This window comes from Brachycentrus maculatus, unplaced genomic scaffold (genome assembly GCF_059751285.1).
Source record: "Brachycentrus maculatus isolate JH-2025_06_01 unplaced genomic scaffold, ASM5975128v1 h1tg000253l, whole genome shotgun sequence".
Classification (NCBI taxonomy): Eukaryota; Metazoa; Arthropoda; class Insecta; order Trichoptera; family Brachycentridae; genus Brachycentrus; species Brachycentrus maculatus.
This window is the reverse complement of record NW_028281004.1, coordinates 412613-556791: the sequence shown is the minus strand read 5'-3', so window position 1 is coordinate 556791 and position 144179 is coordinate 412613. Positions and strand designations below refer to the sequence as shown.

Here is a 144179-nt window from a genome sequence, read left to right as displayed (position 1 = left end):
CCATCGAGGAAGTAACTCCGGAGTGGCTCAAATTCAACAGCGACACTGTGATAGGCGACCAAGTCCTCAATCTGAACCCCGAAGGCTACTTTAATGTGCATTTCCCTTACAAAAGAGGAGATTTGAACATTCATTCGAACGTTTCAGGGTCGCTGACGTCGGTTCTTACAGATTTAGTCGCTATCTGGAAGTGGATGATCCAATCCAAACTCGGAATACTTATTTCTGATCTGGAAAAATACAGATGCGTACTTCTTATACCCGATATCTACAAGAGAGGACATTTGAAGCATTTGGTGTCCGTGATATTAAACGAACTAGGTTTCGGTAACTGCTTTTTAGTCCAAGAAAGCGTCGCCGCTACGTTTGGCGCGGGACTGGGTTACGCTTGCGTGGTGGACGTTGGCGATCAGAAAACGTCAGTTTCCTGCGTCGAAGATGGGATCTCCCACAAGACGACTAGGCTCAGAATGGACTACGGCGCCGGAGATGTTTGCCAAACTTTATCCTGGCTTCTGCAAAAGAGCGCTTTCCCTTACACGACTTGGAGCGAGCAAGTTCCGCACGATGCGATGCTCATGAGAATGTTATTCCAAGATTTTTGCCACATCAATTTAGACATCTGTGGACCGCAAGAGAAGTTTTTTACAGTTCACAAACCCGGGACCGAAGTGAAGAAATACACTCTGCAAGTCGGAGATGAGTGCATAATTTCACCTCTCGCTATGTTCAACACGGACCTATTGTCTATTACTGGCGTCAAGAACACCAGGACGCAGACAGCTCAACAGAGCGATCCGGAGGACCCTTTCGACGCGGAATATTTGAGAGAAACGGGAAGGAAAAAAGAGAATGTCGAAGGCGGTGTTGGAGGCGCGGTAGACGTAGTCGGAGGATACGACGGAAACATTGAAATCCAGCAATCCGGAAACAACGATGAAGATATCGTCGTCGACGCTCTGGAAGTCCCGGGAGCGGAAGGCTTGAATCTCGCGCCGGAACAAATACTCGGGCTCGATGCCGCAGTCCTGAAATGCATCGACCGCTGCCCGAACGAAGAGTTAAAGAGGAAAATGTACGGAAGCGTTTTGATAGTTGGCGGCGGGATAAAAATCCAAGGTCTAGCCAAATGGCTGCAGAACAAGCTCGCGTTGCAAATTCCGTATTTGTATAGATCGGACCAGATAGACAATGTTGTGTGTCCGAAGGACACGGATCCCGCGGCGACGGCGTGGAAAGGAGGCGCCATAATGTCCTGCCTCGAGTCTTCCAACGAACTGTGGATTAAGCAATCGGAATGGAAGAACATGCACGGAGTTAAGATTCTAAGGGAAAGAGCCCCTTTTATATGGTAAAGCTGTCTTTAAAATAGGAGATTAATTATTCTACTGTATGTGTAAATCAAGCAGCGATATGAATTTATAGTGTGTACCATAGAACGGGGCTACTTGAACTTTGATGTGTTACTTGAGCCCAGTACAAAAAAAATATTTAGATCTATATTTGATCTACAATAATGAATGTATTGACATAATTCATTGTTTCCCTGACAGGTGACACTTATACGTTCATTATTGCAGTCGAAATACAGATTTAAATATTTTTGTACTGGGCTCAAGTAACACATCAAAGTTCAAGTAGCCCCGTTCTACGGTAATAAAATATATACTTAAATTTTAATTTATAGACAGTATTTATATTGACTTTAATTAATTAATTAAGAGAATAAAAGAGGCGTTGGAAGATCCCAAAAAAGATGGTACAACGATATACCCGCTGTGGGGGGTAGAAACTGAATGCAATCGGCAACTGACTGAAGGAAATGAAAGGATATGGAAGAGGCCTATTTCTAGCAGTGGAGGACAGAAGGCTACAGAAGAAGATGAAGATTTAGATCAACAAAAGTCAATATATCAATTTCTGATATTTCTGCATATATCATTCTAAGAAAATATTATTTTAATAAATAAATAAAACCCTTATCCGCACCCCAATGGTGCATAGGGCACTGCGTCATATCAATGCAGTGTTATCTTGATCGTTTACATATGAAGGAAAGGTGATCAGCCCTCCGCTTCAGGTACCAGTCCAGGGTAATATTGAATAAATATTACAGTGAAAAAAATCACTTATATTTATTTAACCCCCCTTGGGAATCGAACCCGGGACCTCCAGAACGGTAGCCGAGAGTGCTGACCATTACACTACGGAGGCGGACAAATATTATTTTAGATACTGAAAAAAACTTTCGTTTGATAATGCCCTAACAAGGCGAAACAATTGTCACAATATTAATTTTTGTGTGTTTTTGTTAATAAAATACAACTTAGTAGACTCAAAAAATCTGTGTTTGATTTAAAATTGATACATAAATTACAATGGAGTTCTACAAATTAAACGCCAAATCTATAAATAAATTAAAAAAAAAATTCAGAAATAAACCCTTTTTTTAAACATAAAAATAAGAAAGAATAGTATCTAAAAATTTTGATTTTACTGACTTATCTTTTTACCAGTATTAGAATATTATATTTGAATAGTACACATACTACGTATGTACATAATTTAAAAATAATATTTGCTAGAATTATTTAGGTTAAATTAAAAAAGCTTTTAATTTGTAATCAAAACTATTATTTTTTAATATGATAATAATTGGAGATAATTCAGATTTTGTGAACAAGTATTTGGACACACTCAAAATGTTGTAATCAAAACTTGTTTTAAATTAGACAGTGAATACCATTCTTTGGCATACAAACTTGTAAAACATTGTGTTTTTCATAGGTAAGGTAAAAAAATATATAACAAAAGCTCGTTCTCAGTTATATGAACCATTACATTTGTACAGTAGTACATACATATATTTTTGTCCGCCTCCGTAGTGTAATGGTCAGCATGCTCGGCTACCATTCTGGAGGTCCCGGGTTCGATTCCCAGGGGGGGTCAAATAAATATAAGTGATTTTTTTCACTCTAATATTTACTCAATATTACCCTGGACTGGTACCTTAAGCGGAGGGCTGATCACCTTTCCTTCATGTGTTAACGATCAAGATAACACTGTGTTTATATAATGCAGTGCCCTATGCACCATTGGGGTGTGGATAAGGGTTTGAATTTAATTGAATAATGTCTACCGGTTTCAAAGCTAACCGCTTCTTTATCAAGACTGAAAATTAATTAATTAATAAGATATTTATAGTGATTATAAAACAAAGTAACATTTCAATTTTAAGTTTGAATATTGTTAGATAATGAACCAATCTTTGTCTGGTCTCTCTTCAGTCTGATGATTTTGGTAAAAGACGAAACCCAGTTGCTGTCAAATAAAATTGATGTGAAAAAGCTATTTGGTTGTTTTATTCTTAAATAAAATGTAGTTCCACCAAGAAATGTCGGTAAAAAACTAGATATACTTCTGTATTATCAATTAAAAATACAAAATATGAAATTATTGCCACAAAAAAAACTTAAATGTGAGTTGGTGTGTTGAGATGGTTTGGACATGTAGAACGAATGAGTGAAGAAAGAAAGGTAAAACAAATTTATGAGGCGAATGTATGTAAGTAGAAAAAGAGCAGAGGAAGACCGAGAAAAACATGGCATCAGGTATGCCAAATACTTGAAAGTGGTCAGGTTAGGAGTCGTAACAATCGGAGGGTATGTATGAGGAGATGCATGAACATGGAAGAGGCGAAGAATGTTTGCAAAGACAGAGTGGTGTGGCGCTCTATTCTCTCTGCCTACCCCTGCGGGGAAGCGGCGTGATGGTAAGCAAGCATCTAAGCATCAAAAAAACTTATGTTTTGTGATACCATCATTTTGTGTATATGTTCATTTGCTTTGTTAAAAATCGTACTTTATTTTCAGGTTAATTTGTAGAAATAAAATATTGAGTGCATTAGCACTTTGAATATTTTGTGAAAATCCTCAATTGTAATATACAATGAAAACATTTTTAAAAAAATACTTAATTATGTACCTGATTTTCTCTTCGATCTTTGTCCTACATTTATTTAAAATTTATTAATATATTCTTTATTCTTATAATTATAATTATCCATACCCAACTTCATAAGGCACTGTATTCCACTGATGCACTGTTATCTTGCTCATCAATTACATGAAAGCAAGATCTCTTATACCTACTTGTATGCGGAATACATGTACATATAAGAAAAATGGTTGTCTCAATTGGCACTCGAATCCAGGACCTTTTGCTGGCAACTAAACAAGTAAACCAATACACTACGGAGGCAAAACATTAATAATAATAAAAACAGTATTTATGTATCAAAATCTTTATTATTAAAAAAATTATACAAATATGTTTATACATGAAAATTACAAAAAAATATAAAAAAGTTTTGTTTTTATTTGAGCTAACGCTCTTTGAGCATTATGTATTGTGGCCTTAAATATACCAAGTATGTTTTATACAGCATATAGGGTGTAACAAAGAACATCGTACTAATTCAAAACTTCGGTACAAATTATTTATAATTATTTTATAATACTATGTAGTTGGAAACATAATTATATTGTCATTTTTAGTACCAAATATTTTAAAATTGCAAAATTTGAAACTAAACTAATTTTTCTCTCTTCACAGCAGTCACTGTGTGTTAACCGGATCCACGCGGCTCGCATAACCATATGTGTTTTAACAAAACATGCCCCATACGCGGCTGATATTAGCGTTTGTGTTTTTACATTGCTCCAAGTTTCAAACCTCAGTTCAACTTAGAGGAATTTTTTTATGGTGTGGAACTTTGGATCAAATAATACGTCTATCCTTGGCCTTATGACATCTGTTGAAATATCTGACTAATAATTTGTAACATCACAAGGATAAATGAAAGAACAGATCCCTGAATTTTCTTGCGGTCGGTAATTAGTCCGCGCCATAATCATGCCCTATATCTGTCTCACTCTCGACGCTATGCATCGCCAGTGGGTAAGAGTGACACACGATGCGTGCTTTGATTTATTTATGTTACGATCTAATTTGTTTATATTGTTAGGAACAAAGTTAACGCTGTTAAAAGGTTAATATTTATCCATTATAAATACATAAAGATTCTAAAAATAATTAATACTTAGTCATATATTTATATTTTGTAATATTAAAAGCATTGTTATCTTTGTGGTATGGTAATATAATACATATTTATGTGAATTACTTCTATTACGCCATGTTCTTCATTACACCTTTTGTAAATCTATCCCTATCTATACATAACAGTATGCAATATTATAAAATACATCTTCAAAATGTATATTTCATATAAAAGTTTACAGTAATCAGTCTTTTCATTTCATACTTTTCATTCGCTTGTCGTTGTAAAAGTTGACAAGGTCTCAAAAATTGACTTGAACAACCTCAATTTTTTTATTATGGAGAAAATGCTTTTTATTTACTATATTGTTTTAAATATTCACATAAAAATACTGCAAGGTTTATTAAAAAAATCAACATTTTGAGCGTGTCCAAATACTTGTTCACAAAATCTGGATTATCCCCGGTTACAGGAGTTATTTTCATATTATTTTTTGACATCTCATCAAAGATGAAGAAGAATATGGAAGTCTGGGCATTTAATTATAAGCTTCAATAATAAAAATGAAAATGGTGTTTTCTGGCGTTTCTCATGTGTGTGATTATAATCCAGGATTCGGACCTCACATACTAATATAAGAGTTTCTGCTTAGTAAAAAGCTTCTTTACATCTCACCAATAGATGTCTCTAGTGAAGTTCTAGTGATTCAAGAGCAAGGTTTCTAAATTGGTTCATATATATAGAACTTCCAAGAATTTGAGTAGTGTGGTTGTCAATAATGGGTAGAATTGGTGAATGTTACACGTGTGTAAAGTGATCACTTAAACCAGCCTATGACGGTCGTCAGCCCCGTAAATGCCCAGACTTCCATATTCTTCTTCATCTTTGATGAGATGTCAAAAAAATAATATTATAAAAATCAATTGTTTTCGTTGAATTTGTTTTTGTTTAGTTTAGTAACCTAGCGTATAGTCTAACGTTTGGGACATTTCAAATTGACGATATATTGTTATTGAATATGATGTGCATGGCATATCTTTAAAATGTTGGCACTCAATCTAAAAAAAAATACTTTTAAAATAATAAAAAATACATTTAAAAAACTCACTCTGCAGGGTACAACCTTTTCGTTAACACATTGTTTGCAGGAAACGATTAAAAGCGTCTTTTACATATTATTAGCAGAGAACAGGAGACGCTTATAAGCGTTCCTACTTACTTTTGGTAGAGCGTGAAAGATGCCAAAAAACATTGTACAGATGGGAATTGGGTTTGCGGTTACTTGTGATTAGTATATAGCACCAATTAGTATGATGAAAAAACCCGATAACAATGTGTTAATCTTACTACTTTTGTCCGCCTCCGTAGTGTAATGGTCAGCACGCTCGGCTACCATTCTGGAGGTCCCGGGTTCGATACCCAGGGGGGGTCAAATAAATATAAGTGTTTTTTTCACTCTAATATTTATTCAATATTACCCTGGACTGGTACCTGAAGCGGTGGGGTGATCACCTTTCCTTCATGTGTTAACGATCAATATAACACTGCGTTTTTATGAAGCAGTGCCCTATGCACCATTGGGGTGCGGATAAGGGTTTTTGTTTTTGTTGTTGTAATCTTACTACTTGGGAGGTTAAATGGTGTTATATAAATTATCCAAAATTCATATTATTATTATCAATATTATGGAAAAAGCTAACGGTTTAAGTACCGTGGAACGGGGAAACTACTTGAACTTTGATGTGTTACTTGAGCCCTGTACAAAAAAAAATATTTAGATCTGTATTGGGTCTACAATAATGAACGTATCAACATGATTCATTGTTTCCCTGACAGGTGACACTTATTGTCACGATGCGTTCATTATTGTAGACCAAATACAGATTTAAATCATTTTTGTACAGGGTTCAAGTAACACATCAAAGTTCAAGTAGCCCCGTTCTACGGTAGTTTATTTATTATGCAGATTTTCATCAATATTTAATAAATTCAGCACTTATTTTATATTTTAAACTACGACAAGTAAAAATTATTGACAACGGGATAAAGTTATCAAGGGTTAAATTAAAAAATACAAAAAAGCTTCTTTACATCTCACCAATAGATGTCTCTAGTGAAGTTCTAGTGATTCAAGAACAAGGTTTCTAAATTGGTTCATATATATAGAACTTCCAAGAATTTGAGTAGTGTGGTTGTCAATAATGGGTAGAATTGGTGAATGTTACACGTGTGTCAAGTAATCACTTAAACCAGCCTATGACGGTCGTCAGCCCCGTAAATGCCCAGACTTCCATATACTTCTTCATCTTTGATGAGATGTCAAAAAATAATACAAAAATACAAGAATCAGCTCAATTCCATCTAGTTAAAATTCTTCATACCATGCAGTCATTTAGTATTTTTTTTAAAACAAAATATAATTTTCAGTCGAAAATTCATATTGGCTCTTAAGATTAATGAGATTTTGGCCCTCCACAATATCCTTTGAATTTCTGAGTACATTTTAATGACTTGGAAAGTACTAGTCTAAGATTATTACTATCTAAATAGTCTACATAGTCCATCTCCGTAGTGTAATAGTCTACATAGTCCACCTCCGTAGTGTAACAGTCTAAATAGTCCACCTCCGTAGTGTAATGGTCAGCACGCTCGCCTACCGTTCTGGAGGTCCCGGGTTCGATTCCCAAGGGGGGTAAAATAAAAATAAGTGATATTTTTTCACTGTCATATTTATTCAATATTACCCTGGACTGGGTACCTGAAGCGGAGGGCTGATCACCTTTCCTTCATATGTAAACGACCAAGATAACACTGCGTTTATATGACGCAGTGCCCTATGCACCATTGGGGTGCGGATAAGGGTTTTATTATTATTATTTATTAAATATCCTGAGGAATTGAGGTTTGAATTTCTGATCCCAGCCGCTCATAAATGCGTTGATCACTGCTATTATTATTTAAGTGTCCAATGTTGCTGCTTGAGGCAACAATAGATCTCTTCATCTTCGTCAAACCCTTATCCGCACCCCAGTGACGCATAGTGGGCACTGCATCATATAAACGCAGTGTTATCTTGTACGTTAACACATGAAGGTGATCACTTCCGCATCAGGTGTCAGTTCAGGGTAACATTGAATAAATATTAGATTGGAAAAATATTAGCGAAATTACTTTCTAATATTTATTTGATATTACTCTGGACTGGTCCCTGAAGCGCAGGAGTGATCACCTTGCCTTCATAAAATTAACGATCAAGATAACATTGCGTCAATACGACGCAGTGCCCTATGCACCGTTGGGTGCGGATAAGGGTTAGAGATAGAGAGAGAGAGAGAGGGGGGGAGAAAAATCACTTATATTTATTTGACTCCCCCTCTGGGAATCGAGCCCGGGACCTCCAGAACGGTAGCCGAGCGTGCTGACCATTACACTATGAGGGCAGACTAATAGATATATAAAAATAAAATAAAAAAAAAAAAAACACAGACAAATGCTCTAGCCACTGAAATGCGGACTGCTCTAAATACCGATCAATTTATAAATAATTAAGTAATGGAAAAAACTGAACACACTTTGGACGGGAAGGGTATTTGTACCCGTTGGGTGGATTGATGCTTAAGGGCGGGAAGGGTATTTTTACCTTCTGCGCCGGCCTCTACTCAAAGGCAGAAAATAAGGAATTCTTTAATGTTTTTATATGAATATTATGTACCAATCTTTTTGCTAACCCATTGCACCACTAATAAAGATGACATAATTTGTTCATACAGCACACTATTTAATTTTTACCATTTGACTAACTAACTAACCATCACGCCGCTTCACCGCAGGGGTAGGCAGAGAGAATAGAACGCCATACCACTCTGCCATACCACGTTCATGCATCTCGTCATACATACCCGCCGATTATTATGACCTAACCTAACCTGACCACTTTCAAGTATTTTGGTATTTGGTATACCTGATCGTGACATGTTTATCTCGGTCTTCCTCTGCTCCTTTTTCCAATTACATTCGCCTCATAAATTTGTTTTATCGTTCTTTCCGCACTCATTTGTTCTACATGTCCAAACCATCTCAACACACCTTTCTTAATTTTATCGATAATGCTTGTCTCAGCTTTGCATTCCTTCCTAATTTCACTATTCGAACATCTATCGTACATCGTTTTGTCACACATCCTTCTGAGAGATAGCATTTCGACTGCATTCAGTCTACGTTCATCCTTCTTTTGCCAACTCCATGTTTCACTTCCTAGAGTCGACACATTTTTTTATTACACAAACATCATTGCACACAAAATACAAATGGTACAACATAAAAGCGTAATATATTTTTGTTCGTAAGCTAGATATAATTATTTAACTGTAATATACTTATTTATGTCATTTTTATGATAACAGTTATTGTAATTCAGTTTTAATGTAAAAAAATCACTTCAAAGCCAAACCGATGAATCGCCGGCTTTGTGATTCAGTGACAAATTGACCTTGGCTGGCGATTCACCGACTTTGTGTTGCAATGGGTTAAGGTCTGAACTATATGTACACAATTATCAAATCACGTCGCCAGCGGTCCGCAGGCCTAAATAACACTGTCTTTGCACTGTTCCGTGTCTGTCTGCTGTGCTGGTCGGGGTTGTGGGCGTCTGTGTACCGGCCAGCGTCGGGTCGGAGTCGGATCTAGCTGACTAATTGCACTAAATACTAATCCCTTTCACTGCCTACACCGGGGTACTTCTAGAAAATTTGGTGACGGATTTACAAACTTGTATTTATTTAGATTGACAGTGACAGGGATATTGAAAGCTTTTAAATGTAAATTCACAGTAAAATCGGGATATAATTTTATATTGTTTCACATTTTCAATCAATTTCGCAACTTAGTTAAAAAAAAAAATTGCTTAGCAAGAGCAGATCTGTCAGGAAGCCTAGATGCTACTGTATCAGATCTGGGCATGCGGTGGGACAGCTTTCAATATTATAGGCCTAAAAAACACCTGTCTGAAACGTGTTAACATCATGCACCATTCAAATTAGATTCTGCTATTTCCGTTTGGTAGACTTTGTTAGTTTTTCTCCGTTTGCCGAATTTCCCGAGCTTCGGATGCAAACATTGGTAGTATATAATCATGCAGATGATGCCCAGAATAAACGGAGCAGTGGATACAGCTATGATCGGGTAGAAGAATGAAGAATTTCTTATCGTTGTGCTTGTGCAGAGGATCCACAGCATCGTGCAGACGATATCCTCCAAGAAGCACAGGCTGTAGTAGAGAGCGTACCGATACCTGGTCCTGCCATCGACGGGCATTATGTACGTGAAGATGTAGACTAGCCCCATGATGAGGGAGAACGTGACGCCGTAGAGGAAGTCCGAGCAGAAGGGGGTCTTCTCGAAGAACTGGAGCCAGGCCGCCATGATCAGGGCGTGGATCCCGCATGCCAACAGTGTCCAGTACGGAAACAGATACGCGATTATCGCGATGGACATTATTCTCGATACTGAAAGAAAATTTAATCAATTTTCATTAATTGATTAATTATTATCTACCTATCCATTTTTAATTTAAATGTCACTAGGTAAATACCACTATGTATTTCTCAAATTTTATTGACATGTGTTTCGATGCATTCTGCGTCATTTTCAAACACCGTACAGTGTTGCTAATGCTTATAGATTTTAAGAACTAATTCACCATGTGAAATTTAAATGGAAAAAAGAATTTTAGCATTTTATGAAAGTCGAATACATGATAATAACCACAGATAATATGCAACTTGTGATTAGTGAAGAGAATAACTGCTGTTTTGAAGAAACTTCAAGAAAACTTCAAAACAAGCATAATTATCTTGTTTTGAATATTGAAAGCATTAACTTTGTGGATCATATTGATATATTATTTCGAGAAATAAAAATACTTTGTGTTCTGATCCACTCACATTTTTATTTAACCAACTAGTTTCGGCAACAACCTGTTGCCCTCTTCAGGGTTACATTTATTACTTAATTATAATTATCTTCACTAGTTACAATTTCTTCACAGGACGCACATTATCTGTGGTTATTGTGTCAAGCTTGTGAAGTTGTGTGAAAGTTAGGGCTGTCGAGGAAGTTGTGTATGCGATGCAAATAGATTGTGAGTTACAACTTTTGGACTTATGAAGAGGTTGTGTTTAAGCTGTCCGACTGCAAAGTTATATTAAAGATGGGGTTTATAAAAAAAGATGTGCAAAAGTTGCGGTTTATGAAATTGTGGGAAAGTTAGGGCTTGTAAAAAAAAACTGTGCATTTTGTGAGTAGTGAAGAGGTTGTATACAGTGAAGTCGTGGATTGTGAAGAAGTTGTGGTTTGTGATTTGTGACTTATGAAGTTGTGACACCAACCTAGAGGTCCTCCGACGGATGAATACCAATAAGGAACTCCTACCAACAATCAAGCAGAGTGCGCTGATGTACTTCGGACACGTCATGAGAAATTAAAAATATCCTCTTCTCCACCTAATCATACAAGGAAAGATTGAGGGGCGAAGAACTCAAGGACGCCAAAGGACATCATGGCTGAAAAACCTACGACAATGGTTTGGCAGAAGCATTAAATCTCTGTTCCGAGCTGCAGCACCAAAAGTGAAGATAGCCATGATGATCGCCGATCTTCGTTAGAAGTGGCACAGAAAGAAGAGAAGAAGTTGTGACTAATGATGAGTTTGAGATTTTGTGCGGAAGATGTGACTTGTGAAGGAGTTATGTGGAAGATGTGACTCATGAAGAAGTTATGCGGAAGGCTCACCGGTGACCAGGAAGTGCCACAGCAGCTGCATGAGACTCCCCGCCCAGGAGATGTTATCCTTGTCCTCCTGCGCGAACCTGACTGCGCGCTGGTACGCGGCCAGGCACCAGCCCATGCTGAGCACCGACGACACCACCGAGAGCGTCTGGTGCAGCCTGAACTCCTCGCGGCCGTCCATCATGAGCGACAGCTGCAGCACCTGCTGCGGCGCCGCCTCCAGGAAGCACTCGAAGGCGCGGAGTAGGGCTGCGTCGCTATCCTCCCGCAGCATTAGGCTGTACCAGCGGCGCTGCGCCTCCACGTCGCCCGCGCGCCCGGCGCGGCGGGACTTCAGGGCGTACCTTTAAAAAGTCTGTTCATAAGAACTGTTCCGATCTGAGCAAAACTACTCTTAAATCGAGTACTTTTGTAAAATGTCTTCTTTATACAAATCCTCATCGGCACCCCGATGGTGCATAGGGCACTGCATCATACAACCGCAGTTTTATTATTTATTTATGTATTTATTGGAAATCAACAGCCATTAACAAAAATAATATAAATATACAATATAAGGAGCCGATAATGAGGCCAATTACTGATTTCACATTTTATACAACAAATCTTGATCGTTAACACATTTCGGACGGGTGATTTTTTACAACTGCGGACCGCTGGCGACTGGATTTGATAATTATGTACATATAGTTTAGACTTAGACAATGAGATTGGTACATAATATTCATATAAAAAGAGTGTAGTATAAAGTGGTAGTATATAGTGGTATTTACTAAGAAAAACTTAAATTAAAAATGGATAGATTTTACCATAAAGTGACTTACATATATTGTATATATTTAAATAAATCACAATTTTACATATTTAAAAACAATTTTTTTTACAGAGGCCCATCAAGCCACCTTGTGTGTCTTGTCGGTGGAGTTCGTTTTTAATACATTTTAATACATAATTTTTAATGATTGTAACCTAATATACTGCCGAATCAATAAATGAAATTCATATAAAAACATTAACCGGATCCACGCGGCTCGCATAAGCGTATGTGTTTTAACAAGACATGCCCCATACGCGGCTGACATAAGCGTTTGTGTTTTCACTTTGCTCCAAGTTTCGAACCTCAGTTCAACTTGGAGGGATTTTTTCATGGTGTGGAACTTTGGATAAAATAATACGTCAATCCTTGGCCTTATGACATCTGTTGAAATATCTGACTAATAATTTGTAACATCACAAGGATAAATAAAACAACAGATCCCTGATTTTTCTTGCGGTCGGTAATTAGTCCGCGCCATAATCATGCCCTATATCTGTCTCACTCTCGACGCTACGCATCGCCAGTGGGTAAGAGTGACACACGATGCGTGCTTTGATTTATTTATGTTACGATCTAATTTGTTTATATTACGATATATTTCAAGAATAATGTGACACACGTGTATTATAGAGTACCAAAAAGGCACAATGAATCCCATTGAACGTTTTTGTTTAGGAAAATAAATCGTTTCATAACTAAATACATGATAAAAGTAATCATTTAAAAAACGGCGAAATACAGCCGCGCACGAGCGTCTCTTAGGAACAAAGTTAACGCGTTTAAAAGGTTAAATATGTAATTCCTTCTTTTCTGACATTGGAATGAGGCCGGCGCAGAAGGTAAAAATACCCTTCCCGTCCTCAAGCATCAACTCACCCAACGGGTAGAAATACCTTACCCGTCCGTGGTTTGTTAACACATGAAGGAAAGGTGATCAGCCCTCCGCTTATTGCACATTAGATTTTAAGAAAAACTGGTATTTACCAAGTAAAGCATAAATTAAAAACTGGGTTTTTCCTCTGCAGATGATATGAAAATAAATATATTATAGGTACCTCAAGTGAAACAAAGAATCTACTTTTTTTTTATATAAAGAGATGGAAGTTTACAACATTTTAGTGTGTCCAAATACTTGTTTGCAAAATCTGGATAATTAATTATTAATAATTCAGATTTTGTGAACAAGTATTTGGACACATTTATAATTTCCACTGACACTTCGTGATGGAATTGCATTTTTAATATATTATTAGATTGAAACCAATATTTTTAGCTTTTCCACTTTATTTTTAATTGACCAGCAACCGGGTTTCGTCGTGACCGACATCATCAGACTGGACCAGTCTGATGATGTCGGTCACGACGAAACCCGGTTGCTGGTCAATTAAAAATAAAGTGGAAAAACTAAAAATATTGGTTTTTAATCTAATAATATATTATTTGGACACACTCAAAATGTTGTAAATAAATTATCTGGTGAAATTATAAGCTTAATTCATAAAAATGAATATGGCATTTTCTGGCATTTCTCATGTGTGTGATTATAATCCAAGATTCGGACCTCACATACTAATAAAATAGTTTCTGCTTAGTAAAAAGCTTATTTTTATCTCACCAATAGATGTCTGTAGTGAAGTTCTAGTGATTCAATGTTACAAAATTGGTTCATATATATAGAACTTCCAAGAATTTGAGCAGTGTGGTTGTCAATAATGGGTAGAATTGGTGAATGTTACACGTGTGTAGTGATCACTTAAATCAGCCTATGACGGTTGTCAGCCCCGTAAATGCCCAGACATTCATATTCTTCTTCATGAGATGTCAAAAAACAAGAGATGGAGGTACTCCAGGGTTCAAGATTGGTTTATTTTTTTCAGATTTGATTGGTTGAGTGATCACTCAATGTAATCATGCTGTATGAGGTGTAGATATTATATTTGATAACACAAGGGCATTCTACCTCTACTATCATCTAACCACGTTCATTGACAAATAAAAAAAAAGACAATAAAGTACAAGGAATGTTATCAGCAGCAAATTGCGCAACATCGCACCTACAAAATTAGCATAAAATGCACATTGATATGCAAAATTTGTATGCAAATATTGATGTTTTTAATACCTTAATGCGTCTACGTATCTGAGTATTGGGGCCATTTGAAACACGAGAACGAAAACTCGTAATATCTTCTGTTTCGTCATGGTTTTCGAAATAGAGTCGTGTTTTTCCTTGTCTTGTGCGTACCTAGAAAAATAAAGAAAAATCAGCATTCATGGATCGTATTTTTTACATTTTTATTAAACTGTTATTTAAAACAAAAATTAAATGCATATTTATTTTTTTTTTCTTTGCAGAGACCAACCCACTTTGTGTCTTGTCGGTGGAGTTCTTTTAACATATGTTTTTTTTATAGTTTTTATCTATTTTGCCCTAATTTACACACACAAAAAAAGTTTAAACAAAAACTATTTTACAATTTTTATAGAATTGACTCTTGATCATGTACTCAATTCTTTATTTTGCCTTTGTTCCACATTTTATTTTGGCCTCTTACCTCCGTCAGCAACAAATTTAAAATGTATGGAACGTTTTATTTTTTTCGTTATTTATTTTTCAATATTGCCCCAATTAAAATTTTCCCACCCATATGATATAACAAAGGCAAATCATGCTGTGTTTTATTCAAATTTAAGGCGGGGTGAACTGGTCAGTAAAATGGAATGAATTGTTCAATAGAGATTTTTGGTTTTTCTGACAACGATTCATTTGGTCGAATCAGTACTACCACCCAAAAAGATGCTAGATATGTATTTATTTTTTCGTAGTATTCATTTACTTTGTAGTATGACATGATTAAATCAAATATAAAAAACTTGTTTTTACCTCCCCTTCCCTTACTTATAATCCCACCTACCTCTATCAGCACAGAAAATATTTTATTTATTTATGATTTACTTTATATTTATAACTGTAGATAGAAAAATTCTGTATGGAAAAACCCTGACATGAAAATCGGCAGCAAAATTAAAACATGTGTGCGACCCATCATGACATATGGGATCGAATGCAGAGCGGACACCGCAGTAACAAAAAACGCGCTAAGAGTGTCAGAAATGAAGACTCTAAGGAGCATATCTGGCAAGAGTCTACGAGATAGAATAAGGAACACCAGTATAAGAGAAATATGCGAGGTCGAAGATGTCGTTAGGTGGGGAAGGAAACGAAGAAGACGATGGTGTGCACACCATCCAGACTCCCTTACATTGCACTGCACAGCTAACCCCAAGATAAAGGACCGAGCATACCACCAAAGAGATGGATTAATGGCTGGGAATCGACATCGCCAATCAAAACACGCTAATTTTGTACTTCTCTACTTTAATATAGAGGCGGGGTTGGTTGATAATTTTATTACCAAAATTATACGGAGACAGTGACAGAATCGTCATAGATTATCTTGGAGACGGCGAATTCGAATTCCGCGGAAGAAGATGGAAACAATCCGTCTCTCCGTGCACCAAGAGGCCACGGGGAAATGCGGCAATCGGGAACTCGATAATTTGCGGAAAAGCGCCTTAGATACGCAGGAGACTTATCTCTCTTACAAACAGGCCACAAGACCTACACCAAGAAGAAGAAGAGAATAAGATGGAAGCATCTGTAGCTTCTGAAACTAGTCGTAATATAATATAAAATGTGGTATAAATAAATTTTAATTTTAGCCTATAAGACGGTGGCCATATCAATGAAAGATTCATTTGTTAAATCGGATCAACTGCTTAACTGATCACTCAAACAGTGTATTTGAACGGATCTGGTCATAGAAGAATTACACATCTTGCAAAAATACAATTGGAACTTCCATAGAAAAAATGTCTATCTAGAAAGGTTGAAAAAACTAATGTTTTTATTGACCATAGAACATTAACCCCTTAACCTTGCTTTGTGACTAGTACAGACAGATGTAAGATTAGGCACCCAAGATTTAGAACTTAATTTATCGGAATGAGATACTCATCTGATCCTTATCTGAGATTATTTTAACGACCATGTAATTAAAGATCAAGATAACGCTATGTCAATATGATGCAGTGCTCTGTACACCATTGGAAGGAGATAAGGATCAAAAGAAAAATTATTGTGTTTATAACAGCAAACGGGTTAATAGGTTAAAAAAAACAGCAGAGATACCAAAAATAACATATTAGTAAAAAACATAATTAAGTGTTTTAATTCCTGTCCGCCTCCGTAGTGTAATGGTCAGCACGCTCGGCTACCGTTCTGGAGGTCCTGGGTTCGATTCCCAGGGGGGGTCAAATAAATATAAGTGTTTTTTTCACTGTAATATTTATTCAATATTACCCAGGACTGTTACCTGAAGCGGAGGGCTGATCACCTTTCCTTCATGTGTAAACGATCAACATAACACTGCGTTTATATGACGCAGTGCCCTATGCACCATTGGGGTGCGGATAAGGGTTTTATTATTATTATTAATTCCTATAAATTTATCTCATATCGATAATGAAATACTTCAAAAACCTATTATCCTTTGATATAAAAAAAAGTAATATTACGTTTTTAATTTAATCTGTGCTGGGAACAGGAGGGATAATCTAGTGTGGGCCAATCAGGAACATTTCAAGTTAGCACAGGGGTTGTCACACAATATTAGTGAGGCAAAGTATCACGGTTAGGTGTTACGTTACTATATTACCGATGACAGTGGCCGGCTAGTAAGGAAGAATGAATCAGACTCGATTCAATGTTGCCATCGCTGCTGTAAAGAGATTGACACAAATGCGGATGAGCATTTTTTAAAAAAAAATTTACAGAATTTTAACTAAAAAAAAAAACTAACTAACCATCACGCCGCTTCTCCGCAGGGGTAGGCAGAGAGAATAGAGCGCCACACCACTCTGTCCTTGCAAACATTCTTCGCCTCTTCCACGTTCATGCATCTCCTCATACATACCCGCCGATTGTTACGACTCCTAACCTGACCACTTTCAAGTATTTGGTATACCTGATCGTGCCATGTTTTTTTCGGTCTTCCTCTGCTTCTTTTCCCGCTAACATTTGCCTCATAAATTTGTTTTACCGTTCTTTCCTCACTCATTCGTTCTACATGTCCAAACCATCTCAACACACCTTTCTTAATTTTATCGATAATGCTTATCTCAGCTTTGCATTCCTTCCTTATTTCACTATACGAACATCTATCATACATCGTTTTGTCGCACATTCTTCTGAGAGATCGCATTTCGACTGCATTTAGTCCACTTTCATCCTTCTTTTGTTTTTTTTTTTTTTACAGAATTTTAAACAATCTTTACTCTATTTCAATCATTGAATTTGAATTTTTTAATTTAAGTTTTACTTAGTACATACCACTATTTGTTAGAAATCTATTGTGACACGTGTTTCGATGCATTCCGCATCATTTTCGAACACCGAAATGATACAGAACGCATTGAAATTGTGTCACAATACATTTTTTTAAATAGTGGTATTTATTAAGTAAATCCTGAATTAAAAATGGATAGATTTTACCACAAAATGACTTCAAAATGAATCAATTAATGAAATCGATTACAAGCTATTTTGGTAACAGGAAATACCGAAGTCACATCCTTGGAGGACCTCTACTGGACTCCGAGAAGGTGAAGCTGCTACCACCAAGACAGGTCGTGAGTTACATGACTCACGTAGGTCTTGGCAGTGAGCTGTAATACAGAGGGAGGTCACAACAGACCTAATATGGTCGCAGTGACATAAGGGATGCAAGATCCCTTGACCCCAAAAAAAAATATGGTGATATTCCTATAAATACACAGTGATATTCCTGTAAATATGGTGACATTCCTGTAAGTAAAATTAATGGGTGTACACCAAGGCCTCAGTTAGCTACCAGCTCAGATAAATCATAATAAAACTGGGGTACTTGATACCTTACAATATCATCAGTAGTAAAGATTAAAAGATAAACAGTAGAATGTAAATACAGATAAACAAAACAGTAATATTTTAGGGATTAAAAGATTAGATACGAGTTCACATTGTTAAGTGATTAAATTCTAAATTGTATGAAACATTAATTTTCATTTATTTATGAGGATTTAAAAAAAACAGACAGATTAAATTTATTTACAACATTTTGAGTGTGTCCAAATACTTGTTCACAAATCTAGATTCTCTCCAATTACAGGACTTATTACATTTATTAAGTGTTCTAGTGAGTTCAAATCGCTCACTCCTTTCAAGAACGTCATAAATCAAAAATCGTCAATTTTCAGTTGTGCATGTTTTCGGAATGCCCAGAAAATGTACTATATTCCAGCAAAAGCGGCATATTTTAAACTTAATATTTACCCGCTACAGGGCAGAAAGTGTTGTTTTTGCATTTTGAAGAAAAGGCATTGTTTAATTATTTTTTTAAAATAAACTAATTTTTTTCAAATGGAGAAAAAACCTTCAGGTTTTACCTCAAAAGATCTGTTGCACATTAAAGAGTTCAGTAAGTGGCTTGATATTTATTTTTAATACATTGTATTATATTTTCAAACTTTAAAAACGTTCTCCTGAATAATTAAGTTTTTTGATTTATGACGTTCTTGAAAGGAGTGAGCGATATATCACTCGTATTATTACACAATTAAAGATGTTAATTTTTGAAATTGATATCATTATTTTTAACTTAAAAAATTTTGAGACAAATTTGGTTGATATTATTTTCTTAAAACATTAATGTAATTTAAAAACAAGTATCCTCGTAGGTACGTGTATTTTGAAAAAAAAATACTTACATTTTGATTGATACGGCGGTGTTGACAAAGGCGGGAAAAAGAAGGAACGCGAGGGTCCAGCAGAATGCGGAGATCTCACCATTAATATAATATCTCACGGCAATATTTATATCAATCCCCACGTCCACTAAATGACTAATAATAGACACATAAAATGCAATTATGTCTAAATCAGAAATTTCGACATGTCTCGGAACACGGTCCAATTCGTCCACCGTGTGCCCGTTTGGGAGCATCTTCTTTGCAGCTTTATTTCGTTCTGGCATTTTGGAAGAGTTTTTTTAACCTTAGCACACAAAAAAGTGATAAAACTACTTTATAATCATAATAAATTTACGACCGTTATCGACTGTCAAGTGGACTTTCCGTCAAACAGAAATCCAGAGACAAAACCAGACAAAGAAATGCAGAAAATTTCATACGTTCGGCTACGTTCTTTTATCGTGAGTGTTTATCGACTGATCACAATACGCGCGTATTATTGAAAAATTCCAATCAGTTGTGCGCTGAAGAAAGTCAAATCAAAAACACACGGACAAACGTGAATGACAGCTGTGTGGGAATTACTTTATTTGTTTAGCGTGCTTATGTTTTTTATAGACAACTGAATTTCTCTTTATCCTTTTAAGAGTAGCGACCCCACCTATTCCAAGAAGTCTTAAGGTACAGATACATATGCTACTAATAAAGCATACTTATGACAAGCACGCTCTTTAGCTGTATACTTTTACCTTAAATAAGCATGCTCGTTTACATACATCGATACTAGCATGCTCATACGCAAATATGTTCAGATGTTCTCAGAATACACCTTCCTACCCACACAGCAGGTAGCGTGCTCGAAAATCGAACAATTGTCGATTGTTAAACATGCTGGTTTCTAACAAAGTATGTATCCACATACTAATGAATAGTAATTGCTCAATTCTTACATGCTTTTGTGCTAATAATAAGAGCATGTGTATCTAGACCTCAAATTTAACAAAATTTACCTACGCCACCATTTCTCAATCGGGTGGCATGAGGCCCCAAAAGTATCATTGAAATATCAATAGGGACGTCAACTATAAGCGGCATATATACTTATATGTATTTCCTTTATGCGTAAACGATCAAGATAACACTGCGTTTATATGACGCAGTGCCCTATGCACCATTGGGGTGCGAATAAGGGTTTTATTATTTATTATTATATTATTAGAAGATGGACGTTTACTAATTTTTTAAAAAACTTTACATCAAATTCGTGCATACCCCTATCAAAGAGAATCGAATATTTAGTTTGTGGATAGATACTTTGCATAGACAATAATTTTGATTTTCCACAGATAATTTTGATTCCGAGTCGCCATCCGCTGTCAGGATCCGCTTTTCGTTGATATTTTACTGTATTTATTGCGGTAATTACGTTATAAAATCATTTTATTTTACCTTCAGAATATAAAACATCATAATACATTTAGTTCAACACAGTTCTCGTCCGTGTTGGATTGTTTTCTGGTCGATAAAGCCGGATTTGCATCTTCCTTTGAGGTTATAGGAGGGTACGCGCCTTCATTGTAGAGAGCGACCAAGGCGTCAAAATTGCAGACTCAAATTCCGAATCGATGGCGGACGATGAGCGCCCGCTGCCTTCGGGCTGGGAGAAGCGGCTGAGCCGGTCTACCGGGCAGCATTATTATCTGAACACCTTCACGAAGGTGTCGACGTGGGATCGGCCCGACAAGCCCGCGGAGCCCGCCAATACGGACGGGCCTTCTCAGGTTCAGTGCAGCCATCTGTTGGTGAAGCACGAAGGCTCTAGGCGGCCGTCGTCTTGGCGGGAAGAGAACATAACGCGGTCCAAAGAGGAGGCCTTGGATCTTTTGCGATCGTACAGGGAAGATATCGTCAATGGAAAGTCAACATTCGCGGAGCTCGCTCAGAAGTATTCGGATTGTTCTTCCGCTAAGCGAGGTGGCGACCTCGGATTATTCGGTCGCGGGGCCATGCAGAGGCCTTTCGAGGAAGCGGCCTTTGCTCTGAAGCTGGGAGAACTAAGCGCGCCGGTGGATACTGATTCTGGAGTACACATCATCCTTCGAACCGCTTGAATCATCTTCCGAAGATTTCTTTAAAGTTGTTTCTTGTATGTAAACTTTACTGTATTTTTAAGTTTCTCCATGTTTTCCTTCACTTACTTTATGTACATATACCCCAATCACCAGAATATATACACCTATTACTGGCAAATAATATCGAGTCAATATACCATTATCAGATTTTCAACATTAAAAATGTCACAATAAATGACACAAATAAAACATTTTCTATGCAAATAATGTCCTCACATAATTGAGGATTTTTTTTATTTAAAAAAAGTAATTAGATTAAAAAGTTTGTCATTTTAATTTGTAAAAATTTATACTCTTCTAAAAACAACTTTCTAGTCCTTAATTCAGTTATCTTTTAAAATATACATTATGTTCCTAAGTTATGCTGTTTTTGCAATATATAAAAAAAACCCTTTCTCTTATCAACAAACAACTTATCTTCAGTGAGAAATTATCATACACTATTTTTTAAAATAGAAATGTGTAGATATATTATCTTCTAAGTCGGAAGTGATTTTTTTATTATTTTAATTGTATTGATGAAAACATGAAGAAGAAAACAGCCTATGCTCCCAAAATAGGAGATAAGACCACTTCCAATTGATGCCTAAGAGTGAGTGAGACATAAACATAACCGCAAACTAAGAATCTATTACTTCTCTTCCTATGTATCGAAGGAGAGTAAGAGTGAGACGTGTATAGCGATACTGTCTCTCAGCAATTTTGTAGGATAAACATACCTATGTTATGTGCTGGCTACGCTTGGTTGTATGAGGAAATTTATTCCCAATTGTTATTCAAATTTATTTTGTTCTCTGAATGCATCAAAATATAACGAAACAGTATCTAAAATCTGAACCCAGTATTTATTACATTTATAGATATTAACGCGTTGACTGCCATGGCAATTTTCAGAATTCTTCTTGGTGTAGGCCTTGTGGCCTGTTTTTAAGAGGGATTACGCCTCCTGCGATGTCGATTCCCAGCTATCGATCCATCTCTTTGGTGGTCTGCCCGGGAGTCGTCTACCATGGGTTTGGCCGTACAGTGCAATGTGGGGGAGTCTGGATGGTTCCATTCTCCTCACATGCGCATACCATTGTCTCCTTCGTTGCCTTGCCCACCTACCGACATCTTCGATCTCGCATATTTCCCTGATCCTGGCGTTTCTTATTCTATCACGAAGACTCTTGCCTGATATGCTTCTGACACTCTAAACGTATTTTTTGTGCCAACGGTGTCCATTCTACTTTCGATTCCATACGTCATGATTTTCAGAATTCCGGTCTAAAAAGCCAATTCTTTAAAAATATTATTTTACTTCTTGATTTTGAATAATATTTTCTTAATTATATTTTCTGTTCATCTATATGAATTTTCTGTTCATGTAAGCCAGCATTGATCTTTTGTTCTCTTACCATGCGCCATCTATCTATATTAGCACTAATATACTAGGAATTTTATCGTAGCTGTTTGAATATGGCAAGTAAACACAGTACGAGATAACTCATAGTCAGCGTCCTAGCAAAGAACGCAATCTACGAGTCATCTCGTAGTTGGCAGTCAACGTGTTAACACATTGTTGGGCAGTTTTTTCAATCAACACCGACCCTAATTATACTCGGACAGTCTGCCGTCCGACCTTCAGTATACTAATTACAAGAAACCGCAAACTTAATTCCGATCTGTTCAATGTTTTTGGCGTCTCTCCCGCTCTACCAAAAGCAAATAGAACGCTTATAAGCATCTCTTTACCAACAGTATGTAAAAGACGCTTTTAAGCGTTTCCCGCAAACAATGTATCTATGTTATTATAAGCATTGTGTACTAGTTATGCATCATAGGGAAAGAAGGGTAAAAGTTTGTTATATGAAGTTACAACTTTGTTTATATTATGTCAAAATTCTTAACCCATAATTGACCCTTTCTTTGCCAGTAATAGGATGGTATCCACCATCAAAATAAGTCGCCAACTTAAAAAATATGACTGTTGAGTTGGGTGTACAGTGTGACAAACTTATATGTAGAATTGGCGTTGGCATCACAACAGATCGTAATACAAATAGATATTCACAATTTTGTGACAGTAATGCATCATCGATATGTTGTATTATAACTACTTTATCATATATCAAAGTCTTATCCGCACCCCTATGGTGCATAGGGCACTGCATTATAAAAAAAGGAGTGTTATCTTGATTGTTAACACACAAAGGAAAGGTGATCAGCCCTCCACTTCAACTACCAGTCCAGGGTAATATTGAATAAATATGAGAGTGAAAAAATCACTTATTTATTTGACCCCTCTCTGAGAATCGAACCCGGGACCTCCAGAATGGTAGTTGAGCGTGCTGACCTGTATAGTAGTTACCGTGCTGATAACTACTATAGAGGTTCAATAATTACAAATATGTGGTAATAAACCAGGACCTACTTGAGTAGATAAAAAAATCAACTTAATAGCCATAAATGTAATATTTTATTACTGGCAACATTTGTAACTTTAACAAAATGTTCTATTTTTAAAAAAAATGTTTGAGTATCCTGTCTTCGTTCTCATTCCATTTTCATGTATATTTCTCACTCCTTTGAGTACCACTTTATAACATATGGCTGATAGGCACTTTCTGTCACTATTGTCAAAATATGAAGATGAAAAGGATGATAAAACCTAATATCTAAACCCGCTAAGAAGGTTCCGTAATGGGAGTTACTATCTATTGTTGATGCACAAATCGCTCACTCCTTTCAAGAACGTCATAAATCAAAAAACTCGATTTTTTAGGAGAACGTTTTTAAGGTTTAAAAATATAACACAATGTATTCAAAATAAATATCAAGCCACTTATTGAACTTCTTACTGTGCAACATATGTTTTTAAGCATAACCTGAGGGATTTTTCTCCATTTGAAAAATATTTAGTTTATTTAAAAAGAATAATTAAACAATACCTTATCTTCAAAATACAAAAACAACACTTTCTGCCCTGTAGCAGGTAAATATAAAGTTAAAAATAAGATTCTTTTACTGGGATATAGTATATTTTTTAGGCATTCCGAAAACATGCACAACTAAAAATTGACGATTTTTGATTTATGACGTTCTTGAAAGGAGTGAGCGAAATATACTTCAATTTACCAAAAGAAGTTAGTTCCATTTTGGACCATTCTACAGATAAGTTTGTTAGACAGTACAGTTAGATAAGAAAGAAAAAAATTAATCTTTACTTGGTCATTTTGTATATTTGAACAATTAATGTCTTATTATGATTGGCCATTTTGTCTATGGCAAAATGGGAGCTGCTGATTGGTTCAATTTTTAGATTCCAATTTTTGAATTACTATATTTAAAAACAAAAGAGAAACCTCAGTTAAGATCTCCTTTATTACATTTAGTTTTTTTATGACTTATTTACAAGTTTTTTTAAAAAAGTGTTGTTAAAAAGTATCATTTTTTCCTGATGAATGTTTTATAACACGAAAGTATATATATTGGAATAATTAATTTTGTGAGAATGCAGTCAGACTGTGTCGTTTTAAAATTCCGTTTCAAAAATGAAAAACTCCAATGAAATGTGTTTTATTTTTATTTTGATATTAAGTATTGCTGAAAGATGGCAGTAGTTGTGTTAATTTTAATGTTTTTGTATTTATCGTAATGTTTTTGTATTGAATAAATATCTTTGGCTAATTTTAAAATGTTGATGAATTTATTACATGTAGGTATTGAAATTTTAAATGCTGTTCTGTAATGTTTTACTTGGGGTCTCCAATGACACCCTGCTCGATCGTTATTTTGGTAGCTGGATGTACCACTTGGGTTTAACCTTTAGACTAAAAAGGCTATGCCCTCAACCCACCATTCGTGACAACTACTTGCAGTCTAGTACCTGACAGTCACTTAAGCACATGGTATTTTTAACCTTTTCCGCTCTGACCATTTTTCTCATGACTGATCAGCTACTCTGATCAAAAAAATGCTACGTTTTTCTACCATTAAAATAAATATCTTACTTCCCTAATTTTGGGACACTCTGTCTGGCAATTCGTATGACCATGTTAATTAAGTATAACTCTATTTATCTGAAATATTTTTTGGTAGAATATACTTGGGTGATAGAGAAATCAGTGATTAAAGTTATACCTGCACCGGGCCAGACATTGTGGCCCACAGAGCTGCCTACTAGAATAATACTGGCCAGAATGTCTGGCCTACAGATTGGTAAGAGTTAAAAGCAAGACCCTAAAAACAATTTTAAAATCATCACTTTGTAGTTGTCTGTAAAGCTCTTTGTATGCCTCTTCCAAATACCTGTTACATTTTTATTACTGCATTGTAATAGCTGTAATACCATTACACGGTGCCATTATTCATTATGCTAAAATACGGTACTTTAAAGTGAGCATTAAAAATGTCAGTGACTAACGTTATCCACAAAACTTTATCATGGTCCATCGGTGTCCAGTTCCACATGTCACTATGTTGCTATACTATTTTATTACAATTACATAATATGATAGATATTACTTTAATGTACATGAATGCCTAAGAAAGTTACAGCGCTTTAAACACTTGACAGTTTAATTTTGGCAAAAAAATCGTCGGAGCAGAAATTTGTCACCCACAAGTACAAACAAGATTGTACCGCTCCAGTTATTCTATAAAAACATTTGGGTCAATATTTGACTCGGGTAAAGCAGGATGATGAGTCAAAATATGATTACCCGAGCAGTGCTCGTCAAATGCAATCCTTGCCCGAATATAGGGCACATATTCAGGCAAGGAATGCATTTCATCATGCTCGGGCTGGTCAGGGAACCGGTTTAATGCGTCTTTAGAAAAAAAATTACTCGCAAATGTGGCGTTTTTTAAAAAGATTAACCTGCAAAGCCTCTATTTTAAAAGCTTGCCTACGGGTAGGATAGTTAGGATAAAGAAGGCAGATGTGAAAAATACATCACACACATCTAGACCAGTTGAAAATAAATATTTCTTAATTCCATTTTGCTATTGGCAGGAATCCAACCCGCCACTCCAGTTTCGCAGTCGAGCGTCTATCCAACAATGCGCACGGTGGCTTCTATGTTTTTTTTAAAAAAATACTTACTTCGAATTGTTATTGTGTTTTCAGCATTTTCATTGTCAAAATCTATTTATTTGTTTAGTCATTTATTCATTCAAATAGTAAAATGAAGGCAATGAACAAAAAGAACATAATATATAGTTAATACAAAGTTGACATGGATGCAATTTGGATAGTTGTGCATTATAAGTTGTGCATAGTAAAGTCACGATTGGCAGGAGGTAATATTATACAGTGTAACCTAAAAAATAACTATTGAATTATATATCGTCTTATGGTTTTCTAATAAGTTTGTGTCCATTTCTAAATTATGAAAATCCATAGATAAAATAATTGTAATGAAAAGTATAACTGCACTGATATATAAAGCTAAAAGAATTTGCACATTTAGAGTAGTTTGTTTAGAAAATTATAGGTGTTCCGAATAAAAAATATTGTAACCATTAGTTTACACTAAAATGATCTAGAAAAATAAGCAAATTGTATTGCTAAAACTGTTGTGAAAAATTGGGTTAGTATATGTTTATAAAATAGTCACTAATGGTTGGTTTTATTTGTAAATTACAGTAATATCTAGACTAACCAATCAGAATTGTTTGACCTGTCTTGATGATGTCATTAACAACTAAACTTGGTCACTACCAAATATAATGTGTAATTTGTATTTTATTAGTTGTATAAAATGCAGTTCCACCAAGAAATGTCAGTTGAAGATTTGAATCTAGTACCGTAGAACGGGGTGAACTTTGAGTGTTACTTGTCTTCTTCTTCTTCTTTTTCCATGTTCGCTCCCTAGGTGGAGCATATGGCCAACACGAGTCGTCTCCAAGTCACTCTGTCACGCGCCATCTCCTTGGCTTCCTCCCAGGTCAGTCCGGCGTCTCGAAGTTCCGCTGAGTATAGTCGGTGAATGGTCGTCAGCGGCCTTCCGGGGCGCCGGAATCCTCGGGGTTGGAAGAAGAGACATGAGGGGTTGATGCCCTCAGGTGGCATTCTAAGGACATGTCCCAACCATGTCCACCTTCTTCTCTTCAGGACTTCCAGTATGAGGGGCTGTTGAGTTCTTCTCCTCACATCGTCATTCCTGATGAAGTCATACCACTTTATACCCAGTATTCGCCTCAGGCATCTATTTTCAAAACTTGCTAGTTTCTTGCTTTGAGCTTTGGTGAGGTGCCACGACTCACATCCGTACAGCAACACTGTTAGGATGCAGGCGTTAAAGAGACGACACTTGGTTTTTGTCGAGTAAAGCAGTGAGTCCCAGACATTGCGCATTTTATTGAATATAGCTCCTGCCATTCCGAGCCGTACATTCAGTTCCTTCTGGACACTACCATCCTCCACCATGAGTGTTCCAAGGTATTTGAAGGTGTCGACTCGAACGAGCGCTCGTCCCTCACAAGTAAGATGTTGATCTCGGTCCGGACAGGCTGAGTTGCACATGACATTAGTCTTTTTGGCGTTCACTCTTAGGCCTAACCGAGCGGAGTTTATTTGGAGGGAGTCAATTATATCTTGCAGGGCTCCGATCGATGTATCTATTAGAACTGCATCGTCCGCATATTCTAAATCGCATAATTTCTGAGCAGGACTCACTGCAATTCCTCGATCCGGTGGAATTGACATTCGTAGGATGAAGTCAAACATGATGATGAAAAGAAATGGGGCTAGTACACAGCCTTGCTTCACCCCAGTAGAGACCTCAAATGGTTCACTGCACACATCATCTATTCTAACGCAGCATTCGCTGTTAGTGTGAAGCGCCCTGATAATGGCCACAATTTTGACAGGAACTCCATATGCTTCTATGATATTCCAAAGAGAAGACCTATGCGGGCTGTCGAAAGCTTTTTCGTAGTCTACAAAACAGCAGGCAAGGGCGCAGTTCCATTCGTTACTTTGCTGTAACAGGCATCGTAAGTTATGTATATGGTCAGCGCACGCCCTGCCTGGTAGAAAGCCCGCTTGGTTCTCTCTGAGGACTCGCATTATTGGTTTTTGGATTCTTGCCAAAATTATTTGTGCCAGAATTTTTCCAGGAACGCTTAAAAGAGTAATGCCACGGTAGTTATCACACAACAGCGGATCACCCTTTTTGTGGAGGGCTATAACTTCCCCGTTTACCCAATCCTTCGGGCACCTTTCCTCTTCCCATATCTTTGAAAGTAGGTGATACAGGGGGTCGAGGAGAGCGTCCATGCCACTCTTGACGTATTCCGGATGTATTTCGTCGACACCAGGCGCTTTTCCGTTTTTCAGCTTTTTAATAGCTGATATAATTTCAGTATGCGTTGGAGTGCTTTGCGAAATATCGTGTGCTCGCGGAATGTTCAGTTGGGCAGAAACTGAGGGCACATGGAGGGGGTCTAAGGGGGGTGGACGATTTAGCACGCGGCAGAAGTGGTCTCTCCATATGCTTTTCACGCAATCGGGCTCAGACTCAATTTGGCCGCTCGGGCCACGAACTGGGCCTGCGGTCGGGGGCCGCTTACCACAGATTTGGTGCGTAATCTTAAAAAGCTTAGAAGTATCACCTCTACGGGCTGCTTGTTCGGCTGCTGCTATTTGTGTGTCCAGGGAACGGCGTTTATCCCGCCTTGCGGATCTTTTGACAGCCAGGTGCTTCCATTTATATTGCGCTCGGAGACTTTCGAGCTTACCCTGGTCAGTTTCCGCATCTTTTAAGAGTTTTATGTTGGCCCTTTCTTCTATTAATTCCCACGTTTCATCCGACATCCATTTGGGTCGATTTGACGGCTTCATTCCGAGAACCCTTTGAGCTGACGTAACTATGGCTGTTTTGATGTTATGCCATGTGCTTTCGATAGGGTCATTATCATCGGAATGTTGCTGCTCGAGTCCCTCCCTGACGGCGATATCATAGTTAAGCCAGGACATTGTCTCCTTCAGCTTATCGATGTTGACCTGACTCCTCTTCTTTGGCTTGGCAGTGCGGTTTAATTTCAGCCTTATTTTGCCTGTGAGTAGCTCATGATCACTATAGATATCGGCGCCTCTGTATGTGCGGACGTCTAGGAGTTCTCTACGATGGGCTGCAGTGTAAAGAAAATGGTCAATCTGCGTTTTTGTATTGCCATCGGGAGAAGTCCAAGTATACTTGTGGATATTTTTGTGAGGAAAAATTGTACCACCTATTAAGAGCTCATTTAAGGTTGCGAGTTCGATGAGCCGCTCACCGTTATCGTTAATGCAACCGAGGCCGTGGCTACCCATCACTGTTGGACCGAGATGTACGTTGGTGCCGACTCTTGCGTTAAGGTCTCCCATTACAATGACGCGGTCCCTTTTTGGGACCGAGGATATTGCGGAGTGCAGAGAGTCGTAAAAAGCATCTTTAACGTGAACGTCGGCATCTTCTGTGGGGGCATAGCATTGGAGTATGGTTACAGAGCTATTTGTGGTTTTGAAAGTTGCGCGTAAAACTCTTTCAGAAATTGGTTCCCATTTTTGGAGGCAGCGAGCCGCTTTGTCTGTCATTATAAGTGCCACTCCCTGTCGATGGTACTGCTCTTGTCCTGAATAGATGATTGTGTGTTTCTCCAGCAGTTTCTTTCCTGAGCCTTTCCATCGCGTCTCGCTCAGTCCCAGGATGTCCAATTTGTACATCTTCATGATGCGAGTAGCGTGCAGGTCTTTTCCAGGAGTGCGCATGGTTCGCACATTATATGTGCCAACGTGAAGCGTTGCACTGTTGGAGAGTAATTCCTTATCTTTAACATTATCCTTTTTACGTTTGCCGGGCCGTGAGTCAGGTGTTTGTGTCCGAGGCTGACTTGTTGTTGGTATCGTAATCATGTTTATTTAAAGAGACAGGGTGATTAACCCTGCGCTCTCGAGGCCTGGGCAGGTGCCCTGAAGGATGGCTCATCCTGGTTTTTCTGTAGGGGTGTATTCCTTCCCTTAGCTGGGGGGGGTCTCGTTATTAGGCGCCAGACAATCGCCTTTCGTCCTCTTCCCGTTAGCTACAGTTTTCGCCAAAGGCTCTGACTGCATTACCAGGACCTACGACGGGGACGTGGGAAGAAGGGCTTGCTAGGGGTCTACGGTCACTAAGGGCCTGAAGGTTGGCTTTTCTCAGCATTTTATAGGAATGTTCTGTCCAGCACAGAATATACCACTGAGGCCATTCCCCAGCCTTTAAGGTGTTACTTGAGCCCAGTACAAAAAAAAAAAATCTTTATTTGGTCTACAATAATAAATGTATCGACATGATTCATTGTTTCCCTGACAGGTGACACTTATTGTCACAATACTTCGATCGATACCACGACCTAAATATTTTTTTTGTACTGGGCTCAAGTAACACATCAAAGTTCAAGTAGTCCCGTTCTACGGTAACGAATATAAATCATTTGTTACTGAAAGATTTCTCTCAATCAAATTTCGTTAGCCTGAAGTATAACTGCATATAAATATTATATATGTACCAGATTTGTTGCATTTTAAAAACACCATTAATCAAATGCTGTTTATATTTTCCTAACACTAAAATCTTCTACTTTTTGTAGATCCTAAGGATCTGTTTGTGCCTCCGCCTGTCGCTCTTGGGATGTTGACTCCCAGCTATCTTTCCATCTTTTTGGAGATCTGCGTCCTACAGGGTTTCCTTGAAGGGCGATACGTGGAAGTCTGTCATCTGACATTCTGTTTATAATTCTCATTCCAGTATCGCCTTCGTTGTCGTCCCCACCTCATGATATCCTCCGTCTTACACATGCCCCGGATGTCGGTGTTTCTTTCTCGGTCTCGCAATGTGTTTCCGGTTATGGATCGGAGGTTCGAAGTCGAGATTTTGTTCTAGAAGTATCTGCTCTTGCCTCACTAAAATACCTAAACACTAAAATACCTTTCAAAAACACAATATTTTAAGGCTGGAATCATGAACAGTTATTGAATGTTATAATTAAAGTTATATCTATTTTTTTATAATCATTTATTCTGACACTGAATTTTTCACCCTACAGATGATATTTCAAGATATATTAAATAAGTCTCTCAACTAAGACAAAGCTTCTATTTTTTTTTTTTTATACGAACGGAATAAATATAATGTTAGCACATTTCGGACGGGTGTTTTTTACGACTGCGAACCGCTGGCGACGAAATTTGATAATTATGTACATATAGTTGAAGACCTTAACAAAAAGATTGGTACATAATATTCATATAAAACCATTGGATAATTCCCTATTTTCTGCCTTTGAAATGTAGCCGTCGCAGAAGGTAAAAATACCCTTCCCGTCCACAAGCATCAATCGACCGAACGGGTAGGAATACCTTTCCCGTCCATAGTGTGTTTAGATACCTGTAATCAGTGGCATGCACACACTTATTAATAAGGAAAAGGCATAGTAGGCACTGGTCGTGTTCCTATATGGAATGTGAGTAATCCAGGGTAGGCACTGCTTTTCTGCCTATATATATAGAATGCACGCCTCTGCCTTTAATATGTATCTAAACATTACCGTAGAACGGGGCTACTTGAACTTTGATGTGTTAGTTGAGCCCACACAAAAAAAAAATCTGTGTTTGTTCTACAATAATAAACTTATCGACATGATTCATTGTTTCCCTGACAGGTGACACTTATTCTAATCTAAATATTTTTTTGTACTGGGCTCAAGTAACACATAAAAGGTCAAGTAGCCCCGTTCTACGGTACCTACTTTATTTAGTCTGTCATTTTTTTTAAATCGTCCTCTTGTGAGCTCTCCCTGTTTCTACCAGTTTCTCGACTCCTCATTCTTCCTGGCAACATGCCAAAAGCGGGGAAGAATCCCTCTTCTTCATGTTGTGAAGTCTTAAAAATACTGGTAATGCATAAGTAAAATAGCATTTAAGAATATTTTGGTTTGCGGGGTATTATTTATGTTATAGAACGTAGTAATACAATCTGCGATCATTTTATACGGTTTATGTAATCTGTGCTTGTTTGTGTCTATTTTTCTTGTGTATTTAGATGTGGTTTAAGTGCGATTGTCCATTATGATACAGGTTATTATCGCAAGACATAAATGGACTCTTACATTTGGCCTCCAACTGTTTAATAAACATTCATAATACTCAGATTTGTTTTATTTCTTAATTCTCGATTATTATTACTTTACATTTTTGACATCTCAACAAAGATAAAGAATATTCTTCTTTATAGGTTATAGTATGCAGTATTCACGGGTCGTTTTACGAAGGGACCTTAACACGAAATCTAGATTAAATTATAATCTATGTATAAATTGTTAAATCAAACACAGATTTTTAGAGTCAAATAACAATAAAATACAACTTAGTAAAGTTGTATTTTATTGTTAAAAAACACATGAAAATTAATATTGTGACAATTGTTTCGCCTAGATATGACATTTTCAAATCAATGTCTCGTTAAACAGATGTTTTCATCTACAAATCATCTATAAATTTGAAATGTGCGTTTTGTGTATCTGTTACTTTTCAGTTCCCTGATTGAGATAGTGTTACAACATTTTGAGTGTGTCCAAATACTTGTTCACAAAATCTGGATTATCTCCAATTACAGGAGTTATTTTCATATTATTTTTTGACAAATCATCAAAGACGAAGAAGAATATGGAAGTCCGGGCATTTACAGAGCTTACGACTTATCATAGGCTGTTCACTTTACACACGTGTAACATCCACCAATTCTACCCATTATTGACAACCTACACTACTCAAATTCTTGGAAGTTCTATATATATGAACCAATTTAGAAACCTTGTTCTTGAATCACTAGAACTTCACTAGAGACATCTATGATTGACAACCACACTACTCAATTTTTTTGGGAACTACTACATATGTGTCGGCTACTTTCAAAATCCGCCAGATCCATGTAAGTCGATTTTATAAAAAATGCAAAATTCTCCGGGTAACATTTATGTTTAAAAGATTTGTCTATCTTTATATAAAATATTATGAAATAGAGAATTTTCTTATTTTTGAAGAAAATTATTCGGTATTAAAAAAAACAAAAGACGCAAACCTATAATAATAATAATAATAAAACCCTTATCCGCACCCCAATGGTGCATAGGGCACTGCGTCATATAAACGCAGTGTTATGTTGATCGTTTACACATGAAGGAAAGGTGATCAGCCCTCCGCTTCAGGTACCAGTCCTGGGTAATATTGAATAAATATTACAGTGAAAAAATCACTTAAATTTGTTTTACCCCCCTTGGGAATCGAACCCGGGACCTCCAGAACGGTAGCCGAGCGTGCTGACCATTACACTACGGATGCGGACAAAATAACATCATCTTAATTTTTGACCTATCCCCGCTCTCTGATTGGCCGATATGGGTCGGAAGGCAAGTTCCATGAATATAGCGGAATTTGAAATTCAACGCTGTTTTTAAGCATTTTTTAGCAGGGTTTTCAAGTATATAATTATTTTAAACATTAAAACCCACAATTGGCATTCCGGTACAGTATATATTTTAAAATCTTATAAAATAGGATCAATATCGTGACACAGTACATGTGAGTTCGCAAAAGCTATCTGTTGAAATGAGAAAAGCTTTTGATTATTATTATTACTAAGCAGACAATTTTTATTTGTATGCACGATCCTGGATTATATTTACATACTTGTGTATTGCTTTTATTCTATTCACTTCAAGGGATGTCACGTTTGTCTTTGTGTGAAAAAAAGCACTGATTTTTCAAGCTAGAAATCGGCATCAACATGTAATGATTAAAGAAAACACTTCGTTTTTTGCCACTTGAGTTTTATGAAAGACTACATGTTTCAGAAGTTAAACTTCCATCATTCAGGTCTGTATAATAAATAAAATATAAAATTGTTCTATAAATAAGGAGAGGGAACAATTTTATATTTAAGTTATTATACAGACCTGAATGATGGAAGTTTAACTTCTGAAACATGTAGTCTATAATAAAACTCAAGTGGTAAAAAACGAAGTGTTTTCTTTAATCATTGTAACATGTCTTACCACAAAGTTAATGCCGAAACAATAAATAAAATATCATATTAAGTAAATAAAACAAAAGTTGTGTATAAAAATAACAGTAATCAATTTATTTGATTCAAATATAAAAATGTATAAAAACTTCAAAAATCTAATCAACAAATAACTTATGAATATAAAAAAATATATCAATATTGTATATTAATTCGTTAATATATAAAAAATAAATATTTGTAAAAATAAAATGTGTTGTAGAAATACAGTACAATTAATATATTAAAATGTAAATATAATTTTAGGCCTTATGACTAATGTTCAATGGACATTTCCAAGAAATCACTCGGGTTAATGAAAGCTCCGTCGTTAGGTACATTGGGATTAGGGGCGGGTTTGTCGGAGAGCGGCTTGGCGGCCGTCTCGGAGTGCTGGCGCATGTGCTTCTCGAAGCTGGCGGGCTGCGCGTACTTCTTCTTGCAGACCTGGCACTCGAGCGGCTTGCGCGCCTCGGGCTCCCGGCGAGCGGTGGCCTGCTCGATCATGCGCGTCTGGCGCGCGGCGATCTCGTCCAGCATGTGCTTCTTGACGTGCTTCTCGAAGCTGGCCTGCTGGATGTACACCTTCTCGCACATGGTGCACTGGTGCGGCTTGCTGCGCTCGTGCTCGCGCATGTGCGCCGTGAGCGCCGCCGGGCTGGCCACGCTGGCCGGGCACAGCGGGCACGACACGCCGCCCGGGGCCCCCGCCTTGCAGTTCAGCAGGCTTTTGACGTGCTGGAGGTCATGAGGTAAATTGATCTGAAAGCATTACAAAAAGGTTGAAATGGCCCATGCAAGAAGGTAAATTGATTTGAATGTGTAAAAAAATATTAAAATGAAATATCTCAGTGGTCCATGTAAGAATGAAATGAAGTAAACTGATCCGAAAGCATAAAAAAAGGTTTAAAAAAAGCCAACATTTCATATAGTAACACTTTTTTCCATCTAATAATTGGTCAAGAATGGAAAAAGGTATATAAATTATGATCACAATATTATCAAAGCAATAATCAAGTATAAAAACTATTTTTAAACAATATGTCAGTTGTAACATTTTTGTCTCTGATTTGATCATAAACAATAAACAACTTCAACAAGTCCGTACTGTAACAACCATTACATCATCAAAAATGACACAAAGTAATATATTTGCTTTGGATTTTTGGTATTCATAGGTATATACTTTAGGTAGGTACTGTATGTACTGTAGGTAGGTACTGTAAACACTATTATATCATTAAAAATAACACATAGTGATGCATTTGCTTTGTTTTTTTTGGTGTACAAGGTGATAACTTCATAATTTGCTGGGAGATGGTAAATTACGAGAAGAACTAAGTTTTAAAATGATAAGGTTGAAATACAGGCGTTGAAGAAGAACTTGAACTCTTTCTTTATTGATTTTTAACAGAGAGTAAGTGAGATAGATATTTTTGTTTCAGGAACAGGAGGAAACTCACCTGCATAGACTTAGCTATGCCCCTATCATCTTTTTTGGCGATTAGGGTCTTTGGTTGATTGACAAACACTTGCACGAACTTGGCGGCGTCGAAGGGCTCGCTGTCCACCTCCATCTCGCCGCCACTCTCGCTTGAGTATTCTCCGTAACTCGATTCTGACTCAGTCTCGTATTCATCCGTTCGCATTATCACCTGCCAACAAATACAAGCAATTTAATAAGCTGAAAAACACTGACATCTCACCATAGATGGCGAAGAATACAGGTTTTCAAAATTATATCACATAACAGATATGTAAGATTTATCTTCTTCTTCAAATGATGGTGCATAGGGCACTGCATCATATGCATGCAGTGTTATCTTGATCGTTAACACATGAAGGAAAGGTGATCAGACCTCCTCGTCCAGGAAAATATTGAATAAATATTATAGTGAAAAAATCACTTGTATTTATTTGAACCTGGGACCTACAGAACGGTAGCCGAGCGTGCTGACTATTACACTACGAAGGTGGACTACGGTGTCATGAATATATCGTCTCAAAATTGTTTTCTATATTAGTCCAACCCAAGACCTGCAGTACGGTAGCCGAGCTTTCTAACCATTACACTACTTAGGCGGACATTCTAGATTGCATACTCCTTCCGTTCAAGTTCAAGGCAAGCTACTGCTTTGAGAAGCGTGCCATGATGAATGAACTGCTCACCTTTTTAGGCTGACTCTGCTTCCTCTTATTTGGTGTGACGGCGGCGCGGGAGGCGTCCTCCTTCAGGGCTCGCGGCGGCGAGGGCTCCTTGCCCTTGGGCAGGTCCTCGAGCCGCAGGCGCGGGTGCACGCGCGTCACGTGCAGCTCCAGGAAGTACTTGAGCTTGAAGGACTTCTCGCAGGCGGGGCACTCGAACGGCCGCTCGCTGTTGTGGCTCTTGACGTGCATGATGAGGTTGCGCTTCATGCTGAACTCGCGCGCGCAGATGTCGCAGCGGAAGGGCGCGGCGGCGGGCGCGGGCGCGGGGTGCGTGAGCGCGTGCGCCGCCAGCAGGCCGCGCGAGGGGAAGGCGCGCCCGCACAGCCCGCACTCGTGGCCCTGCGCGCCCGCGTCCCCGTAGCCGTGCTTCTTCATGTGGTTGGTCTTGTTGCGCTCGTACGTGAACTTTTTGTCGCAAAAGTCGCACTCTATGAGCTTCTCCCGCTGCCCCTGAAAATTTAATATTAATTAAAATATGAGTAATGCAGAGCGGACATTGCAGTAACAAAAAACGCGCTAAGAGTGTCAGAAATGAAGACTCTAAGGAGCATATCTGGCAAGAGTCTACAAAATAGAATAAGGAACACCGGGATAAGAGAAATATGCGAGATCAAAGGTGTCACTAGACGGGGAACGCAAAGAAGAAGACAATAGTATGTGCATGTGAGGAGAATGGAACCATCCAGACTCCCCCACATGGCACTGTATAGCCAATCCCGGGCAGACCACCAAAGAGATGGATCGACAGCTGGGAATCGACATCGCAGGAGGCTAATCCCTCCTAAAAACAGGCCACAAGGCCTACACCTAGAGAAAGATGAAGACTTCATGAAATTTATGATTAAAATAAAATTATTCGATAAAATTAAGTAACCTTTGCAATTTTGGTGCAGATAAGGGATAGAAGAATGGTGCACAGGGCACTGCTTTGCATGGATGCCGTGTAAACTTGCCAACTTGACGACTAACGCTCTTGCTAGACTAAAGAATAAAAGATGTGGGCAGGCATTTACACTGACGCCATATGTGATAGTACTACACTAACATGAACATATTTTAAAAAATTCTAACTGTAATATAAAATATAATATAACGTCAAGCAAGAAACGTCAGGATCAGGGAAATATGCGAGATGGAAGATGTTGTAGGGTGGGGAAGGCAACGAAGGAGACAATGGTATGCGCATGTGAGGGAGAATGGAACCATCCAGACTCCCCCACATCGCACTGTACGGCCAACGCCATGGTAAACGACTCCCGGGCAGACCACCAAAGAGATGGATCGATAGGTGGGAATTGACATCGCAGGAGGCTAATCCCTCTTAAAAACAGGCCACAAGGCCTACACCAAGAAGAAGAAGAAGAATATAACGTCCAATTTGGTTTCTAAAATGTCAAATTTGATTTGTTTCGAAGTGAAAAACCGAACTGGACAAATTAAAAGTACGAGTCTTTTAAACTTTTCCACTCTGACCATTTTTTCATATAACTAACCAGCTACTCTGATCAAAAAAATGTGACCTTTTTCTACCATTAAAATAAAAATTTTGTTCCCTAATTTTGGGACACTCTGTCTGGCAATTCGTATGACCATTCGTTTTTATAACTCAACTTGAAAGTGTAACTTTCATAGTTTTTAATGGCGGATTAACTATAAAATATTTATTATAAACACATAAAATGCAATTTCTGTTATTTTAACTACTATCACGAATATCACAAAATTTTGAAATATAATAGCTCCACAAAACGAAAAAATATGGTCACAAAAAGTGGGAGTATCGTTGGAGAACCGTCATATATGAAGGATAACGAACGACTGACTGTCTCAAAAAATATTAGCATATGACAAATATTCTATCACCCAAAATGATAATCTATTTTTCCTAGATTATATCTAAGTAATGGAAAGTTTTATTGAAGAAATGTTGGTTAATTCAATATGTTGCGATGATTAACCGCATTTATCTCATATTATTTTTTGACATTTCATCAAAGATGAAGAAGAATATGGAAGTCTGGGCATTTACGGGGCTTACGACCGTCATAGGCTGGTTTGAGTGATCACTTTACACACGTGTAACATTCACCAATTCTACCCATTATTGACAACCACACTACTCAAATTCTTCGAAGTTCTATATATATGAACCAATTTAGAAACTTTGTTCTTGAATCACTAGAACTTCACTAGAGACATCTATTGGTGAGATGTAAAGAAGCTTTTTTACTAAGCAGAAACTCTTATATTAGTATGTGAGATCCGAATCCCGGATTATAATCTCAAATATTTTTTGTTAGAATATACTTGGGTGATAGAGAAATCAGTGATTAAAGTTATACCTGCTGTGGGCCAGACATTGTGGCCCACGGAGCCGCCTACTAGAATCATACGGGCCAGAATGTCTGGCCTACAGAGTGGTAAGAGTTAAGGTTGCATGCGAAGTTAGCTCATGAGCAGATGGATAAATACTCACACTCAAGATGGACAGGTCTATCTCGGCAGGGACGGGATCGATGGTGATCTCCGAGGTGTGGTGGTTGAGGTGTTGTGAGGTTATGTTTTGGCTGAATATGTTACTTAATACTGCTTTGTCGGACGCCTGCTGCATTTCGCTGGATCTCTGGTAATCTACTTTGTTCTTTGGGATGTGTATGCGGACCATGTGACCCTGGAAACGGAGACAAATCTTTAACGCATTGCCAACAGTACATGCGACGTATTATTTTCCAGAAATTATTCAGTATGCCAGTTGAGATATACAGTAAACATTGAGATTAGTACCGCGTTATCGGAGGGAACGTTATGGGGAGTTAATGTTTTAAATTGTGTTTTTACATTTTCTTCTTCATCAAACCCTCATTCGCACCCAATGGTACATAGGGCACTGCATCATATAATAATAATAATAATAAAACCCTTATCCGCACCCCAATGGTGCATAGGGCACTGCGTAATATAAACGCAGTGTTATCTTGATCGTTTACACATGAAGGAAGGGTGATCAGCCCTCCGCTTCAGGTACCAGTCCAGGGTAATATTGAATAAATATGACAGTGAAAAAATCACTTCTATTTATTTTACCCCCCTTGGGAATCGAACCCGGGACCTCCAGAACGGTAGCCGAGCGTGCTGACCATTACACTACGGAGGCGGAGAAAAATCATCAAAAGGCATCATATAAACGCAGTGTTATCTTGATCGCTAGCCCATGAAGGAAAGGTGATCAGCCCTCCACTTTAGGTACCATTGAATAAATATTAGAGTGAAAAAAAAATTACATTAATTTTACATTTTAACCAGGGGAAATGACTGAAATGAATCGTTATCAAATTAGAATGCATTTTTAAAATATTTACTCCCTATAACGTTCGCTCCAATAACGCGGTACTTGTCTCAATGTTATAGGGGGGTTTACTGCATTACAGATCTCTCAATAGGTAGTTGAGATATGTTACAGATACTCAATACGCAGTTGAGATATATTACAGATGTCTCAACAGGCAGTTGAGATGTATTACAGATGTCTCAATAACCAGTTGAGATTTATTACAGATATCTCTAAATAGGCAGTTGAGATACATTAGAGATGTCTGAATAGCCGGTTGAGTTATGTTACAGATGTCTCAATAGGCAGTTGAGATATATGACAGATTTTTCAATAACCAGTTGAGATATCGCTCACTCCTTTCAAGAACGTCATAAATCAAAAATCGACAATTTTCAGTTGTGCATGTTTTCGGAATGCCCAGAAAATGTACTATATCCCAGCAAAAGCGGCATATTTTTAACATAATATTTACCCGCTACATGGCAGAAAGTGTTGTTTTTGCATTTTGAAGAAAAGGTATTGTTTAATTATTTTTTTAAATACACTAAATATTTTTCAAATGGAGAAAAAAACCTTCAGGTTTTACCTAAAAAGATCTGTTACACCTTAAAAAGTTCAGTAAGTGGCTTGATATTTATTTTGATTACATTGTATTATATTTCAAAACTTTGAAAACGTTCTACTGAAAAATCAAGTTTTTTGATTTATGACGTTCTTGAAAGGAGTGAACGATATAGTACAGCTATTTCAATAGAAGCGAGGCACCTTTTATCTGCGATCTAAATCTAAAAACTGACTCAAGCGACAATTATTCCATTTGATTTTTGGATTCTTGAATTTATCATGTCAATCGGTGCCCAAATTTGATAACGTATTGCATTGTCATACATTTCCAATATATTTGACAACTAGACATAATTGTATAATACGAGAATCGACATACGAAAACTGAAGCCGGGAAGAAATTTAAATCGAGAAAAAGTAATTAACACTATCTCATATTATTTTTTTGACATCTCATCAAAGATGAAGAAGAATATGGAAGTCTGGGCATTTCTCATGTGTGTGATTATAATCCAGGATTCGGACCTCACATGCTAATATAAGAGTTTCTGCTTAATAAAAAGCTTCTTTACATCTCACCAATAGATGTCTCTAGTGAAGTTCTAGTGATTCAAGAACAAGGTTTCTAAATTGGTTCATATATACAGAACTTCCAAGAATTTGAGTAGTGTGGTCGTCAATAACGGGTAGAATTGGTGAATGTTACACGTGTGTAATGTGATCACTTAAACCAGTCTATGACAGTCGTCAGCCCCGTAAATACCCAGACTTCCATGTTCTTCTTCATCTTTGATGAGATGTCAAAAAAATAATATGAAAATAACTCCTGTAATTGGAGATAATCCAGATTTTGTGAACAAGTATTTGGACACGGACTGCCGATGGTTATGCCTGTAGGAAGAGCTACCGCTATGTTGAACAATATCACATTGGATATTGATCTGTTCCATGTGTCTGAAGGAGTCTTCCGAAGCGGGATTCTTCTACACATTTAACAAGAGTCTTCTTGCTTACTTTTAATTTGTTTTTTTTTCAATGTATACGCCTTAAATGTTAGTTTGTAATGTATTTATTAATTATTGAATAAATTGAATTGAATAACATTTTCGACAACACATAAATAAACCATGCTTTGTTAAATAAAGAAAAAACTCTCAAATGCACTTCACGTCACATTTATGCTGAGTATTAAGTACAAACTGTTAATATACACATCACGGACAAGAGAAATGATCATTATTGGCACTACGATCCACACATATCGCTCACTCCTTTCAAGAACGTCATAAATCAAAAAACTTGATTTTTTAGGAGGACGTTTTTAAAGTTTAAAAATATAATACAATGCATTGAAAATAAATATCAAGCCACTTACTGAACTTTTTACTGTGCAACAGATCTCTTTAGGTAAAACCTGAGGGTTTATTCTGCATTTGAAAAATATTTAGTATATTTTAAAAAACAATTAAACAATACCTTTTCTTCAAAATGCAAAAACAACACTTTCTGCCCTGTAGCGGGTAAATATTAAGTTAAAAATATGCCTGTTTTACTGGGATATAGTACATTTTCTGGGCATTCCGAAAAAATGCACAACTGAAAATTTACGATTTTTGATTTATGACGTTCTTGAAAGGAGTGAGCGATATCACAAAGGCATTGTTTACCAGTAGTTACGAAGACAGTTGAGAAGTAAACACAAGTTAAACAAACCAATAACACAGCATAGCCTTTTTTTTCTTAGGAATCATATCGTGGGTGTACTGGCAAAAAACGTTAACTCAAAAATATGCAATTTTGATAAAATAATTGATAAAATAAAACAACTTTGTTTTAACCACTTTTTATTGGTACTCTTTTTTCAACCGGTTTCGACAAGAACCTTGCCATTATCAGGGTTTATGTACTAAATTTTCATAATTAATTACTCTTCCCTTATTAAAGCTTCCACGCACTACATACACCATATGAAAATATGATTTTAAAACTCCTAAATGTTGTTTTTATCGTGCATTGCGTAGCGAATACGTCAACTCCGAATGAAAACTACGAATAGATCATCCTCAGGGTTTATGTACTAATTCTAAAATATTGAAATACTCAGAGTTAGGTTATAGTTACATAATTACCCTTCCCTTACGATACCAAAAACTTCCACACACTTCATACACCATATGAAAAAGTGATTTAAAAAACGGGAAAAAACTAAAAAATGTTGCTTTTATTGAGCATTGCGCAGCGAATACGTCCACTCCGGACGACTACTTGTGAGCTACAAATGGAATCGTCCAAAAACAGTATGAAGCCGCGCGCACATCCGTAAAGATATGCAATTTTGACTTGATGATGTAGTCTTATAAAGTTTTCAACGATCTATAAACTATTATTTTTTGACATCTCATCAAAGATGAAGAAGAATATGGAAGTCTGGGCATTTACGGGGCTGACGACCGTCATAGGCTGGTTTAAGTGATCACTTTACACACGTGTAACATTCACCAATTCTACCCATTAATTGACAACCACACTACTCAAATTCTTGGAAGTTTTTTATATGTATATGAACCAATTTAGAAACCTTGTTCTCGAATCATTAGAACTTCACTAGAGACATCTATTGTCGAGATGAAAAGAAGCTTTTTTACTGAGCAGAAACTCTTTTTAATGAAGAATTTGAATAGTGTGGTTGTCAATAATGGGTGGAATTGGTGAACGTTACACGTGTGTAGAGTGATCACTTAAACCAGCCTATGACGGTCGTCAGCCCCGTAAATGCTCAGACTTCCATATTCTTCTTCGTCTTTGATGAGATGTCAAAAATTATATGAAAGTAACTCCTATAATTGGAGATAATACTAATTTTGTGAACAAGTATTTGGACACGCTCAAAATGTGATAAAAAACATAGCTTAATTTATCACCGAGTGATCTATTTGTAATTGGTCTTATTTTACAGAGAGAGCAAAGACAATAATTTAATCATAAAGTAGAATTCACTGATATCAAACACACTTGACAGTGTTCTTATGAAGGACAAAACAATCGCATTTTTTTCTCAAATTGGGAAATACCCTTTTCGCTCACTCCTTTCAAGAACGTCATAAATCAAAAATTGACAATTTTTAAATGCATAGCTGAATTAAATTCGCATGTTTTTGGAAAACCCAGAAAATGTACTATATCCCAGCAAAAAAAGCATATTTTTAGCTCAAAATTTACCCGCTACAGGGCAGAAAGTGTTGTTTTTGCATTTTGAAGAAAAGGTATTGTTTAATTATTTTTTTAAAATATTTTAAATATTTTTCAAATGGAGAATAAACCTTCAGGTTTTACCTAAGAAGATCTGATGCACAGTAAAAAGTTCAATAAGTGGCTTGATATTAATTTTTAATACATTGTATTATATTGCTAAACTTTAAAAACGTTCTACTGAAAAATCAAGTTTTTTGATTTATGACGTTCTTGAAAGGAGTAAGCGACTTGACAGTGTTCTTATGAAGGACAAAACAATCGCATTTTTTTCTCAAATTGGGAAATCCCCTTTCGTGGTTAGGTTATCGAATTTCCGCTTTGAATCATTAATTGTTTTAGGATGGGCACTAAAATGTTAGATGCTACACGACACATTCAACTTACCGCAACAACTGGCCATAGCGACAATGAAAAGAAAGAAAAAACATGGAATGAGAAAAATATTTTTTAAATACAAGTATAAATAATAATTACACCGGCCAACAATTCACAACTTTTATTTTGTAACTGGCATGTAAATACCTGATCTTTATAAAATTTGCATAGCTGAATTAAAAAATGAAAGCAAAAAAAATGTAGCACGTCAGATTTTTTAGTCACGGATATTTTTAATTCTGATATTGACTGTCCGCCTCCGTAGTGTAATGGTCAGCACGCTCGGCTACCGTTCTGGAGGTCCCGGGTTCGATTCCCAAGGGGGGTAAAATAAATATAAGTGATTTTTTCACTGTCATATTTATTCAATATTATCCTGGACTGGTACCTGAGGCGGAGGGCTGATCACCTTTCCTTCGTATGTAAACCATCAAGATAACACTGCGTTTATATGATGCAGTGCCCTATGCACCATTGGGGTGCGGATAAGGGTTTTTTTATTATTATTATTATATATTGACTTAAATTTACGTTATTATTTATGTATAAATATATATAAACATATATTGCTATCGTATTCAATATTGATAAGTCAATACATTTTCACTGTTACTCCATAATAATCAAGATCTATCATAATAATCAACCACTTTTTTTGAATCCCTTAGGGCGGTGACTGACCGGAGCATTTTGTCGTAACATCGCTCGCAGCGAGCATCACCGAGCATCCGAAACTATGGATGGAGCGCTCGGCTCGCTGTACTGACTATACGAACGCTCGCATCGCAACGTGTTACGTTACGACCAAATGGCTCCGGTCAGTCACCATCCTTAGACCTTAGACTAAAACATGTCTAGATACCAATCACTATTACGGTTTCAACGTATGGAGTCCATACAAACAATAATATGACTGTAACAAAAGAATGGCTCCTAAAAATTGGAAGATCCCAGCTGGAGCAGCAAATAAAAGTTTGTGTGTGATTAATCTATGTGTCAGTGTTTTATAATTATATAATCCTATTTTCTAATCCTATTTTCTAATTTTATAATATTACTCCTTTAGATTTTACTTTTCTTTTAGTTCAACTCTCTATTTGCTTTCTTTTTATAATTATTATTTCATATTATTTCAGTCTTACCACTTTTATATTATCATTAAAATATATATAAAGCTGTATTATAAAAAGAATAAGCATACCCTGCCTACCTCAGAACAGGTATCTCCAAATACCTAGTGAGGATAGACAGTGTCCAATAAAAAAAAATAATAAATATATGTTTATATATAAATATGTATAACTTAAGTACAAAATTATATTAAATAATAAACGCTGTTCTGCAGCACTGAACCTGAACATCAAAACTTGACGTGATACAAGCTTGCCACCATTTAGACTTTGATTATAAACGATTTACTTGGTCCAAATCAGTCATCAAAATTTCAGTAACAAAATCATTGTTGGCCAGTGTTATATTAATGCGTTGTGGCCAAAGGGCCACAACACAAAAAAAACTATAGTATTCCAAACATGGTACCTGAATCGTCAACATTTTCATATTGGAAAAAGACACCTATGATTCTAGTGATAGAAATGTCCATTTCACTTAGAATCATGTGTGTCTTTTTCATATTTGAAATGTTGACGATTTAGATACCATTTTTGGAATACAGTTTTTTTTTTTGCGTTGTGGCCCTTTGGCATTTACCCAGCGATATATAAAATAAAATACCATAGGGATGTATCAATTTTTAATGATCTACAGTGATGAACAATCTTTCTTTGTGTGATTTTTCACGGTCATTCAGACGCTGACAATTTTTCTATATTCTTACGATGTTGATAAAGATATTGAAGATGCATATATCAATGAGTCAAGTGAAGATGCTGCTGCAAGTGATGTTCTGGGTGAAGGGGTGAAGGTAAAGATACGCCTGTAAACGAGCTTCCTGGTATAGAGACTAGAGGTGAACCCTCCTAAGATGTATTTGTAAATGACCCATGCAATAATGAGTGTAGATGCAGTTGCAAGTGACGTTCCTGGGTGAAGATATGAAGGTAGATATGTCTGTAAATGAGCTTCCTCATATGGAGACTGGAGATGAGTCTTCCTAAGAGGTATTTGCAAATGAACCGTGCGATGAGTGAAGATGCAGTTGCTAGTGACGTTCCCGGGTGAAAGTAAAGGCAAGTCTGTAAATGAGATTTTTGATATGGAGATTTGAGATGAGCATGACATTCCCGGGTGAAGGTAAAGACACGGCTGTAAATGAGATTTCAGAGACTTTATGGCATGAACTATGAGATAAAGAGTGTAGATGCGGGTGTAGATTGCGAGTGACGTTCCCGGGTGAAGGGGTGAAGGTATGCCTATAAATGACCTTCCCGATATAGAGACTGGAGATGGGCATGAACTATGTGATGAGTGTATGTAGACGGGGTCGCGAGTGACGGGGTGAAGGGTGACCCACCTGCAGATGGGCCTTCTGGGTGAAGGTGCGGTCGCAGAACTGGCAGGGGAAGGGGCGCTCGCCCGTGTGCATGCGCAGGTGCACGATGAGCGCCTTCTTCTGCGGGAAGCCCTTGAGGCAGAAGCGGCACTCGAAGGGCTTGTGGCCGCGGTGCACGTGCGCGTGGCGCGCGAGGTCGGGCGCGCGCGGGAAGGCCGCGAAGCACACGCCGCACTCGAAGGGCGCGCCCTCCGTGTGCAGGCGCAGGTGGTGCACTAGCTGGAACTTGCGGTCGTAGGCCTGCTCGCAGTGCGGGCACGGGTAGCGCTTGCGCACGTCGTGCAGTTTCATGTGGACCAGGAAGGAGTTGCGCGACGTGAAGCGGTTCGCGCACAGCCGGCAGCCGTAGAAGAACACCTCGCCCGGGTGCTTCGTGAGGAACTCCAGGTGGTACTCCACCAGCTGGAACAATTTATTTCAAATCTAACTGACTTGTAAACCTATTTATATTTAAACCTACAATCTCATTGAAGATTGTTCATATAACAGCCATTACAGCATCATCAGTGCTTACTATTTGTTATTTTATTTTATTTTTAAGACTTTAAGTTTCTTTATTAATGTATTTTTATATTAGATACTGTATATATCGCTCACTCCTTTCAAGAACGTCATAAATGAAAAAATTTGATTTTTCAGGAGAAGGTTTTTAAAGCTTAAAAATATAATACAATGTACTAAAAATAAATATGTTTTCGGAATGCCCTGAAAATGTACTATATCCCATCAAAAGAGGCATATTTTTAACTTAATATTTACCCGCTACACGGCAGAAAGGATTGTTTTTGCATTTTTAAGAAAGGGTATTGTTTAACTATTTTTTTAACTATACTAAAAAAATTAAATGGAGAAAAAACCTTCAGGTTTTATCTTGAAAGATCTGTTGCACAGTAAAAAGTTTAATAAGTCGCTTGATATTTATTTTTGATAAATTGTATAATATTTTTAAACCTTAAAAACGTTCTCCTGAAAAATCAAGTTTTTTGATTTGTGACATTCTTGAAAGGAGTGAGCGATATGTCACTTCTTATTTTTAGTATTATTGTGACAACAATTCACCTGTCATTTTATTTATTTCGTTAAATAACCTCACAAAATTGATAAACTAAGACACAGATAACCTATAAATATCCCGACATGTGCACATCGCCACAATAAATAGTCTGAAAAGAGCTCCAAGACAATGATACCAACATGAAATCTATACAAGCACTATTTCTGTTACATAGGCAACACATATTGCACTATGGTTTTAATTAGAAACCTGTAGGCACTTAGACAATTTATTTTAAATTTGTGGTTAGCAGCAGTAACCAGTTGTTCTGAAAGGGTTAAAAGGTATAACTGTCTGTATGCGGCAATTGGGAAAATTTAAGGTCACGATGCGGCCCGGGTGCAATTCGGGTTGGCCAGGCCTGCCCTACATAGCTAAGTTTTTAGAAGTTATGATACCGTGATGGCGGTCACATGGACAATCTTATCAGTTTCCAATGAAATTATTGGTTTTAAATATAAATACCGGCATAGCTATATGTCACCAACTATCCAAATAACGTCCCAACATATGTACGCATTTTCAAAGTGTACATTCTCAGAGAACACTATTACGGCCTATATATAATCAATCAAATGATTATCTGCAAAATTTCGATAAACTACATACAAATCTAACCTTTGGGACTTAATGCTTTTTTGTTAATTCTGTAACAATTTGGTTTAATGCTATTTTTTATTAATTTTTTTTTTTAAAAGAGAAATATTTATGTATACTATCGGGTATGCCAAATATTTGAAAGCAGTCAGGTTAAGAGTCGAAACAATCGGCGGGTGTGTATGAGGAGATACATGAACGTGGAAGAAGCGAGGAATGTTTGCAAAGACAGAATGGTGTGGCGTTCTATTCTCTCTGCCTACCCCTGCGGAGAAGCGACATGATGGTTAATTGATAGAAATCTATCTATGTTAGTTAGTTAGTTTTTTATTTGTGTTTTTATTATTCACACAAATATTTAGATTTCATACAATTTCTGTGAGCCTAAGCGGCTCATGATTAGAAGTAGGTATCAAATTGTGGTAGAGTGGGTTCGAACCGAGAAACTCTGACTTAAGAGTCCGCGACACTAACCACGGGACCACAACCCGACACATTTTTTTTTTTTATAACGACTAGTTTCGGAAGCTTAATAAAAGGTTTCCCTATTCCAACAAAGGTGGATCTTGTGAACTTACATGTACTGCGTCACGAGTTTGATCAATATATCTAGGAATTCCAAAATTTGAGTAGTGTGGTTGTCAATCATGGGTAGAATGGGTGAATGTTACACGTGTGTAAAGTGATCACTTAACCAAGCCTATGACGGTCGTATTAAATAAATATTTCAGTATAATATTTATTTAGTGTCACCCTGGACTGGCACCTGAAGCGGAAGGCTGATCACCTTTCCTTCGTGCATTTAATCATCGAGATAAGATGATTCTATATGATGCAGTGCCCTATGCACCATTGGATGCGGATAACGGTTAGAAGGGAAGGAATGATGGTCGTAAGCCCAGTAAATGTCTAGACTTCCATATTCTTCTTCATCTATGTTGAGAAGTCAAAATGCAAAAATGGATCATTGTCAGACGGGAGGAATATCTAATTTAACATACTCAACATATTAAGGATTGTATTAGACTCGTGAAGTGTTTATAACAGCCGATATAATCAATATTTTCATTCATCATTTTCTTTTGCAAAATTCGACTTCGTAAATACGTTGTTTTCGTAAGTTGGTAATGAATGACGTCACAGAAACTATCGAGTTATTTTATTATTGGCAACATTGCTAAATTATTGGCGGCTCTACTTGTCCGCTCTATGGTCCACCTCCCCTCCCCTCATATTTGTATAAGACAAATGGTAGTGTAGTGGTAAACAAACAATCCACACTACTACTATTACAGCTCTATAAACCATAGACAATAAACCATATGACGTCATAAAACGTTCGATGACGGAAATTCGAACTTATTCGGACTTATTCGAAAGCACGTTTTTCGTTTTATTAAAATATCTAAAGTTTAAGCCTTAATATCTCCCTTAGTTCTCTACAGATTTCAATAAGAATGTTATCGATAGTCTTGTGATATTTCATATTAATTTATTAGCCCGCCTCCTATTATGCCCGCCTCCGTAGTGTAATGGTCAGCACGCTCGGCTACCGTTCTGGAGGTCCCGGGTTCGATTCCCAGGGGGGGTCAAATAAACATAAGTGATTTTTTCACTGTAATATTTATTCAACATTACAGTGTTTTATTTTTTGTATGAGATGTATTATTTTTTGTATTTTATTTTTTGTATTAGATACTGTATATATGTATTATATGTATTACTTTAAAGGCTTCAGCCGTTCAATAAATAAATAAATAAATTACCCTGGACTGGTACCTGAAGCGTAGGGCTGATCACCTTTCCTTCATGTGTAAACGATCAAGATAACACTGCGCTTATATGAAGCAGTGCCCTATGCACCAATGGGGTGCGAATAAGGGTTTTAAAAAAAATTATTAGCATTAGCTAATAATAATATATGCTGGATGTGTTTGAAATGTGGTGCTGGAGGAGGATGCTGCGCATTCCTTGGACTGCAAGACGCACAAACGTCTCCATTCTCCGCGAACTGTCAGTGACAGAAAGACTCTCCACGACTTGCAGGAAAAGGATTCTGTCCTACTTTGGGCATATCGCCAGAAAGAACGAGAAGAGTCTTGAAAAACTGGTAGTAACAGGTACAGTTGAAGGCAAGCGGGCAAGAGGACGGTCTCCAACAAGATGGACAGACCAAATAAAGGAATTAACCGGATCCTCGCTAAACGCTGCCATCAAGTTGGCCCAGGACCGGGAAGAATGGAGAGGACTTGTGCACCAAGTGCCTGACATTCCAGAAGACCACGACGCTCAGCATTGAGCAAGAAGATGAAGAAGAAGAATAATAATAACCAACATCGTGACAAAAATCTATTAATGATAAATGTGTGTAAGGGTTAAAATTGTACCTGATGTAGTATGCGGGTCTGGCCATTTGATTTTAGCATAAGTTAATCTCATTGAATAATTCTAACCTTTGATCTGCAGGCCGTTTACAAAAAGTCAATTCGATTCTTAAACATGTCGCTCACTCCTTTCAAGAACGTCATAAATCAAAAATCGACAATTTTCAGTTGTGCATGTTTTCGGAATGCCCAAAAAACGTACTATATCCCAGCAAAAGATTCATATTTTTTAATTAATATTTACCCACTACAGGGCAGAAAGTGTTGTTTATGCATTTTGAAGAAAAGGTATTGTTTAATTATTTTTTTGAAATATACTAAATATTTTTAAAATGGAGAAATAACCTTCGGGTTTTACCTAAAAAGATCTGTTGCTCAGTGAAAAGTTCAATAAGTGGCTTGATATTTATTTTTAATACATTGCATTATATTTTTAAACTTTAAAAATGTTGTCCTGAAAAATCAAGTTTTTTGATTTATGACGTTCTTGAAAGGAGTGAACGATGTGTTTGCGTAAGTTTTTTGACTGATGATTACGCAAAAAAGTTACTTAATAGAATGCTTACTTTTGTATGAGAAAACGATTCATATTTAACCTTTTGATTGTCACAACCGCGTAAACACATCACACGTTTCCGTGCTCAATTTTTCAATATGTTTCCGGGCTATTTTTTCAGTTCAACTTCAGTTTAAAACATTTCAGAAGGGTATTTTATATTATTTTTTGACATCTCATCAAAGATGAAGAAGAATATGGAAGTCTGGGCATTTACGGGGCTGACGATCGTCATAGGCTGGTTTAAGTGATCACTTTACACACGTGTAACATTCACCAATTCTACCCATCATTGGTGTATGTTACACGTGTTTAAAGTGATCACTCAGACCAGCCTATAACGGTTTTCAGCCCTGTAAATGCCCAGGCTTCCATATTCTTCTTCATCTTTGATGAGATGTCCCAAAATAATATGAAAATAACTCCTGTAATTGGAGATAATTCAGATTTGTGAACAAGTCACTCACTCTTTTCAAGAACGTCATATATCAAAAATCGACAATTTTCAGCTGTGCATGTTTTCCCAGAAAATGCCCAGAAAATGTACTATATCCCAGCAAAAGCGGCATATTTTTAACTTAATATTTACCCGCTACAGGGCAGAAAGTGTTGTTTTTGCATTTTGAAGAAAAAGTATTGTTTAATTATTTTTTCAAATATACTTAATATTTTTCAAATGGAGAAAAAATATTCAGGTTTTACCTAAAAAGATCTGTTGCACAGTAAAAAGTTCAATAAGTGGCTTGATATGTATTTTCAATACATTTCATTATATTTTTAAACTTTAAAAACGATCTCCTGAAAAATCAAGTTTTTTGATATATGACGTTGTTGAAAGGAGTGTGCGAAGTATCTGGACACATTCAAAACGTTGTCAGAGTACTAACCTGATATCGATGACAGTGATCACTACTAATTCAGAAGTCAAATTTTGATTCTTGACTAAATGACGTTGAAATAGACACTAGCGCTGCTATATTGTGACTAACGGAATGCTTATTCACTTCTGAACATTCATAGTTTCCCGATACGTTCAAAGGGAAAATGCAACATAATCATTTTGTGTTTATTATACCTACCATTCTCGGTAAAGACATTTATTTATTATTAGAAAAGAGAAAGAAAGGAAAAATGCCGATGGCAACATTCCACGAAAAAAAAAACCAATAAGACACCAAAATGTATATTTAACATTGCTCATTTGCCGCAATAACATAACGGGAAAATAAACTCACGTAACCCTTTGGCTACCATGACTTTTGGGGTGACTATGCTAGAAATAAAAAGTCCGCCTCCATAGTGTAATGGTCAGCACTCTCGACCATCATTCTGGAGGTCCCGGGTTCGATTCCCAGGGGGGGGGGGCCAAATAAATATAAGTGATTTTTTCACTCTAATATTTATTCGATATCACCCTGGACTGGTATCTGAAGCGGAGGGCTGATCACCTTTCCTTCATGTGTTAACGATCAAGATAACACTGCGTTTATATGCAGTGCCCTATGCACCATTGGGGTGCGGATAAGGGTTTGAAGGTTTGATGCTAGAAATACCGTGATTTAACCCTTGATAACTAAACTATATTTGTAGACACATAGCAACTAAACATTCGTCAGGCGGACTACGCAATTAAAAACGTGAAAATTATCAAAAGTATTTATTAAAAATAGTAACTGGTTACATGACACTTAAGTTTGGTTTATTAGGAATGAATGTAAGAGACATTCAACAGTAAATTAGTATTCCGTAAACAAAGCCTGGCGGGTGCGGGGTGCAGGAAGGTAAGTGGACTTGACTTTTACGGAGGAGGGCGGTGTCACGTGGACAACTGTTTAGTTATCTAGGTTTAAACATAATAATTCAAAAGTTAAATGTGTTTGATAATTTCTTAGATAACAGTCATTGATGAGATAAGAATTCCGCTATCTACTTTTATTAATTCACTATATGATAATTCGGATTTTACTTATGTTCTATTTTACCTTTGCTTAACTAATGTTCAAACGGGTCATTTTTCTACGTAATATTTAAATCGTCACACTCCAAAGATATAACATATCGCTCACTCCTTTCAAGAACGTCATAAATCAAAAAACTTGATTTTTCAGGAGAACGTTTTTAAAGTTTAAAAATATAATACAACGGATTAAAAATAAATATCAAGCCACTTATTGAACTTTTTACTGTGCAACAGATCTTTTAAGGTAAAACCTGAAGGTTTTTTCCCCATTTGAAAAATGTTGAGTATATTAAAAAAAAAAAATTAAACAATACCTTTTCTTCAAAATGCAAAAACAACACTTTCTGCCCTGTAGCGGGTAAATATTAAGTTAAAAATATACTGTTTTAGCTGGGATATAGTACATTTTCTGGGCATTATGAAAACACGCTTAACTGAAAAATGACGATTTTTGATTTATGACGTTCTTGAAAGGAGTGAGCGATATAACAGATGAGATAAGAATTGCGCTATCTATTTTTATTAATTAAATACACCAAAATTATCAGGTTCTTACCTATGTTTAATATTATCTTAGCTAGCTTATGTTGAAACAGGTCACTTTTCTATGTAATATTTAAATTGTCACACTCAAAGATATAATGATATAAGATATAATGTCATTGATGAATAAGAATCTATTTTTATTAATTAAATATACCACAATTATCAGGTTTTTACTTATGTTTTATTTTATCTAAGCTTAACTAATGTTGAAACAGGTCACTCCACTGTGTAATATTTAAATTGTTACACTCCAAAGATATAACAGTCATTGATGAAACATGAACAGATGTATTTTGAATCAGGTTAATCGTATTACGCGTAACTTTCACATAATTTGTTATTTCAAATAGAGTTTCAGTTGGAAACCACATAAAATATACAGAATTAAAGTTGCAACTCTCAGAGAAAGTCCCAGAAACGGCATATCACTTCATCATACCTTTCTGTCAGGTAAATGTTGAAAATCTCAAAATCTAATAATACTCGGTTAACTAAATGAATTGTTGGGTAATATATCCAAAAAATAAAACACGGTTATTGGATTGAATTCTACTTTTATTTACATATATCGCTCACTCCTTTCAAGAACGTCATAAACTAAAAAATTGCAATTTTCAGTTGTGCGTGTTTTCCGAATGCCCAGAAAATGTACTATATTCCAGCAAGTGGCATATTTTTAACTTAATATTTACTCGCTACAGGGCAGAAAGTGTAGTTTTTGCATTTTGAAGAAAATGTACTGTTTAATTTTTTTTTTTTAAATATGCTAAATTTTTTTCAAATGGAGAAAAAAACCTTCAGGTTTTACCTAAAAAGATCTGTTGCACTGTAAAAAGTTCAATAAGTGACTTGATATTAATTTTTAATACATTTCATTATATTTTTAAACTTTAAAAACGATCTCCTGAAAAATCAAGTTTTTTTATATATGACGTTGTTGAAAGGAGTAAGCGATATATGATAAAATGTCACGCGTTACATCTTATGGTAACACGGTGTTTAATAATGTCTTAATAATACGAAATGCGTAACAAATCATATATGTAAATAAAAATAGAATTCATTCCATTAACGGTGTTTAATTTCAGATATATTACCCAACAATTCAATACGGGGTTCTACCAACTGTCTGCAGTTACAATAAATAACTTAATGAATGCTTTTATAATTGATTCGGCAGTCACTTTGTGGTAAAATCTACCCATTTTTAATTTAAAATTTACCTAGTACATACCACTATTTAAGTTTTACTAAGAAATAGTGGTATTTAAGTACTAAGTATAACCTAAATTAAAAAAATTATGAATGCTTGCTAACATAGAGATGAGATTAAGGTTCGTCAATACGGAAACAAGATCTAGAAGAAAATTATAATCAATCAAACCCTTATCCGCACCTTAATGGTGCATAGGGCACTGCACCACATATACGCAGTGTTATCTTGATCGTTACCATATGAAGGAAAGGTGATCAGCCCTTCGCTTCAGGTACCAGTCCAGGGTAATACTGAATAAATATTAGAGTGAAAAAAATCACTTATATTTATTTGACCCCCCCCCTGGGAATCGAACCCTGGACCTCCAGAACGGCAGCCGACCGTGCTCTATATTCTATATCCCAGCAAAAGCGGCATGTGTTTAACTCAATATTTACCTGCTACAGGGCAGAAAGTGTTGCATTTTGAAGAAAAGGTATTGTTTAATTATTTTTTTTTAATATACTAAATATTTTTCAAATGCCGAAAAAACATTTACCTAAAAAGTTCACTAAGTGGCTTGATATTTATTTTTAATACATTTTATTATAGGTATTCTTAAACTATTTTATGACATTGTTGAAAGGAGTGAGCGATATAATCAAAATGTAACTTTGTTTTAAAATCACTTTAAAGTGCTTTTAAAACAAAGTTACATTTTAATTATAAAATGAAAAATCACAAAGTGAGTGCTTCAAATATAAATTATAAGAATAGACAATTTTTTCACAAAAGTCAATCGTTATACATCAATAATAATTAACAACATTTGTGTCCAAATGCTTGTTCACAAAACCTGGATTATCTCCAATTACAGGAGTTATTTTCATATTATTTTTTGACATCTCATCAAAGATGAAGAAGAATATGGAAGTCTGGGCATTTACGGGGCTGACGACCGTCATCGGCTGGTTTTTAAATTATAAGCTTAAATAATAAAAATGAAAATGGTATTTTCTGGCGTTTCTCATGTGTGTGATTATAATCCAGGATTCGGACCTCACATACTAATAAAAGAGTTTCTGCTTAATAAAAAGCTTCTTTTCATCTCACCAATAGATGTCTCTAGTGAAGTTCTAGTGATTCAAGAACAAGGTTTCTAAATTGGTTCATATATATAGAACTTCCAAGAATTTGAGTAGTGTGGTTGTCAATAATGGGTAGAATTGGTGAATGTTACACGTGTGTAAAGTGATCACTTAAACCAGCCGATGACGGTCGTCAGCCCCGCAAATGCCCAGACTTCCATATTCTTCTTCATCTTTGATGAGATGTCAAAAAATAATAATAATTAACATTTAAAGTGCGTATTTGCCATCAGTACCAATAAAAATAATTACCTCAGGTGAAAAATCAACCTTCATCAATAAAAACACTATGGCGATCAAATTAATAGACCGATTCGCGAAGAAGACAATTATTAAAACTTGCTTACCGTGAAATTTACATTTGATGTTAAGAATTCTGTACAGATAATGTGTGAAACAAAGTAGACAAGATTATCTAGAACACTTGGGCACATATGTTTGGGATGAAAAGAGAATGCATTACTCGGTTGTTGGAAGCAGTATGGATAAATTCCATTTAAATTAATCTATGCAATTATGTTCGTATCTCAATTGAAATTTCTAAACAGATGGTTTCTGTTTATACAAGTGAACACACACCAATATACAGAGTACATAACAAATGGACTGTCACTCATAGAAGAAATACATTTTGGGTAGTCAAAAATTATATATTTTGTAAAACCTCTAATAGGTGTAATGTACCCATCATGATGTAGGAACAGTTTCACAATCTGCAAGTAGCAGAGTACATAAGTACTGGACTGTCACTCGTAGAAGAAATACATTTTGGGTAGTCAAAAATTATATATTTTGTAAAACCTCTAATAGGTGTAATGTACCCATCATGATGTAGGAACAGTTTCACAATCTACAAGTAGCAGAGTATATAAGTACTGGACTGTCACTCGTAGAAGTAATACATTTTGGGATAGTCAAAAATTATATATTTTGTAAAACCTCTAGTAGGTGTAATGTACCCACTATAGTTTTTTTTATATATATATTGAATGGCGTTGCATATAAAATTGAATGCTTTTGCCAATGTCAAGTTAAATAATTATATTTTATTAGTATTTGAGTTTTTGTCCGCCTCTGTAGTGTAATGGTCACCACGCTTGGCTACTGGAGGCCCCGTGTTCGATTCCCAAGGGGGGGTAAAATAAATATGACATTTCCAAAATGTCCTTATATACTAACAATAATTGCTATTATAAGGTCTAGGGGTATATATAATGGTGGCTATTTCAATGGGTTTCATAGAAATCCAAATTAGCATTTCCATGAAACCCATTGAAATAGCCACCAGTACCCATAGACCTAATAATAGCAATTATTGTTCGTAAATAAGGACATATTGTTAATAGTTTTAGTCAGTGTTTGATAATGTCCTAATAAGACAAAACGCGTCACATATTATCATATAATATGTATTTGTAAATAAAAGTAGAATTCAATCCAAGAACCGTGTTTAATTTCGGATATATTACCCAACAATTCAATATGGAATTCTACCAACTGTCTGCAGTTACAATAAACAAAATATTAGTCTATATCGATACTTCACTAGGCGTAGATATTATATCCAAAATATATTATTTCGAGAAATAAAAATACTTTGTGTTCTGATCCACTCACATTTTTATTAACCAACTAGTTTCGGCAACAACCTTTTGCCCTCTTCAGGGTTTCATTTATGACTAAACATACTAAACATATAAATTGAACCCTGAAGAGGGCAACAGGTTGTTGCCGAAACTAGTTGGTTAATAAAAATGTGAGTGGATCAGAACACAAAGTATTTTTATTTCTCGAAATAATATATCAATATGATCCACAAAGTTAATGCTTTCAATATTCTAATAATAAAACCCTTACCGCACCCCGATGGTGCATAGGGCACTGCTTCATATAAACGCAGTGTTATCTCGATCGTTTACACATGAAGGAAAGGTGATCAGCCCTCCACTTCAGGTACCAGTCCAGTGTAATATTGAATAAATATTAGAGTGAAAAAATCACTTATATTTATTAAACCCCCCTGGGAATCGAACCCGGGACCTCCAGAACGGTAGCCGAGCATGCTGACCATTACACTACGGAGGCGGACAAACCTACTTTATTCGGAGATGAATTTGTAAAACAAATATGAAAATCAAGTAAAGTCTATTTTTGGTTTCTCGTCGTTAATCTTGTTTACGTTTGATATCGTGAACTTTCCACAAGTTAGTTTTGTTTATCACATTTTATTTTCCGATGATAATAATTGTTGTGCATTTCAAACACCGTTATCTTCCTGTTTCCTAATTTAATAAACAAAAATTTTGTATGTTAACTTTTTAACATGGTGCACTAAAATCAGTTTTAGCAAATAAAAATCTATCAGCGGAAGCTAAACTGGCAGTACACAATGGAGTTCTGGTTCCGACCCTTATGTATGGAAGCGAAGCATGGAGTTGGCAAAAGAAGGATGAAAGCAGACTGAATGCAGTCGAAATGCGATCGCTCAGACGAATGTGTGGCAAAACGATGTTTGATAGATGTTCGAAGGATGAAATAAGGAAAGAATGTAAGGCTGAGATAAGCATTATCGATAAAATTAAGAAAGGTGTGTTGAGATGGTTTGGACATGTGGAGCGTATGAGTGAAGAAAGAACGGTTAATCAAATTTATGGGGCGAATGTAGTCGGAAAAAGAAGCAGAGGACGACCGAGGAAAACTTGGCACAATCAGGTATGTCAAATACTTGAAAGCGGCCGGGTCAGGAGTCGTAATAATCGCCGGGTATGTATGAAGAGATGCATGAATGTAGAAGAGGCAAAGAATGTTTGCAAAGAAAGTGTGGTGTGGCGTTCGATTCTCTCTGCCTACCCCTGCGGGGAAGCGGCGTGTTAACTTTTAAATACACTTTTGAGACTACAAAAGAGACGATTCATTTTCAATATAACGAAATATTTATGTAATAATTTTTAAATCAAACACAGATTTTTTGAGTCTACCAAGTTGTATTTAATTTTTTTTAAAAACACACACATAAAAATTAATATTGCGACAGTTGTTTCGCCTAGTTATGGCATTTTCAAACTAATGTGAAGATTAAATGGACTGACGGTCCTTATATAATTCTTATTAATAATTTATGGGAGACAACAATAGTTAAATACTGCACATGTTACAACTATTACTTAAGTACCTAGAATTGTACAGCCATATAAGGACCGTCAGTCCATTTGATCTTTACAACAGCGAGTGTTTTTGCCTAGAATTTTCACTCATGAATTACATGAAATTATAGTAACTTTAAACATAAAGAGTAAATCCACTCACGAGTGGGCATAGGCTATGAAACTTATAAAGTTGAAGCCTGAGTAGGGACATGATAAGCGGTGTTGCATAAGTAGAAGCTAGATTTCAGAGTCACTTGGACGTTAGGTAATTCAAAAAAAAAAAATCTTCACATTCGTTTGAAAATACCAAAACTAGGCGAAACAATTGTCACAATATTAATTTTTATGTGTTTTTTTAATAAAATACAACTTAGTAGACTAAAAAAATCTGTGTTTGATTTAAAAATTATTACATAAATTAAAATGGAGTTCTACAAATTAAACGCCAAATCAATAAATAACGAAATATATATGAGTTTTATTTTGATTTTAACACACAAAGGACGGAAATAGTATTTCTACCCGTTCGGTCAATTGATGCTTAAGTACGGGAAGGGTATTTTTACCTTCTGCGCCGGCCTCATTTAAATGTCAGAAAAGAAGGAATTATTTCATGGTTTTATATAAATATTATGACAACATTTTGAGTGTGTCCAAATACTTGTTAAAAAATCTGAATTATCTCCAATTATAGGAGTTATTTTAAATTAACTGGTAAAATTATAAGCTAAAATAATAAAAATGAAAATGATATTTTCTGGCGTTTCTCATGTATGTGATTAAGATCCAGGATTCGGACCTCACATACTAATATAAGAGCTTCTGCTTCGTAAAAATCTTCTTTACATCTCCCCAATAGATGTCTCTAGTGAAGTTCTAGTGATTCAAGAACAAGGTTTCTAAATTGGTTTATATATACAGAACTTCCAAGAATTTGAGTAGTGTGGTTGTCAATAATGGGTAGAATTGGTGAATGTTACATGTGTGTAATGTGATCACTTAAACCCGCCTATGATGGTCGTCAGCCCCTTTAATGCCCAGACTTCCATATTCTTCTTCATCTTTGATGAGATGTCAAAAAATAATATGATAAACATTATGTACCAATCTCTTTGTTAAGGTCTTAACTATATGTAGATAATTATCAAATCCCGTCGCCAGCCCTCCGCAGGTGTAAAAAAACTCGTCCTTAGTGTTTCAAGTTTTACTTAATAAATAAATACCACTATTTCTTAAAATCTATTATGTTTTGATGCATTGCGATGATTTCGTGTGACAGGTAAAGACAAGCTTTTTGAAAATACAGCTCTTTCAATAGCAGCGCCATCTGTTGAACTTAACAGCAACAAACGCGATGCCAAGCATTGTTCAAGGCGGACAGCGTGTTTCTCGATGCTGCCAAAATATTGCGTGCCCACAAGCATTGTGATATAAAGCATATTAGAAATGTGTGCTTTCTCCTTTCTTTCTTTTCCATTTTATCAAAATGAGCCACAGCTACCAGATAGTTATTAGATAAATTTAATAAAAAAGAACAAATATTGACATAAGGAAAGGGTTCACTAAGGTTAATTAAAATGTAAAATTAAAACCGTATATAATAAAAGTTTTTTTTTAATTCAATCTTTTATGATACTTGCATATAATGTAATCTAAACATGTTTTTTTTGTCTGGCTCCATAGTAAAGTAGTTAGCTCATTGGGCTTCTATGCTAGAGGTCTTAGGTTCAAAACCCGGGTTCAATATAAATATAACTTCAACTTCAATATAAATATAAGTGACTCTGAAATCTAGCTACGGCTTATGCAACACCGCTTGTCATGACCCTACTCAGGCTTCAACTTTTTAAGTTTCATAGCCTATGCCTACTCGTGAGTGGATTTACTCTTTATGTTTAAAGTTACTATAATTTCATGTAATTCATGAGTGAAAATTCTAGGCAAAAACACTCGCTAATATAAATATAACTATTTTTCACTCTTATAATTCATGTCACTCTGCATGTAATCGACGATCAAGATAACATTGTGTCAATACAATGCCGTGCCCTATGCACTTTTGAATGGGGATGAGGCTTAGGGGACGAATAATTAAAACAATGAAATTTGATTGTCAACATAATTTAAAATCATTTTTTTAAACAAATGTTTAAATAATGAGACTATCTGCCTCCATGGTGCAATGGTTAGTGTGTTTAGCTGCCGTGCTAGAGGTCCCGGGTTCGATTTCCAGAAGGGGATGAAAATAAATATCAGTGATGTTACACTTAAATATTTTTTTAATGTTACTCTGGACTGGTCCCTGAAGCGCAGGAGTGATCACCTTGCCTTCATGTAAGTAACATTAGAGATAAACTGCGTCAATATGATGCAGTGCCCTATGCACCATTGGGTGCGGATAAAAGTTAGAAAAAGAAGAGAAAATAATGAGAAATTTGGATTTTCTTATCTGGGAAAATTTATTATAAATTATTGTTGAAATAACATATCATTACTTTTCTATTTGAACATCTATTACAAATTAATTATTCCTACTTAAATACTGATAAATGTTACAAACAATAAGTTTTTTTTATCTACTAAAATATACTTTAGAGATAAAGGTTGAACTGTGTTAGATATGAGATCATACAATACTCGCTTTTGGAAAGTTATACTCATTCTCTTCAGCCATCTTTCTTAATTACACGAATAATGGCATAATTAAAACCATATCAAGAAACAGTTAGGTACTGTGGGAAGGTACCCACTAGAAATTAAATTCAATAAAATAACTAGGCAGCTTATTATTTAATCAAAGATTAAGGAAAAAAACAAATTTACATTTTATTTAGGTAGGTACTTATTGTCGTTTTAAGGAATGTAGATAAATTTCGATTACGAAAGCTGGTTAGGTACTGTAGAAAATTAACAAAAGTGGGTATTAGTTCCAAAATCAAATTCTACTTTTGTTTTAAGGTGTGTGTAATGTGGCAATTTTCGTAATTTCTCTTTGCACGTCAGATTTTTTTTATGATTATTTTGTCTGGGGAAGGTGGGTGTATAATTAAAAAAATAATATAGATAGATTACCGTTTTTACTTTTACAACAGGATGGTTTGGAGACGTGTGTGTGTCGCTGTCGCCATCAGCTGTTTCATTTTCGGTCGCTGCACTCTCTCCGACACTTTCAAAATCGAATTGATCCGAACTTTGGTCCTCCTTGCCTATATCAGAACTCCCTAAAACGCTGCCATATTTGCTGACATCCGTGCTATCATCTGTCATCATTTCTTTACCATCTTCCGCAGTAACACACGCGACAAATTGATCATTTGAAAGATCGCACCAATGCACGGCACTCGCGATTAAATTATATTAAATAATAATAAAACTAAAAAAATTGCAACACGTCCGTTTTCCGATCGAAAAAACTTTTGATTTACGCCATCGTCCAACGCATCAAGGGAGATGCTTCCGTCAACTTTTACATTCTTTCGATAAAAAGATGAATCCGTATGAAAGTGGCACACAAATTACATCTTTCGAATTAGAATAGATTACAACTCGATCGCGGCCGAACATACTTCGAAACCTCTAAAAGTGTACGTACGAGTCTAATAACGGATTATAAAAATACAACTAGATCAGGTATTCATTCGTATAAGATATTTACCCACGTAATTAGAACATTAGTAACATTTTTGTTTGTAGGCACTACTTGACCTCAAAACTTTCGTAAGTTATCTGAGACGTTTCACCGAGCAGTGGGATTAGAACATTACACATTAGACGAGCGCAAATTACGGCGGAAGATTCACGAAAGTCGAGACGTTCCCGCGGCACATATGACCGTCATTTTTTAACAATTTTCACGCACACGAGACGGCTCCGGACGCGCCATAACAGAAGAAAAACTAAATACTTGTGTTTTGTTGAAAAGAGATAGCATTCGTCATCTCTTGTTGACATCAGTTGACAGCTCATGTTTATTACACAACGGTAAAGTAGGTCTCTACCAAATGTTGTATATAGGCGTGTGGGCTGTGGAGCGGGACCGGGAGATACGCCGCGCCGCGGGAGGGAGCGAGAAGACGACGTGTGTGGAATGCGCCCAGGATTTTGATTTTGGGCTCATACTGGTTTACTATCAACTTGTCTTTTCTGACGGTGCCAAGTGCATTATACCATTTGTAGCGCAACAGTCACACGACTAGGGTAAAGTGGATAATGATTGCCCGCTTATCTCAATTTCTAATTGGAATTGTTGCAGATTTTGTTACCTATATTTATTGACCTTGATCTTTAATCATATGAAGCAAGGTGTTAATCACCTTGCTTTCTGCGCTTGAGATTCTTGGATATATCCAAAAGTATATACATATAGTGGAATATTTTTCACTCAATTTTGTGTAGCCTGAGTACGGTCATGATAAGCGGTGTTGCATAAGCCGCAGCTAGATTTCAGAGTCACTTGGACGTTAGGTAATTTAATAAAATGAGAAAGAGTTTAGGGCGAAGAACGTTACTGCTGCATATATGGAAAGCAAATGAAAAAAATTCAAAGAACTTTTACACCTTTTGTCCTCAAGGAATTGTACGAGGATGTGTATGCAACCTCGAGCGCCATAGCCATTATTTAAAAAAATTAACTTTTTTTTAAATTACATAAAATAAGAAAATAATAAAAATACTTTTTACAAAACGATATGAACTTCAAACATTACATTAGAATTTTAAAATATTACACTTGGTGGCCCAATAAATTTAAGTAGGTATTAATTTTAATCACATGTACAATAAAATACGATATATTTTCGTAGGGTACAGTTTCATTTTTTTTAAATACCAACTGCTAAATTATAAATCTTCTTCTTACCCATCTGCGATCAATGGTGCATAGGGCACTGGATCGTTTAGTCATAGTAAGTATCATCTCCATCGATCGTGATAGTGAAAATAATAAAAATTCGATAATTTACGTAGCGCCATTTTCGTAAAATACTACCTCAAGGGCGCTTATATTTATAATATCTCTATTAAACATCGAATCTGTAACCTTCGGCATAGTAAGTAAATAAATCATAACATTACTGAGGCGAACAGATTTAAAGCAGTTATCGTAAATTCGCCGTATCTTTTTTCTGTAAAAATTTAGATGGACAATAACTGTAGAGGCCAATAAATGTAATAGTGGCCAATAATTGTGCATCCAACTCTATCGCACTTGTTGCGTGTAAGTAGCACTTTACCTACACTGTGAGATTCCAACAAGAATGTATTGCTTATTACGGATGAGGGGAGTGTCTTCATTCTATCATTCTCCATCCGTCACCCGTAGCTCTCTAATCGGACCGATCGTCGATTTAAACGTGTGAACGTTGCCTTTTTTTATTACTAACGTTAATCCGCCATAATTTCGAATTTTATTTAGCAATATGCGAACACGGAAATAGGAAATATCATTTGTTGAATGTCACCTGCCGGAATCTTGTAAGATTCATATAAGATCCCAACATTTCAAAAATTATAATTAAAGTTTAACTTTGTTTTAAAATCACTGTATATTTAAAATTACTGTAAACAGTGATTTTAAAACAAAGTTACATTTTAATTATAAAATGGAAAATCACAAAGTTAGTGCTTGAATTATAAATTATATTTTAAAATTTATTTTTCAACCAAATTTGTTGTACATTCCAACGTTTTCACTGGTTTTAAATGAACCTTCTTTAGGCGCGGTAGAACCTAAAGAATTCGCCTGGATCAGACACAAAGGCGAAACGTTTCTCCTTTTCCAAATTCAACCGGTAGTTGAAAGGATTATCCGCCTCCGTAGTGTAATAGTCAGGATGCACAGCTAACGTACCGGGTTCGATTCCCAGGTCGAATAAATATAAGTGATTTTTTCAGTCATTAGAATACTTGAACTTTGATGTGTTACTTGAGCCCAGTACAAAAAATTATTTAGATCTGTATTTGGTCTACAATAATGAACGTATCGACATGATTCATTGTTTCCCTGACAGGTGACACTTATTGTCACGATAAGTTCATTATTGTAGACCAAATACAAATTTAATTTTTTTTTGTACTGGGCTCAAGTAACACATCAAAGTTCAAGTAGCCCCATTCTACGGTACATATTTTAATATATTCAACATTTAAGTGTGTCCAAATACTTTTTTACAAATCTGGATTATCTCCAATCAGGGGTTATTTTTTGTTACATTATTTTTGACATCTCAACATATAATATAATAAAATAAAACCCTTATCCGCACCCCAATGGTGCATAGGGCACTGCTTCATATAAACACAGTATTATCTTGTTCGTTTACATATGAAGGAAAGGTGATCATCCCTCCGCCTCAGGCACCAGTCCAGGGTGATATTGAATAAATATTACAGTGAAAAAATCACTTATATTTATTATTTGACCCCCCCTGGGAATCGAACCCGAGACCTCCAGAACGGTAGCCGAGCGTGCTGACCATACCACTACGGAGGTGGACAAAATGGACAACATATATGAAGAAGAATATAGGCCCACACTTCCATATTCTTCTTCATCTTTATTGAGATGTAAAAAAAATAATGTAATATTTATTCAATTTTACCCTGGACTGGCACCTGAAGCGGAGGGTTGATCACCCTTCCTTTGTGTGTTTACGATCTAGATAACACCACGTTTATATTATGCAGAAAAATGTCTTCTTCTTCTTCTTCTTCTGCTTAGTGTAGGCTTTGTTGCCTGTTTTTAAGAGGGATTAGTAACCTCCTGCGATGTCGATTCCCAGCTATCGATCCATCTCTTCGGTGGTAAAATGTTTATATTCTTAATTTTTCTCTCTTTTTTGTGTGTATATAAGGTTAAAATGGTTAAAAACAATAAAAAATCTATTGAAAAAGAACTCCACCGACAAGACACACACTCTGCAATTTTTTTAAATATGTTTAAAATTGTGATTAAAATAAATGTACAATGATTAAAGAAAACACTTGTTTTTTACCACTTGAGTTTTATTAACGACTACATGTTTCAGAAGTTAAACTTCCATCATTCAGGTCTGTATAATAATGTTACTATACAGACCTGAATGATGGAAGTTTAACTTCTGAAACATGTAGTCTTTAATAAAACTCAAGTGGTAAAAAACAAGTGTTTTCTTTAATCATTGTAACATGTCTTACCACAAAGTTAATGCCGAAACAATAAATAAAAATAAATGTATACAATTTATGTTAGTAAAAAAATAAAAATTCATCTACCACGGAGTTGGTCGTACAGTGCGATGTGGGGGAGTCTGGATGGTTCCATTCTCCTCACATAGAGAAAAGTTTTAAGCTTTAAATTGATATATAATGTATCATGCTTAGGAAAACAATAACGCTGTATATATTTTTAATTTTGGGAAACTTGTTTTATGAATGACCCTCGCACAATAAACCAGAAATAAAACAAATGTATTTTAAAAACAATTATGCATTTATTGGTAAACTTAATCATATATATTACATTTCATGATATTTATAAAGTCCAGGTATTTTAACGCATTTACAGTTTTGTGCCGGGTTGTGGTCCCGTGGTTAGTGTCGCGGACTCTTAAGTCAGAGTTTCTCGGTTGGAACCCACTCTACCACAATTTTACACCTATTTCTAATAATGAGCCGCTTAGGCTCACAGAAATACAAATAATGTAGTATGAAATTGAAATATGAAGTGAAAATAATAAAAACATAAATATTTCCCTATTAAAAAACAACAAAAAAATCATATCGAAATCTCTTAAGAAATAATAGTAAGCCCTATGCAGAAAAGACTTTTACAAAACTCAAGCAATTATATGACGGAAAGATTAATTGTATCCCTATATAAGATTTGTTAAGATCCAAAATACCCCAGTAAGTGAATTAATTAAAGTCCAGGTATAAGTATTTTATTGTAAAACCTTTATACTGTAAATTGTTATTGTATCTGTTGTATGTAATGTTTATTGCTCACTCCTTTCAAGAATGTCATATATATGATGTTGTTGAAAGGAGTGAGCGATATTTGATAATATAGACAAAGTAAGGGAAAGAGTTCTGAGTATATGATATTACAGGACAAGACCCCACAAGATGGACACTTAAAATTTTAAGATGGAGACCTTGGGAGAATAAAAGAGGCGTCTGAAGACCTTAAAAAAGATGGTCCGACGACATAGCCGCTGTAAGGGGTAAAAACTGTCTGCAAGCAACAACAGACTAAAAAAATGGAAGGCCTATATCCAGCAGTCGAAGACAGAAGGCTAAAGATGAAGAAGAATAACATATTGCGAGAAAAATTATGGAGGAGAAATAGTAGATAGTAAGAGCATTTCAATGTCCTTTCACATTTCAAGCACATTTTTATTACTCATGTTTTAACTAAATACTACATAATTTTAATTATATTTATTCTTGTCAAAGTGTATTATTTGACTAAACCAATGAACCAAAATTAAAATAGCCCATGATATTTAAGTCATTTTCATCTAACTTACTATACCACTATTATTTTTAAATTAAATTCTATTTTAAAAAGTCAATTGTTTGTCAAAAACTTATGTTTCTCCTAATTAATTTCACATATATTTATATATTGTTACATAACATTTACATAAGTTTATTAAACGCATTGTTTGCGGGAAACACTTACAAGCGTCTTACATACTGTTGGTAGAGAGCGGGAGATGTCTATAAGAGTTCTATTTGCTTACTTTTGGTAGGGCCCGAGAGATGCCAAAAAACATTGTATAGATGGGAATTGGGTTTGCAACCGCAAGCCACCACTTGTGATTGGTATACGACTATAATTAGTAAAATTAATAAGGGTCGGAGTTGATGATAAGACCACCCGACAACAATGTGTCAACACATTGTTTGCGGAAACGCTTATAGGTGTCTTTTACATACTGCTGGTAGAGAGTAGGACACGCTTTAGCTTATTTTGGTAGAGCGCGAGAGATGACAAAAAGCGTAGTACAGATCCGAATTAGGTTTGCGGTTACTTGTTATCAGTATAGGACCCTAATTAGTGAAATAATTAGGGTTGGGGTTGATGAAAAGACCGCCCGACAACAATGTGTCAACACATTGTTTGCGGAAACGCTTATAAGTGTCTTTTACATACTGTTGGTAGAGAGTAAGACACGCTTATAAGCATTATACATATTTGCTTATTTTGGTAGAGCGCGAGAGATGACAAAAAGCCTAGTACAGATCCGAATTAGGTTTGCGGTTACTTGTTATCAGTATAGGACCCTAATTAGTGAACTGATTAGGGTTGGGGTTGATGAAAAGACCGCCCGACAAGAATGTGTCAACACATTGTTTGCGGAAACGCTTATAAGTGTCTTTTACATACTGTTGGTAGAGAGTAGGACACGCTTATAAGCATTATATTTGTTTATTTTGGTAGAGCGCGAGAGATAACAAAAAGCGTAGTACAGATCCGAATTAGGTTTGCGGTTACTTGTGATCAGTATAAGACCCTAATTCAGTGGTTCTCAACCTGGGTTCGATGAAACCCCAGGGGTTTGGTGAGTCAGTCTCCCGGGTTCGGCGGAGGTCAAAACACACACCGACTTACTATACGATATTATGAAAACAGATAAGACGTACAATATATTCATTTACCCAATAGATGTAGTATATTATTTGAAAGGAATATATCAAATATTATGTAAAATTATATCACGTACGATATGTTCATTTCTCCAATAGGTTAAGTATATTATTTGAAAGGAAGATTTCAATCTGGCAATATTTTTTTCCAATTAAGGGTTTGGTGAACGCGCATATGAAACTGGTGGGGTTCGGTACCTCCAACACGGTTAAGAACCACTGCCCTAATTAGTGAAGAAATTAGGGTCGGGGTTGATGAAAAAATCATAAATATGTGTATATTTATTAAAATCTATTTTCAATAACCGTCCGATTCATGCTCCCAGGAGAGCAGAGAGTTCATGGAGGCGAGGCCGGCAGTCGACCAGTTCTCGAGGGGGTCTGGCGGAGAAGTCGGCTCTTCACTCTTCTTCCAGTCTTGTTTCTTCCCCTTACTGTGATGGGCAGACTTGACTCTCTTCCTCGATGCTATTCTAGACTCTTCGTTGACAGGAACCATGGGAGCCACTCTACCGGAACAGAAGGCACATTTGTATCGTTACATATTTTTAAAAAAAGCCAAGTTCATATTTAAACCGTTGCTGAGATTTTGCCTTATGTAAATATTATGAAATTGCTAAAGACTTCTTTGCTGAAATGATATTTTTTATTGGGTGTGCACAAAATCAACAATATTTTTCCCAAATATTTACCCATTTTACCATTTCTTTCTGGCATTTATGAAAAACATACCAAATTACTCTAATAAAACAGCATAGTGATAAACATAATTATATTAGTAAACATTCATTCATTCAAACCTTTATCCGCACCCCAATGGTGCATAGGGCACTGCATCATATAAACGCAGTGTTATCTTGATCATTAACATGAAGGAAAGGTGATCAGCCTTCCGCTTCAGATACCAGTCCAGGGTAGTATTGAATAAATATTAGAGTGAAAAAATCACTTATATTTATTTGACCCTCCCTGGGAATCGAACCCGGGACCTCCAGCACGGTAGCCGAGCGTGCTGACCATTATACCACGGAGGCGGACGAAGGCGGAATAAACATACTTATATTAAAAAAATAAACGCAGTTTGAGGGGAAAAAAAACATACAAGAATATGACAAGGTTGTATGAAATTGGTTCATTTTTTTAAGTTTTCACTTTTGATGCGCATCTTTCAATTGATAAACATTCTAATTTCATTGTCACTATCAGTTCTTTGAATATAACAACAGCAAAAAATGTGTGTTTTTTAAATTAATTTATCATCACTATTGTATGGGCGAAAACAATAGATTTCTATCAATCAACCATCACGCCGCTTCTCCGCAGGGGTAGGCAGAGAGAAAAGAACGCCTCACCACTCTGTATTTGCAAACATCCTTCGTCTCTTCCACGTTCATGCATCTCCTCACACATACTCCCTGTTTATTTTGACTCCTAACCTGACCACTATAACTGATCTAAGGTCAGGTTAGATTATGACGAAAATGTACATCTATTTTTCACTGAAAATAAGTTAAATTTGTGAACATTATGGACAAATTAGAACATTTTAAATACGCACACTGCGTACATATATAAAAATACGCTGGCGTCACTATATCTACGGACCGCACTTTTAACAAAGTATACCAGAGTCAATTTATCAATTTTCAGCATTCTAATTATAAGTATGATCCTCTAACCCTTATTATTTATTTGTTCACACATTTTGACGCACTGAGATGCTTCATTGTTGTTTACGGAACTCATACCATACCTGTTATATCGGGCAGTTTTGGGCCGTACTCGCGTTTTCCGTTTCTCTACTTTCCTCCTATCCTTACTGTAAGTTTCTTCCTCTTCTACAAAGCGTCCGTTTGTGTTCTCGTTGTTCCCACTCTCCACTTCTATGCCGGACCCTTCTCCTGCAAAAAAGAAAACAAAATATGAAACAATTGGAAGCAAAGAAACCATTACCTAAAATTGGTTGTGATATTTTAGCTCATAGTTAATACAAGAACTGTTGACAAAATGTCGCCAGTGGACATCCTGGGCACAAGATCTACTGAAATTCGTCCAATTTTAAACACGTCTGCAGTAAACTTTAATTCAGTGCCAAAAATGTTGATTAATCTATACAACAAAACACGCGAGCTGTGTGGCACGATAGGACACATGCGTCGTCTGTCAACACTGCTCCTTCAAAAGTTTTAGGTGATATCAAATCAGAATCTTTCAATGTCTCCATGATCGGCTCTTCATAGGCTTCAAGTAGAGAAATTATCCATTTAATAGTTGAATAAAGCATTTCCGAACAATGTATTGGCTTTGGTTAAAATAGCAAACCTTTGATGAAGACAGCCTTCTCGGCTATGGTGTCCATGTGGCGCGCCGACAGCGCGGCGCCCCCGACGGCCTGCTCTATGTTGTGCGGCCGCACGTCCTTCAGGGCGAGCGTCCTACGAATCTCCGCTACCTCTGACTCTTGCGACACATTCGCTATCCTGTAAACATGCTCCGGATGAGTATTGGACTACAGCTGTTGATTGTTATAAATTAACATATTTTTATATGTCAACAGAAGAAGAATATGGAAGTCTGTATATTTACAGGGCTCATGAAGTACTGATCATCCAAGAATTACACGAGATCTAAAGCGGGGTACCAAAAAACCCCAGTGACTATTTGTATGGAAGTCGTATTACGCAACTCATAACTCAAGAGTCACGGAAAACCTTTCCAGAGCGCAGCCAGGCGCTAACTAAGCGAGAGCGAGACGATAAGCAAGAGACCAGAAATCAGATCAAACGAAAGCGGAGTAATCTAACTGTCTCGCTCTCTCCTTGTAATAATACCACATTTATTAGAGTGAAAAAAATAACATCAAAATTAATATTCTGATATGTATAAGTACGTAGAAATCGTGATACTGACTGGTTGTGCTTTATTCCAAAAACAATATTTTAAAACACTAAACAATTTGAAATTACAAAAATAAAAAAAAGGAAAAATATTCTTCAATTTTATTTTTGAGATTACAGAAAATATGGAGTAAGTAGCTCTAATAATACATAAGTTATGGAATCAAAATTCATGTATGGGGGATTTCGATCACCTTGTTTGAGCCGGCTAGGTTAAGTTATCACTTGACACACGTTTTACATTGACCATTCTATCTAAAAATGATTGACGAGTGTGTATGACCTGTATATGTTGGCCTCCGAGTTGTCGTGCTGGCGCGGGTCGGGGTAGGGCAGGTCCTGGGGCGAGGGCCCCTCACAGGAGCTGCTGTCGGCAAGGCGCAGGCGCGCGCTGCGGGCCCCACTGCGCGTCCCGCGCCCCGCGCTGCGCTTGCTGGCGGAACGCGCGCGCCGCGTACGCGCCGAGCGACCCAGCAGTGGGGCCTCTGCAACAGGTATCAACTCATCAATTACAGAGCTATGACGTATACTTTATATAGATGGCATTGCAAACTTTGACAATACAGCTCTAATAGAGGAAAGATTAGATATCGTATTGCCATTGCCAAAAGTGTCATGTCTAAGCTAGACAAAATCTGAAAAAAACCGGGATGTGAGTAACAACACCAAGGTAAAGCTTTTCAGGAGTTTGGTCCACTTCATTTTTCTCTATGCCAAAACATGACCCATGAAAACAGCAGAAAGGAGAAAAATTGACGTATTCAAAATGGTGTTGGAGGCGCATGCTTCGAATTCCATGGACATCTAGACGCACCAACAAGTCCATTCGTCAGGAGTTACGCTTGGATGGCTTGACTCTGGCCATTGTCTATATACGACGGATTCTTCAGTTCTTTAGACACGTTGCGCGTGGCAATGTAGCGGGAAATGACTGGTTGTGACAGAGGGGAAGAGAGGGAGGGGAAAACTCCCCCACACGATGGACCGATCAAGTTAAGGCAGCAGCAGGCACCTCAGTGGTTAAAGCGCTACGTGCAGCGCAGTCAAGGGATAACTGGAGAAGAGTCATTGCTTCCACAAGGGTCACAATCCTCAGTAATGAGGAGTAAGACGAAGAAGAAGTTAGATTCAACAATAACAAAAGTCAATTAAACAATTCTACATCGCTCACTTCTTTCAAGAAACTTGATTTTTCAGGAGAACGTTTTTAAAGTTTAAAAATATAATATGTATAATGTATTAAAAATAAAGTACTAGCCTGTGAATTACTATTAATAAAAATAAATTACTAGCCTGTAATTGAAGTTTTTACTGTGCAACAGATCTTTTTAGGTAAAACCTGAATGTTTTTTCTCAATTTGAAAAATATTAAGTATATTTAAAAAAATAATTAAACAATACCATTTCTTCAAAATGCAAAAACAACACTTTCTACCCTGTAGCGGGTAAATATTAAGTTAAAAATATGCCTCTTTTGCTGGGATATAGTACATTTTCTGGGCATTCTGAAAATATGCACAACTCAAAATTGACGATTTTTGATTTATGACGTTCTTGAAAGGAGTGAGCGATATAAGAATACTTTATTGTACAGTAGAGAAAAGTTATTTCAAATATGGAATTGTTTACCTACCACCCTCTTTAGTACACTCAACAGATATACAGTTATAACTTGTATGCAAGTGAGAAAAATAAAGAAAAACAGTTTCAAAGGATTATGGATTACTACTTATGGGATTGAGGCAAGAGCAGATACTTCCAGAACAAAATCTCGACTTCGAACCTCCGAAATGAAGACTCTCCGATCCATAACCGGAAACACATTGCGAGACCGAGTAAGAAATATCGACATTCGGAGCATGCGTAAGACGGAGGATATCGTGAGGTGGGGACGACAATGAAGGCGATACTGGAAGGAACATATAAACAGAATGTTAGAAGACAGACTTCCACGTATTGCCCTCCAAGGCAACCCTGAAGGACGCAGAGCCCCAGGTAGACCTCCGAAAAGATGGAAAGACAGCTGGGAGTCGACATCCCAAGAACGACATGCGGAGGCACAAACAGATCCTTAGGATCTACAAAAAGAAGAAGAAGAAGTTTCAAAGGTTTGAGAATCTCACCGCCGAGTCCTTCGCTGTCACTTGGCTCCATGGCTGAGAGCTTCTTCTGCCTCTTGTCGCCCGCGTGCCAGTCCACCTTGGGGCCCGCGGTAGCCTCCACTCCAAACAGATTGGTCAGGGCCCCCGCGACGCTCACCGTCGGGGTAGTCTTCGCCTTGGGCTTCAAATGACATGAAAAGATATTTAAATAATTCAAACATTAACTCTTTGGTTAGGTTAGACTTTTGGGGTTACAATACCAGAAAAGTAAAATGTACATATTTCATGATTTATAACACTGTGTGCCATTGTTTTACTCAAATGAAATTATATGTCTGAATGTATTTAACTAAATATATGTAACATTATAAAAATCACTAACTAAATGACTAATAAGCAAAAGATGCTCGCTTAGTGTCCACCTCCTTTTTACGCCGTATGCATAACAATGAAGATAACATAATTCGCTGATATAATTGACGACATCCGGTTTTGAAAGAAATAACGTAGGGGTGCGTATAATTAACTTTTCTCATACGGTGCTAAAAGCTTCCACGTGCACCGGCGATATGTATTTTGTACACCATATGAAAATGTGGTTAAAAATGGGAAAAATGTGAATATTTTTAAATGTTGATTTTATTGACCATAGTTCAAGTTGAAATGTAACAACTTTGTAATGTTAGCTCTGGCAATTACCTAAAAAAAGGGGTAAAAACATTGCAAGTAGCCGCAATAGCTAACGTAGCGACACGACCACCACAAGAGACGATCTGCACACTACTGGCGCCTGGCGGAGTAAACACACACGTTGCGACATACTTACAAAGCGTTTGTGTATTTGTGATTTTATTCCTGATTTTTTCACAAATTATTTATTTCCGTCGCTGCAAATGAATAACTTTATATTAAAATACTTTTATATAATATATGATTATATTACGAAGCAATGCAAAAATTCTGAGGACGTATCTATTTTATTTTATACGGATATTCTCATTTGAAAAGTGGAGTTATAGTTAATACATATCACCGGGAGGGGAAGGTTAACAAATAAATAAATAAAGTATTTTTTTAGTTATACAAAATATGTATTATATTTGTATCAATTTATTGCATATTATTTATTAATGTTTTCAAATAATATCACAGCTTTACACAACTTACTCTTCACAGAAACAAAATTGGTTTAGTTTACTTTGTTTTTCTCGTTTCTGTTTAAGTATTTTTGTAACAGAAATTTTAGTAATATTACAGCTAATTGTAAGGTATAAATGATCATTCAATTATTAATATTGATATAAAACTTATTAAAAAAAAAAAAACATAATTTCAATGGAAAATTTTTGCACAAGCCTGAAGGAATCCCTAACGTACTGTGCAAAATGTACCTGATACTTAACCTGATAAATCATGACGTCAGATTCAACAGATCTGGTATTTCTCGCTAGAGTACCGAAAGCCGATATATCGGATTTTGGTAACCAAAGAGTTAAAGTTACAGAATCACAGCTTTAAACAGACTCACCTTCATAATAGGAACAACTTCCTGAACGTGAAACAAATTAGCGGCTTCCACCGCGAGTGTCTTGATCTTATCCTCGTATTCCGACGAGTCTTTGGAGTCCGACAAGTGGACGATCTCCCTCAGCGGGTCGCTGTAGACCTTCAGCGGCTGCGAGACTTGCCCCGCGACGATACCGCAACCGGCAATCGCCTGCTTCACAGACGTCGCAGTCGCCGGGCCGAGAATCGGCGGGGCCTTGCCATCCCCCAGGGCTTGAGGAACAGCAAAACTGTTGAGAGCACCTGCCGAAAGCCCCCCTGAAAGAAATCAATTGTTTAATCAATCTGAGGATAAGAGAGCTCATTCCCCAAAGAAAAAAAATAATAAAAGAGCAAAGAGAAAGATTCTTTTTGCAAAATAGAGGGTAAACAAGATGTGGGCAGAAGACAGGATCAACCTGCCGATGGTTATGGCTGTAGGAAGAGCTACCGCTATGTTGAACAATACCTCATTGGATATTGATCTGTTCCATGTGTCTGAAGGAGTTTTCCGAAGCGGGATTCTTCTACACCTTTAGCAATAGTTCTTGCATATTTCAGATTTTTGTATGCATTTAATGTTTTTGCTTTAAATTTTTTAGTTTGTAATGTATATGTTAATTGAAAATAAATAAATCATGCAGAATTGAATTGAATTGGCAGTTCTCCTGGCTCCGGAATATACAAGATTGGACAGGGATCATATATTTAAACTTCTTTTTCATCTTCTTAGTGTAGGCCTTGTGAACTGTTTTTAAGAGGGGTTAATCTCCCGTAATGTCGATTCCCAGCTGTCAATAAATCTCTTTAGTGGTCTGCCTGGAAGTCGTCTACCTTGTGGTGGTCGTGTGATGCAATGTGGGGAAGTCTGAATGGTTCCATTCTCTTCACATTTGCATACTATTGTCTTCTTCGATGCCCTCCCCACCTAACGACATCTTGACATAGAAAATATATTTAGCAAATGAACAAAACGAAGACGTCTAAAAATGAATTAGTACAACCAGAACCTAAAATCTTCTGTCGAAAGTCTATATAACCAGAAGGTAAGTATGAATAGAGATGTATGGATGTGAAGGAAGCTAGTGTTTGTCAGTACAGATGAGTGCGTTGTTCCATCCTCTCTACTTATATCTGCAGGAAAACATTGTGGTAGCAGTAGTAGGATAGAATTAAAAAAAAAAAAAACTTACTAACCATCACGCCGCTTCCCTGCAGGGGTAGGCAGAGAGAATAGAACGCCACACCACTCTGTCTTTGCAAACATTCCTCGCCTCTCCCATGTTCATGCATCTCCTCATACATACCCGCCGATTATTACGACTCCAAACCTGCACTTTCAAGTATTTGGCATACCTGATCGTGCCATGTTTTTCTCGGTCTTCCTCTGCATTTTTTCCCAATTACTTTCGCCTCATAATTTTTTATTACCGTTCTTTCCTCACTCATTCGTTCTACATGTCTTAATATTATCGATAATGCTTATCTCAGCTTTGCATTCCTTCCTTATTTCACTATTCGAACATCTATCATACATCGTTTTGTCGCACATTCTTCTGAGAGATCGCATAGGATAAATAGAATCAGATAGAATTTGTAAACAATTATTGCACTTAATCATAAAAGATCTGGAATATACGAGATTGGATGGGGATCAGGACCTGTTAAGAGCTGCCCGAGACAAGGACAATTACTCTCAAGTGATAGTCGACGTCAGGGGGACCTGACATGACACGCACAGAAGAAGAAGAATAATAAAATTAGGAAGATAGGTTACCGGTGTTAGCAGCCGTGGGGAACATGTCTGCGGTGGGCACCCTGACCGCCGGGTTGACGGCCTGCGGCGGCTTGCTGTTGCTCTGCAGCGTCAGCCCGTTGGCGCCGCCCATGTCCAGGTCGTGCGTGAAGGCCATTACGTCCAACGCCGTGGACAGCGCCTCCCCGAACCCGCCCGTGATGTTCTGCCCGCCTGACTGGAGCGTCGTGTCTGCCAGCGGCCTGTGTGCAAGATCAATCACGGTCACAACACGATTTAATCATTTGTTGGCTAGTTACATATTTTACAAACTGAACAAACCATGTTTTAAAATGTCATTAATATCTTACTACTCAAGAGATTAAAGTGGTATTACACAGTAAATGATGAATGATAAGGAGAGTGTTATATTACCATACCACAAAAACAATGCTTTTAATTTACAAAATATAAATTACAATCATGTCATAGGGTGTTTTTTTTCTTGCAAGTGGTGCAGTAATCTAAACAATGAGCTTACTTGATAGGTATTTTGGTTGGTGTAGATATGGAAGCTCTCCCCCACATTATCCTCCGAAGATCTTCACCCGTCATACCACGTTTCCTCAGCTCGTTGATTGTTACTTTCCCAACGCGCTAGAACAATCATTTGAAAATATTAATATATGCACAACCAATGCTGTTTGCAGACAATGTGTCCGAGAGTATGGTCAAAGCAGTTATTCTGCATAATTTTTAAATACTGTATGTGAAGCTAAGTCTAAATTGTACAGTTGTGTCCTTGGAACGTTGAAGAATGAAGAAGCGGAAAGCTGTTTCTTTTTATTTAAATCGGTGGGAACATGGACAATAGGAAGGAGGCTTTAGTCATTGTCATATTGTTATTATTGGAATATTCATTTTGTAACAGTAGAAATTCATATTAAAAACTTGGGATATTCAAGGACAAAGAGGGGGCAGAAGCTGTTTCTAATTCTTGGTGTCCAGTCTCCGGCGTACCTTCCAGTTGGTGACGGCCCCCTTCCTCTGCTTGGCGCGCGTCTTGGCCTTGGACTTGATGACCATGACGCCGCGCTGCTCATAGCGGGGGTCGTCCGAGGGCCCCAGCCCGATGGAGTACTCCTGCAGGTAGTGGTGCGCATCCGACTGCGGGACGGCCCTCTCCAGGGTCACCACTATCTTGGCCCACTGAAAAAAAAAATTCGTAAAGATAGCATCAAAAGGGCACCAAAAGACCAAAGTTCATATTTGTATGGAAATCCTAGTACGCAGCTCGCAGCAAATACCACCTTGCCACCAACTGAGTCATAGTCAACAACTGATTTTAAATTATAAAAATAAAAAAGGAAAAAATTCCCAATATTATTTTTAAGATTACAAAAAATATGGAGTAAATAGCTTTTTTAATACTACACTCTGTTCACAGATATGTAGCCTCTATTTGTATTTTTTTTATTATTATATATATATATATATATATATATATATATATATACTTTAATTAATTTAATTATATTATAAAACAATACCTATGAAAATGCTAAAACAACACTTTCTGCCCTGTAGCGGGTAAATATTAAGTCAAAAATATGCCACTTTTGGTGGGATATAGTACATTTTCTGGGCATTCCGAAAACATGCACAACTAAAAATTTACTACTACTACTACCATAACGCTGCTTCCCCACAGGGGTAGGCAGAAATAATAATTGACGATTTTTGATATATGACGTTGTTGAAAGGAGTGAGCGATATGTGATCATATTAAAACAATTGGGAACGTTTCTCACCTGCTTCATCCATTCTTTCTCCGACTGTTCTATAACGTGTGCATACGTATTACCCATCATGGCTATCAACATGTTTAGGAGAAGGATGGGCACAAACACCATGAATATGGCAAACACCGTCTTGCTCAGGTTCGGGTACGTTGTGAAACTCAAATCTGCATACTGAAATCAAATAAAACCCATCTTTATATGTAGTTCACAATATTTTCAGTATGTCCAAATCTCTGTTCGAAAATTTATGGTTTGTCTCTTCCTTTAGGAATTATTAGAAGGTGAACTCTACACATGTATAAAGTGGCCAATTAAACCAATATATGATAGGTTGTGACCTCTGTACATACCCAGACTTCCATATTCTTCTTCGTCTATGTTGGGGTATCAACATAGTTTTATGAGATTATACTATTTTATTATTTACAACGATCATCCACCAACATATAAGGCAAAATCAGATATAAAACAATACCATAGAACGGGGCTACTTGAACTTTGATGTGTTACTTGAGCCCAGAACAAAAAAGAGATTTAAATCTGTATTTGGTCTACAATAATGAACGTATGGTGACAATAAGTGTCACCTGTCAGGGAAACAATAAATCATGTCGATACGTTCATTATTGTAGACCAAATACAGATTTAAATTTTTAAAAATGTACTGGGCTCAAGTAACACATCAAAGTTCAAGTAGCCTACAGTAGTTCTACAGTACATAAAACATTCATTTTTGTAAACATACAACACGGAATATAAATTCATTATCATAAAACATAACATTTTCAGATAAAATCAATAATTTTAAAAGAAGCATTTAATACTTCCTTTTTTCATAAATTCATATTTCTATAATATATCAAAAAGAATTTTAAACATTTCTGATTCAATTGTTGGGTAATATTATATTGAAGTTTAGAATTTTATATTGAATTGTTGGGTAATATATCCAAAATTAAACACAGTTATTGGATTGAATTCTACTTTTATTTGAAAGTAGAATTCAATCCAATAACCGTGTTTAATTTTGGATATATTACCCAACAATTCAATATAAAATTCTACCAACTGTCTGCAGTTGCAATAAATAAATTTCTGCTTCAGTTTACAAAAAAGAAAAGAAAGACATAGTGTACACTGTTACATTAGTTTTTTTATTTTTCAAATTGTACCTAAATATTTGTTAAATTACACATAAACTGGAGTACTATTTTCAATACAATATTCAGCTGTTTTATTCAGAATCTGAGTAATGTAGTCGTTTTAAAACAAAATTGAGATTCTTGGTGTTCTTAACAGATTTAAAATAATATAAAAATCAGCAGTATTGCAAAGATATCAAGCAGTATTGAAACAGACATTCACAATTTTTACAACGAACATTGATTATTTTTGCAGTGGACATTCATCACTTTTGACTTTCAGCATTATTACAATGGACATTCAGCATTACTGCAGCTGTCATTTAGAATTATTAAAAAAGGCATTCACAACTTTTACAGAGAACATTCACCATTATTGAAATGGAAATTCAACATTATTGCAGAATTATTGAAATACACATTCACGGTAGACGACTCCTGAGCAGACCAACAAAGAGATGGATTGACAGCTGGAAATCGATATCGCAGGAGGCTAATCCCTCTTAAAAACAGGCCACAAGGCCTACACTAAGCAGAAGAAGAAAAAAGAAGACATTCATAATTTTTACAGCAGGCATTCATCAGTAATGCAATGCATTCTTATAGCAGTCAATTAGAATTATCGAAATAAGCATTCACGTTACAGCAAACATTAACCATTATTGTAGCAGACATTCATCATTATTGGAATGAACATTCAGCATTATTACAATAGCTATTTAAACAGCGAACATTCAACATAATTGCAGTAGGCATTCACCACTACTCAAGCGGACATTCACCATTATCGCAGCGACATTCAACATAATCGCAAAGGAGCATTATTGGATATATTATAATTTTGATATGATAATTGATTCATTGAATAAAAGTATATGTGGAAGTCCTCACCAAAAAGTTACATTTCCAATATTGCACAAAAAATCCTTTAAATGCAAATCTGTTCTGTTTACTGTATTCTATCGAAATTTTAATTAAAGTTGCGACAAAACGTGACTAATCCTCTGTTAAACCAACATGAAATCATTTAATCCCACCAAAACGTAACAATTTTACAAGCTAGAATTCCTGATCACTTAAAATCATTTATAATGGAAATGTAACGTTTTGGTTAGGACCTCTACATATCTTATATCGACGGCCCCTACGTAAAGTATTCTATCTGCAAATCTGTTACTTTACAGGAGAAAGCTAGAAGATTTTTTTCAATGTATTTTTATTTATTAATTAAAGGTTTTATCTGAAATTCTAAACTAGTATAAAATATTCAAAAACACGATAAATAATGTTTTATGTTTTGAATATTGAAAGCATTAACTTTGTGGATCATATTGATATATTATTTCGAGAAATAAAAATATTTTGTGTTCTGATCCACTCACATTTTTATTTAACCAGCTAGTTTCGGCAACAACCTGTTGCCCTCTTCAGGGTTACATTTATTACTAAATATATATATAAAAAGAAACAGTGTACAAGTTGTTGGGTTTCAAATGGGTAGTGGTGGGGGTAATGGTGTTTTAAGGAGGGGTAAGAGCAAGGAAGGTGATAACTCTGTTTAGGTTGGGTTTGATTTTATGGGAAATATATTAAAAATCGGACTTTGACTAACGTTTATTTGGTTATTAATTATATTTCATTTTTGTTTAACCGCTTTTTTTATTTCTAACACCTCTAAATTATTAATTTGGCTAGTTCTGTTATTACAATGCAAAATTTTTATCCCATCTTCAAAACTGAACGAATGATTATTAGATAAGATGTGGTCCGCGAATTCGGAATTCGGAATTCGCGGACCACATCTTATGTAATAATCATTCGTTCAATTTTGAAGATGGGATAAAAAAAAAAAATTTTTTAGAGGTGTTAGAAATAAAAAAAGCGGTTAAACAAAAATTAAATATAATTAATAACCAAATAAACGTTAGTCAAAGTCCCATTTTTAATATTTTTCCCATAAAATCAAACCCAACCTAAACAGAGTTATCCCCTTCCTTGCTCTTACCCCTCCTTAAAACACCATTACCCCCACCCCTACCCATTTGAAACCCAACAACTTGTACACTGTTTCTTTTTATATATATATTTAGTAATAAATGTAACCCTGAAGAGGGCAACAGGTTGTTGCCGAAACTAGTTGGTTAAATAAAAATGTGAGTGGATCAGAACACAAAGTATTTTTATTTCTCGAAATAATAATGTTTTAAATTGTTTTGAAACTTTATGCTTTGTCAAAATTAAGTAGTTAGCGTTTTAGGAGTTCAGTTCATTTCGAAAATTCCATGTAGATAGCGTCTTATACGCCTGAAAACTAGGCGTAATTTATTTTATATATTTTTTTTGTTTGTTTATATTTTTAGATGAGGGTCAGTTGATAACATACACCAAATATCTCAAAATTGACAAAAATATAGTTAGAGCACTTTACATAGGGCATGTCGATATTATAAATGAATTACAGGTATAACAAGAAATATTTTATGGTAATGACTGGACATCACATCTCTTTGACAAAATGCGGTTTTAATTTTATCCGTACACAGGACAGCAGGACGGCACCCAAGGTTAAAATTATTAAAAGAAATATCTCACACTTTGCGTACTTAATCTCGTAAGATTATTGTCGGGAGGTGTATCTGGTTGACGATTTACAGCCTATGTAAAAAATTAACAAATATATAGGTACCTACATACGAGAGACATAGCGCTCACTCCTTTCAAGAACGTCATAAATAAAAAAACTTGATTTTTTAGGAGAACGTTTTTATAGTTTAAAAACATAACACAATGTACTAAAAATAAATATCAAGCCACTTATTGAACTTTTTACTGTGCAACAGATCTTTTTAGGTAAAACCCGAAGGTTTTTTCTCCATTTGAAAAATATTTAGTATATTTCAAAAAATAATTAAACAATACCTTTTCTTCAAAATGCAAAAACAACACTTTCAGCCCTGGAGCGGGTAAATATTAAGTTAAAGATGTGCAGCTTTTGCTGGGATATAGTACATTTTCTGGGCATTCCGAAAACATGCACAACTGAAAATTGAGGATTTTTGATTTATGACGTTCTTGAAAGGATTGAGCGATATATAAAAATATATTATTTTTAAGGTGAATCATAGATATCGTAGTCATACAGGAGAAAGTGACCAAGTGAATTTTTTACAAAAACGTGATTATTGACTATTTGATATCTTACTAGCTATTACCCTGAAAAAAACCCAAAGCGATTTTAAACTTGGAAGTATAATATATTGACTTGTTAAAAATGACTAACTGCATTGATGTTTATTTTCTTGCCAAGCAAAAGCGACTTAAATGGCCCTCCTGAACATTTTACGTTTTGTTAGTTGGTCACTTTCTCCTGTACGACTATGAAATTAATATTAATTGTGTTTCTTTGGTGCGTATTTGGGAATCTCAATATATGAAATTTAACATTTGTTACAGGTATTAGTTTCTATTTTTGTCTTTAAAGATACAATAAATGAGTATTTCTTTTTTAACTTACGCTATAGTCGCCAAGAGTTATCTGAAACAACGCCATCCACGTACTTGGGTAGCTGCCAAACAGAGAATTCTTGACTCCAGGAAAACCTAAATTGGAAGGATGAATATCACTACAATACTTCAATTCAATTTAAAGATATTTATTTATTTCAACACATTTTCTAATCGTATGCTTGTTTTATGTATAATTTACCAAAATTATCTAACATCCGTCGGCAAACAAATTAAAAATGTTCGGAACGATATATTGTAGTTTTCGACTCCCATATTTATTGTTAATTCTTGGGACTATCAAACTGTGGGGGTCTGGCCACGCCATTTGGTGTTGTCAGGTTGACAACACTGAATTATACGAATTCGCCACGGATATTCCCGAGCGGATTCAACAAAAGCGGCCAACCGAAGCGCGGAGACCGAGATTCGTTGTATCGCTTGATTGCTGAAGGACGTATATTTAGCTTCATATTTTAATTCAAAGTTGCTTAATCAATTAGATTAATTTATAATAATTAATGTCATTAGTAATTAAAGTGTAAGAATTTATATCAATAAAAAAACTGTATGTAAGCATTTCTTTTAAATATCCTATTCTGGCTTCCCGCACAATAACACACAGAGGGTCTTCCAAAAAACCTTCGTTGTGTGTAAATCGTGTATCATGGTTGTGTACTAAAATATTTGAAATCCATATAGTTATTTCCAGTACGTAGGGTAGAAAAACTGACTAATCAGTGTTGGGTCGTTTACTGCGTAGGCTGCGAAAACCCGGCTAGTCGGCTTTTGGTAGTTAATATAATAAAAAATCAAAATTATCAAACGATCGGTACAGAAATTATGAATGAATTGCTTGTATTTTTTGCTACTAGTTCAAAGTTGCTTGGTTTTTAAGGTAAGTCTTTAAAAAAAAAAAGGTAAATAAAGTGTTAACCCTATCCGGTCCCCAAAATTAAAAAAAATCTAGGTAGACAGTTACAATTGGAAACAAATCTTTTGTCCTCTGCTCCACATACAGTTGTAATAGAGTGACAAAAATGTAAGCTTGGAATTTAAATAAATAATACTAATGATGAAAAAAAAAGTCAAATAACATCTGACATAGGACGGCTGTCCAAACTCAAAACACAGTAAGGGACATTTTTTTGTAGTACGTTTTTTTTGCATTTTTGGACTAAGTAGATTCTACTTAGTCCAAAAATGCAAAAAAAAACGTACTACAAAAAAATTTCCCTTACTGCGTTTTAAGTTTGGACAGCCGAGGACCTAAGAGGAAAAAAATCGATGTTGAATGAGATTCGACATTGGACCAGTAAGGGTTTAGATAACTTTGGTAACTTTATATTAATATGAAAAAAAAACGTAAATTGAGTACGCACCTTTATAGAGAAAATAGAAAGACTGCGAGAAGCCAAAGAGCACGATCATGTAGATGATGCCGAAAGTCAACATGTCACCCGTTATCATGCTGTATATCATGGTGACAAACGGACCCGTGAGTCGGACGGCGCTGCAAAAAATATACATAAATTGATATTTCATCCGTAGAATGAACAATCCAGTGTCGGATACGGAATAATGAAAAACAATTGTTAATTAATTTGACTGGGATTATAATGTGACATGTGAGAGGCAAATACGTAAGGAAGAGGCTTACCCCGCAAAAAACATTAGCAGGAACCACGATCCCGGAACGGCAAACACAAGTATGGCCTCTTCTGCCTCCCGGTCTCCAATCAGGCGGTATGGGATGCAGGCCAGTATCAGGAGGTTGGACACCAGGAAAATTGCCTTGGCTGGTGCGTGAGTCTGTAACCGAGCAACATAGACCAATGTTTTAGTTTATTCTTCACTTAACTCTTCAAGTCCAGGGAGGTATTGGTAAGGGCGGAGTACCCACTTAACTCCTCAAGTCCAGGGAGGTATTAGTAAGGGCTGATTACCCACACAACTCTTCAAGTCCAGGGAGGTATTAGTAAGGGCTGATTACTCACATAACTCTTCAAGTCCAGGAAGGTATTGGTAAGGGCAGAGTACCCACTTAACTCTTCAAGTCCAGGGAGGTATAAGGCTGTTCCAGGAACGCCGTAATATTTCAAGATAAGTTAAACTTAACAAAATTATAATTTTTTTGTATATATATTGATAGGATATTATGAAGACTATACTACCAAATGGCTTACTAGTCCTATGGATCATTGGGTACAGATAAGGGTAACAAGTAAGCAGAGACCCTCATTTACGTCTAAGCATTTATTTAGACTTATTATTACCTGCACCATATCTCAATAAATTTGTTTATTCGTGTCGGATATATCAATATTATCTTGATATAATTGTTAATTCAGTTAATAAGAAAGCATTTTTGCTTAGTAGTGCAATTATTATAGTGAAAACTAAGCACAGGCGTGAGGACTTCCACCTAGAATATTTCAAAATGGCCTTTAATTCCAATTAAAAATTATTTTACAAGTGTAATTGCAATTATTATAATGAAAAATCAGCACTGATGTGACGACTTGCACTTAGAATATTTCTAAATGGCCTTTAATTCCAGTTAAAAATTATTTTATTGCATTTGTCTGCCTCCGTAGTGTAATGGTTAGCACGCTCGGCTCCCGTACTGGAGGTCCTGGGTTCGATTCCCAAGGGGGGTTAAATAAATAAAAGTGATTTTTTCACTGTAATATTTATTCAATATTACCCTGGACTAGTACCTAAAGCGGAGGGCTGATCACCTTTCCTTCATGTGTTAACGATCAAGATAACACTGCATCTATATGATGCAGTGCCCTATGCACCATCGGGTGCGGATAAGGGTTTGAAGAATATTGCAAAGCAATCTTGGATATTCATGGTCGATGGTTAGCTAGTTACCAGCTGCTTGAGGAAGGCCACCAGGCCCTGGTTCTTGACCTCGTCCCCCTGCTGCAGCAGCACGTAGCTGAGCACGCCGGCCAGCGTGCCGAGCTCGCAGGCGTAGCGCAGCGCCTCCTGGGCGGAGCGCGGGACGCCCAGCAGCGGGGCGCCGCGCTCCGAGGGCCGCAGGTATACAGCCAGGGACAGGCACACCAGGTGGATGAATAGAATCAGCAGGCGTTTCAGGAACTGGTTCTGCAATCGCACAATGGGTTAATTTGGGGGTCAGAAGCTCTTGGACCAAAAGAGTCAAACATGAGTGGAAAACGGTTTGGAAATTTTTGGAGACATTTTTAATAATTTGATTGAATTTCAAGTATTTTGTAAGTAACAGATTTTTTATTAGAGATGCATTTTGGCGCAGATTTTCACATTTTAAGGCGGGAACTGACCGGAGCATTTCGTCGAGACATAATGTCGTAACGTCGCTCGCGGTGAGCATCCAAATTCAGATGGAGCACTCGGAACGCTGTACTGACTATACGAATGCTCGTATCGTTATGTGTTACGTCACAACCAAATGACTCCAGTCAGTCCCCACCTCTAGATGTATAAATCAACACAAAAAGATTTTGATAACACCCTTTTCTATTAATATAAAGGTTTTTTTTAAGTACCTCTGTTACTCGAAAAATATTTAAAGTTACCTTTTAACATTCAACGATTTATGTATTTTAATTTGCATTTTTCATTTATTAAGTAAAGAAGGCAGGATAAAACTTATTTTTATATTTAAAAGTTCTAATTTAATTTATGCACAGAACAATTAAAAATGATAATAATCAAAAATATGTGCAAAAAAAAACCTTTTGAGTTTGAGAAAGAAAGAGCTACACGTTGCCGAGTGAGTGTTTTTGCCTAGAATTTTCACTCATGAATTACATGAAATTATAGTAACTTTAAACATAAAGAGTAAATCCACTCACGAGTAGGCATAGGCTATGAAACTTAAAAAGTTGAAGCCTGAGTAGGTCATGATAAGCGGTGTTGCATAAGCCGTAGCTAGATTTCAGAGTCACTTGGAAGTTAGGTAATTAAAAAAAACATATTGCTGACCCCTGGATTAGGTGCATTTTACGGTTCCCATTTATTGCACATTTAGTCAGTGATTTGCTGCTATGAGAGGCGTCGGAAAACTTAAGACTACATAGCTGCTGTGGGGGGTTGCACTGGCTGCAAACAGCAACAGACCGAAAAAAATCCAAGGATATTTATTTATTTATTTATTTTCATAATACATAGATACATTCAATATACATATTCATTTCATATGCACATTTATTATACGTATTACGGCTCTTTAGGCATGGCCTGTGTTGAGCCGAATACTAACATGGTAATACAAAGTTTATATATAGTTTTTTAAAATTTTTAATATTTATATATTTTTTTTAATGACTAGATTATAAACATAACATACAGGAGATACAAAAATAATTTATGTTTTAAGGTTTTTCAATGTGATAATTACACCTGGACTTTAATTAATTCACTTTCCACCTTGTCCCTTCCAATGTTAAGTAACCATCGACGGACACTGTTCTTAAAGACCTGATCACTCCTGGAAATCTTAATGGTTTTAATATGGAAGAGGCTTATACTCAGCAGTAGAAGACAGAAGGCAAAGAAGAAAAAGTGATGCTCTCTGACATTCTGTTTCCATGCTCATTCCAGTATTCCCTCCGTTGTCATCGTCCCACCTCACGATACCTTCCATCTTACACATGTTCCGGATATCAATATTTCTTACATGGTCTCACAATGTGTTTCTGACTATAGATTGCCAAAGATATAATTTGAGTAGTGTGGTAGACAATTATGTGTAGAATGGTGAATGTTAGATAATGTATGAAGTGATCTCCTAAGCCAAGCCCTGTAAATACTCAGACTTCTATATTCTTCTTCATCTATGTTGAGATATCAGTATAATTGAAAGCTGTCCCACCGCATGCCCAGATCTGATACAGAAGCATCTAGGCTTCCTGACAGATCTGCTCTTGCAAAGCAATTTTTTTTTTTGGAACTAAGTTGCGAAATTTATTGAAAATGTGAAACAATATAAAATTGTATCCCGATTTTACTGTGAATTTACATTTAAAATCGATGAATTTACATTAGATATCAGTATTAGCATATGGAGTAGTTAGGAAAGCTCTTATAACCTACAAACTAAGCAACTCACTCTGGCAAACGTTTTCCACTTCTCTTCCAGTAGCCTCTGGATGATGCCACCGTCCAACATGTCCAAATGTTCCTCCTTTGTTCCGTTCAGGATAATAAACAGGGCCGAGTTCCAATCTGGAATATTGGAACAATTTCACTATTATTACTTTCAAATTTCACTCACCCATGATCACAGATGTACATATAATCACGGGCATTTCTAACCAGCAAAGACAACTTAATTCTAAACTTACCTAACCTAATATAATCTAATCGGAAAAGACAACTGAAGTCCATCCTAACCTAACTAGCGAACACAATAAAGTCAATTTGTCCAATTGGAACACTTGCTTACCGAACATTTTTGTGCAAATTTTGGCAAAAATTTTCCTTTTTATTATGTTTGTAAAAAATCAACATATTTTTCTGAAATATTTACTGATTTTAGTATTTCTTTCAGATGTTGATGGAGAACATATTAAACTAGAAAGAAAAAATACTATTTTGTTATTTAAATATAATCACATTAATAAAAATCACATTTTCATAGTTGGTACAATAAATTAGTCCGCTTCCGTGGTGTAATGGTCAGCGTGTTTAGCTACCGTGCTGGAGGTCCCGGGTTCGATTCCCAGGGGGGGTGAAAATAAATATTAGTGATTTTACACTGTAATATTTATTTAATATTACCCTGGACTGGTTCATGAAGCGCAAGAGCGATCACCTTGCCTTCATGTAAGTAATGATCAAGATAACACTGCGTCGATTTGATGCAGTGCCCTATGCACCGTTGGGTGCAGATAAGGGTTATAAGTAAGTAAGTATGTACAATAAATGGATGTCTATTTTTCACAAAAATTAGTTGAATTTGTTAATTTGTGAATATTATTGAGAAATCAGAACCTTAGAAACAATAAAATGTAACAATAACCTCTTAAATAATTATCCTCCTCTTCTATCTCCGATTCAATCAAGTTAGTTTTCACATGATAAATATTCATTCAAACCCTTATCCGCACCCCAATGGTGCATAGGGCGCTGCATCATACAAACGCAGAGTTATCTTGATCGTTAACACATGAAGGAAAGGTGATCAGCCCTCCGCTTGAGTTACCAGTCCAGGGTAATACGGAATAAATATAAGAGTGAAAAAATCACTTATATTTATTTGACCCCCCTAGGAATCGAACCCGGGACCTCCAGAATGGTAGCCGAGCGTGCTGACCATTACACTATGGAGGCGGACATTTTATTTCTAGTCACCCCAAAAGTCATGGTAGCCAAAGGGTTACGTGAATTTATTTTCCCATAATGTTATTGCAGCAAATGAGCAATGTTATATATACATTTTGGTGACCATTACGCTACGGAGGCGGACATGACAATTATAATAGAGACTCACTGGTCCTGCCGTCGGGGAGTAGCGTGTCCAGGGCGTTGAGCGGGTAGGCAGAGCAGGTGATGTTGGAGTAGCGCCAAAACTCCTTGGCGGAGAGCTCCAGCATCTCCTTGAAGACCTCGGCGCGCCCGAGCTTGCAGGCCAGCGTGAGCGGGGTGAGCCCCTGCAGGTTGGAGCGCCCGTTGCTGGCGGGCAGCTTCGGGTGGCGGAGCGCGTACCCAAACATGTCCTGCCCAAACGGAAACGCACATCTCTCACCACAATGTATCTAGGTATGTCCACATCTCAATGTAGAGAAGAATAGGGAAATCTGGGTGTTTAGAGAGCTTACAACTTGTTATACGCTGGTTCAAAAGATATACACTTTATATATATACACTTTATATTATAATATTGGACATTTCATTTAGAATTTAACAGTCAACATTATACCAAACTTCAGAAACCCTGTATGGTATAATGATTTTTTATCGATTGTTATGGATTGTTGCGCGGTATAATGGATAATCCTGAAATTATCCGGAGCATCAGTCTGTATGTTCTCGATAGTTACCTAAGACAGCGTCGGCATAGATTATTTCACATTCCTATATACAGGACCGACCTGCCGATAGTTATGCCTGTAGGAAGAGCTACCGCTATGCTGAACAATATCATGCATGTGTCTGTGGGGGTATTCAGAAGCGGGATTCTTCTACATCTTTAACAAGAGTATTCATCGCTTATTTTCGAATTTTCGTTAGTGTTTACACTTTAAATTTTAGTTTGAAATGTACTCGTATATGTTAATTGTAGATAAATAAATAAAATTTAATTGAATTGAAAATTGAACGATATCTGGTCAAATCCGCTTCAGTATCCTGGACCTGATAATAGAGGAAACGATCGAGGGAACAAATGCAGAGGACTCCCAAGACGCAAATATCTTTGCGACTTATACGAAGACATGGGCTGTTCAACGTATGAGGAGCTGAAGAACTCCAGATCCAGGGATGGAGGTGTCATCCACAGGATTGAGACCACAGAAAAAGTAAGATGGATGTCGGTCGGTACCAGCTTGTCGCAGACGACCACCATGTGCAGGATCATGTTGCCGAAGGAGTCAGGCAGGTCGGGGTCGGCGCCCGAGTCCAGCAACAGGTTGTACACCGACTCGTTGGCGCAGCAGGCCGCCCACGCCAGCGGGTATTCGCCCAGGTAGGCCAGCCCCTCGTAGTCCGTGCCGCGCGACGGCCGCCCCCGCTGCTGGTCGCGCGGCAGGAAAAAGCTCCCTGCAACACACCCGGGAACATTATTATAGCGTATTGCTATTTTTTGTGTTTTTGGGCATATGTTGCCGTGTTTAGTGATCACGTTTTTAGTATAATGAGGGTATGCCAGAATAATTCAAAGAATATTTTTACTCACAGTTAGTTGTTTTATTTATATAAGTGCGTACACTGAAATCAGGATAATTACAAAAATACTTAATACTATAAATTTATGAATTAAAGAAGCAAAATGAAAATCTAAATAAAAACGTCCGCTGCTATCAACAATGTAGGTGACTCTCGCCGCCTTTGCCATCGGCTCGCCTCGGCGTTGGTTCCACTCTGAAATCTCCGTTAGAATTTGTCTTGTTTCGTGTCCGTCAGCGTTGCCAACTCGACGGTGTAGCTAGATCGCCTACATTATTTTGTAACATGGCAATATTGATTTCAAGGAGTGGGGAATGATGTCAGCCAATGGATACCCGCCATGTTGCATGGAGCACGTGTACTGGAAAACAACCGTTGGCAACCCGCACTTCTTCCCTGGATCGAGACCAATGCAGATCTTACATAAAATCATATTGCGCTGGTGTTGTGAAATAAACCTTGTGTTATAAACCTCAAGTACTTTTACTAACAAACACGACGGCTGTTACAATTGATTTATTTAAACTTCATGATCAGAAAATAAATAAGTACATTGGCGGGCTTATTGCTAAAAAGCAATATCTCCCAACCAACCAAAAACAGACTAGTGATATTGATCAAAACGTTTGATACTGTATATAGCTGTTTGCAATCAGAGGGTACATAGTACTTGAACATTTAAAAAAACAAATTTTAAATTGATGATAATAAGAAAGGCAAAGGAAAAAGAGAGTTTAGGGAAAAACTAAGGGAGGAGGATTGAGGGACAGTTAGAATTCTAATAATAAATCGTAACATCTCAAACGTTTCTGAAAAGTTATTAGAGAAGGTGCATTTGTTTACAAGGAGAGGCAATACATTCCATAGTCTGGCCGCTTGGACAGAGAAGGAGTTACTGAAGAATGATGTGTTATGGCGAGAAATTTATACTTGTATTTATATTATATTGTGTTATGCAAAAGAATTAAAAATAAAAAATTAAATTCAAATGAAATTGCTAAATAAATTCATTAAAAGATTTCTTTTCAATCGGTCTGTTTGGTGTTTGTGATGTGTCTTTTCACATTTACCTTCCCTATCCTTACTATCCTACCCGCAGACAAACCTTTAAAATATTTTGTCCTTTGCTCCACATATTGTTGTAATAGATACGAGTGACAAAAATATAAGCTTGGAATTTAAATAGATTTATGTATAAATTTTAAATCAAACACAGATTTTTTGAGTCTACAAAGTTGTATTTTATTAACAAAAAACACATAAAAAATTATATTGTGACAATTGTTTCGCCTTGTTAGGGCATTATCAAACGAATGTGAAGATCGAATGGACTACGGTCTTTATGTAGCTATACAATTGACAGTTTTAACATGTGCATCAATAATTTATGGGAGACAACAGTCGCTACTGGGGGATGTAGGTATGTACCCTTATATTTGTTTTCTGGGAAAGGAAGAATTTATTGACATGGCCATATTTTAGAGATTTTAATACAATTTTTGGTAATATTATTTTTAAGAATTTTTATATGTAGATGTAATTATAATTTTTTATGTGTTTTTTGTTAATAAAATACAACTTAGTAGACTCAAAAAATCTGTGTTTGATTTAAAATTAATACATAAATTAAAATGGAGCTCTACAAATTAAACACCAAGTCAATAAATAATTTAAATAGATAATACTAATGATGAAAAAAGTGTTGAATAACATCCGACATGGGACCTAAGAGGAAAAAATCGATGTCGAATGAGATTCGATATTGGACCAGTAAGGGTTAAATCAGTCTCTTCAATAAACGATTTGCAAACAAGGATTTGAACACACCAAAAATGTTGCGATATATCTTGAATTTCAACCAAGATTTTTTTTTAAATTGTCTATAAATATGCAATTCGAATGTAATTGCCAACTGCTGTAGATTATGACATGTATTTCTTTACTTACCGATAGCTTTCTGGTTTACATTGGCTCCGGCTTCCACCAGGTCTTGCACCAGCTCATTGTTGAAGTAAGCTATTGCTAGATGCAGGGCACTGGCTCCTACAAACACATACATATTTGGGTACATTTCGACACTTAACATACCATATAAACTATTTGTAGAGGAAGACCGAGAAAAACATGGCACAATCAGGTATGCCAAATACTTGAAAGTTTTTTTTTTTTTTTAGATGGGAATTGCATTTATTATTTACCTTGCTTATTATGTACAAGGTTTATAGATCATTTAGTGGATTTTTGTTTCTTCTAGCTAATTAAATATGTTTTTATTTGAATCTGTGTTGGGAACAGGAGGGGTCATCTAGTGTGGGTCAAATAGGAACTTCTCTGCATTTGCTTATTGCTGGGAGGAAACCACGTAAAACTCCTCAGGAGAAGGCGGACTGTTGACTGAAATACTTGAAAGTGGTCAGGTTAGGAGTCGTAACAATCGGCGGGTATGCATGAGGAGATGCATGAACGTGGAAGAGGCGAAGAATGTTTGCAAGGACAGAGTGGTGTGGCGCTCTATTCTCTCTGCCTACCCCTGCGGAGAAGCGGCGTGATGGTTAGTTAGTTATAAATACTTAAATTTTATACTATTTTTTGTTTGAAAACAGTGTTTCGTATGTTGTGATACAATGCAATGTGAGGAGAATGCACCTATCCAGACAGACTCCCCCACATTGCACTGCACAAGGTAGAAGACTCCCGGGCAGACCACCAAAGATATGGATTGACATCTAGAAATCGACATTGTGGGAAACTAATCCCTCTTATTAACAGTCCACAAGGTATACACCAAGAAGACGAAAAAGAAGACTTCATACAATTTATGATCAAGATAAAACTGCTCTATACAGTTACGGACCCTTTGCATTATTTGGTGGAGATGAGGGATATAAAAAGTTTACACCCAATGGTGCATAAGGCGCCGCATCCCATGGATACGGTGTGAACCTGATTGATAATAAAATAAAACCCTTATCCGCACCCCAATGGTGCATAGGGCACTGCGTTATATAAACGCAGTGTTATCTTGATCGTTTACACATGAAGGAAAGGTGATCAGCCCTCCGCTTTAGGTACCAGTCCAGGGTAATCTTGAATAAATATGACAGTGAAAAAATCACTTATATTTATTTTACCCCCCTTGGGAATCGAACCCGGGACCTCCAGAACGGTAGCCGAGCGTGCTGACCATTACACTACGGAGGCGGATAGATAATTATATACATCCATATTTTAATCTTCTTCTTCCGTCTTACAAGATCTATGGATCCTCGGAGGCAACTATAATGTTATATCCTCTACTCTAATTTTCCTTCCCGCATTTTGTAGCATACCCTTACCCTTTTATTCCCATCCTCACACACACCCACCCTCTCTTCACTTTCTCTCTTAATATACATACAGCAGTATTCATAACATTGGCTTTTATAATTGTCAATCTATCTAATTTTCATATTTTTTTAGGTACAAGCTGTATAATTCCCAAACAAATGTTATATGATTACCCAGGTACTCCTCACCCTCGACCACGTCCAGGGCGAGGCGCGGGAAGCACTTGAGCAGCGTGCGCGCGAGACGCGTGTGCACGCGCGTGTCGCAGATGATGAGCACGTGCAGCAGCGACTCCCCGAGCGCGCCGCGGTGCCGCATCTGCCAGCAGGCCGGGTGGTCGTGCCAGCGCGACAGCGGGTCGTGCCGCGACAGCGAGGCCTCAATCGGCAGCACCACCTGCGCAGACACAGACAGCGTGCGAGAGTCGGGAATAGTGTAGAGACAGGTGAGTCCACCGGAAGGTCTTAATTTTTTTTATTAGATTGAAATAGTATTTATTATTTGCATTGCTTATTATGTAGAAGATTTATAGATCATTAAGTGGGTTTTTGTTTCTTCTTACTAAATAAATATGTGTTTATTTAAATGTGTTGGGAACAAAATAATAAAAATAGTAATAAACCCTTATCCGCACCCAAATGGTGCATAGGGCACTGCGTCATATAACGCAGTGTTATCTTGATCGTTTTTACACATGAAGGAAAGGTGATCAGCCCTCCGCTTCAGGTACCAGTCCAGGGTAATATTGAATAAATATTACAGTGGAAAATCACTTATATTTATTTGAACCCCCCTGGGAATCGAACCCGGGACCTACAGAACGGTAGCCGAGCGTGCTGACCATTACACTACGGAGGCAGACTGTGTTAGGAACAGGGGGGATAATCTAGTGGGTAGGTAGATAGTTGAGTTGGCTAGTTACCTAGCTAGTTAGCTAGCTAGTTAGTTAGCTAGTTAGTTAGCTAGTTAGTTAGCTAGTTGGGTAGTTGGCTAGCTAGCTAGTTACTTAGTTGGCTAGTTAGTTAGTATACCTGTTTGTGGTCCCTAAATTTCCACCTCAAGTACTCGGCCCTGTTGATGATCTGCCCCTTCCCCTCCGCGTACATCAGGATCCCAAACTGTTCCCTTATCAGCTTCTCCACCTCGGCCTGTCCCCCCATATTGTAAGCCTCAATCAACTCCCCGCCTGGAACGGTAAATTGGAAAAATACATATTAATAACACTCTCCTTATCACTCATCACTCACTCGCAATCACAAATTGTCCACAATGATAACAAGAATATGGTATTATCATACCACCGAGCTAACTCTAGATTACTAAACTATCCTACAAGTGACGGTGTTACTAAACATTCGTAAAAAATATGATGAGTAAATAAGACGATTGAAATCTTTTATTCTTTTAGTAGTTATAGTAACATTCTTTAGGTTGAAGAGATCATGTAATAAGAGATTGAACCCATTTGCTAACTTTTTAAAACATAACGCAGTTTGTAAGTGGACTTCTCATATATACAAGTTCCAGAATTTAATGCAATATGGATGATCAAATTATTGAACATTCATATTGCATTAAATTCTGGAACTTGCATATATGAGTAGTCCAATTGTAAACCATGTTTTGTTAAAAAAAATTACCCAATGCCTATTAAGGCAGAATAGGGAACATTACACAAGCGTATAAAATGATTGCCACTCAATACAATTCATCCAATTATATAGGTACGGATATATATTACTGCGACACATGGTGCCTATCTGAAAAATATAAAAATAGGCTGAATGAGTTCGAGATGTGGACTTATAGAACAGTGCTCCGCAACCGGTGTGCCGCGAGCCGGATACAGGTGTGCCGCGATTAAATCAATGTATTTGACATTTTATAATTATTCATTATGTATATCGTAGTCATACAGGAGAAAATGACCAAGTGCATTGTTTTACAAAAACGTGAACATTGATTATTTGATATCTTACTAGCTTAATATTGCCTGGAAAAATCCCAAAGGTTTTTAAACTTGGAAGTATAATATATTGACTAGTTAAAAATGACTAACTGCATTGGTGTTTATTTTCTTGCCAAGCAATAGTAACTTAAATGGCCCTCCTGAACATTTTACATTTTGGTAGTTGGTCACTTTCTCCTGTACGACTACGATATACACAATGACAAATTAATTTTAATGGTTTGTCTATTTTTTGAAATGTAAGAAATAATAATTATTATAACAAAGTAGTTTTCTCAATGGTCTATATTTTTTCCGTATATATTTTAGCTTTTGTTGTGCCACGAAATTCTAGGAAGTATTTTGGTGTGTCGTAGGTGGGAAAAGGTTGCGGAGCACTGCTATAGAAGAATGCTCGGAACATCCTGGAGAGACCACATCTCCAACGAGGTACTACGATTAATCGAAGAAAGAAGGCACCTACTCGCGACTATCTCCAAGAGACTCGCCAAATGGATCGGTCATATGTGACAGGAGGGTTTCCTGCACATAATAATAGAGGGGACGATCAAGGGAATAAATGCCAGAGGACACCCACGCCGCTAATACTTAAGCAACTTATACGAAGACATGGGCTCCTCAACGTATGAAAGCTGAAGAGGGTTTCGGAAAATAGACTAGAATGGCGAAGGAGATGCTATCTGTTGCAGCAGACCAATCCACAGGATGGAGACCAGAGCAGAAGATATATGATCATTGAAAATATCGTTAAGTTTAACGAATGTGGCCACATTCGCTTTGAGTTTTCCAACACTCTACTCACCCTTCTTGTAGTTGGCCAACCTGTAGAGCAGGCACTGGTCCTCGTTAGAGGCCTGGCTGATGACGCGGTCCAGTACGGAACCGTCCGCCTGCACGGCGCTGGCCCCCTTGCACGGCCCGCAGCCCATGCCGCGCCATGCGCCGTCACGCCCCGCCCATTTCGCCCTGGCAACCAGGGCAGACCATAACACAACAATAAGAGATACGGCTAAATACATTTTGCTCACTCCTTTCAAGAACGTCATAAATAAAAATTCGTCAATTTTCACTTGTTCATGTTTTCGGAATGCCCAGAAAATGTACTTTATCCCAGCAAAAGTGGCATATTTTTAACTTAATATTTACCCGCTACAGGGAAGAAAGTGTTGTTTTTGCATTTTGAAGAAAAGGTATTGTTTAATTATTTTTTGAAATATACTAAATATTTTTCAAATGGAGAAATAACATTCAGGTTTTATCTAAAAAGATCTGTTGCAAAGTAAAAAGTTCAATAAGTGGCTTGATATTTATTTTTAATACATTTTTTAATAGATTTATATTATCCACTGACACTTCGTGATGGAATTGCATTTTTAATTTATTATTAGATTAAAACCAATATTTTTAGCTTTTCCACTTTTTTATTTGACCAGCGACCGGGTTTCGTCGTTACCGACATCATCAGACTGGTCCAGTCTGATAATGTCGGTAACGACGAAACCCGGTCGCTGGTCAAATAAAAAAGTGGAAAAGCTAAAAATATTGGTTTTAATCTAATAATAAATTTTTAATACATTGTGTTATATTTTTAAACTTTAAAAACGTTCTCCTGAAAAATCAAGTTTTTTGATTTATGACGTTCTTGAAAGGAGTGAGCGATTTGTGTAATACATCCAGGGTATGAATGAGGAGATGCATGAATGTGGAACGGGAGAGATTCTTTGTAAAGACAGACTGGTGTGGCGTCTATTCTCTTTACCTACCCCTGCGGAGAAGCGGCGTGATAGTAAGTTACACAGACTAACTAATTTATATAGTTTCATTCAAACCCTAATTGGCACCCCAATGGTGCATAGGGCACTGCATCATACAAACGCAGTGTTGTATTGATCGTTAACACATGAAGGAAAAGTGATCAGCCCTCTGCTTCAGGTACCAGTCCAGGGTAATATGGAATAAATATTAGAGTGAATAATCACTTATATTTATTGACCCCCCTGGGAATCGAACCCGGGACCTCCAGAACGGAAGCCGAGCGTGCTGACCATGACACTACGGAGGCGGACAAAATCAAAAATCAATTTATATAGTTAGTTTGGTAATAATAAAATCCAGAGTACTGGCGTCGTCGCCATCTTGTTATGATAAAAAAAATCTGTAAAGTATTTTTTCTGAACTTCGAGTGTTCGATTTTTACGTTTTGGAATATTTCAGTGGGGGAGTTTTCTTTATTTTTGAGTATTCGAGCTTTTTCGTATTTCTTTCTTTATTTCTATATTTTTAGTTATCTTTTAGCACAATATTTTAAAAGTTTGTATTTAAGTATGCAAAATACTACAGTAGCATGTAAGTGCCCTTGAGAATTTTTTTTTTGTAATCAGTAATTATAAAAAATAACTCTTTAGTTATTTTCTCGAACTTTCGAGTGTTCCATTTTTAGGTTTTGGAATATTTCAGTTGAGAAGTTATTCATTTTTGAGTTTTCGAGTTTATGATTTTTTCGTATTCCATTTTTTGATTTCTGATTTTTTGTAGTTGTCATTTTTAGGTATTATAATCCAAAAATTTTGTAAACAGGTTTCTAGGTTTAATGCCCGTATTTATAGCCGGCTCTTGAATTTAAATATAATATATATTGTGCAATAAAACGCATTTGTATTTCTCGATAATTTGACAGTTGGTATTTTCTGGCTATCATTTATATTTTCGTAAAGTTTCACACGATGTTTGCGAACACCATAATTTAGACTAGTTTAGAAATAATAACTAACTAACCATCACGCCGCTTCCCCGCAGGGTTAGGCAGAGAGAATAGAGCGCCACACCACTCTGCCCTTGCAAACATTCTTCGCCTCTTCCACGTTCATGCATCTCCTCATACATACCCGCCGATTGTTACGACTCCTAACCTGACCACTTTCAAGTATTTGGCATACCTGATCGTGCCATGTTTTTCTCGGTCTTCCTCAAAACAAAAATGAACAATTGTCACAATATTCATTTTGTATTTGTTTTTGTTAATAAAATACAACTTGGTAGACCTTAAAAAATCTATGTTTGATTTAAAATTAATACTATACATAAAATAAGTAATTTGTTATTTGTGCTTATGTATAATAAGAGAGAGATAATGGTCAGCATGCTCGGCTACCGTTCTGGAGGTCCCGGGTTCGATTCCCAGGGGGGTTTAATAAATATAAGTGATTATTTCACTCTAATATTTATTCAATATTACACTGGACTGGTACCTGAAGTGGAGGGCTGATCACCTTTTCTTCATGTGTAATCGATCGAGATAACGCTGCGTTTATATGAAGCAGTGCCCTATGCACCATTGGGGTGCGGTAAGGGTTTTATTATTTATTATTATTATTATAAGTAATTTATTATTTGTATTTGCTTATGTTTAATTATGGAAATAAATAAAATAATTAAACATAATTTTTTTGAAATTTTTATAAGGCTATGTCAATATTGAAAACAAGAAAAACCATATATAAAATCGGTGAAACCAATGTTACCAGAACTTTCCTTATTTGGGTGAAGTTTTATTTTTATTTTTTTTCAAATAACGCTCCTTAGATATATCGCTCACTCCTTTTAACAACGTCATATATCAAAAACTTGATTTTTACAGGAGATCGTTTTTAAAGTTTAAAAATATAACAAAATGTATTAAAAATAAATATCAAGCCACTTATTGAACTTTTTACTGTGCAACAGATCTTTTTAGGTAAAACCTGAATGTTTTTTCTCCATTTGAAAAATATTTAGCATATTCAAAAAAATAATTAAACAATACCTTTTCTTCAAAATGCGAAAACAACACTTTCTGCCCTGTAGCGGGAAAATGTTATGTTAAAAATATGCCGCTTTTGCTGGGATACAGTACATTTACTGGGCATTACGAAAACATGCATAACTGAAAATTGACGATTTTTTATATGTGACGTTGTTGAAAGGATTGAGCGATATTTCGTCGATAAAAATCGGATGAAATTCCTTCAAAATAAAATTAGGTACAACGTTTTTTATCTGCATAACGTTTATTATCATTTATCAACAAAAAAACAAACGAATAAAACATATTGCGAAACGTGCAACTTTCGTGTATGTCACAGAAAAAAATTACAAAATTCGTTTTATGGCTCTCGCGAAAATTCCAGGTGTCACTAATTACTCATCACTTACCTTTTATTACAATATGATAATTAAGAACTATCCTCTTCAATTTGTTACTACGATGGTGTGAGTTTATAAAATACACAAAATCCGTATTATTTTTTAATATTTAAACTTTGCAATGCTCAGAAACAGCACAGAAAAAATAAATGCAATCAAATATTTTAAAAAAGAGACGCCATTTTACCGCATTTCCGGAAAACAAACGTCAAACGCAACCGACATTGTAGACTGACTTCAAATTTGAAGGGAATGTTATTACTATTATGTTAATTACGAGAAATTATGTCATTTTTTATGTTTAGTTTTATGTTGAACTCCGTAACTCGGGTATGGTTGAAGACGTCCGCTGTTGTGAATCAAACCCAATATTTCTAGTGTTTTCTAGAATAAAGTATGTTTATTAATCTCCATGGTGCCGAATTGATATTTGGTGTTTATTTGCTCGTCAAATTTCGTCACTGCTGAAGCGTGGTTTCCAAGGGTGTAATATTCACCACTGCATTTATACAGTATCGAACAGATTAATTGAAACAGAACTTTTTTTACAACATTTTGAGTGTATCCAAACACTTGTTCACAAAATCTAGCTTATCTCCAATTACAGGAGTCATTTACATCTTATTTTTTGACATCTCATCAAAGATGAAGAAGAATATGGAAGTCTAAGCATTTACGGGGCTGATGACCGTCTTAGGTTGGTTTAAGTGATCACTTTACACACGTGTACATTCACAAATTCTACCCTTGATTGACAGCCACACTACTCAAATTCTTGGAAGTTCTATATATATATGAACCAATTTTGAAACATTATTCTTGAATTTGTCAACGAAAACTTGTGTCGGGTTGTGGTCCCGTGGTTAGTGTCGCGGGCTCTTGAGTCAGAGTTTCTCGGTTCGAACCCAATCTACCACAATTTTATACCTATTTCTAATAATGAGCCTCTCAGGCTCACAGAAATAGTATGAAATTGAACTATTTTTGTAAATGATAAAAAAAAATAGCAATGTTACCAATATTAAAACAAGTCCATCGTTTCTGTGACGTCATTCATTACCGACTTACGAAAACAACGCTTTTACGAAGGCGAATTTTACAAAAGAAAATGATGAATGAAAATATTGATTATATCGGCTGTTATAAACACTGCACGAGTATAATACAATCCTTTATAGGTTGAGTATGTTAAATTACATATCCGTCCCGAGTGATGATACCCTATTCATGAGTGTGTAAGCGCCCTTGAGGTAGTATTTTACAAAAATGGCGCTATTTTAATTAATAAATATCTTATTAGCTGTGAATTTTGAGAAGCGGTCAACTACGAGTCCCCAAACGACCGCTTATAGCGGTTTTATGATATTCCACCATAATATGTATATTACAGGTTTATCTTGTTTTCACGAAAAAAACAACCAGCAAAGTCATACATATATCGCTCACTCCTTTCAACAACGTCATAAATAAAAGAAACTTGATTTTTCAGGAGATCGTTTTTAAAGTTTAAAAATATAATAAAATGTATTAAAAATATATTTTTTATTTATTGTTTCGGCATTAACTTTGTGGTAAGACATGTTACAATGATTAAAGAAAACACTTCGTTTTTTACCACTTGAGTTTTTTATTATAGACTACATGTTTCAGAAGTTAAACTTCCATCATTCAGGTCTGTATAATAACTATTATAATACAGACCTGAATGATGGAAGTTTAACTTCTGAAATATGTAGTCTATAATAAAACTCAAGTGGTAAAAAACGAAGTGTTTTCTTTAATCATTGTAAAAATATATATCAAGCCAACTAATGAACTTTTTACTGTGCAACAGATCTTTTTAGGTAAAACCTGAATGTTTTTTCTCAATTTGAAAAATGTTTAGTAAATTTAAAAAAAGAATTAAACAAAATGCAAAAAGAAGACTTTCAGCCCTGTAGCGGGTAAATATTAAGTTAAAAATATGCCACTTTTGCTGGGATAAAGTACATTTTTTGGGCATCCTGAAAACATGCACAAAAATTGCCGATTTTTTATATATGACCTTGTTGAAAGGAGTGAGCGATATAATATTGACCAACGAATAAAGTTGTATCTGCAGAATTACTGAAACGCCCTTGAGGTTCGAATCTCGAGATATTTTTTATTTATTTCATAGTGTTATAATTTCTTTTGTTACCAAATTGTTCAAACGCTTTATTGGAGTTTCTTGGTTCATCTTCACTACCACAGCTTGATTCCTACGACAATAGTATTGAGTGCATAATAATAATACAGTAAAACCTCGATATAACGGACTAATTGGGGGGGAGGGGGTGCATTTTTTTTTTGGGTCAAAACAGCAACATATCGCTCACTCCTTTCAACGTCATATATAAAATAATAATATTAATAATAAAACCCTTATCCGCACCCCAATGGTGCATAGGGCACTGCGTCATATAAACGCAGTGTTATCTTGATCGTTTACACATGAAGGAAAGGTGATCAGCCCTCTGCTTCAGGTACCAGTCCAGGGTAATATTGAATAAATATGACAGTGAAAAAATCACTTATATTTATTTTACCCCCCTTGGGAATCGAGCCCGGGACCTCCAGAACGGTAGCCGAGCGTGCTGACCATTACACTACGGAGGCGGATCTGCTTCGCATGTATAAAAAAAACTCGATTTTTCAGGAGATCGTTTTAAAAATTTAAAAATACATATTATTTATTGATTCGGCATTAACTTTGTGGAATGACGTGATTATTTTATTAAAAATTAAACACTTGAATGTACCACTTTATCGAGTTTTATTTTTATTTACTATTTTCGAAAACGACAGATGTTTTCATCTTCTGGTACAAATTAAAACACTCAATAATCAATTAATTAAACACTTAATTAATTTGTGTTTTAATTTGTACCAGAAGATGAAAACATCTGTCTTTTTCGAAACTAGTCGTAAATAAAAATAAAACTCGATAAAGTGGATTATTCAAGTGTTTAATTTTTAAAAATACAATGAAATGTATTAAAAATAAATGTCAAGCCACTTATTGAACTTTTTACTGCGCAACAGATCTTTTTAGGTGAAACCTATTTTCGTATTATTTTTTGACATCTCCTATAATTGGAGATAATCCAGATTTGTGATCAAGTATTTGAACACACACAAAATATTTCGTATAATAACAGGACGTTTTCATTATTTTTACAGTTGACAGAATTTTTTTAGAAGTTCTTAAATTTTATTATTATTTTTTTTAATTTATTGATTTGGCGTTTAATTTGTAGAACTCCATTTTAATTTATGTATTAATTTTAAATCAAACAGATTTTTTGAGTCTACTAAGTTGTATTTTATTAACATTCGTTTGATAATGCCCTAACAAGGCGAAACAATTGTCACAATATAATTTTTTTATGTGTTTTTGTTAATAAAATACAACTTAGTAGACTCAAAAAATCTGCGTTTGATTTAAAATTAATACATAAAGTTCTTTTAATGGCTGTCCGTTATATCGAGGTTTTACTATAAAACTATTAACACTCTTGTTTTATTTATTTGGATCGCTATTTTTTATTACGAAATTGAAGATAATGTTGTCCGAAGCTGCCCCGAAAGGTCGCATAAATTTTGGTGATAAGTTTCGTCTTGTGAAAATCCCAACAGTGTCAATCTGACGGTGATCTAATAAACATGAACTTTGTTGTACAAATTGTGACATTATGGCTTTCCGGTAAGTTTTGTGCTGAATTAGAAAATTAACATTTCGAGTATTTTGCAGGTCTAAATCGCTCACTCCTTCCAAGAACGTCATAAATCATCGGTTTTTCAGGAGAACGTTTTTAAAGTTTTAAAATATACTAAAATGTATTCAAAATAAATATCAAGCCATTTATTGAACTTTTTACTGTGCAACAAACAGATCTTTTTATGTAAAACCTGAATGTTTTTTCTCCATTTGAAAAATAACTAGTTTATTTGAAAAAATAATTAAACAATACATTTTCTTCAAAATGCAAAAACAATACTTTCTGCCCTGTAGCGGGTAAATCTTAAGTTAAAAATATGCCTCTTTTGCTGGGATATAGTACATTTTCTGAGCATTCCGAAAGCATGCACAACTGAAAATTGACGATTTTTGATTTATGACGTTCTTGAAAGGAGCGAGTGAAATGTCAAACAAATTTGAATAAACTTGTACTTGTATATAAACGTTAAATAACACTCTTTATCGTCGATTGTCTATAAACATGATCTTTTCTATTCAAATAGCGACATTATGACATTTGACATTAAGGTTTTCCGGTAAGTTTTGTGCTGAATTAGAAAATTAAACCCCCAAAGCGTGTGTATACTTAAACTGACCATTTATTTTTGTCTTCAAAACGGGACATCTACCAGTTTTTACGTAATAGTATGTATATTCAAGAAAACACGTATTTTTTTCATAATTTTTATGTATTAATAAAAAGAAAAGGAACGTTGATAAAGAAAATAAGACGAATAAATAATATAAATATGAAAAAATTGTGTTGTTTTATTTTTGTATATAAAGAGTAAATTAGTTAGTCTTTGCACATGACTCACCAGCCACCTGCTGTAGCCATATGCACCGAAATCAAGCTAGAATTTTAAAGTTATATGAAACGGTTTTACTACAAACTATCGTCGATTTTTTGCACTTTTTTTTAATTTTACCGTATGTTGCTCTTTTTTTTTAAACGGGACATTTCGACGTCCCGAAACTTTACAACAGGACAGACTATCTAAAAACGGGACGGTCCCGTTCAAAACGGGACGTATGGTCACTTTATGTATACTACGAGTGTGTTGAATATCAAAATGTCAAACGGATTTGAATAAACCTTTTACTTGTGAATAAACTTTTATATAACAACATTTTGAGTGTGTCCATACTTGTACACAAAATCTGGATTATCTCCAATTACAAGAGTTATTTTCATATTATCTTTTGACATATCGCTCACTCCTTTCAAGAACGTCATAAATCAAAAATCGTCAATTTTGAGTTGTGCATGTTTTCGTAATGCCCAGAAAATGTACTATATCCCAGCAAAAGCGGCATATTTTTAACTTAATATTTACCCGCTACAGGGCAGAAAGTGTTATTTTTGCATTTTGAAGAAAAGGTATTGTTTAATTATTTTTTTAAATATGCTAAATATTTTTCGAATGGAGAAAAAATATTCAGGTTTTACCTCAAAAGATCTGTTGCACAGTAAAAAGTTAAATAAGTGGCTTGATATTTATTTTTAATAAATTGTATTTTATGTTTGAACTTTAAAAACGTTCTCCTGAAAAATCAAGTTTTTTGATTTATGACGTTCTTGAAAGGAGTGAGCGATATCATCAAAGATGAATGAGAATATGGAAGTCTGGGCTTCTTTTCATCTCACCAATAGATGTCTCTAGTTAAGTTCTAGTGATTCAAGAACAATGTTTCAAAATTGGTTCATATTTATAGAACTTCCAAGAATTTGAGTACCTAGTGTGATTGTGAATAATGGGTAGAATTGATGAATGTAACACGTGTGCAAAGTGATCACTTAAACCAGCCTATGACGGTCGTCAGCCCCGTAAATGCCCAGACTTACATATTCTTCTTCATCTTTGATGAGATGTCAAAAAATAATAAATACATAGGTACCTAAAGTTTATACAAGGTTTATACGTAAGGTTGTTAAACTTTATGCCTTTATTATGACAAGATAAAGAAAATATTTTATATAAACTTAAGGTATCTTAACTTACTTGTGTATAAACCTTGTATAAACTTTAGGTGCCATACTTACCTTTATACTTGTGTATAAAACCTAGTAAAATTAAAAAAGGTATCAATTTTAAGTACCTATGTTCTTGTGTATAAACCTTGTATACACGTGCATAAAATTTAGGTACATATTTACTTGTCCGCCTATTTACTCTGTCCGCCTCCGTAGTGTAATGGTCAGCACGCTCGTCTACCGTTCTGGAGGTCCCGGGTTCGATTCCCAAGGGGGGTAAAATGAATATAAGTGATTTTTTCACTGTAATATTTATTCAATATTACCATGGACTGGTACCTGAAGCGGAGGCCTGATCACCTTTCCTTCATGTGTAAACGATTAAGATAACACTGCGTTAATATGACACAGTGCCCTATGCACCATTAGGGTGCGGATAAGGGTTTTATTATTATTATTATTATTTACTTGTGTATAAACTTTGTTCAAATAACCTATATAATTAAACTCGTATAATTGAATGAAATTTTAAATATTTTTTCCAGTACAAGCTGCAAATGGTGCCTCTACACATAATAAAAGAAGGTAATTAAAACAACGTACTAAATCTGTTTCAAGCAGTCATTGATATATCATATTATTTTTTGACATCTCATCAAAGACGAGGAAGAATATGGAAGTCTGGGCATTTACGGGGCTGACGAACGTCATAGGCTGGTTTAAATGATCACTTTACACACGTGTAACATTCACCAATTCTACCCATTATTGACAACCACACTACTCAAATTCTTGGAAGTTCTGTATATATGAACCAATTTAGAAACCTTGTTCTTGAAACATTAGAACTTCACTAGAGACATCTATTGGTGGGATGAAAAGAAGCTTTTTATTGAGCAGAAACTCTTTTATTAGTATGTGAGGTCCGAATCCTGGATTATAATCACACACATGAGAAACGCAAGAAAATACCATTTTCATTTTTATTATTTAAGCTTATTGTCCGCCTCCGTAGTGTAATGGTCAGCACGCTCGGCTACCGTTCTGGAGGATCCGGGTTTGATTCCCAGGGGGGGTAAAATAAATATGAGTGATTTTTTCACTGTAATATTTATTCAATATTACCCTGGACTGGTACCTGAAGCGGAGGGCTGATCACCTTTCCTTCATGTGTAAACGATCAAGATAACACTGCGTTTATATGACGTAGTGCCCTATGCATCATTGGGGTGCGGATAAGGGTTTTATTATTATTAAGCTTATAATTTGACCAGACTAACTCTTATATTTGTATGTATATGTATGTATGTATGTATATGTATGTATTGATATATCATCCGTAGGGTGAATAGTCCAGTGTTTGAGGAATAATAAATAATATTTAAAAATAAAAATTATTTTCACTTGATCAAAACAGAAGAATCTAAAATTAAAATTGCAAACAAAATGATTGCACGCCATTTGAAGCAATCCTGCAATGGGGCGCATCTATTCAAACCCTTATATTGAAAATATCTTCTATATCTTCTTCAAACCCTTATATTGAAAGCTGTCCCACCGCATGCCCAGATCTGATACAGAAGCATCTAGGCTTCCTGACAGATCTGCTCTTGCAAAGCAATTTTTTTTTCAACTAAGCTGTGAAATTTATTGAAACTGTGAAACAATATAAAATTGTATCCTGATTTTACTGTGAATTTACATTTAAAAGCTTTCAATATACCTGTCACTGCCTATTTAAATAATACAAGATTGTAAGTCCATCACAAAATTTTCTAGAAGTTCCCCAGTGTAGGCAGTGAAAGGGATTAGTGTTTAGTTCAATTAGTCAGCTAGATCCGGTTACGTCTCGACGCTGGCCGGTACACAGACGCCCACAACCCCGACCAGCACAGCAGACAAACCCTTATCCGCTTTCCAATGGTGCATAGGGCACTGGATCATATAAATGCAGTTTTATCTCGATCATCAACACATGAAGGAAAGGTGATCAGCCCCCCGCTTCAGGTACCAGTCCAGGGTAATATTTAATAAATAATCAAGTGAAAAAATCACTTGTATTCATTTATTGATTTGGCGTTTAATTTGTAGAACTCCATTTTAATTTATGTATTAATTTTTAAACCAATCACAGATTTTTTGAGTCTACTAAGTTGTATTTGATTGACAAAAACACATAAAAAATTAAAATTGTGACAATTGTTTGGCCTAGTTATGGCATTTTCAAACAAATGTTTTTTGTTAGTAAAATACAACTTTGTAGACTCAAAAAATCTGTGTTTGATTTAAAAATGAAAACATAAATGTTATAATAGGCTCTCTCTCCTAAAAAAAATATTGAAAAAGGTTTTTTTTTAAATTCGCCTCCGTAGTACAATGGTCAGCACGGTCGGTTACCGTTCTGGATGTCCCAGGTTCGATTCCAAGGGGAGGGATCAAATAAATATAAGTGATTTTTCATTCAATAATTAATATCCATTCAATATTACCTTGGACTGGTACCTGAAGCGGAGGGCTGATCACCTTTCCTTCATGTGTTAACGATTAAGATAACACTGCGTTTATATGATGCAGTGCCCTATGCACCATTGGGGTGCGGATAAGGGTTTGAAGAATTTAAAAAATACCCAATTTCCATCAGTATAATGTTTTTTGGCTTCTATAGCGTTCTACCAATAGTCTCCCGCTCTCTACCAACAAAAGTATGTAAAACTCGCTAATAAGGTTCTTCTTCTTCTTCTGCTTGGTGTAGGCTTGTTGCCTGTTTTTAAGAGGGATTAGCCTCCTGCGATGTCGATTCCCAGCTGTCCATCCATCTCTTTGGTGGTCTGCCCGGGAGTCGTCTACCTTGTGCAGTGCGATGTCGAGGAGTCTGGATGGTTTCATTCTCCTCACATACGCATACCATTATCTCCTTCGTTGCCTTCCCCACCTAACGTCTTCCATCTCGCATAATTCCCTTATCCTGTTGTTCTTTATTTTGTCTCGTAGACTCTTGCCAGATATTCTCCTTAGGGCACTTGTCCACTACCCGGAATTTGACCGTCCGGCAGTCCGGATTTGAAAAATGAAAGCAACTACAACAGTTTAGCGTGATTGAATTTATGCGCAACGTGTTCACGCACCAATCAAGAGCTCCGATCCGAAGAAAGATGGACAAAAGCACAAGCCAATCCAAGCCAATCATCGTTTTAAAATGCTAACTGATATGCGTTAATTCCGTGTAGTGGACAAACGCCCTTAGGGTAGTGACTGACCAGAGCATTTAGTCTTAACGTAACGTTGTAACATGGCTTGCGGCGAGCATCAGCGAGCATCCGAAACTATGGATGGAGCGCTCGGCTCGCTGTACTGACTTTATGAATGCTCGCATCGTTACGTGTTACGTTACGACGAAATGGCTAGGGTCAGTCACCGCCCTTAGAGTCTCCGTTTCTTTACACTCTTAGCGCATTTCTTGTGACTACGGTGTCTGCTCTGCTTTCCATCCCATATGTCATGATGGCTTTTAAGCGTTTCCCACAAACAATATGTCAATATAATTTGTTTTTTAGTGGCGAGACGGGCTGTGTGCTGCCAGAGTTCCCGGAGAATGGGCGCTATTCCCTGGCCACCAGGCAGAGCTATGGGAGCCCCCGGGCCGGAGACAGGGTGCCCCACTACTCCGTGCTGGAGTACTCCTGCAGGAACAAGAATTACATTCTCTCCGATGAGGTCTCAACGTGCCAGAAGAACAACGCCTGGTCCACCACACCCAAATGCACCAGTGAGGCCAACATACTTGTCCCAGTTATTTTTCCCAGTCTGCCTCCGTAGTGTAATGGTCAGCACGCTCGGCTACCGTACTGGAGGTCCTGGGTTTGATTCCCAAGGGGGGTTAAATAAATATGTTAATATTATAATAGGTTAAATAAATATGGTAATATTGAATAAATATTACAGTGATTTTTTCACTGTAATATTTATTCAATATTACCCTGGACTGGTACCTAAAGCGGAGGGCTGATCACCTTTCCTTCATGTGTTAATGATCAAGATAACACTGCGTTTATATGATGCAGTGCCCTATGCACCATTGTGGTGCGGTTAAGGGTTTGAAGAATTTAAAAAATACCCAATTTCGATCAGTATAATCTTTTTTGGCTTCTATAGCGTTCTACCAATAGTCTCCCGCTCTCTACCAACGATCAAGATAACACTGGATCTTTATGTTGCAGTGCCCTATGCACCATCGGGTGCGGATAAGGGATTGAAGAAGAAGTTATTTTCGACCAGTTCCCTGACTTGCCCGAGTAGCCCCGTTCTATGGTATGGTAACAGCATTGTGTATATTTTTCAGAACCGTGCACAATGGTCACTTCCTTTACTGTTGACTTCAAGTGTCGTTCAGCAGCCAACTTGGATATTCCGTGCACGGTCAAGATGGACAGCGGCAGCAGGATTGAGTCCGTGTGTAAGCCAGAGCACTCTCCAGTGGACTATCTGGAGACTCTCGTTTGTGACAATGGAGTCTGGGATCATTCCACTCCTAAATGTGTTCCTGGTGAGCTCCAAAGTTTTTTTAAAAATAATATTTATATATATGTATACACCTCCGTAGTGTAATGGTCAGCACGCTCGGCTACCGTTCTGGAGGTCCCGGGTTCGATTCCCAAGGGGGGTAAAAAAAAAATATATAAGTGATTTTTTCACTGTAATATTTATTCAATATTACCATGGACTGGTACCTGAAGCGGAGGGCTGATCACCTTTCCTTCATAAGTAAAACGATCATGATAACACTGCGTTTATAAGACACAGTGCCCTATGCACCATTGGGGTGCGGATACGGGTGTTATTATATATTATATATGTATACAGGGCTTTTTTTAAAACAAAAAAGATCCCAAACTTCATGTCAAGCTTTTTATCTAAAAATTTAGTTCATTACAATACCATGTTTTATCATTTTGACGAATTATATAAATATACATTGTAATTACGTAAGCCTCCGTAGTGTAATGGTCAGCACGCTCGGCTACCGTTCTGGAGGTCCCGGGTTCGATTCCCAAGGGGGGTAAAAAAAAAATATAAGTGATTTTTTCACTGTAATATTTATTCAATATTACCATGGACTGGTACCTGAAGCGGAGGGCTGATCACCTTTCCTTCATAAGTAAAACGATCATGATAACACTGCGTTTATAAGACACAGTGCCCTATGCACCATTGGGGTGCGGATAAGGGTTTTATTTTATTATTAATTACGTAAGCACACACATTGTTTCGTCTACTTGATTTTGAAAATTAAAGAAAATAATATTTGTGTAAAAAGGTGCCGTATGTATACCCAAACGGATACTTGTCGTAAAAACTAATACGGTAACAGTTTTACATTGTAAGTTACAATTCTCTTCATAAACCACATGTACAGAAATTTAGTCATTCATTTATATGAAGTTGTATTCTCAAGTTGCATGTTACAAGTTCTTCTTCTTCTTCTGCTTGGTGTAGGTTACAAGTTGAAAATAATAAAAGAAAAATATTTTTCATAATACAAGACTCAAAATACTCCTGTTGCTTTGAACAAACAAAAATACAGCACTTTAAGTCCTTCACAAAACTGACATTACTTTGCCATCTTATTTTTTTTCTGTCGCACTCTGTTTTACTGCCGGAATAGTTTTTTAATTTAAAAATGTACGTATGTTTTATTATATTAGACTTAAAATACTCCTTTTGCTTTGAACAAACAAAGATACAACACACATGATTTGTTCACGCATTCGTGGAAGCCTGGGTGTAACAGACATCAATAGTAAGGCAGAGAAAAGGCAATTGAAATGGTATGGGTACATAGAACGTAGAGAACCTGATCATATTGTGAATCAGGTAATCACCGTGGATCTTCCTCGAAAGACATCTAAAGGAAGACCAAAGAACTCATGGATGCTGCAGAAAGATAACATGATTCGAAGGCATGGCCTAGGTGACGTTGTCCATGACAGAGGACCTACGACCTGAGGATGAGGAGAGCTGATCTCAACATACTACAGAGATAATAAGTTAGGATGGAGTCAGGAAGAAGACATAAAAAAGGATAAACATTTTTTACCTTTCAGACTGTGGAACAGGGAGGTCTTTCGGAGTCACCCTCATATCCAATGGTCAAGTGGCAAATAAAAATTCCCTTCCTTGGCACGTTGCTATATACCAGGATATGAATGGAAGTTATGAACAAATCTGTGGGGGGAGCATATTACAAACTCATATCGTCATTTCTGGTGAGTACCATATTTATTTTTTTACCTTTTACTGAGGGTTGTGACTTGTGGAAGCAATGACTCTTCTCCAGTTATCCCTTGACTGCGCTGCACGTAGCGCTCCAACTACCGAGGTGCCTGCTGCTGCCTTAACTTGATCGGTCCATCGTGTTAGGGATCTTCCTCTCCCTCTCTTCCCCTCCAGGCTACCGACAGTTGAACATATTCTTAGTTTAAACGTTCCATAAAATCAGAAAAATTGGAAAATAATGTTATTTAATGCCTTGCAATAATGCATTATTACATCATCAGAAATTAAGAATAAAACCTGTCTTTTATCAAATAAAATCTTCATTAAAGTTCATCAGTCAAAGGGTTCATTGCCTTATGGGTTCGTTACATCGATTGCTAATATATTCCATCTTGTCTTTCATTTTCTTTAAGGTGGTATGGACATGTGGAGAGAATGAATAATGAGAGAATGACTATGAAAATATATGTGGCGAATGTGAGCAAGGACGGCCGAAAAAGACACGATCAGATCAATCAGAACCTAAAATCTGGTGGTGTCAAAAGTCTGCGTAAGCGGAGGGCATGTATGACTAAATGTATGGATGTGAGGGAGGCGAGGAGTGTATGTCAGGACAGAAGAGTGTGGGGTTCCATCCTCTCTGCCTACCTCTGCGGGGAAGTGGCGTGATGGTAGTAATACATCACAATTCACACTACAAATATTGTTTCTATTTACCAGCCGCACATTGCTTCTACGATGAATGGAAAAAAGCAAACAGGCATCCCAAGTATTACAGAGTAGTAGCCGGGAAGTATTATAAAACTTGGGGCCATGAGTTGGACAGAAACATTCAGATATCAAATGTAAGTAAGGATTGCCATAGTAAGTTATGTTTCTATGAGTGGAAAAATATAAGTACCGTAGAGCTTTGATGTGTTACTTGAGCCCAGAACAAAAAAAATATTGAAATCAGTATTTGGTCTACAATAATGAATGTATCGTGACAATAAGTGTCACCTGTCAGGGAAACAATAAATCATGTTGATACGTTCATTATTGTAGACCAAATACAGATGTAAATATTTTTTTATACTGGGTTCAAGTAACACATCAAAGTTCAAATAGCCCCGTTCTATGGTACTATAAATTGCGGGTCATTGACTGGGAGGAAAAATATATCGCTGGTTAAATGCCAAAAGGCCACAACGCAAAAAAAATTTAACTCTTTATTCCAAAAATGGTATCTAAATCGTCAACATTTTCATATTCAAAAGACACCCATGATTCTAGTGTTAGAAATGTCCATTTTGTATGTACTATGAATTTGGGACCATTGATTGGGTCTCCCGCATTCTCGTCCTCTAGTCTGACTGTGAGATAGCTATCTCCGGCTCGGATGTAAATCCTCTTATGTCACAGATTGCCACACTCGCACAAAATATGTATGGGCTACAGCTCTTTTCATGAAATGAGGTTTCTCACTCTTACATACTCAGGTCTGAGACTAGGTATCTCGGGCTCTTGTGACACAGAGTACCACACTAGCATTGAATGCGTATGGGCGTCTCACAAACCCTACATCAGAGCCTGTACTTTATGACATTTTTGCGTATTATAATTCTAATTTTATCAATGGTTGTGACTGACATTCTTATTTTTTATACTTTTTAAAGGAATAAAACGCGAAACCTCTTTATGTAGAGGCTTGTCTACAGGTAGGATAGTAAGGATAGAGAAGATAAATGTAAAAAATACATGACAAATACCCCAGACCAATTGAAAACAAATCTTTCTTGAATTTATTTTGCAATTGGCGGGATCCAAACAAAATTCAATCAGTAATATGATAATTTCCTTCTAGGTCAGCCAAATCAGATCTCATGAGTTCTATGGCGGTGACGAACAAAACCAACAAACTGACATAGCCCTTGTGGTTTTGGAATCACCCTTCACATTTTCTTACTACGTCCACCCAGTTTGCGTGGACCTAGTTCGATATGACTTCAACAACTTCCAACTCTCTAATAACAATCTCGGAATGGTAAGTTTCAAGTGAAATTACTAGTAATTTTTAGGCGTGTGGTGGTTTGACTTTGTGAGGAATGAAGAGATAAGGCATAGGGCACTGCAAATCTCGGTCACAACTGCCGTCAAGAAAAAGCGATTCAGTTGGCTTGGCCATGTACTCCGCATGCCTCCCGAGAGCCGCCATCAAGCTTGCCTCTTTTACAAGGCATCAGGTTCGCGCCGCCCAGGACGACCACTGCTGACAATTCGTCGGCAGTTCTCGTCAGAACTTAGGGACGTGGATCTGACTTGGGAGGATACAAGGGAGCTAGCAGCCGACAGAAAATCCTGGAGACAGTTTGTGGACTTCATATGCTCCACCTAGGGAGCGGATATGGTTTAATAAAAATTTTAAAGTGGTATTACACGATGTGAATGATGAATGATAAGGAGAGTGTTACTAGAAGTATTTATTTTAGTGGCATGTAGGCATATTCTCAAATCCTCTTATAATTTGTCCTTGAAAACAAAAATTTTATCATCATTTTCTAGTAATCTCGGCTTACTAACTAAAATAGAGATTTATCTAGTTTAAATCATCATTTTGTAGCAACCTTGATTTGCTAACTAAAATAGAGATTTATCCAGTTAAAATCAACATTTTCTAGTAACCTTGACAGGCAAACAAAAATAGAGATTTATCCAGTTAAAATCAACATTTTCTAGTAACCTTGACAGGCAAACAAAAATAGAGATTTATCCAGTTAAAATCAACATTTTCTAGTAACCTTGAATTGCAATAAAAAATAGAGAATTATCCACTTTAAAATCAACATTTTCTAGTAACTGGCAAACAAAAATAGAGATTTATCAAGTTAAAATCAACATTTTCTATTGACCTTACTTGCAAACAAAAATAGAATTCTTTTCAAATAGACGACGTATGTTTGTTTCTCACAGGTGGCGGGGTGGGGGGCCACGGAAACCGGAGTTGCCTCGGAAGAGCTGAAGACCCTCACCCTTCCGGTGATAGAATACGAAGTGTGCAGAACTGAGCTGTCCAAATACCAGTTCACCCGGTACCTCACTGCTGACAAACTCTGTGCCGGATACCTCAATGGTTTGTAAACATTTCTTTTAAAAGGAATAACCCGCGAAGTTTCTACTTTTTAGAAGCTTTTCTGCAGGTAGGGTAGTAAGGATAGGGAAGGTAAATGTGAAAAATATATCACAAACACCCAGACTAATTGAAAATATTTATTTTGCAAACTGTCGGGGATCAACCCGCGACGCTAGTTTTGCAGTCGAGCATCTACCCAACTACACCACTACTTATCGAGGGTGTACTGGCAAATAACGTTAACTCGAAAATATGCAATTTTGACTTAACGATGCAAATTATTAAGTTTTCAATGTTCTTTAAACTGGCAAAATACACTAAATAGTTTGAAATGTCATATTTTTGTGGTTTTAAAAGTAAATTCAAATTAAAGTTTAATAGTAGGTAATTTATTCAAGTTAAAAGCTTTAAATAACAGGGATTATTCATATTATTTTTGACATATCAACAAAGATGAAGAAAAATATGGAAGTCTGGGCATTTACGGGGCTGACAACCGTCATAGGCTGGTTTCAGTGATCACTTTACACACGTGTAACATTCACCAATTCTACCCATTATTGACAACCACATCACTCAAATTCTTGGAAGTTCTATATATATGAACCAATTTGGAAACCTTGTTCTTGAATCACTAGAACTTCACTAGAGACATCTATTGGTGAGATGTAAAGAAGCTTTTTTACTAAGCAGAAACTCTTATATTAGTATGTGAGATCCGAATCCTGGATTATAATCACACACATGAGAATCGCCAGAAAATACCATTTTCATTTTTATTATTAAGCTTATAATTTGACCAGATAATTTATTTACAATATTTTGAGTGTGTCCAAATACTTGTTCACAAAATCTGGATTATCTCCAATTACAGGAGTTATTTTCATATTATTTTTGACATCTCATCAAAGATGAAGAAAAATATGGAAGTCAGGGCATTTACGGGGCATTCTTGCCCAGACTTCCATATTTTTCTTCATCTTTGATGAGATGTCAAAAATAATATGAAAATAACTCCTGTAATTGGAGATAATCCAGATTTTGTGAACAAGTATTTGGACACACTCAAAATGTTGTAGGGATTATTCAAGTGGGGATTTTAGAGTTAACGTTTTTTACCAGGATATATTGCGTGTTTTTCTACTCCCTATAAACATGACTGTCCCTCAATAACACATTGTTTGCGGGATATGCGTAAAAAGTGTATTTTACATACTGTTGGTATCCGTGCGGAAGACGCTTATAAGCATTCTTTAATATTTGCTTACTTTTGGTACAGCACAGCCAAAAACATTTAGCCGAACCGAGTTGGTTTGCGGTTACTTATGATTAGTATACGACCCTAATTAAGGTTAGGTTTGTTGAAAAAAACCGCCTGACAACAATGTGTCAACACATATAAATGGCATTCAATTTATTTTTTAGAATTTAACCCTTCACTGCCTGACTTTTTTTTGCATGACCGCATGACTGCATTGACAGTTCGTCTTCGAGAGACAATTCAAACCCTTATCCGCACCCCAATGGTGCATAGGGCACTGCATTATACAAACACAGTGTTATCTTGATCGTTAACACACGAAGGAAAGGTGATCAGCCCTCCGCTTTAGGTACTAGTCCAGGGTAATATTGAGTAAATATTAGAGTGAAAAAATTACTTATATTTATTTGACCCCCCCTGGATCGAACCCGGGACCTCCAGAATAGTAGCCGACCGTGCTGACCATTACACTACGGAGGCGGACAAAAGAGAGACAAGCGAAGTTGTTATTTTGGCGTTCATAGCGCGTCTTTTGGCTAAATTATGAACTATATACGTGAGTTATGAATGTATCTAATCAGTAACAACAAAGAATGGTTGCTTATATTTTTAAAGAACGTTTTAACACTAACTTTTGGGGATGTAACAAATTTGATACACTATGCTGTGAAGGGTTAAATATCTTTATTTATTTATATCTGTCGAAAGGTTATAGAATTATTTGTTTCCCAAATATTTCAGAGATAAAGATAGCTGGAAGTGTTTCATTACATCTATTATCTCTTTCTTTCCAGGATCCACACTGTGTCGGGGTGACAGTGGCGGGGGCCTGGTGTTCCCGACGCGCGACGTGGTGGGGCAGGAGCGCTGGTATCTGCGGGGGATAGTCAGCAACGGCCCCCTGAACGACGACCGCACTACGTGCCGACACAACACATACTCGGCCTTCACTAACGTGTTCTCTCTGAGGAACTGGATCTTGCGACAGCTGCACAACTTGGAGTATGTTAAACATGAAAAATGAGAGACGGTGATGGATAATCAAATAGAATTAATAATCATATAGATATCATATAGATAATCATATAGAAAATTCTAGATCAGTGGTTCTGAACCTTTTTGAAGTCAGGGAGCACCTTTGATTCGCGGTATACCAAAACTAAAGATCCAAAAAACATAAAAAGAAAACTTTCACTAAAAATAAAACTTATTTACTGTAACTGCAGACAGTTGGTAGAATTCCATATTAAGTTGTGGGGTAATATATCCAAAATCAAACAAGGTTTATTGGATTGAATTCTACATTTATTTATGTATATGTTAATACGTGACACGTAAGAGATTAATATTAAGACATTATCAAACACTCTTGAGTGTTTTATAATGTCTTAAAAAGACGAGACGCGTCACATATTAAAATGTAGAATAAATAAATAAATGTAGAATTCAATCCAATAAACCTTGTTTAATTTTGGATATATTACCCAACAAAAATAAAACTACTTCTTTTTCTACATCCTAAGGATCTGTTTGTTCCTCCGCTTGTAGCTCTTGGGATGTTGACTCCCAGCTGTCTTTCCACGTTTTTGGAGGTCTGCCTGGGGGTCTGCGTCCTTCAGGGATTCCTTGAAGGGCGATACGTGGAAGTCTGTCTTCTGACATTCTGTTTACATGATGATTCCAGTATCGCCTTCGTTATCGTCCCCACCTCACGATATCCTCCGTCTTACACATGCTCCGGATGTCGGTGTTTCTTACTCAGTCTCGCAATGTGTTTCCGGTTATGGATTGGAGAGTCAGAAACTGATTATTTTATTATAGTCAAGTTAAAAATTACATTGATAAAAATACATAAAAACATAAATACTCCAATGAAACTTTTCGCGGCGAAAATTATTTAATGTAACTCAAAAATACTTATGTCCACCAGGTATAACGCACTGACACGTTCTAGTGAAAGAGTTTGTACCCGTTGTATGTTGCGTAATTAAAAAGTGAACTCCCCGGTTAACAGGTTAATACATAAGTTTTTGTTAATGTTGCCCTATGTGTTTCGCAGAACTCGCCAAGATGGCTGCACGTTGCCGGATTTCCCGGACAACGGGGAGTACGTCCTCAGCAATTCCACCAGACCCGCGGTTCCCGGAGTCATGGTACCACACCTCACCCAGCTGGAGTACTCCTGCAAGGCCAACTACCACCTCTCCGCCTTCACCCGGGTGATTTGCCAGGATACCAACACTTGGTCTTCGCAGCCAGTCTGCACGAGTGAGGATGTTTCTTCTTATGTTTCTGCTCATGGTGAAACGTGGACTGTCTGGCAGAAAGAATGGGGGTTGTGGTGCTACAGACGCATTTTGGAGATTCATTAGTCGGAATATGTAGGGAACAATGAGGTATCAAGCAAGGCTGGGGAGTCTAGATGCTTACTTAATAAGGTAACACAACTTTTTTGACAACTCAACATCGGTGAAGAAGAATATGGAAGTCTGGGCATTTACTGAGTCTGGATCTAACAACCATCATAGGCTTGGTGATCACTTTACACACGTGTAACTTTCACCAACATAGATGGCGGTAGTGAACTCACAAATATTGTAAAAAAAATGTGACAACAGTAGCCAAATGGTTATGCCATAATATGTATAAGGACTATCGGGCAGGCAGAATGGGGACAGCTTTACACATTTTAGATGTGGTGCTACAAGCACATGCCAGGGATTCATTTATCGGAACATGTAGGGAACAATGAGGTATCAAGTAGGGCTGGGGAGTCTAGATATCTTCTAAATAAAGTAACACAAAGCGGGCCAAATGGATAGGCCATATTATATGACACCCAGGCGTGCTTCTTGTGATTGCGGAAGGCATGTGCGAAGGGACAAACTGCAGAGGACGACCCACTTAACCTACATGGACCAAATTATCTCTGACATGCGTTGTAGCACGTTCGCCGAGTTGAAGAGATAGAGACTGACCATGAAAGAAGAAAACTAATCATCACACATATTTTGGATATTAAAAGCATGGTATGGTAATAATAATGTCCGCCTCCGTAGTGTACTGGTCAACATGCTCGGCTACCGTTTAGAGGTCCTGGGTTCGATTCCCAAGGGGGGTCAAATAAATATGACTGATTTTTTTCACTGTAATATTTGTTCAATATTACCCTGGACTGGTCGGTACCTGAAGCGGAGGGCTGATCACCTTTCCTTCATGTGTAAACGATCAAGATAACACTGCGTTTATATGGCGCAGTGCCCTATGCACCATTGGGGTGCGGCATATAAACACAGTGTTATCTTGATCGGATATGGGTTTTTTTTTAAATATATATATATCACTCTCCTTATCATTCATCTTTCACTTTATGTAATAGATAGATATAACACACAGGTAGATGTAACCCACTAAGAAGAAGATCTATGGTGCGTAGGGCACCGCATCACATCTAAGCAGTGCTATCTTGATTGCGAAATGTAGTTTTTGAATTGGACGCTAATTAAATGAAAGGTCTTTTTCAGGTGATGACTTGACATGCCCTCCTCTTCCTAGTAATGCCGTCAATGTGCAGACAACTGGACAAAAGGCGTGGGACAGTGAGTTACAGTTTAAATCACCATACATAGGCAACCGCCGGCCCAATTTTGTCCGGCCCTGTTTCATCTCAGTAATAGAGAAATAAATTAATAGTTTAAATAATTATAATGTTTAATAATTTTTTGGACAGCCCTGATCTCCAAAATCAAATAAAGCATAGCGTGCGTCTAAGAGGTACTAGGCAAAAATCTATACTCACAGCATTTGTATATAATGCAAACTATGCCATGTTCTCTCCGATTCCACGGCTTCACATATTAGCCAATGCTTTTGAAAGTATAGATTTATTTCATATATTTTTATCCACCTTGAAGTCTGTACTTTCTCAGCATATCTTCTCCATGTTATAATGGATAAATTTAAACATTGTGTTTCGCTCTCTCTCGCTGCTCGCTGATAGTGTGTGAAGGAGACGTGTATTTACCAGTGCTTACTATTTGTTATTTTATCATTATTTTATGTTAAGACTTTTTGTTTCTCTATTAGTGTATTCATTCGTGTATTTTTATATTAGATATTGTACATATCGCTCACTCCTTTCAAGAACGTCATAAATCAAAAATCGTCAATTTTCAGTTGTGCATGTTTTCGGAATGCCTAGAAAATGTACTATATCCCAGCAAAAGAGGCATATTTTTAACTTAATATTTACCAGCTACAGGGCAGAAAGTGTTGTTTTTGCATTTTGAAGAAAAGGTATTGTTTAATTATTTTTTAAATATACTAAATATTTTTCAAATGGAGAAAAAACCTTCAGGTTTTACCTAAAAAGATCTGTTGCACAGTATAAAGTTCAATAAGTGGCTTGATATTTATTTTTAATACATTGTATTATATTTTTAAACTTTAAAAACGTTCTCCTGAAAAAACATGTTGTGATTTATAACATTCTTGAAAGGAGTCAGCGATATGCATTATGTTAAAGGCATTAGCCGTTAAATAAATAAATATATAAATAAATAAATGCAGATAACATGGGCGCTTGCAGTGATTCGGCAAAGCTCGTATATGCACCGAAGGATTACGAGCGGAGCTCACCCCCTCCAATACATATCGCAATATACTCGATGGAACGGGAATGTGTTTCGGAAAAGCTCATAGGCACGAAATATTCCGAGTGGGGCACACTATTCCCCCTTCCCTCTACGCCGCATTCTGCTTGCATAGCACCCGATAGGAACTCCTCGGCGGACTAAAAGTTCTTTCGCCCATTCGAACATCTATCATACAACGTTTTGCCACACATTTGTTCTTAAAGAACGCATTTTCGGCTGCATTCTTTCGAGTTTTTTTAGTTTTTTTTTCTGTTTGTGTCATGTCAGGTCTCTCTGATGTAGACTATCACCTGAGACTAATTGTCCTTGTCTCGGGCAGCTCTAAACAGCGCCTCGACGGTCCTGATCCCCGTCCAATCTCGTATATTCCGGAGCCAGGAGATCTGCCTTCTGCCCACACCTCGTAGACCCTGTATTAGGTGCAATAGCTCGTAGTTCTTCTAAGCACATGCCCCAGATAGGACACCTTTCGGACCTTGATATCAGTCAGCAACTGTCTCCCTGCTCTTGCTCTTTGGATCACATTTTCGTTGCTGACCATATCGGTCCATGGAATGTGTAACATTCTACGATGTAGTCACATTTGGAATGCCTCTAGTCGGTTCATAGTGCTGACTTTGAGGGTCCACGATTACTGGCCAGACAAAATACCTAACCATTCTCTGCCAAAGCTTCAGATTGAGGCTCTTATTTTTTTAATTAAAAATTATGTATTTAAAAAATCCCAAATGCCTCAATTTAAGCTCTCATTTACTTGCCTTTCTTTCCAACTTTGAGCATTTTTGTAACGTTAAAACTGTTATTTATATAATATTAATTTTAGACAGGGGTCAAAGAAAACAATGCACATTGGTTGATTGACTTCTTGTGGTTTGTTGCAGAGTGTATAGAGCTAGCAGAGTCCGTATACCCATGCACTAATGGGATACGGGAATATGCGTGTTCCCACGTTGGCACGCCCCTTATTTCCGGAGGTACTGCAGCAGCACCGGGAGAGTTTCCTCACATGGTAAGCTGTCAACAAAAGTAGCTCTTTCAGACCAAAAATGTTTGATTATTTATGCGGTAAAAGAAAAGCCCTGCTGGCTAATATCAACTGACTCTTCAAGCGGATATTCGGACCAACAAAAGTAGCTCTTTCAGACCAAAAATGTTTGATTATTTGTGCGGTAAAAGACAAGCCCTGCTGGCTAATATCAACTGACTCTTTACGCGACTATTCAGACCAACAAAAGTAGCTCTTTCAGACCAAAAATGTTTGATTATTTGTGCGGTAAAAGAAAAGCCCTGCTGGCTAATATCAACTGACTCTTTACGCGACTATTCAGACCAACAAAAGTAGCTCTTTCAGACCAAAAATGTTTGATTATTTATGCGGTAAAAGAAAAGCCCTGCTTGCAAATATCAACTGACTCTTTAAGCGGCTATTCGGACCAACAAAAGTAGCTCTTTCAGACCAAAAATGTTTTATTATTTGTGCGGTAAAAGAAAAGCCCTGCTGGCTAATATCAACTGACTCTTTAAGCGGCTATTCGGACCAACAAAAGTAGCTCTTTCAACCTAAAAAAGTTTGACTATTCGGGGTATAAAAGTAAACCCCTGACCCTTTAGACATCTCTAGATACATATTCGGGCCAGTAAAAATATTCTTTGAATCTAAAGAAGTTTGATTATTTGTGCCGTGAAAGAACAGCCCTGCTGGCTAATGTCAACTGACCCTTGATATAATTGATAATAATGACCATTTCGCATAATTGACGTACATTGCCATTTTTGTAAAATATTATAGGAAGCTTACAATATGTGCTACAGGAAGCTTACAAGTGTGTTGAGATGGTTTGGACATGTGGAGCGTATGAGTGAAGAAAGAACGGTTAAACAAATTTATGAGGCGAATGTAGTTGGAAAAAGAAGCAGAGGACGACCGAGGAAAACTTGGCACAATCAGGTATGTCAAATACTTGAAAGCGGCCGGGTCAGGAGTCGTAATAATCGTCGGGTATGTATGAGGAGATGCGTGAATGTAGAAGAGGCAAAGAATGTTTGCAAAGACAGAGTGGTGTGGCGTTCGATTCTCTCTGCCTACCCCTGCGGGAAGCGGCGTGATGGTTAGTTAGTTAGTTAGTTAGTTAGTTACAATATCTTTAATGTTCTTACTCAATCTTGAAGGATTGAATTTCTCAATTATTGTAGTAGAGATAAGATTAGCTCTAAATTTTCTAAAAATGCACAGATGGCATTTTTATAAAAGATGTCTTATACCACATGTAATGTACTGTATAAATGTATGTAATATGTACCTGGATTATTTTCTTCAACTTGAATTTTTACAATGTTCTTTATGAATATGAATTACTATTTCATATTATTTCAGTCTTACCACTTTTATATTATCATTAAAAATATATAAAGCTGTATTATAAAAAGAATAAGCATACCCTGCCTACCTCAGAACAGGTATCTCCAAATACCTAGTGAGGATAGACAGTGTCCAATAAAATAAAAAAATTATAAATAAATATATATATTATTTTTTGACATCTCATCAAAGATGAAGAAGAATATGGAAGTCTGGGCATTTACGGGGCTTACGACCGTCATAGGCTGGTTTAAGTGATCACTTTACACACGTGTAACATTCACCAATTCTACCCATTATTGACAACCACACTACTCAAATTCTTGGAAGTTCTATATATATGAACCAATTTAGAAACCTTGTTCATGAATCACTAGAACTTCACTAGAGACATCTATTGGTGAGATGTAAAGAAGCTTTTTATTAAGCAGAAACTCTTATATTAGTATGTGAGATCCGAATCCTAGATTATAATCACACACATGAGAAACGCCAGAAAATACCATTTTCATTTTTATTATTAAGCTTATAATTTGACCATATATATATATATATATTTATAAATATGTATAACTTAGGTACAAAATTATATTAAATAATAAACGCTGTTCTGCAGCACTGAACCTGAATATATAAATATTGTAAAATGTTCTTCACCCGTAAATTGTTTATTTTCAGGCACACTTGGGGTACCGTATTGACAACGAACTGCAGTGGAAGTGTGGGGGGTCTCTAATCAGCGAGAGATGGGTGCTGACCGCAGCTCATTGTCTGTGGTTTTTATACGGGTTCGTGCATTACAATCAATTTATAACTCATCAGATAAAGTGTCAATCAAAGTAAAAATATAATTTGCATTACAATCAATTTATAACTCATCAGATAAAGTGTCAATCAAAGTAAAAATATAATTTGCATTACAATCAATTTATAACTCATCAGATAAAGTGTCAATCAAAGTAAAAATATAATTTGCATTACAATCAATTTATAACTCATCAGATAATGTGTCAATCAAAGTAAAAATATAATTTGCATTACAATCAATTTATAACTCATCAGATAATGTGTCAATCAAAGTAAAAATATAATTTGCATTACAATCAATTTATAACTCATCAGATAAAGTGTCAATCAAAGTAAAAATATAATTTGCATTACAATCAATTTATAACTCATCAGATAAAGTGTCAATCAAAGTAAAAACATAATTTGCATTACAATCAATTTATAACTCATCAGATAAAGTGTCAATCAAAGTAAAAATATAATTTGCATTACAATCAATTTATAACTCATCAGATAAAGTGACAATTGAAGTTAAAATATAATTTGCATTACAATCAATTTATAACTCATCAGATAAAGTGTCAATCAAAGTAAAAATATAATTTGCATTACAATCAATTTATAACTCATCAGATAAAGTGTCAATCAAAGTAAAAATATAATTTGCATTACAATCAATTTATAACTCATCAGATAAAGTGTCAATCAAAGTAAAAATATAATTTGTATTACAATCAATTTATAACTCATCAGATAAAGTGTCAATCAAAGTCAAAATATAATTTGCATTACAATCAATTTATAACTCATCAGATAAAGTGTCAATCAAAGTCAAAATATAATTTGTGTTACAATCAATTTATAACTCATCAAATAAAGTGTCAATTGAAGTTAAAATACAATTTCCAAATTTTGAGCAGTGTGGTTCTCATGGTGGTAGAATGGTGGATTTACGTGTGTTTAAAATGAATACTTAAAACAGCCCTTGACAAGTCGTGAGCCCTGTATATTACCAGACTTCCATATTCTTCTTTATCTACGTCGAAATGTCAATATAAATAACTCCTTAGTGCAGAGACCCAGATTTGTGAACAATGATTTGGACACACTCAAAATATTGTATACGAAAATAAAACAACAAAAAATATTGTTAATATGAATATCAAATTTAAAATTTCATCAATGTACTTTATAGGATTTTTTTAACCTATAGTTTTAATAAAAAAGTATTTTTTTTACTTATTTTAACTATTTTTTTTTATTTACATAAATTTTATAGTTTCTTTTGATGCCCCATTCCATTATTTTGCCTTTGATCCATATTTTATTTTTACCTCTGACCTCCGTCGGCATCAAATCAAATATGTTTGGAACTATATGGTACATTGCAGTGTTGGACTCCCATATTCATTATTTTTTGACATCTCATCAAAGATGAAGAAGAATATGGAAGTCTGGGGCTGACGACCGTCATAGGCTGGTTTAAGTGATCACTTTACACACGTGTAACATTCACCAATTCTACCCATTATTGACAACCACACTACTCAAATTCTCGGAAGTTCAATATATATGAACCAATTTAGAAACCTTGTTCTTGAATCACTAGAACTTCACTAGAGACATCTATTGGTGAGATGTAAAGAAGCTTTTTATTATTCGTCCCATATTTATTGTTAATTCTTGGGACTATCAAACCTTCGTTATGGGTAAATCGTGTATCATGGTTGTGTAGAAGATTTCAATATTTTTGTCTAGTTTGTTGTTCAACGATGATACTCATCCACAATATTCCACGTACCGGCAGTAATTTTAAATGTTTATATATCAAGATAGGATTGTCCCTTTGATTATATAAATATATATATATATATATGACTTGGTACAATTTTTTGGGTACTTGCAACACTATTAGTTTGTCTACATTTGCTTGAATCACTCTAAGTTAGCTTGTGTACTACCCAGAATTTTACCGTCCAGCAGTCCGGTTTTGAAAAATGAAAGCGACTACGACAGTTTAGCGTGATGGAATTTACGCGCAACATGTTCTAGCACCGATCAAGAGCACCGACGATGAGTATCATCGTTGTTCAACGATGATACTCATCCACAATATTCCACATACCAGAAGTAGATTTAAATGTTTTTATATCAAGTTTGGATTGTCCCTTTTACTATATATAAGACTGGGTACAATTTTTTTGGTATTGCAGATTTTGAATCATTTTAAAATTTGTTTTCTTCGAATGTCCCATATCTTAATATGGATTCTACTAACGAACAGCAGTTTAAATAATGACTGTAGTTAAATATAAATGTACATTAAGCCATAGTTTTAACACACCTCGGACGGGAATGGTATTTCTACCCATTGGGTCGATTGATGCTTAAGAACGAAAAGGGTATTTTTACGTTCTACGACGGCCACATTTCAAAGGCAGAAAATATGGAATTATCCAATGGTTTTACATGAATATTATGTACCAATCTCTTTGTTAAGGTCTTAACTATATGTAAATAATTATGAATTCATGTTGCCAGCGGTCTGCAGGCGTAAAAAACACCCGACCTTAGGGCGTTTGTCCACTACACGGAATTACACTGAATTTTACCGTCGGGCACATCAGTTAGCGTTTTAAAACGATGATTGGCTTGGATTAGCTTGTGCTTTTGTCCATCTTTCTTCGAATCGGAGCTCTTGATCGGTGCGTGAACACGTTGCGCGTAAATTTGATTACACTAAACTGTCGTAGTCACTTTCATTTTTCAAAACTGGACTGCCGGACGGTAAAATTCCGGGTAGTGGACAAGCGCCCTTGGTGAGCTTGTGCACTACAGGGAATTTTACCATCCGGCAGTCCGGTTTTGAAAAATAAAAGCAACTACGACAGTTGAGCATGGTTGAATTTACATGCAACGTATTCACGTACCGATCAAGAGCACCGATCCGAAGAAAGATGGACAAAAGCACAAGCCAATCCAAGCTAATCATCGTTTTATCACGCTAACTGAAGTGCCGGATGATAAAATTCCATGTAGTGCACAAACACCCTTAGTGTATTAATATAAAAGTATTTATTTTGCCTATGGTTTTATTATGAAACATTTACTTCCGAAAGGATTCATTAATCACATTTATTTTCAGAGATTTAGAGTTCGTGAAACTTGGCAGGGATGGGAATGATCCCTCCAACTTATACAAGCCTGCGTCCTTGGTTCAACACCCAGGCCATGTGCAACGCATTAATGACAATAACGTCGGCTTAGTGCGGCTAGACCGAGAGTGAGTTATAACTTCTTCTATTTCTCATCTTGGTTATACTCCGACGAGTTTGGTCTCCATAGGGCCTCGTCCACCAGAACCACTTTTATGAGTTTATTAATGTAAACATGACTAGTTTCAAGAACTACAGATGTTCTCATCAATATGAAAAAAATTCAATTTATTTCAATTCAAACCCTTATCCACAACCCAATGGTGCATAGGGCACTGCATTATACAAACACAGTGTTATCTTGATCGTTAACACACGAAGGAAAGGTGATCAGCCCTCCGCTTCAGGTAATATTGAATAAATATTATAGTAAAAAAATCACCTATATTTATTTGAATCCCCCTGGGAATCGAACCCAGAACCTCCAGAACGATAGCCGAGCGTGCTGACCATTACACTACGGAGGCGGCAGATACTACAGATGAAAAAATGCAAACTATATTTTCAATAATTGTTATTCCACAATGTTAATGTCAAACGAATAAACAATAATATTTTGTAAATTATTTGCTCGTTTTACAGTGTAATATTTTCCCAATACATCCGTCCAGCGTGTCTCCATGTTGGGAATGCAATTCAAGATGAAAGGGTGATTGCAACTGGTTGGGGTATACCAAAACTGTTTGAGTCAGACAGCACTCTGCTTAATAAAGTAAGTTAATATCTGAAGCATTAATAACATATTCACTCAACAACTGGGTAAGATTTAAAGGGTCAGTAACATATTCACTAAAAAACCGGGGTAGATTAAATGCATCAATTACATATTCACTTAAATATTAGGGTAGATTTTAAGCATCAATAACAAATTTGCTCGAAAACTGGGGTGATTAAAACCTTGACTGCTATGTTGACTCGAAAACTGGGGTACATTTAATAATATTCACTCAAAATTTAAGATAGATTTAAAGTCTCAGTAACATATTCACTTAAAACCTGGTAGATTTAAAGGCTCAATTACATATAAGTCGACAACTAGGGTAGATTCAAAGCCTTGATAACTTATTCTTTCGACAACTAGGGTAGATTTAAACCCTCAATAACGTATTCACTCAAAAACTGGGGTAGATTTAAAACCTCGATAACATATTCACTCAAAAACGTGACTAATTCTATAAAAAATGTGACCAATGTGAATGACCCTATTGAAATGAATAATATCATCAAACATCAAATAAAATAACAGATACCCGCTGACAATGGAATTACAGGTTCGAAAAAAAATGTTTTGTTAAAAATCGGTTATGGAATGATTGTAACCCTTATCCGCATCCCAATGATGCATACGGCATTGTATCATATAAACACAGTGTTATCTTGGTTGTTAACACATGAAGGAAAGGTGATCAGCCCTCCGCTTCAAGTACCAGTCCAGGGTAATATTGAATAAATATTAGAGTGAAAAAATTACTTATATTTTTTTGAACCCCCCCTGGGAATCGAACCCGGGACCTCCAGAACAATAGCCGAGCGTGCTGACCATTACACTATGGAGGCGGACAAACCCACTTTACCACTTGAGTTATATTTATTTTATTATTTACGAGTAGTTTCGGAAGCTATGCTTAACTCTGTTCAGCGTTTAGTGTAAAAAACTTTGTTGCGTTTTAGTGTTTAGCTTAGCTATATTTAGACCTGAAGATGGAAGCAAAGCTTAACAAATATTTTTCTCATACAATTTTATCATGCCTTACCACAAAGTGAATGCCGAAACAACAAATAAAATATTGTACAAAGACATGATGATTGAGTTATTTATTTTTATTTTTCAGGTGGTTCTGGAGAAATTTACTCATGCCGAGTGTTCGGCAGCTTTTCCTCCCATGAGGTTGACAAAAAATATTATACAAAATGCCACACAAATGTGCTACGGAGATAGAATTGGTTCTAAAGACACTTGTCCGGTAATGTATATAATTCATATGTATATGTATGGTAATGTATATAATGTATATAATTCACATGTTAGCCAATGCTTTTGAAAGTAAAGATTTATTTAATATATTGTTTTCCACCTTGAAGTCTGCACTTTCTCAGCATTTCTTCTTCATGTTATAATGGATAAATTTAAATGTTGTGTTTCACTCTCTCTCGCTGCTCGCTGATAGTGTGTGAAGGAGACGGGTATTTACCAGTGCTTACCTTTTGTTATTTTATTATTATTTTATGTTCAAGACTTTTTGTTTCTCTATTAGTGTATTCATTAGTGTATTTTTATACTGTATATATGTATTAAAGGCATTAAATTCAATAAATAAATAAATACTACCCCTCCCCTTTCACTTATTGGTACCTACTTAATCCATGCCATAGTTATAGCAAATAAAACCCTATCAGCGAAAGCTAAACTGGCCAGTACACAATGGTGTCCTAGTTCCAACCCTGATGTATGGAAGCGAAACATGGAGTTGGCAATGAAAGTAGACTGAATGCAGTTTAAATGCGTTCTCTCAGTGCAGCAAAACTTGTATGGTAGATGTTTGAATGGTGAGGAATGAAGTGATAAGGAATGAATGCAAGGTTGAGATAAGCATTATCCATTAAATTATGTATCCACTAAACTAGAACTTCGTTTTTAACCTTATTCTCCTGTTCTCCTGAGGAGAAAAGAACCAATAACAAAATGGTTAAAAACCAAGTTCTAGTTTTATTTTCAAAAAAACTTAATGTTTATTTGCCTAAATATCGCTCACTCCTTTCAAGAACGTCACAAATCAAAAAACTTTATTTTTCAGGAGAACGTTTTTAAAGTTCAAAAATATAATACAATGTTTAAAAATAAATATCAAGCCACTTATTGAACTTTTTACTGTGCAACAGATCTTTTTAGGTAAAACCTGAAGGTTTTTTCTCCATTTGAAAAATATTTAGTATATTTAGAAAAATAATTAAACAATACCTTTTATTAAAAATGCAAAAACAACACTTTCTGCCATGTACCAGGTAAATATTAAGTTAAAATATGCCTATTTTGCTGAGATATAGTACATTATTTGGGCATTCTAAAAACATGCACAACTGAAAATTGTCGATTTTTGATTTATGACGTTCTTGAGAGGAGTGAGCGATATAATAAACACCGATTTTCAGAACTGAATTGATCTGATTATGAATGCCTTCATTGAATAAATAAATTAAAAAACCAAAATTAATTTTTATCATAATCTGTTTCCAGGGGGACTCTGGAGGCCCCATACAGATATACAATGGTCAGAATGTAGACTGTACTTATCTTATCGTCGGAATCACGTCTTTTGGCAAAAGTTGCGGAACACCCTATATCCCGAGTGTCTACACCAGAGTGTCTGCATATATACCCTGGATAGAGAGTATCGTGTGGCCTTCGCTTGATGGGATTGTTGGTCCCGTCTCTACGGACGACCGCAGTAATAAAGAGTATGAACCGGCTGTGAAAACTTTCCCTTCGACGTCAGACTCTCAAGAACTTCCTATTTGGGACTAGCCCAACATTTTTACTGGATTTAAGAACTTATATGTGTGTATTTAGAAACTTGTATTTATTTAGATTGGCAGTGACTTTTAAATGCTTTAAATGTAAAAAGTAAGCTTTTAAATGTAAATTCACAGTAAAATCGAGATACAATTTTATATTGTTTCACAGTTTCAATAAATTTCGCAACTTAGTTAAACAAAAATTGCTTAGTAAGAGCAGATCTGTCAGGAAGCCTAGATGCTTCTGTATCAGATCTGGGCATGCGGTGGGACAGCTTTCAATATGGGTGTATTCTGTGATCCTGTTCAAAGTTGACCGTTTTGATGAAAAATCCATGCAAATCAAACAGATTTTGTTAATTCTACTAATGTGCAAAGGCAAAAAGCCGCAAGTTAAAAACAATAGTTTTGAGATAAACGAGTTTAAAAGTTAACTTAAAGTGATGTTTTTTGCCAATACATGTATCAAATTAATACAATTTTGCGGCTATTTGGATAATGAATATCTCGGTAAAGAAAAGAGCAAAATCTGTGATTGTACATATCGCTCACTCCTTTCAAGAACGTAAAAAATCAAAAAACTTGATTTTTCAGGAGAATGTTTTAAAAGTTTGAAAATATAATATAATGTATTAAAAATAGATATCAAGCCACTTATTGAACTTTTTACTATGCAAAATATTTTTTTAGGTAAAACTTGAAGGTTTTTTCAACATTTGAAAAATATTTATAATATCAAAAAAAAATAGATTAAACAATACCTTTTCTTCAAAATGCAAAAACAACACTTTCTGCCCTATAGCGGGTAAATATTAAGTTAAAAATATGCTGCTTTTGCTGGGATATAGTACATTTTCTGGGCATTCCGAAAACATGCACAACTGAAAATTGACGATTTTTTATTTATGACGTTCTTGAAAGGAGTGAGCGATATATGATAGAGGCCAGTTATAAGAATGCTTTGAGCCGTGTTATGCCAAACAGCCACAACATGAGTTACGGCTAGTTGCCTTTACACATTAATCTAGCATCATGCACTTTTTCTCTCTGAAAATAATAATGCTTAATGCATGCAATATATAAAGGTATGAAAATAATTAAAAACTGTCAAATAATGACAAATCGAACAGTGACTTTCTTTTACTGTTATTTTTATGTTAAAAATTCAGTGAGTTACTATCACTCATCAATTTTAAAATAAAACCGATCCGGCACACATGACAACATAATATTTTTCAGTGTAGCCATTCGAAAACTAACTGCCATATCGCTCACTCCTTTCAACAACGTCAAATATCAAAAAAATTGATTTTTCAGGAGATCGTTTTTAATGTTTAAGAACATAATAAAATATATTGAAAATAAATATCAACCCACTTATTGAACTTTTTACTGTGCAACAGATATTTTTAGGTAAAACCTGAAGGTTCTTTCTCCATTTGAAAAATATTTAATATAGGTATTTAAAAAAGTAATTAAACAATACCTTTTCTTCAAAATGCAAAAACTACACTTTTTGCCCTGTAGCGGGTAAATATTAAGTTAAAAATATGCCGTTTTTGCTGGGATATAGTACATTTTCTGGGCATTCCGAAAACATGCACAACTGAAAATTGACGATTTTTGAATTATGACGTTCTTGAAAGGAGTGAGAGATATGTTCTCTCCTATTTCGAGAATTCTAAGATATGGCAATAATTACGGGCCATTGGTAGATATTTTTAGTACATCAATAAACATCTTTAAGTCAAAATTTACAGAGCACTTTTTGGATCTCTTGGTAAGAATTTTATTTTGATTATTAGATTCCGTAATTTGTACCAGTTTTTTTAACCTTTTTTATTTTTTCACCAAGTTTTGCATTTGTTTTATTACTTATACTTATCATTTCGATTTTCATTATTGTTATTTTTATTTTGTATTATTTATTATTATTTTCTATGTAATCTTTCTTAACACATTGTAGTCGGGCGCTTCGAACAATAGACTCTAGCCTAAAGCGAGTGTTTTTCGCGATTGGCGCAAAAATATATCGCTTTCTTAAAATTGACACAATTTCTAAACCAAATAATATTTTCGATTGAAATTTTCAAAGAAATCATATATGACATTTGATCATCAAAAATAAATTATAATCATATTTTTTAATTAAGTATTCCGTATTTCACAATTTTAGAAGCATTGTAAACTATAAAAAATAGTCTTCCCCTCCGAGGTATCATTCCCTATACAATGCTAATATATTCAAATAATAACACACCAAACAGTAAACAAAACAGTGCGAGCGATATGAAAAATAGTCCAATACGTGAAATGGCTCAAACTAAACTTGAGATTGAGATCGCATAAAAACTCTAGATTTCTGGGGATGCCTTTACAAGCGACACACTAGCCAATCTGGACAAGACATCTCAAATAACGTCAACAGACTATCGCCTAGCACCCAGGTAGCAGATTACCCTTCAACGCGTTTTATTTCACGCTGATAACAAGCCCGTATATTGCCGTTTCCCGCCGATAACCGACAGTTGACAAAAACGGCATTTGCCGTGTCCCGCAGTTGACCGACAGTCCGCGAAAAACGGCAAATGCCATGTCCCGACGACAACGTGTTAATTTCTAATTTTTATGTTATTTTTTGTAAAAGGCAGTAATGCCGTAAAGAAATAAATAAATAATATTTTCTTTCAATTTAACGAAATAAATTGCAAATTTAATTACGAATACCTGCTATCCATGTTGTTCACAATATTTTGAATGTGTCCAAATTTTAACCACCTAAATTATAAATATATATAAATAAAACTTTCAAGGGTAATCGTGGTGATTTATTTATTTGTAATAATTCATATTTATAAATAAATTATAAAAAAATATAAGCCTTTTTTTATTTGTCATATATTAAAAAGGACCCAGAAAATCTTGGTCACAACTGTCGTCAAGAAAAGGCGATTCAGTTGGCTTGGCCATGTACTCCGCATGTCTCCTGAGAGCCTTAATCAAGCTTGCCTCTTTTACAAGGCATCAGGCTCGCGCCGCCCAGGACGACCACTGCTGACAATTTGTCGGCAGTTCTCGTCAGAACTTCGGGACGCAAATCTGATTTGGGAGGATGGCAGCCGACAGAAAAGCCTGGATACAGTTTGTGGACTTCATATGCTTCACCTAGGGAGCGGATATGGTTTAATAATAATAATATATCAAAAGAAAACCTGCCTCATGAAACTGGAAAATACGGATTGTCATTTATTTCAGTTTTGGTTCAAAGAAATCCATACTTTTTTTTAAATGAATTGATTTATTTATCTTTTGCTAGGTAAATATGACTATGTATTTAAGTTTACAAATACCATTCAACAACATTATCAAATACCAAATATTAACACATTGTTGTCGGGCGGTTTTTTCATCAACCCCAACCCTAATTATACTCGGACAGTCTGCCGCCCGACCCTCAGTATACTAATCACAAGTAAACACAACACCCAAGTCCCATCTATACAATGTTTTTTCATGTCTTTCGCGCTCTACCAAAAGTAAGCAAATAGGACACTTATAAGCATCTTGCTCTCTACCAACAGTATGTAAAAGATGCTTTGAAGCGTTTCCCACAAACAATGTGCTTAATATATGCACACACGTGTCACTATATATTTTAATAAATTCTTAGTGGTGGTCGAATAAATCAATGAAAAAATTCATACTCTCAATAGCACCAAAATTTCTTCTGAACTCAAAAATTTACAGCACATCATTACCCCCTCCTGTACTTCATTCAGTAGCATTCTTCATAGACAAATATTATCCCGCTAAGGTTGGCATATAATTTTGATTGTTGGGTAATTATATCCAAAATTAAACACGGTTAATGGATTAAATTCTGCTTTACAACATTTTGAGTGTGTCCAAATACTTGTTCACAAAATCTGGATTATCTCCAATTACAGGAGTTGTTTTCTAAATTGGTTCATGCATATAAATAGAACTTTTGAGAATTTGAGTAGTGTGGTTGTCAATAATGGGTAGAATTGGTGAATGTTACACGTGTGTAAAGTGATCACTTAAACCAGCCGATGACGGTCGTCAGCCCCGTGAATGCCCAGACTTCTATATTCTTCTTCATCTTTGATGAGATGACAAAAAATAATATGAATTCTACTTTATTTACATATATGATATGTGACGCGTTTCGTCTAATTAGGACTCACTCAGAGTGTTTGATAATGTCTTAATAAGATGAAACGCATCACATATCATATAAGTAAATAAAGCCTTGTCCGCCTCCGTAGTGTAACGGTCAGCATGCTGGGCTACCGTACTGGAGGTCCCGGGATCGATTCCCAGGGGGGGGGGGTCAAATTAATATACGTGATTTTTTCACTCTTATATTTATTCAATATTACCCTGGACTGGTACCTGAAGCGGAGGGTTGATCACCTTTCTTTCATGTGTTATCGATCAAGATAACACTGCGTTTATATGATGCAGTGCCCTATGCACCATTGGGGTGCGGATAAGGGTTTAAAAAAAAAAATAATATAGCAGAATTCAATCCATTAACTGTGTTTAATTTTGGATATATTACCCAACAATTCAATATGGAATTCTACCAACTCTCTGCAGTTACAATAAATATATAATTTTAAAATAATTTTAAAATAAAGAGCAATTACATATATTGTTGTCGAAAAATACACCAATTTTAATGATCGCAAAATATTCACATTGTCAAAATGATATTCAGTATGTATTTTTCTCTCCGATAATATCTTTTTAATTATATTCCTACAAGAGAAGCATCGTTATTTTAAACTGTGAGTGAGTGATTGACCCTTTCTGATCCAATTTCGAATCTCATTCGACATAGATTTTTTGCCCTCAGGTCCCATGTCGATTGTTATTCGATATTGTTTTCATTATTAGCATTATTTATTTAAATTCCAAGCTCACATTTTTGTCACTCGTGTCTATTACAACAGTATATATGGGAGCAGAGGACAATTTTTTTTCCAATTGGAATGTCAATGTCTACGTAGTTTTTTTTTTTAATTTTGGGGGACCGGAAAGGGTTAATAAATAGTGCTATTTACCAAGTAAAAGCCAAGTGTATAATGGATAGATATCAGCACAAAGTAGAGGGAGAATCAATCAATGAAAAAATACATACTTCTCTATAACACCAAGTTTCTTCTTAACTCCTATGATTTTCAGCACACCATTTACCCCCTCCTGTACCTTATTCCGCCTCCCTGGTGTTATGGTCAGCGTATTTAGCTACCGTGCTGGAGGTCCTAGGTTCGATTCCCAAGGGGGGTGAGAGTAAATATTAGTGATTTTACACTCTGATATTTATTTAATATTACTCTGGACTGGTCCCTGAAGTGCAGGAGTGATCACCTTGCCTTCATATAATTAACGATCAAGATAACATTGCGTCAGTACGATGCAGTGCCTTATGCACCATTGGGTGCGGATATGGGTTAGAAGTACTTAATTCAGTGGCATTCCTCATTATCAAATATTATCCTGCTAAGGTTGGCATATAATTTTAAAATAATTGTAACGTATAGAGCAATTACATATATTGTTGTAGAAAAATATGTTAATTTTAATGATCGCAAAATATTCACATTGTCAAAATGATATTCAGTTTGTATTTTTCTCTCTGATAATATCTTTTTAATTATATTTCCACAAGAGAAGCATCGTAATTTTAAACTGTGAGTGGGTGATTAACCCTTACTGGTCCAATGTCGAATCACATTCGACATACATTTTTTAATCTTAGGTCCCATGTCGGATGTTATTCGAAATTTTTTTCATCATTAGTATTATTTGTTTAAATTCCAAGCTTACATTTTTGCCACTCGTATCTATTACAACCGTATGTGGAGCAGAGGACAAAAGATTTTTTGCCAATTGTAACTGTCTACCTAGATTTTATTTTTAATTTTGGGGACCGGAAAGGGTTCAATTTTGGTAGACTAAAATGTATCTGAGGAGTAGGCTCTTGCCGACCGAATTATATTTGATGAATGAGTTCTTGCCCACTAAACTGTATTTGAGGAATGAGTTCTTGTCGACTAAACAGTATTTGAAGAGTAAGTTCTAGCCGACCAACGTATATCTGAGAAGTGAATTCTAGCAGACCAAAAGAGGTGAATTCTTGCCAAGCAAACTGTATCTGAGGAGTAAGTTTTTCCCAACCAAACTGTATTTGAAAAGTGAGTTCTTGCCAACCAAACTGTATGTGAGGAGTGAGTTCATGCCGACGAAACTGTATTCAAGGAGTGAGTTCTTCCCAACTAAACTGTATCTAAAAAATGAGTTCTAGCAGACTCAAAGGAGTGAATTCTTGCCAACTAAACTGTATTTGAGGAGTGAGTTCTTGCCAACCAAACTGTATTTGAGGAGTGAGTTCTTGCCAACTAAACTGTATTTGAGGAGTGAGTTCTTGCCTACTAAACTGTATCCGAGATGTAAGTTCCAGCAGACCAAACTGTATTTGAGTTTTTATTTTATATCTTTTTTTATTTTTAATACATTATTCCCTAGTGACAAATAACACAACTACATTGTTCTTATTCTGAATGTCATTACTGTCGGGCTAGAAATTTTAGCATAATGTGTTCATTTCTCTGTCAGTACATTATTGAACATACAAAATGATTTTGAGCAAAGTCGTCCCACATTTCATATTAATTATTTCCATTTCAAGTGCTCAGGGACGGTGGGATAAGGCCTACAATGTGAGCAGGATGCTACCACAATGTAAGGATTTCTTTCATTTTTATGGTATTCTTCTTCTGACCCTTATTTGCACCCGGTAGTGCATAAGGCACTGCATCTCATGGACACTGTGTTATGGAGATTGTTAATTAGGTGAAAGCATGTTAACAGTCATGTACATGAGGCACCAGTTTAGGGGGATATTTAATACTTATAATATTAGAGTGAAAAACTGAAGTGAAAAACTTTATTTTATCGCTACAAAATGAACGACCAAAATCTGATGCAAGCATCGAATGTTAGGGATCTGGGCGTTAGATTTGTGAGCACCCTGACATTTCACGATCATATAGAGGCAGTCAGTGGTAATGCATTGAAAATGCTAGGATTTGTTCTGCGTACTGCCAGGGTTTTCCAAAATACCTGCGTGCTGAGAACTCTTTATAACTCCTTGGTACGAAGTAGACTCGAGAGTGGCTCCATAATTTGGGGGCCACACGAGCTTAAGTACTCTCTTATGGTATAGAAAGTCCAAAAGAAGTTTTTGAGGTATCTCTACATGAGAGAGTACGGCTATTATCCTTGGCTCTACCCGACCCAGTTTTCCAGGATATGCTTGGCTACAAAAGTTTAGAGACTAGAAGGAATGTGTATTTGATTACGCATTTTTATCCATTGTTGCGCGGTATGATCGATAATCCTGAAATTATCCGGAGCATTAGTCTGTATGTTCCCGATAGTTACCTAAGACAGCGTCGGCATAGATTGTTTCACATTCCTATACACAGGACCAACCTGCCGATGGTTATGCCTGAAGGAAGAGCTACCGCTATGTTGAACAATATCACATTGGATATTGATCTGTTCCATGTGTCCGAAGGAGTTTTCCGAAGCGGGATTCTTCTACACCTTTAAGTCTTCTTGCTTACTTTTAATATATACGCCTTGAATATTGTTTGTTATGTATATATTATTTTTTTGTTGAATAAATTGTTGAAATTGTTGTTAAAAAAAATAAAAATCACTTATATTTATTTTGACCTCCTGGGAATCAAACTCGGGACGGTACGGTAGCCAAACGCGTAAAACACTGCGCTATGAAGGTAGACTACACTATGGTATTACTAGTAGAGTATTTTTTAATTATTTCAATTTTTTATTATCAAATAAATCACTCAAGACTCTAAGAAGCATATCTGGCAAGAGTCTAAGAGACAGAATAAGAAACACCAGGATAAGGGAAATATGCGAGATCGAAGATGTCGTTAGGTGGGGAAGGCAACAAAGGAGACAATGGTAAGCACATGTCGCTCACTCCTTTCAACGACGTCATATATCAAAAATCATAAATTTTCAGTTGTTCATATTTTTGGAATACCCATAAAATGTACTTTATCAATTCAATTTATTCAATAATTAATAAACACATGACTAACTTTTAAATTACAAAGATATTAATATAAATTAAGGTACAAAATGTAAAAAGACTCATGTCAAAGTAGTAGAAGAATCCTGCTTCAAAATACCCCCTTAGACACATCGGCTGTCCAAACTTAAAACACAGTAAGGGACATTTTTTTGTAGCACGTTTTTTTTTGCATTTTTGGACTAAGTAGAATGTACTTATTCCAAAAATGCAAAAAAACCTTCTACAAAAAATGTCCCTTACTGTGTTTTGAGTTTGGACTGCCGACATGGTACAGATCAATATCCCGCATGATATTGTTCAGCATAGCTGTAGATTTTCCCACAGGCGTAACCATTGGCAGGTTGGTCCTGTATAAAGAAATGCAAAACAATATATGCCGACGCTGTCTTGGGTAACTATCGGGAACATATAGACCAATGCTCCGCATAATTTTAAATATTGTATAAAATATTTCAGGTTCTCTGGAGTCCTTGGATGCATCATTTCCATCCACAGCCACCGACGTTCTGCAGCTCTTGCTGTTCCACTCATCTCATAAAGTCGCCCACACCGCATACAACATCAGCTCGGCCCCACAGCTATTGAAGGATGAACACTTCAACAAGGACTACAGAACTGTCCTGTTTGCCCACGGATACAGGACTCTGCCGGACTCCGACAAGTCCATGATCGTGTTGTCGGCTTACCTCGCACAACAGTATAATGTCATCGCCCTAAATAGCTACTCTATGTTAAACAATGTTTACCCAAGGTAAAATCCATTTATACAGCATCTCTATCCCATCAAGCATATCTTACCCTATCCGCACCCAATGGTGCATAGGGCACTGCATCATATTGACGCAGTGTATCTTGATTGTTACTTACATGAAGGCAAGGTGATTACTCTTGCTCTTCAGGGTAATATCAAATAAATATTAGAGTGTAAAATTCTTTGTCTGCCTCCGTGGTGTAGTGGTTAGCGTGTTTAGCTACCGTGCTGGAGGTCCTGGGTTTGATTGCCAGGGAGGGGTGAAAATAAATATTACTGATTAAACAGTCTAATATTTATTTGATGTTATCCTCATGCATATACCAGTACTTTATCTACAAATAAGAAGTAAAGTTTACACACTTTTGAGATCTCAAATTAGGGTTTAAGTAAAGAATGTATTATTTACCCAATTTTTTTTATGTGTTCATCTTTTTGAGACTGTTCTCTAGCAAGTTTTTCCCTCACATTTTACTGCCTCTACTTTTCTTATTATTCCAGGTAATTATATTCCTCAAATAAGGATAGAATCTTTGGGAAGACCCAGTGTGTGGTATATTGTGCGGGAAGCCAGAATAGGATATTTAAAAGAAATGCTTACTTACAGTTTGTTTATTGATATATGTTCTTACACTTTAATTACTATTGATATTAACTTATTATAATTTATCTAATTGATTATGGAACTTTGGATTAAACATGAAGCTAAAATATACGTCCTTTAGCAATCGAGCGATGGCAGGCGATTCTCGCTGGCGCGCTCCGGTTGGCCGCTTTTGTTGAATCCGCTCGGGTTGCCAACTTGGTAGTAGCAGTAGTTCAGTGTTACCAACTTGGTAGTAGTAGTAGCTACCCGCCTACAAATCCTTAAGGCCCAACATATGTGGAATTGCAACTTAATTTTTTTTAACCCGGGTAACATTTGTGTGTTTTATATAAGTAATTTATTATTAGATTAAAACCAATATTTTTAGCTTTTCCACTTTTTTATTTGACCAGCGACCGGGTTTCGTCGTTACCGACATCATCAGACTGGTCGCTGGTCAAATAAAAAAGTGGAAAAGCTAAAAATATTGGTTTTAATCTAATAATAAATTAAAAATGCAATTCCATCACGAAGTGTCAGTGGATAATATAAATCTTTTATATAAGTGATTTTTTAAAAATGCAATTCCATCACGAAGTGTCAGTGGATAATATAAATCTTTTATATAAGTGATTTTTTCACTCTCATATTTATTCCATATTACCCTGGACTAGTACCTGAAGCAGAGGGCTGATCACCTTTCCTTCATGTGCTAACGATCAAGATAACACTGCGTTTATATGATGCAGTGCCCTATGCACCATTGGGGTGCATATAAGGGTTTGAAGAATATTTGTTGTTATTGTTTTTTTTTCTTTAAGTATTTTCATCAAAGTAAATATATAGATTTAAAAAAGAAAAGAGTTTTTGAAAGGTAAGGAGTTGAAAAAATAAAAAATATATTTTTTCAAAGGTATATTCTAAAAACAAACAAAAAAATTCAATTTACATTTTTTTTTAAATCGGGGGCAAAGTGACAACCGGCTCTCAGCGCAGCCGGAAGGATGCTTAAAGAATTCTAATATTGCAAATAAGGTCTTATTGTCATTGATTTATCTTTATTTTCAGAAGTGCTAGAGCAGCATATCACATTGGCAATCGATTATCAAACGCCTTATCGGAAATGTTCAAAGCCGGACTTGACGCGAGTACTCTGGATCTTGTAGGACACAGTTTGGGAGGGCAAATACTGGGCTTCGCTGGCAAGGCATTCTACAAAGTAACTGGCAACAAGCTCCCCCATATAGTCGCTCTAGACCCGGCCGGACCGTGCTTCTACGAAGAAAACAGCAAAGACAAAATTGACAGATCTGACGCAGACTTTGTGCAAGTTGTGCACACAAACGTCGAAGGATTCGGATTGGCCGATGCTGTGGGACACATAGACTTCTATTTCAACGGCGGCAGAAGACAACCCTTCGAGTTTACTGACTTTTCAGTGTGCTGCATCGATTACAGCCATGCCAAAGTACTTCAGTATTGGAAAGCTGCCGTTTTGAATCCTACAGGTGTGGCATTGTAAAATATTCAATCTGAACTCTTACAATTTTAAATTAAATTATTAGGATATATTTGCATTTTTAAGCATAGATATTATTCTTCAAACCCTTATCGGCACCCCAATGGTGCACTGCACCCTTAGCGCACTGCATCATTTAAACACAGTGTTATCTGATCGTCAACACATGAAGGAAATGTGATCAGCCCTCCGCTTCAGGTACCAGTCCAGGGTAGCTAAACACGCTAACCATTACACCACGGAGGCGGACAAGCATAGAAATAACACCATGAAATACACCTGTCATTGACAATAAAAACAAAGCCTCAACCAGATACAATGTTTCTTGAATGTTGATAAGTGAATCAGAAAAAGCAGTTATATTAATAAATATAAAAGTAAATAAGTGATTAATAATTTTATATGGCCAGCCGCATAAATTTTGTGCTTGCCAAAACACGGCATTTATTCGAAGAGAGAGAGAGAGAGAGAAGTAACACGAAATAAATTATTTTCTAGTCTTCTTTTGACCTTTTGCAATATGTTTTTTGTCCTTAAGCACCTTAATTTCCTTATACAAATTGTAATTTTTTACCCTTCAATACTGCAAACTCTTATATTACCTAAAAACTGAATTTATTTCAATGTTATTGTAATCATTGCAGGATTCGTGGGTACACAATGTAACAATGTTACTGAGGCTCTCGCTGAAAACTGCTATGGACCTGATAAAGTTACAATGGGACCGGCCATAGACACTAGCAAACGAGGAATCTTCTCTATTACAACTCAACGATTCTATCCTTATTACATCAAAGAAGAAAATAGATAAACCAAACATATTTCACATATTGTAGTGTATTTATTCATACATATTATAAAATGAATAAAATATCGACGTATCGCTCACTCCTTTCAAGAACGTCATAAATAAAAAAATCGACCATTTTCAGTTTAACATGTTTTCGGAATGGCCAGAAAATGTACTATATCCCAGCAAAAGAGGCATATTTTTAACTTAATATTTACCCGCTACAGGGCATAAAGTGTTGTGTTTGTATTTTAAAGAAAAGGTATTGTTTA

The 144179-nt window shown here is 36.2% G+C and overlaps 7 protein-coding genes across 10 annotated transcripts in view; 4 read left to right on the top strand and 3 right to left on the bottom strand.

Moving 5' to 3' along the window:
* Arp8 (Actin-related protein 8) overlaps positions 1-2834 on the top strand; it is a 3380-nt gene extending 546 nt beyond the window's left edge. The window contains exon 1 of the mRNA XM_088265591.1: positions 1-2834. This exon is cut by the window's left edge and continues 546 nt beyond it. Within this exon, the coding sequence (XP_088121717.1) occupies positions 1-1355 (1355 nt within the window). The 3' untranslated portion in view covers positions 1356-2834.
* Positions 2835-9395: 6561 nt separating this feature from the next.
* On the bottom strand, positions 9396-19860 carry LOC148306112 (XK-related protein 6-like). 2 transcript variants are annotated; one of them, XM_088265592.1, is made up of 5 exons: positions 19473-19839; positions 17384-17446; positions 14788-14910; positions 11852-12192; positions 9396-10566 (listed from the first exon to the last, which is right to left on the bottom strand). In XM_088265592.1, exons 1-5 carry the CDS (start codon positions 19736-19738, stop codon positions 10082-10084), a joined length of 1278 nt encoding a protein of 425 aa, XP_088121718.1. In that variant the 5' UTR covers positions 19739-19839; the 3' UTR covers positions 9396-10081. The 2 variants fall into 2 exon arrangements, with proteins under 2 accessions (XP_088121718.1, XP_088121719.1); XM_088265593.1 differs by lacking the exon at positions 17384-17446 and having other exon boundaries at positions 19473-19860.
* Positions 19861-20804: 944 nt separating this feature from the next.
* Positions 20805-32740, top strand: LOC148306111 (putative peptidyl-prolyl cis-trans isomerase dodo). The gene is made up of 2 exons (XM_088265630.1): positions 20805-27398; positions 30815-32740. Exon 1 carries the CDS (start codon positions 21080-21082, stop codon positions 21563-21565), a length of 486 nt encoding a protein of 161 aa, XP_088121756.1. The 5' UTR covers positions 20805-21079; the 3' UTR covers positions 21566-27398; positions 30815-32740.
* Positions 32741-34706: 1966 nt separating this feature from the next.
* Positions 34707-63444, bottom strand: LOC148306110 (uncharacterized). 2 transcript variants are annotated; one of them, XM_088265614.1, is made up of 6 exons: positions 62560-63444; positions 46854-47294; positions 39335-39529; positions 36820-37308; positions 36114-36305; positions 34707-35412 (listed from the first exon to the last, which is right to left on the bottom strand). In XM_088265614.1, the coding sequence occupies exons 1-6, from the start codon at positions 62746-62748 to the stop codon at positions 34927-34929; spliced, it is 1992 nt and encodes a 663-aa protein (XP_088121740.1). In that variant the 5' UTR covers positions 62749-63444; the 3' UTR covers positions 34707-34926. The 2 variants fall into 2 exon arrangements, with proteins under 2 accessions (XP_088121740.1, XP_088121739.1); XM_088265613.1 differs by having other exon boundaries at positions 62551-63443.
* A 3483-nt stretch (positions 63445-66927) lies between these two features.
* On the bottom strand, positions 66928-101538 carry iav (transient receptor potential cation channel subfamily V iav). Its single transcript, XM_088265627.1, has 22 exons — positions 101204-101538; positions 97815-97978; positions 96075-96229; positions 95217-95439; positions 93664-93759; positions 91373-91590; positions 90323-90548; positions 88940-89055; positions 86716-86952; positions 85496-85647; positions 85218-85348; positions 83846-83931; positions 79199-79360; positions 78408-78596; positions 77929-78044; positions 77430-77650; positions 75636-75931; positions 74129-74288; positions 72289-72490; positions 71431-71588; positions 70862-71009; positions 66928-69617 (listed from the first exon to the last, which is right to left on the bottom strand). Exons 2-22 carry the CDS (start codon positions 97939-97941, stop codon positions 69407-69409), a joined length of 3630 nt encoding a protein of 1209 aa, XP_088121753.1. The 5' UTR covers positions 97942-97978; positions 101204-101538; the 3' UTR covers positions 66928-69406.
* Positions 101539-104849: 3311 nt separating this feature from the next.
* LOC148306108 (transmembrane protease serine 9-like) lies at positions 104850-134921 on the top strand. 2 transcript variants are annotated; one of them, XM_088265629.1, is made up of 17 exons: positions 104850-104918; positions 107475-107514; positions 110484-110695; positions 111269-111472; positions 113043-113192; positions 113923-114047; positions 115046-115225; positions 116152-116311; positions 118367-118574; positions 119632-119840; positions 121097-121171; positions 123109-123236; positions 125265-125374; positions 128521-128658; positions 129173-129302; positions 130423-130554; positions 131826-134921. In XM_088265629.1, exons 1-17 carry the CDS (start codon positions 104879-104881, stop codon positions 132111-132113), a joined length of 2529 nt encoding a protein of 842 aa, XP_088121755.1. In that variant the 5' UTR covers positions 104850-104878; the 3' UTR covers positions 132114-134921. The 2 variants fall into 2 exon arrangements, with proteins under 2 accessions (XP_088121755.1, XP_088121754.1); XM_088265628.1 differs by having other exon boundaries at positions 113031-113192.
* Positions 134922-140526: 5605 nt separating this feature from the next.
* LOC148306107 (pancreatic lipase-related protein 2-like) lies at positions 140527-143928 on the top strand. Its single transcript, XM_088265626.1, has 4 exons — positions 140527-140587; positions 140718-141012; positions 142667-143106; positions 143762-143928. The coding sequence occupies exons 1-4, from the start codon at positions 140527-140529 to the stop codon at positions 143926-143928; spliced, it is 963 nt and encodes a 320-aa protein (XP_088121752.1).
* Positions 143929-144179: the final 251 nt, after the last annotated feature.

Bases quoted from the DNA above. Each gene is read 5' to 3' on its own strand.
- LOC148306112 (XM_088265592.1), bottom strand. From the start codon at position 19,738: ATGCCAGAACGAAATAAAGCTGCAAAGAAGATGCTCCCAAACGGGCAC. The intron at 12,193-14,787 runs GTATTAAAAACA...GACTTTTTAAAG, and splicing joins AGATACGTAGACGCATTAAG to GTACGCCCTGAAGTCCCGCC. The intron at 10,567-11,851 runs GTGAGCCTTCCG...ATTTTCTTTCAG, and splicing joins GTGGCACTTCCTGGTCACCG to TATCGAGAATAATGTCCATC.
- LOC148306111 (XM_088265630.1), top strand. From the start codon at position 21,080: ATGGCGGACGATGAGCGCCCGCTGCCTTCGGGCTGGGAGAAGCGGCTG.
- LOC148306110 (XM_088265613.1), bottom strand. From the start codon at position 62,748: ATGATGACAGATGATAGCACGGATGTCAGCAAATATGGCAGCGTTTTA. The intron at 36,306-36,819 runs GTGAGCAGTTCA...ATTTGTTGGCAG, and splicing joins AGCAGAGTCAGCCTAAAAAG to GTGATAATGCGAACGGATGA. The intron at 35,413-36,113 runs GTGAGTTTCCTC...TAATGCTTTCAG, and splicing joins GCATAGCTAAGTCTATGCAG to ATCAATTTACCTCATGACCT.
- iav (XM_088265627.1), bottom strand. From the start codon at position 97,941: ATGGGCTGCGGGCCGTGCAAGGGGGCCAGCGCCGTGCAGGCGGACGGT. The intron at 72,491-74,128 runs GTGAGATTCTCA...TACCTGTTGCAG, and splicing joins TGACAGCGAAGGACTCGGCG to AGGCCCCACTGCTGGGTCGC. The intron at 69,618-70,861 runs GTATGGTATGAG...CTGTTCCGGTAG, and splicing joins AAAACTGCCCGATATAACAG to AGTGGCTCCCATGGTTCCTG.
- LOC148306108 (XM_088265628.1), top strand. From the start codon at position 104,879: ATGAACTTTGTTGTACAAATTGTGACATTATGGCTTTCCG. The intron at 111,473-113,030 runs GTGAGCTCCAAA...TTTACCTTTCAG, and splicing joins CACTCCTAAATGTGTTCCTG to ACTGTGGAACAGGGAGGTCT. The intron at 123,237-125,264 runs GTAAGCTGTCAA...GTTTATTTTCAG, and splicing joins CGGGAGAGTTTCCTCACATG to GCACACTTGGGGTACCGTAT.
- LOC148306107 (XM_088265626.1), top strand. From the start codon at position 140,527: ATGGTACAGATCAATATCCCGCATGATATTGTTCAGCATAGCTGTAGA. The intron at 141,013-142,666 runs GTAAAATCCATT...CTTTATTTTCAG, and splicing joins TTAAACAATGTTTACCCAAG to AAGTGCTAGAGCAGCATATC. The intron at 143,107-143,761 runs GTGTGGCATTGT...TAATCATTGCAG, and splicing joins TGCCGTTTTGAATCCTACAG to GATTCGTGGGTACACAATGT.